A 144,179-nucleotide genomic window follows, 5' to 3' on the forward strand; every position below is an offset into this window, starting at 1 on the left:
CGGGGTAACCTCGGGGAACAGAACGCCCCGTCCCTTATTTACCAGGGCCCTGTGGATCTAATCTTGACTAGTTACAGTAGCCACTAAATTGCTTTCATCTGCCAATGATTTGCACTGCCGATAGTGAATACAGCACAGTTCCGACCGGATGGTAAAAAAAAATCTCATTCATTTTGCACTTCAATGACTCTCGTTTGGTTTTAATTACCCTGCCGAGGGAAGATCTTCAAATCCTTGTAAAACCATTGCTATTTGGCATTGTTTGCACATCAATAATTGTGCCTAACTTTTGCTATTAGGCTGTGTAGCCATGCTGTAAAATGGCTAACAGTCATCTCTCCTACTGACAGTAAGGCCTGGTAAGTTGTGGACATGCCAGTAGTAATCATGGTGGTTTGCCCTCACACCCTGGTGAGGTGCCCTATGTGAGGATGGGAGTGGCTACATACTCTGAGTCCACCCTTAGTGACATCAGAGATGTGCCCGCCCCCTGACGATATAAGGCACAGCACTGCTCAAAAAGTTAGGTTCGGTTCTGCAATGTTATGCAAGGAGTAAAAGTAGTTGGTGTAGTTAGACACTGCAAAGTGATGAGACTGTGACCAGGGACCTGGCACAGGAAAGACATCCCTGCGGGGATAGGGAATCCCCAAATCACGGACAGAGACATACCTTTCATAGGGAAGCAGCTGAATGATTATGTGTGGCTAGAAGATCACTGTGAGGGGCAGTTAGCCCACAACCGTCAATAAAGATGTTCCTGATTAAAGACACTCTCGTGTGTAAGTGTGGAGTAATTGCACAGAGAGAAGCACCACAGAGGGGTTCCTCACCAGGACCATCCACAAGCTCAAGCTGGGATCCTGATGAGGTGGAGGCGCTGCACTGGATCTAGGTAGGACTCAAGCACACTACCTCAGCTGCCTGTCTGGGTTGGCAAATCCCCACACACCATCATGCGGGAGACTCAGGAGTCCTGTTGCCAACAGGTGCACCACCAGACATCACACTGTAATGGGGACCGGTTAGACCACAGGGGCCAATATGAGATTGGGTGGGTCAGGCCAGTCCAGAAAACCCGTTACATTTGGAGGCGCTGCTGAGAGAGACCTGTTAACAGGACAGGCTTTTGCTAGGTCACTTGGAAACAGGGAGAGTGTCTGCTGCCACTTTGTGCTGTGTTGGGACGGACCTACGGGTAGTCAGGGGGCTGATGGAGTTGTCAGTTCGCAGGGACGACCTAGGGGCCTGAAATTAGTTGGGGGTTTGGAGCCGGGCTATAGCTGTCCTAGTCACCTTGAGGTAGTGCTAGTTGGTAGGATGCCTAAAGGGATAGCCTGTTAACGTGGTCAGGAATCCTGGAGAGGGTCTGCGCTAGGCTAACCAAGATAGGTAGACACCCAAGTACTGCATGGAAGCCCCAGAGTACTCTAGCCCATTCCAGACCACTTAATGTAGGGAGCACAGACTGGGAGGAAGGAGATACAGCAGACACTGAGAGAGTGAGCCTAGCCTGAGGTAGTGCATACACGAGTCCAGCCTACATTAGGTACACATGGTGGTGCATCAGGGAAATCTTTATTGTACCGGTGTGGTAGCTGCCCCGCAGAGAGGAGCTCCATGTACAATAATCACGGAAACAATATATCTATGACGACCGCAAGAATGGAGGATCCGCGCGGTGCGGATAGTCCAAATTGGCGACCGGAGGCTGATGGGGAGAGCACACCTGGCGTGCGCCCCGCTGAAGAGCAAGCGGTTACTGATATGACCGTCACGAGTCTGCTATGGAGTGGAGTGAGAGCGGTGACCGCACCGTTTTGATCCTGCCTAGGACACCGGGGCGCTACCCTGGAGGACTGTGTTGAGGACATTGCTATAACAGGAGGAGAACACAGTGAGAGTGACTGTCAGTCGGCATACAAACAGATGACCGCTACCTCATTCATTGACCAGACTGACAGTGCATCCCAAAATGGCGGCTCCCGCTTCCCTGGGAGACCGCGTGGGCCGATTGCAGAGAATCCTGCAAATGCAAAATTTGCAAGGGGTTGGCCAGGAGTGGCACCAACAGGAGAGCCCCGCCCTGATGGGGGGTATGGCGCGAAAGCTGCGGCAGCGCCTTCATGGACAGTGACTCACTCAGCCCCAGTGCTGAGTCAACCGATTAGCCTGTGGGACCCTCCCCTAATCTCAACCAGGGGGAGTGGTTTCCAACTATGCCCCGTGGGTATGAATCCAGCAGAGCAAAGCGCTGGTGAGGCGACAGCGCTGCTACCAAAAGTAGTCCCTGCAGCTGGTGTTGTGTGCGGAAAGGAAGGGTATTTTGCACGCAAGGCAGCTGCAAGAAATCGGCTGGGATTGGCGCCAAAGGAAGAACCCCACCCAGTGGGGGATAAGGACGCGAAAGCTGTGACCGCGCCCTCTAGGACTGAAAGAGGTGCGGCCTCAATTAAAGGACATCCTATCCCATTGTGGGACCCGCCCATAATCGCTACTACTGGGGGCGGGTTCCAATTGTGTCAGATAGGGGCGGAGCTGAACAAAGGAGTGGCTGACAATCCAACCCCTGTTGGTCACTCACGCGGAACCAGCTTCCAGAACAGACCATTGTTGAAAGTGGCTCCCACCAGGACAATGGCCTGCTCCCCAGACGTGAATACGATGGTGTCTACTCAGCCCTATGCAGTACCAGGGGAGGTACTGGTGATACGAGTAGCGGGCACTGAGACAGTGGTGGGCCTCTGCCTGCAATGCAGACTGCCCGGTGGTACCATGGGTACAGCGGCGTGCTGTCCACAGTGTGGCACGCAGTACCTGTGGCCTATGCCCACCTTTGTACCGATCCAACCTATTGACCCCCCCGGGGGATACGGCTAGGCTGTCCGCCGAGTCCCCTGGTGCACTGTGGACCAAGGGTGCAGATCCCGGAGAATGGGGATCGGAGCCGGTTAATACGGCTGGGTCCGAAGAGAATGGAGCGATCGGTCAGGCGACTGACCGGGAGAAGAGAAGGCGGTCACCCTTCCATTCCAGTGGCAACGGGCGATCCACGCCCACCCTGCGGACTGGTAAGAATAGTCCTTGTTCTTGCCAGGCTCCGGTGCTGACACTAGCGGAGGAGGGGCCGTGCCAGGCCAAGACGGCGCACGTGGCAGCAGGTGGACTTCCGGATATCATCGTGGAGGAAGAGATCCCGCATGGGGGTCCATCCCAAGATGGTGGCATATCCGAATCAGGCGATGACGTCGGTTCCGCCGGAGGTGGCGGAGCAAGCGGAAGTCGAGTACACGAGTCTCAGCGATCGGGCAGAGGTTCCCGATCACCCCGGAAGACAAAGAGCTGGCAGGCCGAGAGGCGGATCGAGAAGGGTGAGGCTCAGCCAGCGGAACCCCCGCTCAGTGGTACGGGACAGTCCGATAACGAAGAGCGGGTCGGAACCCCGCGGCTGCCAACCGCCTACCCCTATGCCCAACCCCACGCCCTAGATAATGCCCCTGCCCCAGTCACCTGTTCCCGGGGATCCTCGTCCAGTTTGGGGGTGTCGGAAGGGTCCTTGGGGGTTGGTGAGAACCGGACTGGGGAGAGACTAGGCAGCTTTGCCTCCGAGGGTGGTTCAAGGGGTGGAGGACAATTGGGGCACGTGTCGAACTCCCGATGGGTGCCTGAAGAGGCTGATGTGCAATTGGAGGAGACGCCGAAACATGAACGGTGGTCCAGACCCCGTTCAGCGGGGACCTCCTGGGTATGCTCTTGGGGGGTTACCGATGAGGGAGACTCTCTAGAGTCTGGGCCCGAGAGGCCTAGGGAGACCCGTTGGTGGGCTCCATTATTTGAGGGATATGTGGGGTGGATGGACCGCACGCGGTTTCTGTTAGAAAGAGATGATGTGGTGGACTACTGGTGGGCTAAAGGGGAGTTCACGCCCGCCGAGAGAAAGAAAGAACTGCAATTCAGGTGGTTCCTGATAGGCCGGAACGAGATTGAACCAATGGGTCCTGAGATATTATCAGACCCTGTGGACCCAGATGAGCCCTTGTTCTGGGTATTACCAGGGAGAGCGGGGAACGCCAATTTAACTAGGTGTAGCCGGGCTGAAAGGGCCATTACAGCAAAATACAAGTACTCCCATGGCTTGGAGTATCCATACGTTCCAGAACCCCTCATGCAGGAGATTGAGGATAACAGGGACCAATGGTTAAGGGAGACCATAGAGGAATACATGGTCAATAAGGGGGGTGCCATTACTGGCAGTAAGGCGGAGGAACGGATTGAACACCTAATAAGGGTATGGAGCATAGGGCGGAGTGTTTATAAACACAAGGTGGTGTACCGGCCTGAGAGGGGTTTGCCGTGCAGTTACAGCGTGACTGTCCTGGACATGGGGGGTCGGGAGGTTAAGAAACCCGATCCCCAGCACTATTATTAGGAGGTACTGGGTAGCATTGCACGGGTTCGTGGTTACTGGACAGGGCGTGCTTGGCGCAATGTGGGTTGTTTCATCAATCTGCATGTTCTAATAAAAATGTGTGTATGTTCCATTTTACAGTGCTTCCTGAGGAAAGGTACTCCAAATTTAGGTCCCAGCCGGGGACGGTGGGATTCACCAGGGGGAGAATGTAGCCATGCTGTAAAATGGCTAACAGTCATCTCTCCTACTGACAGTAAGGCCTGGTAAGTTGTGGGAATGCCAGTAGTAATCATGGAGGTTTGCCCTCACACCCTGGTGAGGTGCCCTATGTGAGGATGGGAGTGGCTACATACTCTGAGTCCACTCTTAGTGACATCAGAGATGTGCCCGCCCCCTGACGATATAAGGCACAGCACTGCTCAAAAAGTTAGGTTCGGTTCTGCAATGTTATGCAAGGAGTAAAAGTAGTTGGTGTAGTTAGACACTGCAAAGTGATGAGACTGTGACCAGGGACCTGGCACAGGAAAGAAATCCCTGCGGGGATAGGGAATCCCCAAATCACGGACAGAGACATACCTTTCATAGGGAAGCAGCTGAATGATTATGTGTGGCTAGAAGATCAACTGTGAGGGGCAGTTAGCCCACAACCGTCAATAAAGATGTTCCTGATTAAAGACACTCTTGTGTGTAAGTGTGGAGTAATTGCACAGAGAGAAGCACCACAGAGGGGTTCCTCACCAGGACCATCCACAAGCTCAAGCTGGGATCCTGATGAGGTGGAGGCGTTGCACTGGATCTAGGTAGGACTCAAGCACACTACCTCAGCTGCCTGTCTGGGTTGGCAAATCCCCACACACCATCATGCGGGAGACTCAGGAGTCCTCTTGCCAACAGGTGCACCACCAGACATCACACTGTAATGGGGACTGGTTAGACCACAGGGGCCAATATGAGATTGGGTGGGTCAGGCCAGTCCAGAAAACCCATTACAGCTGCATAATTCTGTCCATGTAAATGACTTCAGAAGGAAAATTTAGCTGCATCTTTATTTACAATTAATTCCCCACCTTTTTTTTTTGCAGCCAAAATACTTTGAACGTTCAAAATGTACATTGTTTTTCCGCTGGGTTTTATTTGTATAAATCTAGCAATGGTTTTCCTCACGATCTTTTGCACCAGTTGTAGTCAACAGAACACACCTCTTACGTCTCATAGGAGTATGTAGTGTCAGTTGTTACCGTACTGTATCAGTCTGTAGAGAAATGCCATTCTTCGTCATTGCTCATTTAGAGACGTAAAGAAACAACCCAGGCCGGGGTGTTTTTCCCATGTTTTTTTTTTCTTCTAACGGTATTGAAGTTGGGGGTCTCCGGAGTCGAACCCCATTAATTTCAGCTCCGAGCACCCCCTGCTTCCGGAGATACTTACCTCGGTAGTGGGGTACCGGTAGCTGCTCCACTTGGCCAATCGGAAGCCGTGACGTCATCCGGTGCGACTTCCTATTGGCCTGCGTGACACGGGAGCTTTAAACTTTGCAGTGACACCAGCACCCCCTTTGGAAGTAAGTATCCCAGGAAGTAGGGGGCCCCTCGGAGCTGAAATTAATGGGGTTCAGCTCCGGAGATGTCCTGTGTTAAAAAAAAAAATAATAAAAAAATGCAGGTGAATTGCTCCTTTAAAGGGTCATTTATCAAAGTCTTTTGCCTGCAAACTTGGGCAAAACTGGTCCAAAAAGAATTGACTAGATCTATCAAAGAAAAAAAAAATCATATTTCTTTCTACGGGATTCCTTAGCTTTGATACATCTAATGCTTTTTTGGGACTGGATTTGCCCCAGATTTGCACTTTAGTTAAATAACGCTCCATAGACAGCAATGCTGCCTACAACGCAGCACAGCAATGCCATATCATGCTTTCAGGGCAGGTAACTTGGTGATCAAAGTTTGTGGACTTTAAAATGTACCCAATGATTGAGATGACAGTAGAAGCCTCGTTCAGATCTCAGAGAGAAATGTAGTATTATTTAGCTGGATCTGAGCAGCACATGGGCTGATGCAATGTACACAGGGCACGTTCAGAGCTATGGATACCCATCCTTTATCCCAACGTTGTGCCTCCGTGACATAGAGACCCCCAGGGTGGATTCCTTCAAGGATGAAGAGTCACTGGAATCGTTTGTTATTCAAAGTGACTGTAAAAATATGCTCAGAACGAGGATTTCTATTCCATTTTTGACCTGCAGGCCCCAGGAATAGCAGTTGACTGACTGTCTTGGGATGCTTTATTTGGGGTAGATAAGATGTTACTGAGTTACTTTACTCTTTTGTTTGGAGTGATGTTTGGAATTAATTGGTTGTCACTATCTTCTTACACTTGGGATTAGTCGACGAGTAAAGGATAATACATATTTATAGCCCTGCTTGGTACATGAAATTGTTGAGAAATTAGTCTTTGCCCAGCAGAGCTTACACTCTAGTTTTGGTTTTAGAAGCATAGAAAGAAAATGGATCATGTTGACTAAATCGTCACGTTACCGTGGTAACTCGCTGCTATATGACGTCACAGCGTCATTTGACGCTGCAGAAGGAGGAGCGTGGCACGGCAGAGAAGGTAAGAACGTGACCGGCCTGTCGTGCCAAGAAATCAGCTTCAACGCACGCCGCATGGACGCGAACACTGCCTTAAGGCAGTCTGATCGCCCAGCCGCACGGTCTACGGCACCATGGCCCCAGCCTAATACTTCTGGGACGTCACTCACAACACGTTAAAAAAGCCAAGACGGTCGAAGAAAGAAAAAATACAACATATATTTCAAGTAAGAACCTTGCTTCTTTTGGGAGATAAAAAGATGTTTCGCATTTGTTTACACGCGTTGCGCGTTTGATGTGCGCACGTTTATTTGTTACACGGCATCTTAAAAATGATGGTGATAAACCGGGAGCGGAGGGCGAGGTTTTGGGCCTGTTTGGCCTTTGCGCAGGGCCATGTTAATGAGTCTTATTGTCGTCCCATTGCATTTCTGTAATAACGGCGCGATAATTCAGCCACCGTCCCTGCAACTGTAGTATTGCTGCATTTCCTCCTCCTTCAGTGTCATCCGAAATAAAAGGATGATGTGTCGTGTGTGTCATTATATCTGTCACTGTTCCTTTCCGCAGATAGATTCTCTAGCATAATCGTGAAAAAGCTTTAAATAATGAAACAGCTGTTAAAATGACTTAGGCTGCGGTATATAGCTCTGGGTTTTCTCAGTATAGCCCTGGTAATGAAAAGTTACTTTTATATATATATATATATATATATATATATAGTTATACGTTACCGTTCCAAGGATAGGTAAACAAGAGACAGCACTCAATGTTGAAAATCAAAGTGTATTAGTGAAAGCAAAAATACATCCAGAAACCCAACGTTTCGGTCCTACAGAATGGGACCTTCCTCAGGGGGAAGGTCCCATTCTGTAGGACCGAAACGTTGGGTTTCTGGATGTATTTTTGCTTTCACTAATACACTTTGATTTTCAACATTGAGTGCTGTCTCTTGTTTACCTATCCTTGGAACGGTAACGTATAACTACATTCTCTATATGGGACGTGCACCTGTGGCTTACCAGCACCTATTGGAGTGCCAACTGCCTTATCTGACTATATATATATATATATATATATATATATATCAGTTAATAAAGAACCATAGGCACTCCGTCTGAATAGAAAAATTGGGTGCAAATCCTGTACAAATAAATAGGCAATACGATACCGCACGTGGACGAATATCAGAGGCAGCACTCCAAATGAATATCAAAATTCTGTATTATTCAACAAAACATCATATCCAACGTTTCGGTCCTCAAACGGGACCTTTGTCAAGGTGATCATCACCTATATATATATATATAAAACGGAAATAGCCATGTCATATTTATTCTGCACTATATATATACAGTATATACACACACAGCACCCAACAGGTATGCAGCGCTTCCCAATCCTTACAAATCAATCTCAGCACGGGAAATATAATAATGCAGATGGGATAAGGGCATCGAGATAACACTGGGAGCAAGTAGCCCCTGTCACAAAGAGCTTACAATCTAATCATGTGGGGTGAGTAACGAAAGGAGTAAACATGAGCGTGTTGTTTGGTTACTGCGCATACAAGATGATACTGTAGTTAAGAGCAGCTGAGTTGGACTGCAGCTTTTAACCCTTGTTATGCCAAAGGCTTTGACATAGAAGGAGTTAAAGAGACAGTGACACAAGCAGTTAGAAGGCTTCCCCAACCCCCTATAACGAACCAGCCTCTCAAACTCCATCTATTTGGGGCTGTGGAGGTGGAGAATCCCACTGACAGTGACCCCTCCTCCTCTTTTCCCTCCTGCCATCAGCCTTAAGAAACCCTCCCTCACTTCAACTTATTCAGCTGAAATCCTGCCTGGTTCACAGGCAGCATGTCAGAGCAGAACTCCACAGCTCCTGCGGACAGGCACCCCAAACAGGACACAGCGCCCCCCAACAACTCTACCCCCCTGCCACTTATCACCCAGACCGACTCCCGGGACAAATGGAGCAAAAAGATGGACTTTCTACTGTCCGTCATTGGATTTGCTGTCGACTTAGGGAATGTCTGGAGGTTCCCATACATCTGTTATCAGAACGGCGGCGGTAAGAATTAAGCACGTTTACCTTTTAATCAACGTCCACAACGAGCCCTTAGATATATCATGCAAACTACAGACCCTTCTGCTTATCAATAGCTACGTCCCATTGAAGTTTCCATAAAACGGTCATTCAATAATCAATGACCACTAAATAGTGCGTCCACTATAACATTCACAGTTACAGAATGATCTTGTTATCCCTGCCCCAGAGAGCTTACAATCTAAGTGTTTGTGTAAATACTGTACTTACTGTAGTACACTCCTGTACAGAATTATCTTATTGGTCAACCCCCATTTTCATCTACATTTGCAAGGTCACTCAATATCATTCATCAACAATGCAGGGGGAAAAAATCACATTATATTATGATGTCCCACAGGGAACACATTGGGAGGCACCCATGGGTGTCAAGGAGTCTCAGTTAAGTAACGTAATTACATATTTAATATTATTTCAACTGTTACTGTTTTTTTTTTGTTTTTTTAAGAGATGAACATTTTTTTTCCGGTTTTGTGTCGACAGTTTGTTTCTTCTTCGTTTGGAAAAGCGGCGTCCGTATATGAAATGATACAGCACGTGCTATATATTTGTAAAGGGAGTCTTGGTAAATCGGTGCTCTGGGTTCCTTTATGAAGATCAAAGAAGTCGAAAGAGTTGCTAAGTAATGTCAGCTCCTTTTAAATGCTGTTTTAGCAACTTGTGTGTGTAGTGAAAAGGGGTTATTTCTCAAAGTCTCTGAGATGGCACACAGGGGAAAGAAAATCAAATTCAGCCAAATGTAACAAAGAAAAAGAATGTTTTACCTTGATAAATCTGATGCTGTTTCTTTTCCGTAGTTTTGCAGGCGGGAGACTGATATAAAACCCTCTTTTGATGTACCTTTACAGGGTAGCGTATGTGCTGATAGTATATGTATGTACTGTATATCGTTATTTATATAGCTCCATCCATATACATAGTGCGTTACAGCTGTAATACGCGTGACATTATAGTGCAGGCGTGGCCAACTCCAGTCCTCAAGGGCCACCAACAGGCCAGGTTTTCAGGATATCCCTGCTTCAGCACAGGTGACTCAGTCAGGATAACTGTGCTGAAGCAGGGATATCTTGAAAACCTGACCTGTTGGTGACCCTTGAGGACTGGAGTTGGCCACCCCTGTAATAGTATATTGAAATATACGTACAGTAGGTAGCAAAGTTTTAATCACTGCCTATGCAAATAGTTGCATGAACCCAACTTATATCAATAAAAACTAATGCTATCGCTCCCTTGTCCTACATTAACATATAGACTTATTATTAACACGTTGATTACTTTCATTAAACCTACACATACCCCTGATGGTTTCCAGCTGATATGTTTGTTGTTTATCAAGAGGAAGGGGTGACAATGAATTGATACCACTGGTGTCATATACTAACATAAGGCTGAAACAAGACTACATTGTTTTCTTCCTATTTATTCTACAAGCTCCCCCCCCCCCCCGTTTTAATGATGGCTTATTTACTGTACTGACGGTGAATTAAATTAATTTGAAACGGGTTTTGTTTGCCGATTTTAAACTTGTTCCTCTCTGGCAGTAAAAATAACAAACAAACATGGAAACGTCTGTCTTAATGGCATCGTAACTCTTCTTTATTATGTATGTATATCTTTATTTATATAGCACTCACAGTGTACTTAGCGCTTTACAAAAGAGACAGTACATGGGATTATTATACAATCAGTGCAACAACCAAAATCAGCCAACAGGAAAGGAAATTCCTGCCCCGGAGAGTTTACAATCTAAGTGATTGTAAAAAAATCTGTACTTAATATAATTTACTTTACTGAACTGTACATATGGGTATCTTGTAGTTATATTAACTATGTACATTGTACGACAACAGAGGAGGATCTCAACAGATGCATAAAAAAACCCTCTTTGTATACAGTTAAAGCCGTCGGTGATATAACAGTGTGGTCTAAAAAATCATGGAAATATCACCAGTTAATCTACGAAGCAGTTAATCCCAAATCCCCAGCAATTTGCATGATTTTGATTTGTTTATGATGGCAATTCTGTGTTAATTTAATACGTTATCTAGTAAACTTGTAGCAGATTTTAGGGTAATTCAACAATTTAATTCATCTCTGTCGCTTTTTCTAGTAAATCAATTGTTTTTCAGGGTACACCGCAAACCGACAATGATTTGACAAAATAGTGTTTTATTTTAACACAAGTTCATTAAATGTAATAGGGGATACAAGGCAAAAGTGGTGGAAAATATTGCTCCAGATGTATCAAAGTAAAAAAAATCCTATTTATTACCATTGGATTTGTTACTTTTGATACATAGGGTCAATAGCTCTCTAATTAAACAAGTCAACGCTGCCACATTGGCACATATTCATCAAGGCGAACGTAGAGCATTTGTGGGGAAAAAATCTGCACTTGTATCAAAGAATAAAAGTCCCATTGAAATCAATAGGGGTTTTTTTTCTTTTATACTGTAAATGTGGAGCAGTGTTTTTGCCCCAAAATTGCTCTGCTTTTGCCTTGATGCAAATACCCTATTGTGTTTATCAAACCCTAAAAGACAAGGAAGACACATTGATGTAAACCCAGTAAAACTGCCACTGGCACTTTGAGGGCTGAAAGGATCCAGATGTCTTGAGGAAAGTCCGACCGTGGGAACAAACCATTGACCACAGTAATCAAAAATATTTTTCATAAAAGTCCACGAGGGTGCTGGTTCCCTGTATATATACATTTATCAAACCAGTCCAGTTGCGAAACTGGAACGAAACAAACCTACTTTTCATCACTAATCAACACTCACAAGTCTAACCCATGTAGACTCTTCTCTGTCTCTGACTCTCTACTCAGACCACTGTCTATTACCTGTATTTCTTCCTTTATTTCACCTGAGGACTTTGTTGACTATTTCAAGACAAAGGTGGATTCCATTTGTTAAGACATCCCCTTTGTATCCTCTTCATATTCTACACCACTTCCTCTTGCCTTTCTCAACTCCCTTTTCTCTGTTAGAGAACGTGTCGCTGCTGATCTCCTCTTCTCCCTCCACCACCTGCCCTCTTGACCCCTTCCCTCCCATCTCCTCAAACCTCTTGCTCCTACTCCAATCCCCACACTAACATATTTTCAGCTCCTCCCTCTACTCTGGTACCTTTCCCACCCCATTCAAGCATGCAACAACTATACCCTTACTCAAAAACAACAAGCTTGACCGTACCTGTCTTTCTAACTATCGCCCTGTCTACCTCCTGCCTTTTGCCTAATCTCCTTGAATGCCTTGAATTCTCTCACTTGCTCCGTTTTCTTACCACTTACTCTCTCCTAGACCCTTTGCAATCTGGCTTCCGCACTGCTCACTCCACTGAAACAGCCCTCACCAAAATAACTCTTCTAAATCTGTCTCCGCTCCTCTCCTGCTGAAATCCCTCCCCTGACTTCCAATCACATACAAAATTCTTGTTCTCACTTTTAAGGCCAAACACTCTTCTGCCCCTCCTTACATCTCAGCCCTAATTTCTTGCTATACACCTTCCTAACTCTTGGGTTCTGCTCAAGGATGTCTTCTGTCTATCCCTTTTGTATCTAAAGCACTACCCCACCTAAAACCTCTCTCACTCACTGCCCCACACCTCTGGAATGTTGTTCCCCTCAATATACGCCTGGCATTCTCTCTCCACCTTCAGGACCTTCCTTAAAACACATGAAGTATATGGGTAACTCCGCTGGCTGATACTAAACATCTCGGATGTGCTGACCGTGGCCCCTTGCAGACGCACTGAATATAACACCCTCCTACTGTCGCTGTAAGTTTTCCCCACTTACCACTTAGATTGTTAGCTCTTCTGGGCAGGGATTCCATTTCCAATTGTTACTTTTATGTCTGAAGCACTTATTCCCACTGTGTTATATTATTATGTCACGTGTATTACTGCTGTGAAGCGCTATGTACCTGGATGGTGCTATGCAGTATAAAGATATACATACATACATAAACTTGAGCAAACAAGAAGCACCATATTTATCAAGGGAAAATAAACAATTGGATTTATTCTCTTTGCTAAATCTGTTTTGCTGTTTTTCTGCACCAATAATTCTTTTTTTTTCCCGTCCAATAGAATTGACTTATTTCAGAAAATGTGATGATATTTTATTGCACTTTATATAAATAGTCCTTCAAATCTTCATCTACAAGTTGTTTTTGTTTTAAAAAAATCTCACTGCAAGTTATAACTGGGAAATAACTCAAAGGTGCAGTTCAAACATGCTTAGAATAGTGAGTGGACAATGAGGAGCTGTCCATGGTACTGTAGTGAGACAGTGTACTGAGGTAACATACAAAGGAGGAGCTGTCCATGGTACTGTGCAGTGGGACAGTGTAGTGAGGTAACATACAAAGGAGGAGCTGTCCATGGTACTGTGTAGTGAGACAGTGTAGTGAGGTAACATTCAATGGAGGAACTGTCCATGGTACTGTGAAGTGAGTTAACATTCAATGCAATCCTCTATAGATAAGATAGATGATATACAGATGCTATTCTAATTCTATCCTCATACAGATGTGGCAGGAATTATTACCCCCGTTAAAGCACAAAATAATGTGTTAAATAACGTGCATCCTTAACCATTCCTTTCAGTAGCACACTGCTAAATAACGTGTCAGTGTTAGCGCGACGCATTGCGTTAACAGCTGCAATATCGTCTGCTACATCTTTACGTCTGTGGCTCGCCATTTCCAAGAATCAAAAACCCAGCTGTGTGTTTTGTGTTCATTAATACTGCGGTATCACAGTCTTCTCCATGTAGGGAAAAGGTGCTGATATATATATTATATATTAAACATGCACATATATGGTGAATTATATTTATTAGTCTTCTCTAAACATTATTTAGATATACTGTAATCTTGATGCATCAGTAAACTGAACAAATTAAGCTTTATGACAGGGGTCCCATATTCAGTCCTCAAGAGCCACCAACAGGCCGACTTTCATGGATATCCCTGCTTAGCACAGGTGGCTCAATCAGTGGCTCAGTCAAAGACTGAGCCACCTGTGCTGAAGCAGGCATACCCTTTAATATGTGCATCAATACAATCCACACAGTGATAAGTAATTAGCTAAATTGCCGATCGATCCGTTCTCCTGTAATTGATTGGCAATCATTTGGCTCGGGGGTTCACTAAATGGCTGTCAGTGCAGCAGAATAGGACCAACGATGCAAAGTTCTGTGGGGAAGATCATGTGATCAGGCAGTCACTAGATACAATTGGTGCACTGCTTGAGAGCGGGCAGGGCTCAGTAAAGGGGGTGTGCCAAAGCCTATTACAGAAGAGGAAGGGGATGTGACTTTGTAAATGGTTGCTATAGATCAAAAAATGCTTGTTACATTATAATACAGTAAAAATGTAATTCAGAGTTGTTTTTAAAAAATCTACAAATATTTTCTCATAGTACAGAACTGATTTATTTTTTTTAAAAACCACACAGATGTAGGATATTGCTTGGTCTGCAGCTTTAAGACAGGTCCAGTCCTCAAGGGCCACCAACAGGCCAGTTATTAGGGATATCCCTGCTTCAGCACAGATGGCTCAATCAGTGGCTCAGTCATTCTGACTGAACCACTGATTGAGCCACCTGTGCTGAAGCAGGGATATCCTGGAAACCTGGCCGCCCCTGATTTAGGAGATTTGTAAAAACATCTTTGCAGTACAAACAGTTTTGATTTCTAATAAACGAGAGAAATATCTAGCTAACAATACTTAGGAGTATTTTAGTTGACGTTTGAAGACAAAAGTTTTGCTTTGACATTCATTAAACAGACATCTAAAATTCTGTGTATATCAACTTCAAATAATGTGGATTTTGTCACCAGAAATTTGACTTATTGTGTGTATTATTCCATGTGCCTGTTATTCCTAATGTACATTTATTTTTTAATTCTTCTACATTTTTATAACATTCACCACTTAAACTAAAAAAAAAAGACAGACATAGAAAAGCAGAGTAGAAAGCCAAGGAAGAAATTTGAGTGCAAGTCACACTTATCTTTATTAAATGTCTTGTTTTCGAAGAATAATTTTACAAGTAATTAGATAGCTGGAAAGGAGATAGAAAACAGGCCAAATTCAGTCAACGGAAAGGCAATTAAGGAAAATGGTTTTATATATCATAGACACATAAAAACCAGCAGCTGATAAGGGCTATACTAACCTTCTTAGAATATTTGTTTTTTTATCATTTCAGAAGCTATTTCCTTTCTTGTGGGGTTTTGTTTCCCTATATTTATTTAATATGCTCGTTGTAGTTGCCCCATCAGCTGGGAGGCTGCTCCATGCAGCTACTACCCTTTAAGTCAAATTATCCAATAAGTCCCTTTTCTTAGTGATAAACTAAATGTGAAAAAGGCAATAAACTTCCAATAAATGGGCCATAAGGGGTTTTCTCGTAGTGGGAGGTGTCTCGTGGCATGTAGGGCTTTGATTTAATTAAATCTTAACTACACATGTTAAATTGTAAGGTGATACTCAGCATCTCCATACTCTAGCTCCCCAAAAGTTAATTCTCTTCAGTGAAAATATACACATAAGATGATTCCAGATCCAGCATATTGATGATTATTCTGGGTCCATTTCTACTGTTTTCTAAACAAATATAATAGCCAACAACAGACTATTTATTTTAGGAGTTGGTCCATTAGAGGTGAATGGTGCTCTTGGCAATTTGGATCATCTCTGCTTATTAACAAGCATATTTGGGTTGATACCCCTAAGAAGCTCAAGTGGCCATCACATCAAGCTACCTTATGGCTTAATATCTACACTTATTAATGAGTTAACACTTATTGCTAGCAGTAGTATTATTGAGTTAACATCATTTCCATCCATGCCACCACTGAGAATGGATATCACAACCCGTGTATTTCCAAATAATGCTTACTGAATATTGCGGCTACTCTAAAAATGATCGCCATTTTTTGTTCAACGCCAAAGTTTTACGCAGCATCATCAACCTTTATTGGACCTAGCCCGGTGCTCCTTATTTTAACCGTCTCTTATTAACCTCTTTCCCGAAAAGGGTTTCAATTCATTACGACAACCCCCATCCTTCTGCCTGACCCATTTCCATGAATCAAAATCATTTCAAAAAGCCCACGCCAGCACATTTTAATATGACTTTTTCTGCAACCCACTTTAAAAGAATAGAATTATTTTTTGTTCACGAGCCTTTGGGTTATGATACGTAATCCCAAACGTATTTTTTTTTTCCTGAATATGCAGAGAACAGTGTTATCCGTACCATAGATCCTAAACTGGTCTCATTAAATTACGGCTTTGTTCTTAATTATGTAAAATAAGTTGTTAATTATTTACATGGCTCATAGACAAAGACAGAACATTCCTCAAGTTTTGCTCTGAATTTGCTTATGTACTCAAATGACTTCAGCGTTCCATTTTTCCAAGTGGAAATTAATCCTGTAACGGCAAGCCCCGTGGCAGTGAAGGTGTTAATGACTAGCTCATTTAATGAATACAAGAAAGAGAAAAAAAAATACACGATCATTAAAAATGATATATTCTCCATTCTCCAAAATGCACATTGAAATTAAAAAGGTACTGGTGTGATTTATTTCCTATAAATAATATATACGGGCCTTCCAAACTTTTGGATACATAAAGTACTCCAACAAAGTGCCAGAGGGAAGCATATTTGAGAGAAAGAGAAGAGCTAGAACAAGAGGTCGTACTCTGACGCTGCAGGGTGGGAGGCTCCGGGGGAAGTGTGAGGATGTACTTCTTCATGGGAAAGGAGGTGGATACATGGAATAACCTCCCAGCAGAGGTGGGAGGGGCGAATGCAATAAGGTAATTCAAGCATACTTGGGATAGACATAAGTCTGAATCCTAAATATGAAAGAAAACCCAGGATCAAATAGGGTCTGAGGGTTTACAGCAGATAGGAACTGGGCAGACACGGGGGCAAGAGGTTCTTATCTGTCATCCGGCAAATAAAAATACAACGGTGTGAGCACATTCACATGTCTCAGGCAGGTCTGCAACCCTGTCATTCACCATGATCTCCTAGCATACAGTGCTTCCACTGCAGCCAGGGATTCTGGGTAATGACATGCAAATAAGCGCACTGTGTCACCTTTTGCTTCAAATCCATTTTAAGATGGACTCCTATAAGCTTGTGTCTGCCGCATTACACAACTTTTTAGCACAGCCTGGGTTAAAGAAGTGCAGAGCCAGTAACCTACTTACAGACGGACAAAACTGTGCTGTTATGATTTGTTTATTTGTATTACTGAGTACTGTATGAGTACGTATAGCAGTGGTAGGCAGCATGATATACTTAGAGGGCCGATTGTGAGCACTCAAAAGGGCTACACATTACTTATATATACTGTATGGTGCACAGGCGAAAGGGACGTTGAAGCCGTGGGTAGGAGCTTCTCACCGCCCCCTCCGGTCAGCTTGCTGGCGGTTAATACAGTCCCACTCCTCTCCTTACATAGGGAACTAGTGATTAGCACAGGAGAGGAGCGGGGAGAAGCTCCGATCCACACAGCAACATCTCCGCTCCCTCTGCACTAGGGAGAGAGGGAGAGCGCGGGCTGTTGGGTGGGGCAGAGGTTGGGGGCCGCAGTTGAAGCCTATTGCCCACCAATGATCTATAGCTTTATTCAAAGTATTTGATATAATATCAGCATGGCTTAACTGTACTTATTTTCTGTTAATTTATACCTAATCCAAATCACAAAATCTTGTGTGTGTGTTTCAGGGGACTTATCCCTGTTCAGTAATGTGCCTTTAACACACCACTGCACTGAAACTTACACTGCCCTGAAACTTACAAAAACAGATGGACTCTTTGTCCCAATCCCAAGAGGAGAGAGACTGCTGAAGCAGGTAAACCTTTAATTACCTATCACAAAGTGTAATACGGTCATTGAAATAGGGATTTTGCCTTCTAGCCATAGTCAGGGTTCAAGAAGTGAGTCAGCCCTTGAAAGGGATAGGTGTTTGTTGTTTTCAAAAGTGTCGCTGAAGCAGTGAATACAGATGGTGACCCACGAGTGGTACTGATTTTGCAAATAAAGGTTGCCACACCGCATAGGGCTACCAGCTGTGAAAGGAGTATATGCAGAAAAGTGTGAAAATTGATAAAAAGACTGTGCTGAAGCAGGGGTATTTTTAGCAAACAAATGCTGAGTGTAAAATTGCCCTATAAAGGAAAAAGGTATTTCAAAGCCAATTGCTGAGTGTTGAGTCACCCTGCCGGGAATTAAAGAAATAGTCCACTGCAAAGAATGTTTTTCTGCAAGTAAAAATCTGCCTATATACTGTATATCTTGGGGGAAAACAGATACCCAAAGATGAGACTGAAAATTACTGAACTCAGGCAGAAAACCAAATTCTGTTGCTGAAGCGGAGGGATTGCACCTAGCAAGAAAATCGGTGTATAGCAAATGGACTTTTTTTTACCTAGCACTGCACATCTTGTATACCTGATAAAAGAAAATGCATGCACAGTACTGCTGATATTGAAAAATTGCCCAAGAAAGAAAAGTCTACAGATATGCCTGTGAGAGCTACGACCTCTACAAGCAAAATATGCCCATCTGTAGGACTACCACAATTGGGGGTTCTAGCAAATACAGTGGCAACAGCTGCAATAGCGCCTCCTGAGGTCAGGAAGAAAATTACACCTGATAACCTAAAAATGGAGGACAAGATGCAGCGTTCCTGTAATGAACCCTACCCCATGGAAGAGTGGCCCTTCCAGTCCAATAAAGAGGAAGACATCTCTTACGGGGAACCCGAACCGAGTCACACCCACAAAACACCCCAAGAATGGTGGGGGTGCCTGAACTCGGCACGAACAGAAAAGACCGCTCTCTTTGATGACGAATATGATCAGCAGGAGAAAGAGTGGGAGCAGCAGATCACCCAATATTTCTGTCAGCTATTACAGTTGCAAGAAAAGCCGGGTGGATCCAGTGACGCTGCTAAAACTTCAAATGAAGATGGAGACCCCAGTATCCCTGAAGGGACGGTGTTATCCAAATCAAAAAGGAAGAAAAAGAAAAGCGGTTCTTCACTTACTGTGGAAGTAACAGACACGTCCGCAGATCCTGTGGAGAAAAAAGGGGACCGAGTTGCCCTGCAGCCTAGAGAAAATGGAGAATTCGTCCCACGGTTAACCGAATATCCAGAGGGCCCAAGGCAGAAGTCGGGTACCCCAAAGAAGTGTCTGTCCGGTGCCAACAGTGAGGAACCCTCAACCAACCATCCGAGGGAAGTGGAGCCGGAACCAGTGAGTGACGATCCCTTGACCAACCCTGAAGACGCTCTGAAAATTGCCAGGCACGACTGTGATCTGCTCTGTGAAGAATTGGAAAGGGAGAGAAAAAATAATGCTGAGCTACAGAAGACTGTGCTCGCAATTTACTCTGTGGCCAAGACCGAATTGGAGGATCTCAAGACTGAGCTAGATACTGCAAAGGCTACTATTTCCACCATGGATGTAAAGCAGAGCCAATCTGACAAAATGATGGCTACGCTGAAGCGGAAGTATGAGGAGGCACTGAAGCAGATGACAGTCTTCCAGCAAGAGGTTCACACTCTGCGCATAGAGTTGAATGCCTCACAACAGTACGTCAACAGTGTCCGGATAGAAGTGGACGTATCTCAGAAAGAGGTTCAGACACTCCGCAGAGCACTGGATGCCTCACATCATGAGACCAACAGCTGCCGCACAGACCTGGAAGTTTCCAGAAAGGAACTACACAGTCTCACTGAGGAGCTGGACATTGCTAAAGAAACTATTGGTAATCTTGATACAGATCTCAAAGTCTCTCAGAAGGAGCTTCAGACCCTCAACCTAGAGAAGGAAGTCTCACGCCAGGAGATGGTCATTCTCAAAGCAGATGTGCGTAAATGGAAGGAGGACTGCAAAGAAGCCCTGAAGAATACAGAGACTGAAAAAAGAGAAAATTCAAGATTAAAAACAGAAAACTTAAAACTGAAAGAAGAAAATTTTCAGTTGACAGAAGAAGTCAAGGAAAAGTTTGAAGCAGAGCACCGACTGCAGAACCAACTGCAAGGTCTGCGTACACACATCCAGTATGCTGAGGAGAAGCAGCAAACGCTGCAGGAAGACAATCTGCAGGCTGCTAAAGAAATTCAAGTGCTGCAGGAATGTCTGATGACCCAGTATGTCCCCGCAAAGCAGCATGAGAAATTGAAGGCTACCCTGAGCATCACCAAAGCAACGCTAAAAGCCAAGCTTAGAACCCAGGTGACGAGGCACAAAAGGGAGCACAAGAAGGTCCAGAAACTGAAACAAGTAACTGTGGCCCAAGCAAAGAAGTTCACAGTGCTTCACAATGCAATAAAAATGTGGAGGCAAGCTCAGAGAAAGCAAAGCATGCAGATAAATTCCCTGAGAAGAGACTTGCAAGACGCACTCAAAAAACAGGGATCTCTCGCGGATGAGATTACAGTCCTACAAGGACAAGTATTGACCCTGACTAAGCGTCAGTATCCCACAGCCTCAAAAACCCATGAAGACAAGGGTATAGTGAGAGCTGGGAATACCGCTCATCTAAAAGACAAGGTTGCAAAATTTGAACCACCTAAACAAGCACTAGCAAACCCTTCAGCCACCCAGCAGGCAACAAAAGAAGGTACACATGCTGAATTAAAACCAGAAGAATCCTTAGCTGATGAAGCTGAAAAGATGGGACATTCTCTGGAAGTGGGTGTGGAATTGCAACTTAATCTAAAAGGGGCTGTTTTTAAACGCTCTGCAACTGCTGCCATGCAGTATGCCTACAATGGGACGAGCACCCGACTCAAGGGAAATTTCATGACCGTGCACGCAGAAAAGAGACTATACTTGGAGAAAGTCTTCCTCGAGCGACTGAGGGGTGCTGATCTCAAACACCTTCAGGAGGAGACACGAATAAACTGGAGAAAGGGCTCCAATCCCAACGGGACTGAGGGTTCTCTTCCTCCATCCACTCTCATTCAAGTCACAGAGATATCTAGAATGAGAGTGGAAGGATGGGCTTTGGCCGTGGTAAGCCCGAGCTTCCCACAAACAGGGGAGGTATGTAACAGGGGACTTATCCCTGTTCAGTAATGTGCCTTTAATCCAGCAGTGTGGTGGTTAACCTCTGGTAGTTAATTACTAAACACCACCTGCCTGATTAAGATTGTTTACAAAAATCTGTCTGTTCAGACAGGAAGTGACTCTCTCCTTAGCTCTGACTGAGAGCTGACCTTTGGAGCTGACCGGTCTTGAGCTCTGCACAGAAGAGCTGATTTTCAAGACACAGGGAAAACTACTACACCTGAAGCTGAACCAGGAAGGGAGAAGATTTTCCCTCCAAGAAACAGATAAGACTTTTATTCTTAAGAGACTGCTTATATCTGCTTATTTTCATGCTATATGTTTTGGGGCTGGGAGACCTGCTAAACGAATGGAGATGTGAACTAATTGCATAGGATTTCACTAGAAATACTCCCAAGTGACTGGAAGCTTTGTTCCCCCCCCTGTGTTTGGATAATTTCCTGATGAAAAGGAACAGGCACAATAAAGCCTATTATAATTTCACATTATAAAGCCTCCTAATTGTGTACCTCTGTGAACGTCCGTCTACAGTGTGTATATATATATATATTATAATATATATATATATCATATAATACCTGACAGGTAAAGAGACAAAGGCACTCAGCAGTTCAGTAATGAAAAAATGTATTAAAGTACACAAATACTTGCACAAAAAGTCCAACGTTTCGATCCCGGAGAGAGATCTTTATAAAGGGGGGTGCTTTATAAAGATCTCTCTCCGGGATCGAAACGTTGGACTTTTTGTGCAAGTATTTGTGTACTTTAATACATGTTTTCATTACTGAACTGCTGAGTGCTTTTGTCTCTTTACCTTTCAGGTATTATATGCCGTGTATTTTTATGACCTTAGCACCAGCTATTACTACTCCACCACTGGAGTGCAGGATATCTATCTATCCATCCATATCTATATCTATATCTATATCTATATCTATATATATATATATATATATATATATATATATATATACACACACACATGTGTGGATAGATAGATAGATAGATAGATAGATAGATAGATAGATAGATAGATAGATAGATAGATAGATAGATAAAAGGCTTAGGTATGTTTCTGTACAAAAGCTCAGCTGTTACAGGGTTGCTGAGCAACAATAAAGTTTTAAGAATAACCATAACAACAAAGTTCAGCTGTCTCTGGGGAGGAGAGACAGCAAGGCAGGGAGGAGAGACAGCAAGGAGGGGAGGAGAGTCAGCAAGGAGAGAAGGAAAGACAGAGAGGAGAGAGAGACAGCAAAGAGGGGGAGACAGGGATGATGAGGAGGGAAAGAAGAGCAGTGTGCACAGGGGGCAGGAGTGAGTGCAAAGAGGGAGGAGAGACAGCAAAGGTGAGTAGGGTGAGGAAACAGAGCGACAGCAAGGAGAGGAGGAGACAGATGAGATGAGTAGCAGAGGAGGGAGTGTAGTGTGCACAGAGAGGAGCAGACACAGTAAGGCAGGGAGGGCAAAGAGAGGGGAGGAGAGCGTGCAAAGAGGAGCCGGGCATGATGGAGGAGAGAGGGGAAGAGCCACAGCAAGGCATTACAGGGAGGGGTGAAAATATATATATATTTATATAGTTAACATATCTGGAATCTTCCAGTAAAACTGTAATATTGCTTTAACGTGGTAATCCTTTGCTGATCCATAGTAAAATTAGCAGAAATGGGGTTCGTTGATAATGTTTTTTTTCTATATATTGTAGGAGCGTTCCTGATACCGTATACCATTATGGCGATTTTTGGAGGGGTTCCTCTCTTCTACATGGAGCTGGCACTAGGACAATTTCACAGAACAGGCGCTATCTCCATATGGAAACGCATCTGCCCAATCTTTAAAGGTAAACACTGAGCCACCTGTGCTGAAGCAGGGATATCCTTAAAACCTGACCTGTTGGTAGCCCTTGAGGACTGGAGTTGGCCACCCCTGGATTAGTGTAAAGACCTTACCTTGAAGGTCTCTGGAGAAAAGACATCTGCATTGAAAAGGTAGTAGATGCATGGAATATGTTTCAATCTGGGGTGTGAGATATGGGCACAGTACATATTTTTGTATGTATTCACTCCCAAATTAAAGGCCCAATAATAAAGGATGGGGCAAAAGATTGACATGGGTCTTTGAACATCGATTGTTGATCAAGATTGGTCTTCATACATGAATCCCATTAAGGGCCAAGTGTATGCATAGTGTTAAATATGTTTTGCAGTCCATTACAAAATAAACATTGATTATGTCCTCCTTAAGTGCCATCAGATTCAACACATGTATGTTGCATCAATGTACAAGAGTACATGTGATAGTATTAAATACCCTCCAACTGTACCTCTTTAGCAGAAACACGACACATTTTGGGTCCTCTAAGACCAACTGTATCTAATAAACAACACGTTTTTAGCATGTTGTAAACTGCATACGTTAGAGGACAATAGGAATGACGTAGAAGTACCTCCATCCAGCACGGGTATAGGAACTACAGTAGGACCTGTTTTACTGTATGTGCCAAATGTTAAAGGGTGTGTAATTATTTGCTGCCAGCATCTCTTATGAAGAGTGGTTATATTGAATCCAAGTAAGTATTTATTTTAAATTCTGGACAGTTTGAGGCACATGCTAAGAGAGGAGATACAAATAATTGTTGAGATACTTGAATTTAGTTATTTGGTGGGGGGAGTTGATAAATGTAACCCCTATACTGGCTTAGGATGCACCTCTTATGTTAACTCCTTATGCTTTTCAACTGGACAGCAGCGCATTGAAAAGCCTCCAGTGAAGAAGTGAATAATTTCAGCAGAAACAGACCTGTAACCCGAGATCGGATGGTAGAACTCCAACCACAATGGACGTCCTGGAACATCCATAACAAAGGGTGTTAGTTTAAAAGTTCTAGTAACCCTATGAGTCATGGAGAAGTGTAGGTCCAATCACCGGGATTCACTAAACACCGAGGCTGGGTTAACGGCCATTGACTTGCATGGTATTTTACACCGGATCTCCATGAGATACCTTCCATCGGCACTTAAGGAATCTCCCACAATTTAGCTTTTTATGATATCTGTTGGTCGCCCCAACAGGGGAGTTCTTTATAAATTAAATGATAGTGTACAGAACTTTCCAATCGTCACATATGTCTCCTTTCACTGTGCTGATGTAAGGACATACACCCAAAGGCGAGGAGGGGGTTGACATAATCTTGAGCTCTTCTTTATTTCTAGGCATTGGATTTGCCATATGCATTATTGGCTTGTATGTATCGTTCTACTATAACACCATCATCGCCTGGGCTTTGTATTACTTATACTCCTCCTTCTCTGGGACCCTGCCATGGACAAGCTGCGATAACCCTTGGAATACCGTCAACTGCACTAACTACTTTGGAAAAAGCAACATCACCTGGACCAATTTCTCCAGGTCCCCAGCCGAAGAGTTTTATACGTAAGTGCATGTAAGTGGATTTAACCAACAGGGATTAGGGTGAAATATTTAGGCTGCATGATAATAGGGTAGTTCAACTTTACCTTTTTCATGGCAGTGTGCAGAATCACTGTAGACAGCACTCGTTTTTAACGAGTATCTCAGATAATAGAGGAGGGTGAAACTAGTGAGCCTTGGACTTGAAATTCACAAAAATTGCAAATCTTTTCCAAAAACTTCAGCACCTTACTCACTGAACAAATTGTCATCGTCGTCGACCCCCCCCCGACCCCCCACCCCTCCCCATATGGCAACTTTTGACAAATTTGGCAGCCTTTCCAAGACTTGCTCTTGCGCTTCTTGTGAGACCCTTGGAGAAGTTTGCTAATGCCGCAAACGTTCGTGTACTGTATGTTGAATACGGGAGATACACAACGAATTTCGAGAAGCGTTCACCCAAAGATTTCCCCTCGACTCCAATTTCCTGAATCATCTGCACAAAACCCTGTGACAACATTGCACAACGTCAACAGATAATACTTCCCCAACCCCGTCCCCGGCTCCTCACCCCTAACACTTCTCAACATACAGTAACAATAACATGTTTTTCTTATAGAACTGTTATTAGGCATATCCATCCTCCATAGGTATTTAACAGGTTTTATTGTGATCTCTTGCACGTTATATTGTGGTGTTCTGCACCAGACCGGCCATGGAACCTTATGATATTCTGAGGCAGAACAGGACTTGTTACCATATGCTATATCTGTACCATCCAATTGTTGGTGCCTGTGGGACACAGGCCTGTATTTAGGCTGAGCTAGGGTGGAAACTTTCAGGAGGACGGCAAATTTTTGGGGCAGGCTGGTGAGGCGGTTACAGAGGCCCCCGCTCTCTTCCCCATAACAATGAAACTGATTGCCGGGGGAGAGCGCGGGGACCTCTGTAAAGCTCTCATACCTCTTCCTACAGCAAACAACATCTTGTAGAGAACAAGAAGAGAAGAGCCCCTATACTCAGCACTCAATATCAAGGTAAGTGAATTATTTAAAATGTAACCTTTAATAGGTAATAATACTAAAGTAATATTGGACAAAGACAAGACATAAATAAGAACATCAAGACACAAAATAGCTGTAATCTCACTAAGATTAATCCTTAGTTTGTCAAATCCTGATGTAAATTTAGGGGATTGTAGAGGTGACTCCTGGCTATAGTGGTATAGTATATACATCCAGGTCAGCCCCTGATAGATGGGTACATTAGTCAAAAAAAGGTTCTCTGCTCCATAAGCAGAAGGAGCTTATCAGGAGAACTAAACTCCTCCTAGGAGAGGAGAGAATTAACAGCTTACTCAGAGGTGGGCATCCTATTTACGTAACAGCGACACGCACCGACGTACGTTTCGCGTCAGATGACGCTTTGTCAAGGTGGCCCGCCTTACGGAGAGATCCCTGTTTATATACTCTAGCATTGACCTGGCAAGTAGTAAAACACACAAATGATAGGATACATTGCTATGTCGTTTTAATATCCACTTACAGTAGGTATAGGGCCTGTATTGGAATTTAAATGCCTAGTAAAACACTGTATACCATATAGGTTTTAAACCTCCAAATAAGGAGATTCAAGCGGACTAAATGAATGGTGTAAAAACGAATCCTTAATTTAACCCGTTTGTCTCAATATCTATTCAAGTTATATTCATTGCTATACTTACCTATCTAGGTCTGTTAACTCTTTAGGGAGACAGTTTTAACAATCCTCATATAAGAATAAGGGAGGTATAATATAGATGTATTTTCGTTTTCTATACACCTAACTATACTCACAGTGTGTGCTGAGTACTCCTCACACTGCTGACTACTGACGCTCTCTGTTTGCCCCGTTCCAGTCTAGTCACAACCTAGCAGCAGTAAATACAGTTTAACAACTGAATTACTATTTGGACATCGGAACGCTGACCCCATTTAATCTACTAGTGGGAAACCATAATATATATTTCCTTATGTGCTCTGATCCTCGCATTTTTTTTTATACGTTAGCTGTTAATTCTCTCCTCCCCTAGGAGGGGTTTAGTTCTCCTGATAAGCTCCTTATGCCAATGGAGCAGAGAACATTTTTGTGACTAATGTACCCACCCATCAGAGGCTGACCTGGATTTATATACTATACCACTATAGTCAGGAGTCACCTCTACAATCCCCGGAATTTACATCAGGATTTGACAAACTAAGGATTAATCTTAGTGGAATTACATCTATTTTGTGTTTTGATGTTCTTATTTATGTCTTGTCTTTGTCCAACATTATTTTAGTATTATTACTTATCAAAGGTTAAATTTTAAATACTTACCTTGATATTGAGTGCTGAGTATAGGAACTCTTTTCTTCTTGTTCTCTACAACAGGGATGCCCAACTTCTTGAGCTGCGCCCCCCCCTCTCCAAAGACACAGCGTCAAATGACGTTGCGGGTCATGTGATGTCACGTGACCTTGCCGCGTCATTTGTTGCCGCGCTGCCATGGCGACGCTTCGCCGAAGACCCAGCAGAGTAAGTGAGTTGCAGAGGCCTCACGCCTCCCTCACGTCTCTGTAACTGCCGCGCCCCCCCCTACAAATTATCCGCCGCACCCCCCAGTTTGTGCACCGCTGCATCCACAAGATATTGTTTTCTGTGCGATTTGCTCCTAGCTCCATATCTACAACTTTGACTGTAGCAAGAGCACGTGTCCCATTTCCCCCCTTTTTCCCCTCATATACTCTTCCTACAGCGTCGCCCTCCTCCTTCTGCAGCGTCGCGGCAATGAGTTGCCATGACAACGTGCCATCACATGGCATCCCAGAGCTATGGAAACGCCTCACCCCACGATGTCGTGGCGTGATTTGACGCCGCGACGCTGCAAAAGGAGGAGGGCGATGCTGCTTGAGGAGGAGGCCTGGGCGGCAAAAAGGTAAGTACCTATGGGCGGCAAACTTCTAAAACCGGGCCGTTGATGCTGGGATGTGGGCAGGCTTTGGCCAACTTCGAAGGCAGTGACGTTACCACCGAGCCAATCCTTCTGCCGTCCGTTTGCTGCAGGAGAAAGGTACTAGGCGTCAACGAGTCGGACGGTTTGGATGATGTCGGGGGTCTACGCTGGCAGCTGCTCCTCTGTCTGTTCCTGATCTTCACCATCGTTTACTTCAGTCTGTGGAAAGGAGTGAAAACCTCCGGAAAGGTAAACACAAGGCTGGCAGTGCCACTTCCCATCACCAGAGGAGTAAGGCAGGGCAAGCACCCAAATTCTGCTAGAGGGTCCACCAACGCATTGCAGAGCAACGGTGCCCCGTTTAAAGCTACTGACCCCTACTACCGGTGGTCTAGAACATTTGGTTGTGGCCGTTTTGCTCTGACCAAATGTTGCCGCGACTCACCCCGCCGCCGGAAACTGCTGCTGCCGCCGCCAGCCACTTTGTCGCTAAGCATAAGTGCTTAAACCGCTTACCCTAACCCCCACAATAAAACCCTATATCATAAAACCCCCTACCCTAAGCCCTTACCCTAAAACCCCCTACCCTAACTGCTAAAACCCCTTAAATTAACCCCCTACCCTAACCGAAAATAAACAAATTAACCCCATACCCTAAGCCCTTACCCTAAAAAACCCCTACCCTAACTGCTAAAACCAGTTAAATTAACCCCCTACCCTAACCGAAAAGAAACAAATTAACCCCATACCCTAACCGCTAAAACGCTTATTAACCCCCTACCATAACTGCTAAAAACTCTTAAATTTACCCCCTACCCTAAACGAAAAGACCCTTAAATTAACCCCCTACCCTGAACAATAACAAAACTTACGTTAGAAGCGGCAGGCGGGGATTCCAGCGGCGGAGGGTCTGTCTGCGGCGAAGCGGCACCAGCCAAATGTCCCATTCTGACTGCCTGCACCTAGGGCTCTTTAACTTCTTAAGTGCCAGAGGAGCCCCCGACCATGGTAACCTCACTGGGCACTGGGGAAAGCTCCATTTTGACCACCCGGACACATAATATTTGAGTCACTTGTATCTCCTGAACGGAGCTATGAGTTTTCAAAATAAGAGCTCCCTTAGAGTAAGGCAAAAAAACAAACTGGCGGTCAGCACCGAACAGCTGCTTCTGGGTTGTGCTGCCAAAGCCTTTTCCCTCTCTGACTCCCCTGCTTTGTCGGGGTATTATTTTGGCGTGTGACATCTGCTCTCCCCTCTATCTGTTATCAAGTAGGTTGGGAATCCATAGCGAAGACAAGGGACAGATGTTGTTTGTCACTGGAGAGGAGGATGGCAGGTGACTAACACGGACGGGAAGATTAAAGGATAACAATATGAAGTGGAAGGGAGATGAGGGTTTAGGACAGAGATGCCGACTATGGCATTACCAGCCAGGAACTGAAGATCCACCATAACATGCTTTGTAGGTCATACACACCCAAGGTTTGAGCCTCCATGAAGAGAGGAACCAAGTGAAGATTTGTCCTGTTAGTTTTCAGCTCTGAACCAAAATCTTTCACCCCGGGCTTTGCCTTCCAGGTTGTATGGGTGACAGCAACATTTCCCTATGTGGTCCTTTTCATACTGCTGATTCGAGGAGCTACGCTGCCCGGGGCATGGAGAGGAATCCTATTCTATCTGAGACCCAACTGGGAGAAGTTGACGGACACTGCCGTAAGTAGCTTTAACAATCACAGAACTCATAAGTGTATCTACGTGTTACACTCTGCTCTCCCAAACGTCCTCCAGTCTCTATACAAGGGGTTCTTAACCTTTTGTACCTTAATCACCCCTTAGGGACCAACAAGGTCCCCAATCACCTCATACCAATAATTTGCTATATGACGTACCGGTACAACTGCGCCAGTAGCTCGACTGAAACGTTTAGTATAGGGCTCTCTCTTTTTAGTAAGTACTAGTAACCATCAGAGATGGAAAATAATGGGGGGATCCCTAGCGCCCCGCATTTATGTGGCGGGAGATAGAGAAGCTTTCACACGATGTATCAGCCACGTGCTATTGTAAACAGAATAACAGATACAATGTTGCAAATAAAGCGCAGCGCCTTTTCAATTCCCCCCTGGTCCCCTTTCAATCACCTCCTGGGGGTGCAATCACCACTTGTTAAGAACTCCTGCTCTATACCCTCACATGGGTGAGTTTACAAGTTATTTCCCCTAGTTGAGGTTACCAAATGGATCCAGTTCTTTTGTACGGGTCGAACCAATGTTGCTGTGGTTCCCAGTTTCTCAACATATTTCTAGCCATGGTTGAAAAACAGGACTGGCTCAATCTGATGCTGTCATCTTGTAACTTGACAGCTATGGTCATATTTATAAGCAGGGGTGCACAGCAAGACACCTTCGGCCAACCCTTGAATGGGCAGTAAAGTGTCGTCTATTCTGGAAACAGTATGTTTCATATAATGTTTCAAGTCATTTCTCTCCGGAAGGACTTGGAGAGACTGGAAACTTGGGCAGGTAAATGGAAGGTGAGGTTAAAAAAAGATAAATGTAAGTTTATGCATTTGGGAAACAAGAATAATCAGGGAACTTACAAATTAAATGGGGATCAATTAGAAGAATCCTTGATGGAGAAGGATTTAGGAGTGCTTGTAGACAGCAGGCTTAGCAATGGTGCCCAAAGTCATGCAGTAGCTGCAAAGGCAAACAAGATCTTATCTTGCATCAAACGGGCAATGGATGGAAGGGAAGTTAACATAATTATGCCCCTTTATAAAGAATTAATAAGACCACACCTTGAATATGGAGTACAATTTTGGGCACCTCTTCATAGAAAAGACATTATGGAACTAGAGAAAGTGCAGAGAAGAGCCACCAAATTAATAAAGGGGATGGACAATCTAATTTATGAGGAGATGCTAGATGCTAGATAAATTAGATTTGTCTACATTAGAAAAGGGGTGTCTAAGAGGGGATATGATAACAATATACAAATATATTCGGGGACAATACAAGGAGCTTTCAAAAGAACTATTCATCCCAAGGGAAGTACAAAGGACTCGGGGCATCCCTTAAGGTTGCAGGAAAGGAGATTTCACCAGCAACAAAGGAAAGGGTTCTTTACAGTAAGGGCAGTTAAAATGTGGAATTCATTACCCATGGACTGTGATGGCAGATACAATAGCTATCTTTAAAAAAAAAAAAAGTTGGACATCTTTTTATAAAGGAAAGGTATACAGGGATATACCAAATAAGTAAACATGGGAAGGATGTTGATCCAGGGAGAAATATGATTTCCAATATGTGGCGTCAGGAAGGAATTTATTGTTCCCCTTATGAGATATCATTGGATGATATTTCACTGGGGTTTTATATTTGCCTTCCCTGGATCCATATACTGTAAGCACAAATATATATATATATTTAAAAAAAAAAACTAAATTTAGCATACTATAGGTTGAACTTGATGGATGCATGTCTTTTTGCAACCTCATGTATTATGTAACTATGTAACTATATATGGCATTGCATCGCTTACAATTAAAAGTAGTACAATTTAAGTAGATCGGGGCCATAGTCCTTTGCATATATAACTAACATACCTAGTGGTTGAAATAGTTCTACTGCGTTCAACAAGAGCATCCTTTTATCCTTTTTAGCCATCGCATCATGGGGTCTGTAACTCCAGTGACCCAATAACGTAGTGGCTATGTCATAGACTGTCAGATCGATTTTCTATCGGAGACTGCGTTCTGCACTCCTGTGGAGCGCTGAATGCTACCTGTCCGGAAGAAGAACGGAAGACCATGACTCCTGTTCTTCCGTTTGCGGAATTAGTGACACGGCGATCACGTGATCGCAATGAGCCGGAAGGGCTGTGGGACTCTTTGTAACGACAGAGCATGCATTTATCCATATTTCAATTGTAAGCTCTTCGGGAAAGGGCGTCACCCTTTACTTTATGCTCCTCTTCCCATCGTTCATTCTTTATTTCCCCTGTATTGTAATGTTGTCGGCGCTATCTAAAATAAAATAATATGTAGAATTGGAACACAAAGTGCCATATTAACAAAAAAAGATTTTTTGGGGGTGTTTTTTTAGATGATGAATCATACCTAGGATACAAGCAATTACAATGAACCCCTTCACTGACAAATGGATTAAATTAAAAAAACATTAAATTTACAGACAGCTCCAATTAATTTATCCCGATAAACATCTGTCGTGTCCCCTCTACTCTCATACCCCCCCCTAACAACTGTAGCGGACAACTTAACAGCTGATTTAACATCATAGAGACACTGTGGGTGGGGGACCGGAGTAGAACAGAGATCTAAAGAGCAATGGTTTCATTATAATCCCCATGCAGAGAAAGAGGCTTACAGAGCAAGTCCTTTGGAAATGTAAATGTTTCATTCAATTACCCATCTAATTTTCCAAGGATTGCATTGTATTTTGTGAAGCGCGGTTTACAATAGACTTCCTGCCTGTAATTACAGCCGCGCCGTCCCTTCACAATGTCGGTGAAATGTAATCAGCCATATACTTTCAAATTAAAATGTTAAGTAACGGGCAGACCTAGCCAATCAGGATTTCCAGCTCAGCCTGACCAAGATGGCTCCACCGACGTATTGTACACTGTAATATATCACTCGCCTTTCTCACTTGTGTGGTTTTTGTCAATTGTCTTTAATTTGTTTTTTTTATTACCTTAAAGCAGCAAAACACTTGCACTATATTTTTTTTTTTTAGTTCTAGGGTTGAAGCAGGGGGAGCAGAACTGTGTTCATTTCAGGGACCCCTGCTTCCAGAGATACAGCTCAACCCCGCTATAACGCGATCCGTTACAACGTGAATCCGCTTATAACGCGGTGCCAGCGTGGCTCCCAATTTTCGTATTGATGAATACTGTACTTTACAACACGATTATTGGTGTCTTAAATACTTTATTGTACAATGCATACAATTGTACATTATTTCTAATGCGATCCGCTTATAACGCGATGTGATTCTTTGGACCCCAAGCACAGCGTTATAAGGGGGTTGAGCTGTACTTACCTCCGTAGGCGATGCCGGTATCTCTGCAGCCAGGGAACTTGTGTGCCTAATATCCTGCGAGCCAATAAGAAGCCGTGACATCATCCCTTCCTATTGGCCCACGTGACCTGGACATTGAAATTCCACAGAGATACCGGCACTCCCTAAGGAGGTAAATATCTCGAGAAGCAGGGGGTCCCCAGAGCAGAAATCAATGGGGTCTCCCCTGCTTCAATCCTAGACCCAACCCTGCCCCCTTTTGTATGTGTGAGAAAGCAGGGGATCCCCAGAGCTGAACCGCGTTAATTTTGTCTTTGGTGACCCCCCCCAATTCCCGAGATATACATCTTGGAAAGGTGCCACCAGTACCGTCTGTTCCAGGGGAAACAAAATGGCGGTTTAAATCTCCCGCAATTCTCGGAATCCACTGCATCATTCTATTGACCCGCGCGACGTAGGGGGGGTTTAAACATGCAGAAGTAACCGGCAGCACCTCTCCCGGTGTGTATCTTCGGAACCAGGGGGTCCCTAGACCTTAAAGTAACAGGGTTCAGCTCCGGGAACCCCCTGCTCCCCACACATGAAAAGGCGGGCAGGGTGTGGACTGCCGCTTTAAGAACCTAATTCACTCTCGCGTTCCCCTCTGGTTTGGCCGCTTGTAAAAAATAACGACCGTGTCATGGAATTTAATGGCAAAAGGTATGTGCACGAGATTGGCTAAATGACGAGCGCTAACACGCTTGCTTTTTGTAGGTCTGGGTGGACGCTGCAGCCCAGATTTTCTTCTCTCTGGGCCCAGGATTTGGAGTTCTGTTAGCACTGGCCAGTTACAACCCATTCACCAACAACTGTTACAGGTAGGAGACCGTCTGCCCTTCGCCCTGTAGAACGGTAAGTGATGGTTTGCAGATTATTGCTGCATTGAGGGAGGGAATTCATAAGGGTTATCGGAGATCGATCGGTCAATGGCAGTTAACACCGGAGCGGGTTATAAAGCCTGTTATCAAAGCTGTGTCTGTCCATCGGTAGACTCCGTGGTCAATTCACTAAAGTGTGGTTATTCCCTGTTAATAATGGCTATGGATCCCTACTGCAGAGATCCCTCTTTCTCATACCACTTTGGAACTCAAAAGGGGTTATAGATTAAACTGTGATCGTGACTCTGCCGATCGAGCCACTATCGCACGGAAACTCCTCATGACTTCAATGGGAGTTTCTGTGCCACAGTGGCCTAATTGGCCTTATTCCCAGGTTAATCAATAACCCCCCCGCCCCCCCATCAGACTTTTTTGACTCTCGCTGATTTTCCATAAGCCGCCCTGGTTTGGCGTCAGTCTCAGTGTCTCATATAGTTCAATGGAGCCTCCTGATTAAATAAAGTAATCAGTTTTTCTCTTCCATGGCAATTCTATTTTTTTGGCCCAAGCACCCCTAAATCTCGCACATTTTTTTTTCTCCTCGCAATAACTGCCAACCAACTCCAGGACAACCAATACTGACCAGGGACTGTCTTCCTATCCAAATGATAATAAATAGGTCAGTAATTGGGAATACAAAACAAGGGCTGGATCAGGGTCATGCTGCTGAACCGGAGTTCATTGGCATAAACGCTCCTTCCAATGTAGAGCTGTATCGAGTATGACTTTCTTAAAAGTTAGAAGTAGGGGGGGGGGGGGGAAGTCCAAGTACTACCGAAGCTTAGAATAACCTAAGTAAAAAGTGAGATTGCTGAGCCGGAAAAGTTAGCAAAACATTGCCAAGAGGAAAGGTTATAGCATCAATCCCTCATTTTAATACAAATCTTGATATTAATAGTTTTTTTTTCATTTTTTAACTCTTGAGTGATGTTTTTGGTACAGGTTTATCATGTGACACACAGTGATGTTTCCTTATGTTATACATCCGCAGTGTTGCAACCATTGTATATACGTGTGCACCGCGCCCGCAGACGTCAACATTTTGCCCATTTTATGCCTTTCAGAGATGCCATTATAACCAGTGTGGTGAACTGTCTGACCAGCTTCATGTCGGGTTTTGTGATTTTCACAGTACTGGGTTATATGGCCGAAATGCGAAATGTTGAAGTCGAAGACGTTGCAAAAGACAGAGGTGGGTCTGGGCGTTCCTGTGCTCTGGTTGTCATGGCTACAGAAGATGACCGGGAGTCATAAAGCCTCCGTGCGGGTCATCGGACTCGATTTCGCGGTAACTGCCATCAACTTGAACTGCAGTTACCGCGAGATCAGGCGCCATGTCCTGCATCGTGGCTTCATGACTTCCGGATGATATGTCAAAGTCACTGAATGGGGAACTTGGCATCAGTCTATTAATGTTGCTTTTTCAATTACCCATACCCTTGTGACTTCCTCGTTTAAATAGGTCCCAGTCTGCTCTTCATCACTTACCCAGAAGCCATTGCCAACATGGTGGGATCCACATTCTTTGCCATTATATTTTTCCTGATGATGATAACCCTCGGGCTGGATAGTACGGTGAGTAATTTCCTGAGGGTTAAATATTCCCAAAGTGATTGAAATGTACAGAATTCAATAGTTATGGATATTCCACTTCAAAACACAATGTTGACACTGAGAAATTGGATTACAGCTTAGAGTGATAATATTTATGGGCAACATAACGTGTCAGTTCTATGTGTGGGAATTCAGAAGACCACATGGATGGATGTATAGAATAATATATGAATAGATGGAAGGATCATAGGATATATAGAAGGGTGGTTAAATGTAAGGAAGGATATATGGATGGATGGAAGGATATATGGGTAGATGGAAGGATATATGGGTAGATGGGTAGATGGATGGATATATGGATGGATGGATGGATGGAAAGAAGGAGAAAAGGATTTATGAAAAGATATATGGATGGATGGAAAGATATATGGATGCTATATAGAAGGTACTGTATGGATGGATGGACGGATGGATAGAAGGATATATGAATGGATGAATGGAAGGATATATGGATTGAAGGAAGAATTACTGGATAGATGGAAGGATAAAGGATGGGTGGGTGGTTAAATGGATGGAGGAAACCATCGATAAATAAATGGATGGACAGATGGAAAACACTCCCTATTACTGCATAAGAGATAGCTTCTACCAACTTAATTACTGTATTATAAATCATGTTAACAGTTAATAACAAAGATCATTTTTGGAGTTTCCAAGTTGTAAGCTTATGCATTTAAGATATTATATTTTGTTAAATATATATGTTTCTCAGATTACTTTTTAAACAGCTTAATTGTAATCGTTTTATTACTCTGATTCTAAAAATCGACCTAATTTCTTCACAAGATTCATGAAAATGCACCATGGTATGGATCCCATGTGTCGTCCTTATATATGAATCTATCCCTTTGAGTCAAAAGTCATCAACGTTCAAGGCTATTTTTGTGGGACATCTCTAAGGAACTGGTACCAATTCATAGAGATCAACTTTAAACTCCATATGTTGATTTTGAGTTTCCCACGAATGTGGATGGCATACGGCCTGGGAGAGAGGGGGAATTTTTTTAATATATACTTTTCCTTGTTTAAAGCTGGATTACTTACTATATTTTAAATATCCAATCATTTTTCTTTACTTAAGGTTATGCCTGCTTTTTTTCTTTTAAAATCATCCCGGTCACTGTCTGTAAGGGAGGTTTCACTTGAAACTGGAAGTCAATTCACAAATATGTCAGTCAGCTCAATAACACTCATATAATGCCCTGTGAATTATGGATGGAGTCCCTCAGTGGCTACAAATCCGAGTGTTCCCTTCCTGAAGATTCCGCGAGATGTCTCAATACAAAATAACAACATCTGTGAGCTTTGTAGACCAGAAGATTCTGGGTAGCCAATTCACAGCCCTGATTTACAGTTTGAAGTGAGTCAGACGCTGTTACTGAGTCACTAGATGTTGCCTGTGTCCTTCTCAGTTCGGAGGTCTAGAAGCTGTGATAACGGCCGTTATGGATGAATACCCGCACATCCTCGGTAAGAGGAGGGAGCTGTTTGTCCTCGTCCTGGTGACAGTCTGCTTTACTGGCTCGCTCAGCACAATGACCTACGTAAGCCTATAACCCGATACTGTCCATGCGACTTAATGCAGCACTAAGGCGCTTTCAGATAAATGGCCAAATACGCAGTACTCAGGTAGGGCAGTCACACTGCTGGACCCCTAACAGCCCTGTTGCCCCCTCTCGTGCCAACTTGGTGATAATGGTTAAGTGGTGAAGCAGGAGGAGTTAAGCCTTATATAGATTATTAAAGTGCTATTTTACAAAGTATGAACTGCTTGATACCCATCAACATTGGCGTCTTTAATGGATGGAATTGTAGGAATGAGCAGTGTACAGATGTTCCCTTTCTATACATTTACTAACAGGTCTACAACCGCTTGTACTTATTTACTAGGGGGGTGCGTATGTTGTAAAACTCCTGGAGGAGTTTGGCGCCGGATGTTCGATAATTGCGGTCGTGTTTTTAGAGGCGATTGCCGTTTCATGGTTTTATGGTAAGACAATCCCGTCCCGGTTACCTTCCTTACCCATATAGTAACCATAATATATTTCTTTACAGTAATATTTTGCTGACAATGCATGTAGCAGTTGTGTAGACACAATCAGCCCTTGCCCCAGAGAGCTTACAATCAAATTGTGGAGTCTGAGGCACAGCGAGCTAATGTGGTTCGCCCAAGGTCAAAACTGGATTTAAACCAGGTCCGCCCACTTGAAAGGCAGTGTTCTTACCACTAAGACACTTCAAACTTCTTCAGCAGTGGCTGCCAGCACACAAAGCTACATACATATAAATACACGTGTACTAAAGTGTGTCTGTATGTTTATTACAGGAATACAAAGGTTTTGCAATGATGTGAAATCCATGCTGGGCTTTGCTCCGGGAATATTTTGGAGGGTTTGTTGGGTGGCTATTAGCCCAGCATTTCTAGCAGTAAGTATAAGGTTATTTTTTTTTTATTGATGTGTGAGATAAAGTTTTACTAAACCCTCATTGTTACACCTCAAGCACCTGTGTGGTTACGACTCTCGATGAAAGTCTAGGGAGGCGGAATCCAGCTGGACCATTCACACTTTGTATTTTCTTCCTTACCTTATCTACAGTGATAATAACATCCTTGTTCCTTTCTTCCCAATGTCCTTTGCCTCCTACCATACGGACTGCCAGGAACGTGCTGCCATTTCCGTCTCGGAGGTGGCTGCATGAATGCCTCTGAAATATAACTAAAGCACTTGTCAATCCAAGATGTTTCTATTTGATTATTATCCCTGCCACGTACAACGTGAGGGCACATGTCCCCGCAGCGTCATATGAAGCCGGAGCTGGGCGGGGGGTGGGAGCAGGGGAGGATAGCATGCAGGGGGGCGCAGGGGGGCGCAGGGGGGAAAGTTTGCTCACCCCTCTTCTACGACACTTGTAGGATAGTCCCATCTAAAACTAATGTGGCGTGTTTTAATAATAATAATAATAGTATTATATATGGCACTGTACCAATTCCATAGTTGAATATCCCAACTTAAAGCAGCAGTTCAAGCAATAGTCTACATGTGTTATTTAAAAAAAAAAAAAAACAGTTCTGTACTATGAGAAAATACTTGTAGCATTTAAAAATTAATTAAAAAAATGTTTTCAAGACATGTTTCATGTTTCTAATGTAGGAAGCATTTCCAAAGTGACAGCCCCCTTCCCCTTCTGATAGGCTCTGGCTCTTGAGACCCGCCCTCTCTCTAGCAGTGCACCACTTGTATCTAGTAACTGCCCAGTCAATCATATTCCAGGAACTACATTGCCCAGAATGCTGTGCAAGAACTGAATTAAATAAACCGGAGCAAGCGATCGATTACAGGAGAACGGATCGATCTGCAGCTTAGCTAATCACTTGTCAGTGTGCAGATTGTATTGCTGCACATATTGAATGGGGAAAAATATATATATATATATATATTTTTAAAAACGGCAGCTTGAACTGCAGCTTTAAAGGAGGTTTCCACGCCATTGTTCTTTAATGTATGTATGAAGCAGGGGTTTCCAGAGCGGGCCCACTTTTATTTTAGCTCCGGGGACCCCCTGCTTCCCTAGAAGACCTCCGATAAGTGTGCTCCATGATTCTTAAACCTCCCGCAGCACGCGAGCCAATAGGAAACCACGGTGGTGACGTTGCAGCTCCTCGTGCCGCGGAAGATTTAAACCCCCCCATATTGTTTACCCAGCCAGGGATGATGCACCTTCGTAAGGTATCTCGGGAAGCAGAGGGTCGCCCAGAGCTGGAATTAACACGGTTCGGCTCTGGAGACCCCCTGCTTCATACCGAGTAAGGGGGGGGGGGAAATCCCTAGGCAGAACCCGCACCTTTAAACCCAATTTGGCACAGAGAAGTATCTTGTATTGCGCTCACACTGTACTCGGCGCTGTACTAATTCCATCGTTTTCTCAGTGCTCCCTTTGCCGGGCGTCTCACCCGGTGGTTCTCCGCCCTGCAGGAACTTATTGTTTCACAATCGCGTTTCCTGAGTTTGGATATTCCACCTTAAAACACAATGTGTCGCTGAGCTGCCGTGCGTAGTGTCAGAGTATTTATGGGCTGTCTCTGAAGGCTGTACATTTGCAGGCACAATTAACACCATGCCCTGCAAAGCTTACACTCTAATGCTGATACCTGAGGCACAGGGAAATAAAGTGACGTGCCCAAGGTTAGCCGACACTGGGTTTTCCCATTTCAAAGGCAGTTACATTATCACTGAGCTGCTCCTTTGGTTTAAGGGGTTAACAAAAAGAACGATTCCTGCGCTCCTACTAATTTGGGCTAAAATATACTAGTGATCTCATAAGTAGGGGTCATTTAGTTAAACCCTTTGGCCAAAGCGTTATAAGTCTGCAGCCACGTCACGGCATGACCAGTCTGCAGCCACGTCACGGCATGACCAGTCTGCAGCCACGTCACGGCATGACCAGTATGCAGCCACGTCACGGCATGACCAGTCTGCAGCCACGTCACGGCATGACCAGTATGCAGCCACGTCACGGCATGACCAGTCTGCAGCCACGTCACGGCATGACCAGTATGCAGCCCCGTCACGGCATGACCAGTCTGCAGCCACGTCACGGCATGACCAGTATGCAGCCACGTCACGGCATGACCAGTATGCAGCCACGTCACGGCATGACCAGTATGCAGCCACGTCACGGCATGACCAGTATGCAGCCACGCCACGGCATGACCAGTCTGCAGCCACGTCACGGCATGACCCCTCTGCAGGTACCTGCTGTACGCTGAATATGTGCAATTTCTTATGCTCCACATTTCCTTTGGAGATATGTGAAAGGGCCCAGAAGGGGTTAAATAAATAAAGCCTATGCGTTTGTGATTTAGTGCAATTAAAAGCTGGTGTGTAGCTGATTTCAACTGTTTATGTCTCTGTAATAACCAAATGCTTCGGAGAGTTTTCACAATCTTTCCCTAATCTCTACCGCCACATGACAAGTTTTAAAACTCCCCTATATACAGGGAAATTGTTCATCCATGTACTTTTTTTACTTTGTTCATTTATATGACCTCATTCTGCTGCCATCATTAGCCAAAGAGATAAAGGGGCAGAACGATACCAGATTAGATTAGAAACAGATAGGACTTGGAACAAAATGTTGTTCATTTTTCACAAGAAACGGGAAAGCGACATTCTGAGGGTGATTTGAGTCTTCAAAGGATGGTGGTTACGCTGGTAAAGTTTTCATCCACTATGTGAAATATCCCCTTTCGGCAGCAAATTAAAATCCCCTTTGTGAGCACATTCACATCTCAGACAGGTCTGCGACCCTGCTCATCCCCATTATCGCTTAGCATACCGTGTTTCCACTACAGCAAGGGATTCTGGGAAATGATAGGCAAATGAGCAGTGTCACTTTTTTGCTTCAAATCCATTTTTGCCTGGTCCCCTATAAGCTTATGCCTGCCGCATTACACAGCCTTCTGCAGTCTTTTGAACATAACCATCTTTACTGCACGTAATCAACTTACTGGTGAAACTAATGTGTCACAATGCCATCAAAATGTAGCAGTGCTGTGCCTCATTTCAGATCCTGGCTGTTACATAAGGAGACGGATGTGTCTGGTACTCGTTTTCAAAAGGTGCAAGTAATATTTGCACTCGTGCGAGAAACCCCTTTCCCCAAAACTCATCCTATTTCATTCTTTTACACATACAACTGTAACTTGTACAGAAGTCCTCAAGGTAATTGCATCGGTTGACACATCATGGCGGGATGCAATATTCTATGTCCAGTGCCATTGATTCCTGTGTAAAATCTGTGATATTCTGCATATTCAGGTGTAATAATCTTGATACATACAAAGTAGGGATAATAAGTATCACCGTATTGACCACTGAAAAAAAGTTGTCCCAAAACAACCAGGTGTTTCTCCTCCCAGTTTATCATAGTCAGCTCTCTTATGGATCAGCCGCCTCTGATGCTGTTTGAATATCGGTACCCACAATGGACCATCTCAGTTGGCTACCTTATCGGAGCATCGTCCTTTGTCTGGATCCCATTGTATATGGTGTACAAGCTGGTATGGACTCCTGGATCCCTCAAACAGGTGAGACTTCCCATACAGTGTCTGGCAGGAATGAGCTGTCATGGACCTTTTGGCCACGACCAAATCGCCACTGTCGCTCCGCTGCCAGGACAGCACACTGCCAGTTACCTCGCCACCATTCTCCTTGTCCCCAGCTGCCGATCTCGCCATCTTCGCCGCCATCGGCATGTGTGAGCGTGCCAGTGGGTGTGGGCCCAGCCAGAACACATTTTTACATTTCCCACAGGAGATATGTCCTGGCTGGGCGCACGCATGGGTGCGCTCACAAATGGCGGAGGCGGAGATGGGGAGATCTGTGGCTGGTGACAAGTAGAATGGTGGCAAGTTGACTGGCAGCGATTTGTCCTGGCAGCGGAGCGACGGTGGCGATTTGGTCTCAGCCAAGTGGACACGGCACAACGTCACATTCCGGTAATGAGCTCTTCGGTCTGTTCAGATAAACGAGTGAAGAGGAGTAACTCATCAATAGAGAGAAACGTGATGGTGATCTGTCTATTTGTGCCATTCTACCGTACCTTTATAACCCCACGGGGCTTATGGCTTTTATTTTACATTTCCCAAACCTTAAGGAAAAAAAACATTGTGTAGTCTACTTACTTCTCAAAGTCTCCCGGCTGCAAAACTGGGGCCAAAGCAGTGGTATTTATCATAAAGGAATCTTATAGAAAGCAGTAGGATTTTTTCCATTGATGAATCTGATGCAACTCACCAAGTTTTGTAGCCGGGAGACTTAAGTTAAAAAAACACACACACGCACACGCACACGCACACACACACGCACACGCACACACAACGTAAAAAAGGTGATGTTTAATACTCAACAACGAGCCAGAAAGTTGAGTATTAAACATCACCTTTTTGAATCTGGGAGTGCCTGTCCTTCTGTTCCTTGATTGGAAAATACACAAAGTGTGGACAGTGTACACCTGAGACATCTACTACATATTGTGCGAGTGCCCTGTGTGGACTTTATTAAAAGTCCCAGAGAGGACCGAAACGTTGGTTTCTGTACCGTGGCATATAAAGATCCTATTTGGAGTCTGATGGATATATATATATATACATATATATATATATATATATATATATATATATATAAACAAATATCACAGCTTGCACTCAATGTACTGGTTCATATAGACAGGTGCTAGTCTCAAATAATAGAAATACAACATTACCATTTCTTTACCGGACGAGAGAATGGTAATGTTGTGTGTGTGTGTGTGTGTGTGTGTGTGTGTGTGTATATATATATATATATATATATATATATATATATATATATATATATATATATATATATATATATATATATATATTCATGGTAACCTGGGTATAGCTGCTAGTATCCCTAATCTGGTCTTTAACTGTTACAAATGCCTCAAACTGTGCATGCAATGTCTTGCATATAATGTATACCCTGTTCACTTATGTAACTATGTATTTGTAACCATTATTTGTCATCATAACTCTGTGCCCAGGACTATACATTAACACTAGCCACACCTGATCTCTATTACTCTACGTAGCACATGTATTTCCCTACACATATATATATTATCTGATTTGGTCTGGGAGCTGAACCCTATTTTTTAAACGCCCCATGGGTTCCGTTCACTGAAGTCTCCCAGGTGCGACAGTCTCTGCTTGGTCCTATATACACGATCCCATAAAAAAGTATTGATATTAATATTTTTTGAGAGTAGAGCATGGACCTGTAGAGTAGTTATTGGCTGGAGCTATTTCATGAAACATCTCATCTTTTCGGAAGGTTATCAGCGTGTACGCCATTTCCGGCGGCATTTTCAAAGCTCCCGGGTTTTCATCTCTCTCTTATTCCTCAGTAGTAACAGTGGAGGGAGAGGGAGTAAGTCAGGCGAGGCCAACTTCAGTCCTCAAGGGCCATCTACAGGTCAGGTTTTAAGGATATCCCTGCTTCAGCACAAGTGGCTCAATCAGAATGGCTGAATGAGCCACCTGTGCTGAGGCAGGGATATCCTAATACCTGTCCTGTTGGTGACCCTTGAGGACTGGAGTTGTCCACTCCTGGAGTAGGTGGTATAAGGCCTTTTGTTGGACCAGCAAGCAGTTGATATGTATTTTTTTTTCCACAGCGACTGGCCGTCTGCATCCGACCAGAGAAGGCGTTAAGGGACGAGGCCGACCCCCTGTGCATGGCGCCTGCTCCGTCACCGATCTACCTCCAACTCAACCGGGTTACAAACAGATCTGAGGAGTGACAGGGAAATCAGCCATCGGTGCTTTTTAACATTCTTTGCTCCTCTTGTAGGGTTTTTTTTGGGAGAGGGTTTCAAGGTACAGTCCCTCTCAGGATCGGTCATCGGGGTCGCAAGAAGATACAGGTCTTTTTAAAAATGTAGAGCGCGATGAAAACGAGGCAACTATGGCGCAAAACGGGCACAAAGTCCGGGAGTCATCAAAACATCATCCATGCTATTGAGGCCAAATCGGCTAAATCGATCACGATAGTGTGGATGGAACTTTGATAACTCCCGGCCAAAGAGAGGTATTATTTCCTTGTGTCTACTTGTGCCAATGTATCATGGCAGGTGGCTCCGTGTGTCAGTTTGTGATGTGTTGAGTTTGAATAGGATGAATTATCTGACGTTCATGTTATACGCGGTCATTTTTTTTTTGTCTGCAACTAAAGCTTTCTGGCAAACAATCTGCATTATACATAGGAAATCCCAATTATTACAGATCTGTAATAGTCTTCTGATTTATTTTGTGTTATTCCTTTTTTTTTCCCCGTTACATTTCACATTTTCTTTTAGCTTTTTTATGAGGATTTGCACTGATCAGAATTTTAACAAATTTCCCCAGAATTGAGGCAGAATTTCATCAATCTTTTTCGGTTTTCGACAGAAATCAGATTGAATATCGCCAAAATTATATCTATTTTGCCAGAATTTGGCAAAAAGGGTAATGCAGTGAGTGTCCTGTGACCTTACCCATTGACCTTCATTGCTTGGCGAACGTCGATTCTTCGCACAATGTTTTGGTGGAAAATATAGGAACATTTTTGTCTGGTTCCTAAACTTTAGGGAACATTCTCCACTGATTAGCAACTGTCTTAGCAACAGACGGTGTGATGTAACAAGGCAATCTTTGCAATGATACATTTCCTCTGGGAGGTATACACAACCTCAGACTTGACATATGTTTTTGGTCCCAAATATGGTGTCCCACTGACACATCATTTGACACATCCCCTTGTTATATGTGAACTGGGTAATTCCTCCTGTTGACTGGCAATCACCATTGGGACAGAACCCTGATACATCAGAGCACACAATCTTTCTCCAGGCGTCGGTTTGCTCTAAAATTAGCTCCACTCATTCCTCTCTCCTATTTCACAAGCCATTATTAGGCATATTTAATTAGTAAAAGAAAGCTGTAAGGATTCTGAAGTGATCAGAAGTAATTTGCGTTGGCAGCCATTTTTAAACGTTTCTGAAAACATAATTTCACTAAAAAAAAATTTAAAAAACAACAGGGGAATTTCTACATGAAATATGTAACCAGAATGAGAAATGGAAAGTGAACACGGTTTGCCAAGGGAAATAAAATGTTTTTAGTGAGAGTGCCCGTTCAATACCTTGGTTTAACTCATTCTGTGCTGCAAGCATGCTCAGGGTTAAAAAGCATCATGATACAATTATGAGGTTTGTTTAAAAAGGGCCAAAGAGTGACACATCTACGAATGAAGTGTTTTTCAACCAGGGTTCCTAGGAACCCTTGGGTTCCCCGGGCATTCCTAAAGGGTTCCCTACGATTGTCCGGTCATTTAAAAATGGTATCAAATACAGAAGAATTTACAATGCATATGATCTCAGAGACGTTATTAGAGAGGGTTGGGGTTCCTTACAATGCATCTGATCTCAGACACGCTATTTGAGGGGGTTGGGGTTCCTTATAATGCATCTGATCTCAGACACGCTATCAGAGAGGGTTGGGGTTCCTTACAATGCATCTGATCTCAGACGCGCTATTAGAGATGGTTGGGGGTTCCTCAGAATTTCACTTAGGGTAACAACCCCCAAAAATTCTTATTTGATCTGGGAACTGAACCCCTATAGTCACCGCTCCTTGGGTTGATTTACTATAGTCTCACGGGGGCGATGGTCATTGCTTGGTCCTTTATAAATGATCCCATAAAAATAAATTATTTATATATTATTTATTTATTTTGTGCAGGGAAAGGACTTGTATAATTGTCAGTAACGGACTTATCATTTTATCTGTGCATACTTGAAACGTCTATTGATAAAGGCGGCAGGTGAGCAGCATTATGACTCATTCAATTGGTGGAAGCGAAGTATTTTATTTCTTTCTTTTAAAGGAGCGGTACCATGTTTCAATGCAGGAGAGAATAATCCTGATTAACAAACGGGGAATGTGCATCCTTTTTTTAAATGGTGTGGCATAATTCATTTTGTAAACCAGGTGAGTCTTTTGGTTTATAACCAAAGATATTGATTATAATGTGTTACATGCTTTTCTCTTAAAAGGAGCAATCCCAAGTAGCCGGACAGTTTGGGGTCCCTGGATGGGGGGATTGTTTGTCAGTCAGGGATTTTCTTCCCCCATATCCCCCCTGTCCTTATCAGAGAGCCAGTAAAGATAAGGGGAGGTGGGTGGGGGGACACTGGCTGTACAAGCTCTTGCTGATCGCACAGGGACATCTCACACAAGGGAGCAGCCAGAGGCAATCACCCCCTCCCAGGTCTCACTAACACACATTAAATATACGCATAGGTGTCAGGTTTGGGTAAAACAGGTCTCAGTCACCCACATGTGACCCCTTAATCATGTCACTGGAAATGGCTCACTTTGGTCCAGGGAGGGACTGCCTCTTTAATAAGCATGGGCGTCTCCCAATTACATCAATGCCGTTGTTGGCTGTGAAAGAAGCCGTCATCCGCCATGTTTTTTGCGACCCAAAATAAAAGGAGGAAATTAAAAGACCATTATGTTCAAAATACTTGGCTGCACGGAGTAAGAACCAGTACATTTAAAAACATATCACCTGATTCACCCAGAATATTTTCAAGAGAAAAGTATTCGCACATTTTTTTTTAATGGTTCTTTCTCTTTGCACCGTTCCCCTCGTAGCAGTGAAAGGGTGTAAAAAATTACCCTTCCTTTACATTTATTGCACACCCGTTTGAAAACTGGATTTAAAGAATGATTCTGCTTGGCTTCTGATGCATTTTGGTTCCTGATTTTTAATTTAAAAAAATAACAAGCACTTTCTAAAGAAATCCCATTTATTCTCTACAGTGTGATGGGTCTGGATAGTCTGTCTGGACCAGTAGCGTCATTGCACTTCAGACCCAGGATAATTCTGCATTAACACCGTCAATTCCTGCCGATACCTTGATATTGTGTTCACTGAGAAAGGGGCAGGGAGAGAAGTAATGCAAAATGAATGCACCGCAACTGCTTGTTTGTTGAAATAAAATAAAAGTTCTATAATGTATCGTTTTCCCGGCTCCGTTATTTCAAACTCACAGTTATATTTGAAGTGTTTGGGTTTTTGAAAGTTCTTCATTAAGGCCCAGATCCACAACCCCCCCGCCCCCCCCCCCCCCCCCACGCTCATAACGTGACATTACCTAAAACGGGACTGGACGTTCTGTTCCCCGCGGTGAACGCGGATCCACAAAGCTAATTAAATGCACAAACAGCGTCCGTGCTACATCTCAATAGCATAGGGTTAATGTCACGTTACTGTAGCACAATGTTGTGTTATCTTCCTATAATGTGACGGTAAGTGTGTCTTAGTGTTACTCCCGTGCAGACCCTGAGACAAGGGGTTTAAATGGAGGTGAGAAAGAGAGGAGAGGGGAATAACACAGGGAGGCAACGCTAATTTAGGTCAATTATCCCTAACTGTGGTGTCACCCCCGATACAGACCCTATAAAGGCCCCACATCAGGGTCAGGATGTAAGTAATGCCAGGTTTTGGGGGACAACATTTTTCATCCCTCACGGGAGGTCTTCTGGTACTGCACACGCAAGCTGGGAGCATGCCGAAACGGGCACTTCTAACAGAGGATCGGGAGTAACATTTTGAATACCTATTTACCGAATGATCCTGGACTCTGGACAACGGAAGGCTGCCTGGCAGGACACGCAGGGGCAGAGCTACTAGCGCGGAGCTGCTGCAGCACCTGCGAGATCTCAGACTGACTGTTGGGGAACCCACGGGGGCCAGTCTAAGTTCTGCCTATGTGAGCGGGTGCTGGCTGGAGGGAGAGCAGTTATCATCGCGAGGAGGCCCAGCAGGAAGAACCTGCACAGTCAGGTGGGGTCCTCAACAGAAGCAGTATCGCAAAGTACAGGCCTGCTACAGTAATATGCAGTTAAGAGCTCCACCAGTGTGCCGGCGACCATTACACAGGCCTTGACACCCAGGGTTGGGTGGCCTCTGCAGCAGACACTGACTTCCCACGCACAACGTTTAGTGGGGAGTCTTATGTTACCATTGTTATGTGAATGTATATAGTGATTCTTCTGTGTGCAGCTGGTCTCAGTTGCTTATGGGGGGGTAGTGGCCCCTCCCCGCCAAGGTATAAGCTCGCCCCACCCCACTTTCCAAGTTGCCAGGTCAGCTTCATTTGGCAGGTTACGACAGATCCAATGTGATCATTCTTCCTGTAATTATACAGGTAAATAAGAATTTTAACCCAGGGAGTGTTAGGCCCTGCTACGCTCATGCCTTGTAAGTGGCAGCAGGCTTAAGACGCCTTGGCCAAAGGGTTAAACTAAATGACCCTTTTTACAAGAGATATATAGGTATTGCACAGTGTATTTATGTCACATTGGCAGTAGCTTTGGGCATTTCTGTTTTTTGAAGAATCAAAAGGTACCAGGTTGCCCATTGCTGTTTTCTTTATAAATACTGTAATAAAACAAGTGTAGTTTGTCTCCCGTGGTCTGACGTGGCACATCCCACAGCGAAGGAGCACTCTGGCCCACCCCCCAGCAGCAGGTGTTAGTCTGAGGCATTTAAAGAGGCAATCCAAAAAATAAAATAAAAAATGTTTTTGTTTTAATATATGCATTTGATTATCTTTATTAAAAATTAATTACTTAAGCTGCCGATCGATTTGGTTCTCCTGTGTTTGATCAGCAAGGATCCTGCTTCCCGGGGTCACTAAATGGCAGCCGTTTAGTTTCAATGAATCCTTCAGTCAGTGTAACGCAGCAGCTACAATATATTCTTATATTACTAAGGTAACATTACCTATTGTTACAGTTTCCAGCTCAAACTGTTGGGAATATTGGCAACAAATAATGACCACAAGCAGGAAAGTATTACAAAGATCTTGAACTGCTGGGGAGGTGAGCTAACACCTGCTATAGAAATCAAAAGATGCTCAGTATATTAAACCTCATTCAAAATGGCATTAAGAGTTGAATTTTAAAATAAAAAGGTAGTATTATCCAATACCACAGAACTGATTTATTTAAAAAGCAGTAAAAAATAATAATAAAAAATAATATATATATATATATATATATATATATATATATATATATATATATATATATATATATATATATAGAATCCAATGCACAGCCGGCACACCATATGCAAGTAAATAAGTTTTGGTGCTTATCCCATAAAGCAATAACAGACCATACGATACCGGTTGCAACACGACATCAAGGGACAGCACGCAGGTAAGTAAATCAAAAATGTTCTATATTTGATAGAAGACACAAAAACCGACGTTTCGGTCCCCCAGTGGGACCTTTCTCTTAAAGGAGCAATATCCTACATATGTGTTTTTTTTTAATAAATCAGTTCTGTAGTATTGGATAAAAGTACCTTAATTCAACTCTTAATGCCATTTTTAATGAGTGTATATATATATATATATATATATATATATATATATATATATATATAGTCATGGTATGGAGATTTGCACTCACGTTTTGGTTGAGAAGGCAGATGCTTGTCCCATATGTTGCATATAGTAGTATGGTGACCAGGGGATCCTGAAAACCAAGAAAGACAGCACACCGCACAGATGATATCCAAAAAATGTGTATTGTGAAACACAGGGCCGCCAACGTTTCGATCCTCGTAACGGGACCTTCCTCAGGGCAGTATATAGCAACTGTAAATATTACTGTATGTTCATTTGCATGTCTTAGACAGGTCTGCAACCCTGTCTTTCCCCATTGTCACCCAGCATACAGCGCTTCCACTGCCGCAAGGGATTCTGGGAAATTACATACAAATGAGCACTCAGTGCCACCTTTTGTCTCAAGCTCGTATTACACAAGCCAATCCTCAAGCCAATGCATGCTGTTTTAAACACAGCTTTTAAACAGAGGCTGGGATGAGATGCAAAGCCATTAGACCCACTCACATACATGTTTCAACCTTGATGGGTATCATCAGTGTGAGGCTGGTCTTAATGGCAAGCAGGTTTGAGACTAGACTAGGTAATCACCACTGTCATTAAGGTTATGGTGGGTAAAAAAAGTGACAAAAACCCTCCACAGTAAAGCATAAAGCATATATGTGTGTGTGTTTATTTTCCTGAGCAAGTAACAAAGGCACACTCACAAACATCCGATAAAATCAAGCAGTGTGTGTATGAGCATACTCATGCTCTAAGGAGGTGGCTCCTGCAATGCATTCCCTTGTAACGAGTTGCTCGCTCTCTGGCAGCGAAGCGGTTCAAGAAAAGTGAGTTCACACTTACAGCCGTATAAAATTACAGGGCAAAAACAACAGAAAACCTATTAATAATGGGGACAAAAGTTTTTTTGATCAGAAGTTGATTTCTACTATCAAACACAATACCACTACTTTCTAGAGCACTATAAAAAATGACAGTGCCATTCCAGAGTCACAGCTGTACCACCAGCGAAACCCACCCAGGACATATTCACAATCAGTACATACTGTATACATACCATCCCACCCAGGATACAGACATGTCACCCCACACAGTACATGTGCATTTCACCCCACATAGGACATATGCAGTACATGTGATTGTAGTCAGGACATACAGTATACTGTACGTCAGACATTCCACCAGGACATATACATGTGATCCCACTCAGGACACACTGCATACATGTCACTCACTCAGGACATAATTTATTCATGTCACCCACACCCAGGACATACTGTATACATGTCACTCACTCAGGACATACTGTATTCATGTCACTCCCACTCAGGACACACTGTATTCATATCACTCCCACTCAGTACATACTGTATACATGTCACTCCCACCCAGTACATACTGTATACATGTCACTCCCACCCAGGACATACTGTATACATGTCACTCCCTCTCAGGACATACAGTATTCATGTCACTCCCACCCAGTACATACTGTATACATGTCACTCCCACCCAGTACACACTGTTTTCATGTCACTCCCACCCAGGACACACTGTTTTCATGTCACTCCCACCCAGTACATACTGTATACATGTCACTCCCACCCAGGACACACTGTATTCATGTCACTCCCACCCAGTACATACTGTATACATGTCACTCACTCAGGACATACTGTATACATGTCACTCCCACCCAGGACACACTGTATTCATGTCACTCCCACCCAGTACACACTGTATACATGTCACTCCCACCCAGTACACACTGTATTCATGTCACTCACTCAGGACATACTGTATACATGTCACTCCCACCCAGTACACACTGTATTCATGTCACTCACTCAGGACATACTGTATACATGTCACTCCCACCCAGGACACACTGTATTCATGTCACTCCCACCCAGTACATACTGTATACATGTCACTCCCACTCAGGACATATATATGTGATCCCGATGACGACGTACGGTATACATATCATCCCACTCAGGATTGTTCCCCCACCCAGGAAATGTACATGACACATGAGTCCCACATCCCACCGGATGTGTCTCCCCCTCCTCCCCGGGTCCCTCCCCCTGTGGATGATGCTGCAGGTTCCCGGGATAAAGATGATGAAGCTGCCGGTGCTGCTGCTGCTCTCCCTGTGTGTCCCGGGCCAGGCTCAGACCGACACCTCCCCGGAGCAGAGCCGCCCCTATGCAGTGCTACTGAAACAGAACCTGGGTGAGGGGGAGAGACTCCGGGGGATAGGGAGGGGGGGGGGGATTGCCGGGGGATAGGGAGGGGGGGGGGATTGCCGGGGGATAGGGAGGGGGGGGGGATTGCCGGGGGATAGGGAGGGGGGGGGGATTGCCGGGGGATAGGGAGGGGGGGGGGATTGCCGGGGGATAGGGAGGGGGGGGGGATTGCCGGGGGATAGGGAGGGTGGGGGGAGAGACTCCGGGGGATAGGGAGGGGGGGGGGATTGCAGGGGGATAGGGAGGGGGGGGGATTGCCGGGGGATAGGGAGGGGGGGGGGGGATTGCCGGGGGATAGGGAGGGGGGGGGGGGGATTGCAGGGGGATAGGGAGGGTGGGGGGATTGCAGGGGGATAGGGAGGGTGGGGGGAGAGACTCCGGGGGATAGGGAGGGGGGGGGATTGCAGGGGGATAGGGAGGGTGGGGGGGATTGCCGGGGGATAGGGAGGGGGGGGGGGATTGCCGGGGGATAGGGAGGGGGGGGGATTGCAGGGGGATAGGGAGGGTGGGGGGAGAGACTCCGGGGGATAGGGAGGGTGGGGGGGATTGCAGGGGGATAGGGAGGGTGGGGGGGATTGCAGGGGGATAGGTAGGGTGGGGGGGATTGCAGGGGGATAGGGAGGGTGGGGGGGATTGCAGGCGGATAGGGAGGGTGGGGGGATTGCAGGGGGATAGGGAGGGTGGGGGGGATTGCAGGGGGATAGGGAGGGTGGGGGGGATTGCAGGGGGATAGGGAGGGTGGGGGGGATTGCAGGGGGATAGGGAGGGTGGGGGGGATTGCAGGCGGATAGGGAGGGTGGGGGGATTGCAGGGGGATAGGGAGGGTGGGGGGATTGCAGGGGGATAGGGAGGGTGGGGGGGATTGCAGGGGGATAGGGAGGGTGGGAGGATTGCAGGATGATGGGGAGGGTGGGGGATTGCAGGGGGATAGGGAGGGTGGGGGGATTGCAGGATGATGGGGAAGGTGGGGGGATTGTAGGATGATGGGGAGGGAGGGGGGATTTCAGGGGGATGGGGAGGGTGGGGGGATTGCAGGATGATAGGTAGGGGGGGATTGCAGGGGGATAGGGAGGGTGGGGGGATTGCAGGCTGATAGGGAGGGTGGGGGGATTGCAGGATGATAGGGAGGGTGGGGGATTGCATGGGGGATAGGGAGGGTGGGGGGATTGCAGGATGATAGGGAGGGTGTGGGGATTGCAGGGGGATAGGGAGGGGGAAGGAGGAGAGACTTGGGGATAGAGAGGGTGGGGGGATTGCAGGATGATAGGGAGGGGGGAGGAGGAGAGACTCGGGGATAGGGAGGGTGGGGAGGATTGCAGGGGGATAGGGAGGGTGAGGGGATTGCAGGGGGATAGGGAGGGGGAAGGAGGAGAGACTTGGGGATAGGGAGGGTGGGGGGATTGCAGGATGATAGGGAGGGGGGAGGAGGAGAGACTCCGGGGGATTTTGCAGGATGATAGGGAGGGTGGGGGGATTGCAGGATGATAGGGAGGGTGGGGGATTGCAGGGGGATAGGGAGGGTGGGGGGATTGCAGGATGATAGGGAGGGTGGGGGGATTGCAGGGGGATTGGGAGGGGGAAGGAGGAGAGACTTGGGGATAGGGAGGGTGGGGGGATTGCAGGATGATAGGGAGGGGGGAGGAGGAGAGACTCGGGGATAGGGAGGGTGGGGGGATTGCAGGATGATAGGGAGGGTGGGGGGATTGCCGGATGATAGGGAGGGTGGGGGGATTGCCGGATGATAGGGAGGGTGGGGGGATTGCAGGATGATAGGGAGGGTGGGGAGGATTGCAGGGGGATAGGGAGGGTGGGGAGGATTGCAGGGGGATAGGGAGGGTGGGGAGGATTGTAGGATGATAGGGAGGGTGGGGAGGATTGCAGGGGGATAGGGAGGGGGAAGGAGGAGAGACTTGGGGATAGGGAGGGTGGGGGGATTGCAGGATGATAGGGAGGGTGGGGGGATTGCAGGATGATGGGGAGGGTGGGGGGATTGCAGGATGATGGGGAGGGAGGGTGGGGGGATTGCAGGACGATTGGGAGGGTGGGGGTATTGCAGGGGGATATTGTGGGTGGGGGTATTGCAGGGGGATAGGGAGGGAGGGTGGGGGGATTGCAGGACGATAGGGAGGGAGGGTGGGGGGATTGCAGGACGATAGGGAGGGTGGGGGGATTGCAGGACGATAGGGAGGGTGGTGGGATTGCAGGATGATAGGGAGGGTGGGGGGATTGCAGGATGATAGGGAGGGTGGGGGGATTGCAGGGGGATAGGGAGGGAGGGTGGGGGGATTGCAGGGGGATAGGGAGGGAGGGTGGGGGGATTGCAGGGGGATAGGGAGGGTGGGGGGATTGCAGGGGGATACGGAGGGTGGGGAGGATTGCAGGGGGATAGGGAGGGGGTAGGAGGAGAGACTCGGGGATAGGGAGGGTGGGGGGATTGCAGGATGATAGGGAGGGTGGGGGCATTGCAGGATGATAGGGAGGGTGGGGGGATTACAGGCTGATAGGGAGGGTGGGGGGATTGCAGGATGATAGGGAGGGTGGAGGTATTGCAGGATGATAGGGAGGGTGGGGGGATTGCAGGATGATAGGGAGGGTGGGGGGATTGCAGGCTGATAGGGAGGGTGGGGGTATTGCAGGCTGATAGGAAGGGTGGGGGGATGGCAGGATGATAGGGAGGGTGGGGGGATTGCAGGCTGATAGGGAGGGTGGGGGGATTGCAGGCTGATAGGGAGGGTGGGGGGATTGCAGGGGGATAAGGAGGTATTGCAGGATGATAGTGAGGGGGGTAGTTGCAGGGGGTTATGGAGGGTGGGGGGGGGTTGCAGGGGGATAGGGAGGTGGGGATTGTAGGCGGATAGGAGGGGGCGGAGGTATGATACATTTATGAGCTCTAATTTATAATCTGACCACTGCAATTACATTCCCATACATCACACAGCGAGAGAAAGAGAAGGACGGGCTCTCCACTGTTCAATTAGGTGACATTTATTACTCAACGTTTCTGCTTCCAACAGAGCCTTTTTCAAGAGCACCAAACAAACGTGAAGTGAACCCAAATATACCCTCACACCCCACCTACTGGCCAAAAATAGTGTGAAACCCCTATGCAAATCCCCTGTGATGTCATCCACGTGGCATAAGTGGCACAGTAAACCCTAGTTGGGCCCCAAGTGCAAATGGATAGGGAAGGTTGTATAACTGCAGCAAATGCCACCAATACATACATTGTGTCAGTTTCAGACCCCGTGATTGTCGCATAGAGGTTGTCTGACCGCGTGAAGTCCCTGCGCAGAATCGTGCACATACAAATACATAGCGACAACATGAGGTAGCATATATCAGAATTCAATGCACATTTAGCACTGCAATTAATAGACACACAACCCCAGCAAGCTCTAACCCCACAACCCACCACATCATATATATATATATATTTGTGTCAAAAGGAGTGCTACTGAGCGTGGCCAAATGTATTCAACAAAAGGCAAAAATACGCAATGCTGCCTCCAATGTGACACAATACAGAGTTAAATACTTCAATGTCAGTATTCTCATGAGTAAGGGTCATTTAGTTCAACTCTGTGGCCAAAGCGTTCTAAGGCTGCGCTTATAGTGCCGGCGACGCGACATGACATCGCCGTCGCGGCAAAACAAATGCATTGTTGCCGGCGCTTATAGTGCACGCGACGGAGCGACAGTGCTTCCACAAATCTGGTAGTCACTGATATTTGATTTTTTTCGGCAACGGTCTCCCTTTGCGGCCAGTCGGGTGCTTCTCCCGTGCCTCTGCCCTCCCCTTTTATGACGTCATCCAGCGACGTCGCCTAAACTTCCAAATACAACTTGGCGCGACGGGTGACGTCATCGGTCGTGTCGCCGTCGCCGGCTGTATAAGCGCAGCCTAAGGCAGCAACCACTTCACAGCATGACCAGTATGCAGGTCCTAACACTACACACATGTAGCACTAACAGCAATACACGTCAAGAACTGATACATACAATAATGGATAAACGGAGCCTGGGTGGAAGTAATGGCCGACCGCATAGAGTAAAATGCTATATACATACATCAATGTAATCCAAAGTACATCGGGCAAGTCTGTTCATCACTTAACCGCGTGCTTTCTTGTGGTGTTGCATCACTGTTCTATAGGCTCATAGGTCGGACGGGAGAGGGCTAGGAAAATAAACCCGGACAAAAAAAGATGGCCGCATAGAGACACTCAAACGGAGTGACACAGAGTATTGTACATTGTACAGAGCATACACACATCTGTATCATACCATAGGGAGAGTCTGACAAACAGTTATCCTGGAACCCCTCTGGGTTTAAATAAAGTACTGTAAATCCAAGAGAGCAGTACCGCAAGAATCACTGCTGTGAATGATCCGCTCGTAAATATAGAGAACTGACATTAATGGTATTAGAGAGCTGTAGGTGGTCATGCCCAATGGTCAGGCCCAAGGAGCAGAGGCTATTGTTCCTATGGCGTCACGCGCCGTGAGTGTGGAATCTATGCCCCCTATCTCCTGGTCAGAAAGCGTATCGCACAGCAGATGCTAATGCCAATTATTGACTATGGAGACATAGTATATGGCTCAGCACCTCAAACCCACCTTAGCAAACTTGACACCCTCTACAATTCAATTTGTCGTTTTGTTCTCCAATGCAACTACAACACACATCACTGCGAAATGCTCAAAGAACTAGATTGGTCATCACTAGAGTCTAGGCGCAAAGTTCACCTTTCCTGTCTCACCCTCAAATACTTTCTGGGCAAGCTACCAGCTACCTGAACAAGCTCCTCACCCCTACCACATGCAGCACCTATCACCTGAGATCAGACTCCAAAAGACTGTTCATGGTCCCAAGACTCAACAAAGTATCCGGACGTTCCTCCTTCTCCTTCCATGCACCCCAAAACTGGAACAACCTACCAGAGTCTCTCATATCCACCACCAGCTTAAGTTCTTTCAAATCTAAGGCTGTCTCACACTTTAATCTGGTCTGTAACTGTTTCATACGCTCATAATATATATTTTCTTTATCTGTGCACGCAATGTCTTGTATATAATGTATACCTTGTTCATTTATGTAACTGTATTTGTAACCATGTATTATTTGTTTTACTCTGTGCCCAGGACATACTTGAAAACGAGAGGTAACGCTCAATGTATTACTTCCTGGTAAAATATTTTATAAATAAATAAATATTAAGGGGTCAGTCACAAATTATTTTCAGTATCTTTTACCTTCGATTCTTGGATATGATTGCAGAGTATCCCAGCGGGATATAGTAAACGCCTGACCACTGGCATTTACTGACCCATAGAAAAATGCCGAGTTACGCGGTATGGCGCGTAACATTAAGGTCAGGGTAACTGCTAATAAATAGCCTTACACTCCATCCACTGTCACAGTTCCGGGATTCCGTAAGGTGCCTGTATGTCTGACACAAGTAATGCAATTTCTTCAAAGTGCAGGTCTCCTCTAAAACTGAGATACAAAGTAGCGCTCTACTCACAGGTTTATAATGAAGTTCTCCATTTAATGTGACAGCCAAGAACAGTTGAAAGACAACTTTCCAGGTTCCATACGGACCTTTCATCAGGTCAACACACGGCCAACTGGTAACAGGCAAAGCCTGAAGAGTGAAGTGTGATGACATAACACCTGAAGGATGAAATATGTTAGGGCTGTCCCAGATTGCCTCCACGTGTGGGTCTAGTGACCATGATCAAATGGCATACAGCCTAGAGCAGCCAGTTGGTGCCCACATGCCAAAAATATTTTGTCAACCGGTTGGTCTATTTTATCCATGAGTAGTGCACCTCTAATACTAGATCTATGGACCGACATACTCTTTGGCTTGCCAATATAGTTAAGTTCCCATGGGCACTTAATTAGATAACCACCGTAGTACGTCAGTTGATGTTTAAGCTTATAGAGTTTGCCTGAATGGGGGTATTAAACTATTGCTTGTCACGCAACCATGGCATTTAAAGCATTCAGGTATGCCCAAGAAGTCCCTGCACCTGTCCGATGTGTACTTTGTGATAGCGACAAATAGGTCCACAAGGTTCTTGCCCATATGCCTGAACGTACGGTACATTTTGAAAGATGGATCTAATGTCTCCTCACTTGGAGAGTTTGTGCCAATGCTTGTGTATGGACCTCCTAAAGTGTCTGGAGATCGGGCTGTATTTGTTCATAATAATGTTACTATTTGTTCTTACGGTAGTCTTGTTCTTTACTCCTGCCGGAAAGGCGTTTCTGTCCCAGTCAAGGACACGATTTAGCCTGGCATGTACATCTATTTCGTTGTACCTCCTCTATATAAACTTGCCGTACATGAGTTTAAGTTGCTGCAGTGTCGTCAGGATCACTTACTATCCTCACTACCTGGACCAATTGGGAAAAGGGCTGCTCCTTCTTGAGGGATGGTGGGTGAAAACTGTTGGGATGCAGAAGTAGTCAGCCAGGACCTAAACCCCCTTCGAAATGTTGTGGCAGGACCGACTGTATAGTGAGCTGTCCAGGCAAGGAAGCCCTCAAATGTCCCAGAGTTGAAGCAGTTCTGTAAGGAGGAATGGGCCAAAATTCCTCAAAACCGATGTGAGACTGACCAGCAGTTACAGGAAACGCTTAGCTGATGTCATTGCTGCTCAAGGGGGCGCCACCAGGTACTGAATCTAAAGGTTCACATATGGATATAGAATGTTGAATCATTTGTGGATAAATACATTTTGAAAAAGTATCATTTTTTTTGTGTAATTTGTTTAGGTTATCAATTATTACGACTTAGATTAAGATCTAATAACAATTTTGGGTTTGATATATGTGAAAATTCTAAGGGATTCACAAACGTTTTCTCTCCACTGTACGTCTTTCTCGTCACAAGACCTGGTTAGCCTAATAGGTGTGCATGTGGGCATTGGCCTACAAAGGTGCCATGTTCGACTCCATTCCTCTGCCTGAAATTTCGATGTGTACAAATGGATAAGCCTCCATACCACCCTAATGAGGGATACAAGTATAAAGGCTGGATACATTCATGGTGACAAGCCACATTCCTGCTGGGATGGGACCAAACTCGTGTACCTTCTCTCTTGAGAAGATATGTGGTATCTTTTACGATAGCTGGAGAGTCGAGTAATGCAGGGCTGGAGGGGGGGGAAAAATCAACATACTGTGAAGCTGGCTCTCTATTACCATGAAGTGTTGGCTCTTTTATTCACAGCGGTGATTCTTGCGGTACTCCTCTCTTGAATTTACCGTCCTGTACTTCCACCCTGAGGGGTTTGGGGATAACTGTTAATCAGTGACATCTCCATATTGTATCAGGCAGATGTGTGTCCATTCTCTACAGTGCTCACTCTCACCCTGTTGGAGTCTCTATGTGGCCATCATTGTTTTGTCCACTTTAATTTTCTATCCCTCGCCCCGGCCTGTAGACTGTTCAGGACTTTGAGAATAGTGATGCTACAACCACAAGAAGGGGAGAGAGAAGAGACTTTTCGTGTGTGTGTGTGTCTTGTATGCGGTCCACCATTTTATTTATTTTGTATCCATTCTTGTACGTATTGGTTCTTGATGTGCATTGACTTACTGTTATTGCTACATGTACATTGTATTCTGATGTATGCTTCTTGTTGGACACCGTCTGCCCCATATGTTGTCACTAAGTATTTGTATATGCAGCTCACTATTCTGAGCAGGGTCTTCTCTGAGGCCAGACAGCCACTTAGCGTATGCAACGTTAACATTGTATCTGTTTCAAACTGTTTATTGCTGGCGTTTTGTCTTTGATGGTTATACAACCTTCCCTATCCAATTGCACTTTGGGCTCCACTTATGTCATGTGGATGATGTCAGAGGCTTTGCATAGGGTTTTTGCACCATTTTTTTGGACACTAGGTGGGGAGGAAAGAGGACGAGGGTATATTTGGGGCCACTTCACGTTTGTTTGGGGCTCTTGAAAAATGCTCTGTTGGGAGCTGAAACGTCAAGTAATTAATATCCCGATTGAACATTGTTGTTATATTTAATTTCGATTATTTTGTGTTGCAGAATAAAACCCGCAACTCCCTTTTTAAATACACGGCTAGAATAGTACAACACAAAGAGCTTGCGTACCTTTAAAACAAGACAGAGAGGCAATCTAAGTATATTGTATTTTTCTATAGTGCTGACAGGGTCGGGCACGCTGTACGTTGTAAACTCTTTTTGGAGAACACACTCAATGTAATTTTTGCCTGACTTAGACAAGCCGGTTGCAATGGGTTCCAAATCTTTCTCCCACTTCAAAGGCCAGATGAGGCTCTAACCTGTGCACACTTTGCTTGTCTTTCAGTGCTGCTGGGAAGCACACTCGGCCTCCTGTTAATCGCTATGATTGTTCTGGCTGTGTGCGTGTACAAACCCATCAGGCGGCGGTAGTGGAAGTAGGGTGTGGGACCCGTTAACGCACTGTGACAATGACCATCACGGCCAAGGGAGAGCGTCGCAGAACACGGAGACGTGGGGGAGATAATCCTTCTCCTGCTTTCCAGATCTCAGAAGATAAAGACGGACAGTTTGAAAAAAAAACATTTACATGTACAAATGTGCACGTCAGCTTTCTCTTTTCAGGGTTTCCAGGGGAAATTCATGGGATATGAGCTGTAGGGCAGATTCACATGGGGGGGGGGGGGGGGGTTGTCGCAGGTAGCTGAGGCCAGGGGTTCCAGATCCACGGTGCGATGGTCAGTAGAGCGTTCAGGAAGGAGCAGTCAGAAGGGCGTAGTTGGCCGATCCAAGGGCAGGGTGGGTGGTAGGCAGGAGAGTACGGAGACAGACCAGTATCAGGACCAGGATTTACAATGAGGTCTGGAAGTTCTAGGTACTGCAGCAAGGGAGCAATACAACTCCAGCTAGCAACGCTGTTGTGAAGCCTAGATAGCAGGTAGAGGTGCCTTCTTATAGGTCTTGGAAGGTCAGGTGGTGTAACCAGTAGCGGGCTAGCGAGGGTCTGCACCGAATAACGCAGTCCTAGCATGCAAGACCTCAGATTACCCCCCCCCCCTCTTGTAGGAGTCTCGGCACAGACTTTATTCAGAAAACCTGTATGGGATGCTTTATTTTGCCACGGAGAATGCACTTGTGTGATCGTCAACTTTGGAGACCATGAAATAGAGTCTCTTATGGACAGCAGACGTGAAGTGAGATCGTCTCCCACGGATAGCAGACGTGAAGCGAGATCGTCTCTCGCGGATAGCAGACGTGAAGCGAGATCGTCTCTCGCGGATAGCAGACATGAAGCGAGAGTCTCGCGGATAGCAGGCGTGAAGCGAGATCATCTCTCGCGGATAGCAGGCGTGAAGCGAGAGTCTCTCGCGGATAGCAGACGTGAAGCGAGATCGTCTCTCGCGGATAGCTGACGAGAAGCGAGATCATCTCGCGGATAGCTGACGAGAAGCGAGATCGTCTCTCGCGGATAGCTGACGTGAAGCGAGATCGTCTCTCGCGGATAGCTGACGTGAAGCGAGATCGTCTCTCGCGGATAGCTGACGAGAAGCGAGATCATCTCGCGGATAGCTGACGAGAAGCGAGATCGTCTCTCGCGGATAGCTGACGTGAAGCGAGATCATCTCGCGGATAGCTGACGTGAAGCGAGATCATCTCGCGGATAGCTGACAAGAAGCGAGATCGTCTCTCGCGGTTAGCAGATGTGAAGCGAGATTGTCTCTTCTCGCGGATAGCTGACGAGAAGCGAGATCGTCTCTCACGGATAGCTGACGAGAAGCGAGAGTCTCTCACGGATAGCTGACGAGAAGCGAGATAGTCTCTCACGGATAGCTGACGAGAAGCGAGATCGTCTCGTGGATAGCTGACGAGAAGCGAGATCGTCTCGTGGATAGCTGACGAGAAGCGAGATCGTCTCGTGGATAGCTGACGAGAAGCGAGATCGTCTCGTGGATAGCTGACGAGAAGCGAGATCGTCTCGTGGATAGCTGATGAGAAGCGAGATCGTCTCTCGCGGTTAGCAGACGTGAAGCGAGATTGTCTCTTCTCACGGATAGCTGACGTGAAGCGAGATCGTCTCTCGCGGATAGCTGACGAGAAGTGAGATCGTCTCTCACGGATAGCTGACGTGAAGCGAGATCGTCTCTCGCGGATAGAAGGCGTGAAGCGTAACCATTCTTTTGTTTTTACCAACTCTGACGGTTCTTGCAATGAAGGCAAAAATGACGAGTTCTGCGGTTCACAAATAGTACCTGATTCATCAGTTAAATCTGGCAGAGGAAGCTAAGAAAACAGGAAGTAATTGGTCAACTGACAACTCCGGGACAGGAAAAAGTTGTGTAAAATTTTGATATGAGAACAATTGAGCTGTTGGTGGTTTTCTGTTTTTTCAGACACAAAAAAACCCAGCTGCCCAGGAGTAGTATCCCGTGAAGAATCTGATATGATAGCGTTATAGGGAGACTAGGGCTACATCACAGGCATCGCTAACTCAGAAGCAAAGACTCGCTGCTCAGCCGATTGGAGTGCGGTCAAAGGAGGGCATGGACAATGACTGGAGGGGCCCAAAGAGAGGCTCGAATACAATCTTTTTGTCTAGTCCGGTTACACACAGCAACTTATCAGCGACAGAAGAAGCGACGGGTGTTCTCTGACATTGGATTGGCCGTCAGTAGGCCAGTACCCTGGGGTAGTTGGGTGTCAGGATACTTCCATACAGATGCCTGGGAATCGGTAATGGGTACATCAGGCTTTGAAGGGAATACATGAGAGGTGAGCTTGTATTTAAAGGAGCAATCCAAGCAGGCTGTGTTGGTTTTTTTTTTGTTTTTTTAATTTGTTTTTTTTTTTAAACATGGGATTGAAGCAGGGGGTCTCTGGAACTGAACCCTAATTTATTTCAGCTCCGGGGACCCCCTGCTTCCAGAGATACAGGCCAACGGCATGGGTGCCGGTATCCTGCAAATTTAAAGCTTCCGCGTCACGGGGGCCAATAGGAAGCCGCACCGGATGACATCATGGCCTCCTATTGGCCCACAGGACTTGGGAGCTTTGAAAAGCGGCCATTACGTGAACCAAAGAAGCTACCAGCACCTACTACGGAGGTAAGTATCTCTGGAGGCAAGGGGACCCCGGAGCTGAAATTAATGGGGTTCAGCTCTAGACAACCCCCCATCCACCCCTTGCTTCAATTCTATGGGGAAAAAACAAAAGGGGGAAACAGCCAGCTTGAATTGCCACTTTAAAGGGTGAGCCTTCAAATCAGCAAGGACAATATCAGGCACTGCAGTGGGATCAGTGAGAGAGAAGCTGCTCTTCAAAGCAGGAGTCTTAGAATGAGTCAGGGCAACTATGGGATATGGAGATAGCCCAGGGCGGCGCCACTTAGCTCCTGGGGCCACCTGTTGCTGCAAATTATGGCTGGACAGAGTATTGGTAAACAGCTTGTGCAGCCCGTACGGAAATCATTTCTCCCTAAAGGCACTGCAACATATACCTCTGTTGGGGGGGGGGGGGGGGGGGGAAGGGAGTGTGTGCCGGGGGCCGATTCGCTCGCAGGGATCACGTAATGGCCGCTGTTCAAAGCTCGCGGGCCAATAGGAAGTCGTGACGTCATCCGCTGCGGCTTCCTACCGGCCCACGTAACGTGGGCGCTTTAAAAAGCTGGGAGATACAGGCACCCCCTTCAGGAGGTAAGGATCTCTGGGCGCAGGGGGAACTCAGAACTAAAAGCTAAAATTAATGGGGTTCAGCACTGGAGAACCCCTACTTCAAGCCTAAATAATAAAAAAATAAAAATCTGCCCTCAAAAAAGCATCACGGGCCACTGCTTTAAATTGAAAACTGGACAATAACAAAGTTGCGTCTCTGACTAAATGTTCTATTGCTTCTTTAATGTCTTAAAGTACTTTTTGTGTCTTATTTTGCCGTGCGTCTCTAAGGCTGCGGACATAGTGCACGCGACCGCGGCACGAACAAATTCATTAAGTGCATCAGTCCGGCCATACTGCGCAGCAGCAGGATTTGGAGGAGACAAACCCATTTGATTTTTTTGTGCGACGGTCGCGTCACGCGAGCCGTTGAACCAATGAGGGCGGACCTCATTTTGTTCAGCCTGGTGACGTCACGCGCGTCAACGGACAGCACAAAATCGCTCAGCGACAGCCACGCGCACTATGCCCGCAGCCCAAGCTTGTCCATGGAGGGAGTGACCCATTGAAATGTCATTCATTCATTAACCAGCTTCCTCTATATTACACAGCTGTTACCAGATGTCAAACCCCTTTCATTCTGAAGAACCTGTAACGCAGTCCAATTGCAGTGCACGAAGATTATTCTGTTTGTAAACAAGATGCTTAAATCCTTAGCTATGTGCTAATATGATATTCAACTATTATATATATACCGCATTTATAAAAGTGTTCCTGTTCTATAGAGGGACCCTACTATTTTTGTTACTGCACCACAGACAGTGTTTGGTGTTATTTAAAATAATAAAACTGCCTTTCATATTTCATTCCGTCTGTGAGAAGAGGGCTTAATGGTAACGCAACTCCTGGTGTGATGTGCAGTGTTCAGATTCAGAGTTAAACAGGACTGATCTTGGCTGCTTTTAAAAGGTGAAGTCCCACTGAGCAACAAATACCGAGGTTTCGTCAAATACCGAGGTTTCGTCAAGTGGAAGGGGAATCCGCCCACACCCCCCGCATGGGGGTGAAGCAAGGGGTTTCCCAGGACCTAACCGTGCTAATTTCAGCTCTAGTCTACTCCCTGGTTCTTGACACCTTTTTAATAAGCCCCCAAGCCTGTGAGCAAACAGCAGGGGACGCAAGTTCCTATTGGCCAGAGTAGCACGGAAGATTTACACCATTTTGTTTCCCCGGGAGTGGATGATACCAGTGCTATCCTTACAGGTAAGTATCTCTGGAACCAGAGGGTCAGTGCAGCTGAAATTAACACATTCTGCTCCAGGCATCTGCTGCCCACTCATGAAAAAGTAGGGGTTAAAAAAAAAAACCCCAGGGTGGGTTATACTTTCAACACCATTTAAAGCTGCAGTTCAGTCTTTTTTTAAAAATTTTTTTTTTACTTCAATAGTTTCATTTGTGCAATCTCTAATTACCTAAACAACTGTATAGCTGCCAGTCAATTCGTTCTCCATGTATTGATCGGCGAAATTTGGTGACATAATTAGTGAAGGGATCTGTTTTTCTTCTGCTTCTGTCTCTCAGTGGAAGCTCATGAATATTCATGAGCACTCCTGCACTGACATGTGCTATTGGGAGGGCAGGGCTGACAAAGGGGTGTGCCAGGGCTTGTGACAGGACATGAAGGGGCAGTGCCTTAGCAAATGGCTGTTAAAATAGAATACAAGAAAATTAGTCTTTCCAAGTTGTTTTTTTAATAACAGAAAATGCTAAAAGTATTTGTTCTTAGGGTTAGGATATTGATTGAACTGCAGCTTTAACATTTGGCCAACTCCAGTCTGAGCTACCGACACTGATTGAGCCACCTGTGCTGAAGCAGGGATATCCTGCAAACCTGACCTGTTGGTGACCCTTGAGGACTGGAGTTGGCCACCCCTGGTTTAGAAGATGAAAAAAAAAAACAATTATAGCATTACCATTAAGTAAAACTCACAGCTGGAATATTTCAGTGACATCATTTGAAGTAAAAAGTCTATTAATAATAAAAAAAAAAAAAACACCCCTTGTAAACGCACCATTGGTAAAAGTGCGAATAAAAAGCAGTGGTACTCTGTTCCTTTCAAATAAGGGAGGAAACGGCAGTGATAGTTGAAGCTGCAGCCCCCATAGAAGCTTAACTAGAGCTGCGGCCAGGGTGGGAGGGCGCTCGTGCGCTGTGATATCGGTCGCTGGGCGATTCCTGGCCAGCTAGCTGCGCGCTCGGGGGGGGGGGGAGGCGGATATGACAGCACAGATTGGCGAACCGCTCACGTGATGCGCGAACGGGCAAAATCAAATTGTCTCGCTCAGCAACTTGGCCACAACAATTTACTTTAATTGTTGTGATTGCTCGCGAGCAAGCACACAGGCTCGGCGAGGCCTAAATATAACTCATCTGCCAGTAGTTTGCCCTGTGCATGTCCTGCAACTTTATTTATTTTTTAACGCTCTTCTTCTAGTGGTTTAAAAAAAACAAATATGGGTTTTCTTCACCTCTACGCCTATCTGAACAAGCTCCTCGCCCCTACTACTCGCTGCACTTATCCCCTGAGATCTGACTCCAACAGACCGTTCATGGTCCCAAGGTTCCACAAAGAATCCGGACACTCCTCTTACCGTGCACCTCACAACTGGAACAACCTACCCCGGGACTCGCAGCCGCCACCAAGATCTTTCTAAACTAAAGCGGTCTCACATTTTAGTCTGGTCTGTAACTATTCCATACGCCTATAAACGTATTATCTAACTGTTCATGCAAAGGACGGACACAACAATCCGTTATCCCAACGGGTTATCCGACGACAGATGATGCGTTCAGCAGGAAATACATCATCATTCGTCCGAATGGACTACTGAAGCAGATTAACATTGTATCCACAATCTGACGGCGGTTTGTGGGGCGTATTCCGGGAGATAACCGAAGACTGCCCGATGCATAACCCTGTTCATTTAATGTAACCATGTATGTGTCACCAGAACTCTGTGCCCAGGACATGCTTGTAAAGATGTATTACTTCCTGGTAAAACATTTTATAAATAAACATAGGGCGATCGGCACAGATTGCTGCTTTAATAAGGCAAGTTGCTAGTCAGCACAGATCCGTCAAGGGCGATTTGTAAAAAGCAAATTAAAGTCAATTGAAAACAACATTTAGATTAAACAATGTATAAAAAAAATTCTGCTCGCAACCCATCCACTTTCAGTGATGTAAGGGAGCCTGGAAATACCAGGGAATATCTTCAATATATACGGATTAAACAGGGTTGTGTAGTTCCAAACACTTAAAGCTGGTGTCCTGTGTAGTACAGAGCGTGGTCTTGGAAATGTCCACCTTTTAGGGCTTAAAGAAAGATCTGTACAGTATGTAGCTACATAGGAGCAATTAGTTTTCAGTTTTGAGTTACTCCATCAAAATTCCAAATTGGGGGGGAGGGGGGTTAACACTTCTCCCAAAAAGTAACATTTGTATAATAACCATTCCATATAGCTAATTTCTTCCAATGGGACACAAAGCGTCTCACAATTACAGTGTAGTGTGCGAGACGCAGCACATAGGAATGTTACAGACACAGTCCCTGCCCCGTGGAGCTTACAATCTGTGTTTTTGGTGCCTGAGGCACAGGGCGATAAAGTGACTTGCCCAAGGTCACAAGGAGTCGACACCTGGAATTGATTGAAACTGATTTAACAATGAAACCCAGTATCATTGTTTACAGTCCATGTCTTTACTCTGTCCACACCTATATAAATCTGAGCAGTGTTGAATTAGCATTACTGTGGGGGTTACCTTTAAAGCAGCCATACCCCCCAAAATCATAAGATATATATATATATATATATATATATATATATATACACACGCAATTTTCGACAAATCCAGTCGCCTGGACGTCCCTGGCGACTGGATATTGCCCCCCTGGCAACTCCCTCATGGCCGTGCCTGCAGCACACGCGGTTCTGTGCTGAGAAAAAAAAAATGTTTGCCAGCAGCCAGGCTCTATATAATCCCACGCCTTGAACAAGCCCTTCCTGGTCCTTCCTGCTTGTGTTACTCCCTGCCTGCCTCCATTGCGTCCCGCGGTCCCTCCTTGCACCCCATGCGGCAACCCTTACGGTCCATGCGGCCCCCCTTGTGGCCTCATTTAGCCTCCGTCCTCCCCGACACCTATTCCCTATTGCAGAGCAATACACAGCGTCAGAGGCCTATCCGTGGGGTTTCCCCACTTCCGACCGGCACAGCAGGCTCCCGGCAATGTTCCCTAGTGGCCGTCACTCCGTCAGATCCGGGACGCAACACCTCAAGCCCGCTGCTCCGGCCACCCTCACCGCCGCACCTTTGTCTCCCGCCTCGGCTCCGGTTAGTTCTGAGGAGGTGGTGGGCGTCTGGCAGCCGGGCCTAGCGGCCTGGGCCAAGGTGAGCGGGCCGGGTGTTGGAGAAAGGTGGGTGGGCGAGGGTGGCTCATGCGCAGGCCTGATCCGGGGTCTGTCAGCCTTTCCTGCGACTCCAACCCAGGGAGGAGGCCGGGGGGGGGGGGGGGGGACAGGAGCAGAGAACGGAAAGGGTGACAGGAGGCCTAGGGGAGGAGAGGGGTGAGGATGCCAGGCCTAGGGGAGGAGAGGGGTGAGGATGCCAGGCCTAGGGGAGGAGAGGGGCAATATGGTGCCAGGCCTGGGGAAGAGGTAAGGGAGTGATAGGCCGCAGGAAGGAGCAGAGGGGCATGAGGAGGGCAACAGTGTGGCAGCAGGACAGGTGGAAGAGTTAATGGGCAATAGTCAGTCACCCTCACCCTCTCCCCCCGGCTCCCTCATTGTAATACAATAAATAAAAACTTATGTCAAAAATGAAAGTTCTTAATAATTTATTCAAACATTTTTTAAACTGTTGGGGGCGGGGCTAGGTGGCGAGTAGATTTTTGGGTGATTTGCCAACGATATAGATTTATGAATGGATTTTCCAGGGAAAAGGGTGACACATTGTGTGCTCATTTGCATGTAATTTCCCAGAATCCCTTGCTGCCTTGGGAGCAAGGTGATAATGGTGAAAGGCAGGGTTGCAGCTGTGTCTAAGACATGCGATTGTGCTCACAAGTGATATTCTTTATTGGCTAAAGGTGGAGGTTTTTTGTTGCCTTTTTCACCCACCATAACTTAAAATGTATATATACAATGTTCTACTCTGGTATCAGAGGTTATGGGTATCTCCATTTTAACCTTCCTGACAAGTACTATTTTAAACGCTCGAGTGGCTCATCAAATTTAAAGAAATAAAACCAGCGCTGGAAAGGAGTGAGAAGATATCTTTTAAAGTAAACAAGGGTCATTTAGTAAAAAATTCTTTGCCCAAAGTATTTTAAGCCTAACACTGTTCCACCTGCAAAAAAAACCACCTCTCATATTCTCTCTAATAGAGAGGAAGAGCAGTCTTTAGTAGACTGGTCATTTACAGGAGCAATAACTGCAATGAAAAGAGGTGGGATGAGTGAGCTTGGAAACAGGGAGGAGGGGTCACTAACTTCCACGCTGTTTTACCAACTGAAATAAACAAAAACGCACAAAGCCCCTGTACACTCAGAACCCAAACCCACATCATCATATACATGGTGTCAACAGGAACGCTGCTAGGATTCTGACCTCCTTTATAGCACACCAAAAAAAAAAAAATCACAAAAAGGCCTAGTACTACATCCAAGGTGACATATTATAGTTAAGCAGTGTAAGGACCTACAGGTGGGCCATACAGCAAAGTGGTTCTGGCGTAAAATACTTCGGCCCAAGAATTTAACTAGATGACCCTTGCTTATGAAAAAGCTATACAGATACATATTTAACTATAGAATATGTCACGTTAGATAGCACTGAGCCTTTTCGTCTTTAGTTTTATACATGCGTTCACAATCCTAGTAGCACAGATAGATAGATAGGATAGATAGGATAGCTATATGATGTGGTGGATTTGGGTTCTGAGCTTACAGGGGCGGTGTGCATCTACAAATCAAAGAAAAGAAAACGCAGAAGGTTGATTAGTGCAGACTGCAGCTTAAAAAAAAAAAAAAATTCATTAACAATTGTTAGTGCACCAGATAATTACACGGATCAGTATTATGGCCATTTTATTAACCCTGTTCTGCATACAGTTCCCTTCCAAATAAGGGATATCCACTTTATCCTTTAACTGCCAGTCTCCAAGGACTAGAAATTCCACTTTTTAAAATTTAAAATATGAAATTAAATATCCCTTTCCTGGTCAAATATCTCCTTTCCTCGAAAGCTCAAGGGATGACCCCTGTGTCAGTGCTATGGTCCGCGGGATGAAATACTTGCAAGTTCCATATACTGACCATGGCTATACATCTAAACAGTAATGATATCACACCTCAGGTACGTCTTTTCTGTAGGAATAGATTCCCTCAAAATCAGACTGTAAACACGCTGTATTCATGTAATAAATCTCTTCCCAGTGCGTGGTCTTACTAAGGACTTGTGGACATCATTGTGCCGCCGTGTTAGGCCGAGTCCATAGAAGGACAGTCAGCGCTAAGCAGTGCTGACGCTCCGCGATGAGCCCCGTCATCCTCAATGAGGATGTCTTGAGAGGGGGCTCCCACGAGAGTGCGCAGGGATTTTCAGCCGACATCGGAAATTGTATCTGAGCGCGCTGTCGGCTGAAACCTCCAATCACAGCGAAGCAGCGTGACGACGTCGTGACATTGACGCTTTGCATAAGCGCTGACCATGTCCGAGACCTTAGGCCGGGGTCATAGACGGTTCAGCAGAGCGGAGGCGTGCTGACGCTGGGGCTCGCCTGCTGAAGTCAGCGCGATTCCATGGACTTGCAGGCGAGCCAGCGTGCGCGAAGGGAGCCGGGGGGAGGTGGTTGGAGGCGGGGCAGTGACGTCGCTGGGCCAATCGACCGCGACGCACTGACGTCAACGCTGCTTCAGGCTGATTGGATGTTTTCAGCCGACAGCGCGCTGAAAAACAGCTTGGCTGTCGGCTGAAAATGCCAAAGCCTCAGCACGCCCCCTCTCAAGGCATCCTCATTGAGGATGCAGGGGCTCAGCGCGGAGCGTCCGCACGGCTCAGCGCTGCTTGTCCTTCTATGGACGCAGCCTTAGACACGTACACGGTTTGATGCATATAAATGGAATGGTCGCTACATTGTAAAAGTCTCCCATTTCTCTTCCAAGCCTGCTGACCCAACCACACATTAAATATGGCAACATTCTCTAAAAACAAAATAAACAGGTCGTTTAACACAATTCCCCCCCCCCCCCCCCATCACTTCATTTGCAAACCTGTGCATAGTTGAATGGTAACCAAACTTCAGCGGTGTAAAACTCCCAGTTAAAACCTAGTACTGTAAAAATTACAGACCATGTGTATTTACAGCTAGGAAGAGCTGCCAACACAATTAAAAGCATCTGCCACGGTTTGATGAAAGGTGTCTGTACATTGTTTATTCATACACAGCGCACGCCACATACAGCAGGACAACAGCCCGGGGAAGATGGTCAAATCCAAGGTTACCCTTGTGTTGCCAAAAAACAGACAGGAACAGAGGACCCCTCTCCTTGCAAAGCAAACACACACCCTACATCGGGCTTCTACCCACTGTTTATAGTCAGAGATAGCCGAGACATCTCCATGTTTTTGGCTAGAATAAAATTTAAAAATCAGTGGCAATCCATTTGCGTATGTAAAATAGGTCGATCTCTTTACCTCAATTAACGAGTTGTGTTGGTGACAAATTCCTACTGCAGAATTAAAACCGATACGTGAATATACTCTTAACAGATGCAATTAAAAATACATGAAAAGTCCATGTTTGACACACAAAAAGGTTTCACTTTTACATGGCATTTGTGTTAACCCATTGAGTGACAAGTGCCAGAGCACCCCTAAGAGGTTACGGTGCATTCAGACTTCCTCATTTTATCTCAGGTTTACCCCAGTTTTAAAAAGTTGCAATATTTTGGTTGATATTGCCTTTAAAAAAAAAGGCGCAGTCCAAGTACGAATTTTTGTTTTTTAAAATTGTATATTAAAAGTACTCGGCAACTTGTTTTTAGCACCGTCAGATTTTTTTTGGTGTTTTTTTTTTATTTTAGAACTGCAAAAAAAAACAAAAAAAAACGCACAAATATATTACAGATAAATCACATAACATGGCCGCTTGGGACTTGGCCCTTTTAGGATCACTGATTAAAAACTGCAGCAGCAACTTCAAACACTGCAGTGACTTGAGCTACTTTCTTAAACAAGCTTTTAGATCTTAAAAGCAGCAGCAATCCAAACTTTAAAAAAAAAAATTTTTTTTACCCACTATTGAAGCAGGGTGTCTCTCGAGCTAAAACCTACTAATTTCAGCTCGAGGGACCCCCTGCTTTCGGAGATACTTACCTCCGCAGTAGGTGCCGGTAGCCACTCGGGTTACCAGGGATCACGTTATGGCCGCTGTTCAAAGTTCACAGCGAGCCAATAGGAAGCCGTGATGTCATTATAGTTTTGGCGTCCTATTGGCCCGCGTGACGTGGGAGCTTTACATTTTAAAGCTCAGACGGAGCAGCTACCGGCACCTACTACGGAGGCAAGTATCTCCGGAAACAGGGGTTTCCAGAGCTGAAATTAATGGGGTTCAACTCCGGAGACCCCGTTTTCAATCCTGGGTATATTTAAAAAAAAATACACATGGTTGGATTGCCCCTATAAGAGTCCAGAATTGAAAAATAGCATTATCCTCATTTTATACTTTCCGATTAACTTTTTCATGCTTTAGTACTCTGTAAACATAGGTTTGTATTAGTTAAAGCAGCAATCCCTCCTATTCTTTCACCCCCTGCCCCCCCATTTTCTTCACAGGGTGGGAGCAAGGGTCCCCCCCCCGGAGCTAAACTGCGCTATTTTAGGGCTTCTGGGTCCACCATTGGTACCTGAAATACTTACTGGGTTTAAACCTCCCTCCAGAGGAAACAGAATGTCTGCCAAGTCTCTGGCCAATAGGAAACTGCAACAATCTGTTGTGGCTTCCTATTGGACGACAATTTAAATCCCCTTTAAAAACAAGGAAGTAGTCCCAGTAAACTTCCCCAGTAAGGATCTGGTGGTCTCCAGAGCTACAAATAACGTGGTTCATTTCGAGGGGAGCCCCCCCCCCCCCCCCCCCCCCAATTCCCATCCTGTAAATAAAAATGGAGGGTAATAAGAGTGTTTGGCAGGATTAAAGCGTATATAAAAAGGTTAATGCTTTTTCTCACAGGAATTAATTTCCGTCTACGAGTTATGAGATGCCCAAGAAAAGAAAAAAAAAGTGCCGAGTATTTTTTTTTTTTTTTTACCGCACGGAGAACAATCTAAATAAATATACAAAATGACAAAAAAAATATAAATATAAAAATGAATAAATAAAAATTAAAGCGCACTAATCTCCTACATTTCATTTCCCCTCAAACATCCTAGGAACGAATGCACCTTAAAGAAAGAAAAAAAAAGCTCTCTATTTTCTAATGACTAGACCATCATATTCCATAACTTTAGAAGAATTAACTTAACCGTTTCTGTTCTACGCTGCAGATTGCACCGGCGTCGAGGGGGGAGGGGGGGGGGCAGGTTAACAAAATGTGAATTTGGAAACAGATACACCACCGTGGCCACTTATAAAGATTTCTGCCCCCAACCCACCCCACCCCCCCCAACGCACCGGTTAGGGGTAGTTGATCTGCTTTGTACGGTAGGGAATGCACCGTTACGCATAAGACACACTGGAGTTTCATGGCTGCTTGTTTAAAAAAAAAAAAAAAAACACATTCTGCATAAGAAAAAAAAGTTACGGTTATACATCTTGACTTTCAGGTCTCTCTTGTCTATTAAAAAGCTGTTTTTTTTTTTTTTTTAAAAAGGTCGCTGAAATTCGCATTGCCGAGTCGGTGAGATGGAGGCAGAAAAAGCCAAAGAAAGTCCCTGGTTTGCAAGAATCCTGCAAGCGTCAACATAAAAATGAAGCGTATATTAAAAAAAATAAAAGGTCTCAGTTCTTTGGTGGATACAGAGTCTGTGGAGTGACTGCTCACGCATGGGGATGCTGCTGGTAGGTGAGGGCGAGACCCGTATCGTAGGAGGTTCCTTAGCCTGGACGTGTGGTTTTTATCCCTTTGCCAATGCGGAGCCCGCGAGACTATTTTTCCATGAGCGAGAGCTGCAGGATCTCCTCCAGCTGGGCTTCCTCTTGCAGGCGTTCCGCTTCTTTCTCAGCCAGCTCCTTGGCGGACAGCTCCATGGCGAACTGGAGGTCCTTGTCGAAGGTCGGAGTGGGGCTGCCGAGGACGGAATGGGCACTTTGGGAGTTGGCAAGAAGACTTTCCTGCAAGGCCCTGGAGAAAAAAAAGACAAGAGGACAGCATTATGGGGCCACTGTTCGATATGCTGTATAGCAGCTTCCCGCTGCTGAAAGAGATTTCAACTCCTTTCCAATGAATGGGAAAACTTCCACAGCATATGGAATAGGGGGGTGAGGGAGGGGGTACATGTTTGGTAGAGATTCCAAAAATTCCAAAATTAGCAGCAAAAATAAAGTGGCACATTGTCAGAAAATATATGCTTTTTTTTAAAATAAAAATGAAAGCAAAAATGTGCAAATATTCACTCATTTTATATTTCTAAATATGAGAATATTTGCAAAAGAAAATATTGGAACAATGAGAATAGTAGCAAATTGGAGGGGGAAAAAATAGATTAAAAAGGGAAAAATGAAAATGTCACGAGAGCATATTCGCATGCCTGACAGGTCTGCAATCCTGCCCCATTATCTTAGCATACAGCGCTTCCACTGGGATTCTGGGTAATGACATACAAATGACCAGAGTGTCACCTTTTGCTTCTTACCCATTTTAATATGGACAACCCCTATAGGCTTATGGCTGCCGTATTAAACAGCATTTAACACAAGCTGTGCTTAAAAGCAATAAAAAAATTTTTTTTTTTTTAATTCATGTGTGTGCCTTTTTTCAGGTAATTGGAAAAAAAACCCCCTGCAAATCAAATTAAAAAATGTGCCCATCTCTAATGTGTGTGTTATAAGGGAGGAAACACAAGATGAAGAAACAAAATGCAAATACGCTTACAGCCACAAGCCAAATGCTACACAATGACAATAAAAATGCATTCAAAAGGTAAAATAAACACACACACACACACACACACACACACACACACACACACACACACACACACACACACACACACACACACACACACACACACACACACACACACACACACACGATGGCGCATTAAAAGGACGCCAAACGTGTTCATCCTGAGTTCCTTTGTGTCAATAGATGAAAGTACGAAGAAGTGTCACTCGGAGGAGTTGTATGCCTCGCATATGGATGCATTCAATGCTACATCTATACATTTCTTTTAAACCTTTCGACAGACAGAAGTGGCTCAGACCCATGAAACAAAAAAGGTAGCGGTTTTACTAGGTTAGTTTGAATTAGTTTAAAAGTGTAATATTTGGAGTAAAGACTCCACTGTGAAATTGGCTCAATGCAGATTACATTGTAACCATAGTTCCTCCATTGTTATTTTAATCTAACCCGTTTCACTTTTGCTTTTGTCATCATTTTAACACCTTATCAAAATCATCCCTTCCCTGGATTAAAAGCGGCTACCTCAGGCTACGCATGCAATATTGTTAGAGTTGGTGAAATGAATTAAAGGAGCATTACATGCACTTTTTATTATTATTATTATTTTTATGTAGGGTTGAAACAGGGAGTCTCTGGAGCGGAACCCTGTTAATTTCAACTCCTGGGAACCCCCTGCTCCCAGAGACTCTTCCTTACTAAGGGGGTGCCGGTATCGCCGGCAAGTTTAACGCTCCAGGTCACGTGGGCCAATAGGAAACCGCACCGGATGACATCACGGCCTTTTCTATTGGTCCGCAGGGTGCGGGAGCGTTGAAACTCCGCCATTACATGAACCCCGCTAGCCGATCGGCTACAGGCAACCCCTATGGAGGTCTGCATCTCTGAACCAAGGGGTTCCCTGGGGATGAAATTAATGGGGTTCAGCGCCAGAGACCCCCTGCTTCAACCCCATGTACAAAATAAAAAAAATTGCCTGCTTGGATTGCCTCCTGTACCAAGATTAAGACCCGACCCAAACCCTGTATTTTGGTTTTACAGCGCCAGTGTTACATTGCAGTACATTACATGGGCTAATGTCTTTATCCCACTGCTGCTGTCAAAACTGGTACTAATGTCGGATCACAGAAAGCTCGACTAGAATAAAAGCAGCAAGCAGTCTGTGTGGATTGCCATTTTTTTGCATTTGAATTCTGCGTACTTTGTGATTTTCAGCGCGGTTTCTAGTTTTGAAAACCGATACTCCGTTCAGAAGATAATCGTTTGCGATATTAAGTGTCCGGGAAGTTAAAATGAAGCCCTCCCAGAACAGTCTAAAAAAAGGTTACCACATATTAGGAAAATTATGATTTTTAACCCCACGAAAATAGTAGAAGACGAAGGGTTCCAAGATAATAACATTAGGGAGTTAAAACAGAAAACCCCTCCAGAAGCTAAACAAAAATAAAAATATAAAATTACCTTTCATACTGCGTGTCAAAAACCTGATGACCAGAAATACTTCCATTTGAATGGCTTTCCGATACCTGCCGATTGTAAAACATGGTTTCCCCAAGTTAAATTGATGGGCAAATGTATATTCCACTTAAAACGGTTACTGTGAGGTTACCATGCACAGTGACGTCTTTTCCCGACGATCGTTTCACGTGTAACCACGCTTCTTCAGGGGTGGAGGAGTCCTCCCCTGAAGAAGCGTGGTTACACGTGAAACGATCGTTGGGAAAAGACGTCACTAGCTGACGTCATTAGAAGTGGCGACATCCAGTAACCCTACACACCGAGAGAGTCAGGCTCGTATTCACTATGAAGTCTCAGCGTTGACTTTGATCCGCCGTGATCAAGCTGTAATTATACCGCTTCTGTTTTGGGATATTGATTTTCTGCCTGCTCCTGGGGGCGTTACACTATTAGTACTGGTATACACCCTGATACCAAGGCTGTTTTTGCGGCACGAGTATCCAGGCAAAATTGACCGGATAGTGCTACTACTGATACTAATTATCTTTCCAAGCAGTTACAAGCCAGAAATGGTATAATCTGATACTTATCAGCCCACAGTACATACATCGCTCTAGTTAGGATTGCGTTTACTGTTTCAGTTTAACATTATGTTTAAAACTGATAATGGATGTTTATAGACAGCAGAGTTTAATATCTATATAGATAGTTCCTCCAGATTATGCTGACTGTACTAAGCCATTTCGATGAGGGTTTTTTTTTTTAAGTGTGTGAATGAATTATGTGTGTTTTTAAATGAGTAATTGAACTATTAAAACTTTTTTATTTTTTGGTTTATCGGTTCCCTCAGGGTTAAACAGCCCTAAACAGAAAATTTTCTGAAGGATCACTGTTATCCACTCTATTTCTTTCCGGCATATGAGTGCTAAAATAAAGGGGACCCTATCTGATCCTTCTGGGATCATCACTGTTAATACTATCTACATAAATGAGATTTTATCCCATTACTGATGAAGTCGTGCGATTTGAAATGTCGCTCTTTTTACCTCTAAGCTGGCAAACAGTTTGTAAATAACATGTATTTTTAACCTACCAAAGTTGACGTCTCACATCTATGCAAGTTGATTATTAACATGCTATGGAACCCTTTGACGTAGCTAAGTCACGAGCTCTGTCCCTTATGGGGTTCGGCGTCCTAGAGGCTGCATCATTCTATCTGCTCGTTTCCAGGGGAGATTGCGTTCCGCGTTCCTTTGGGTCTGGCTGGCGAGCAGAAGAGGAGAGCACCTCCTCCGTTCGCCTCAGTGACCCTGCAATCACATGGTCGCGCCGGAGGAGCGGTCACATGATCAAAGTGCTGGAGCTCCTCCAGCAAGCAAGGGGTTAAGGGCGTTGACCTCAAATGACACCGTACGTAGAAGTAAAAAAAAGTAAAGTACATTTTCCTAGTGACCCAACGCGTTTTTTTTTTTTTAATATTTTTTTAACGAAAAAGCAGGGGGTCCCTGTGTTCATTTCAGCTCGGGAGATCCAACACCTGGGTGAACATGGAGGTCTTAAATCTCACGAGAGCCAATAAGGAAGCCGCGACATCATCCGGCGATGCTTCCTATTGGCCCGCGTGATGCACGGGGGGGGGGGGGGGAGGGTGTGAGAAGTAAACCTCCATGGAACACCAGCAGCAGCTACAGAGGGAGGCGTCTCAGAAAGCAGGGGGTCCTCAGGGATAAAATTAACACGGTTCAGCTCCGGAGACCCCCTGCTTCCCACCTGGGCAGGGAGAGAATTTCAATGGATTGCCACTTTAAACTGTAAGCATTAATTTAAAAAAAAATTCAGACAGTCCTGCCATATAAAGGCAGTGCAGGGTTTAACCCATTTTTGCCAAAGAGTGCACTTCAGTTTTACAATAAAGTGATAAACACAGCAACAAAGGTATCCCATAGGAGAAAGCCACCTTAGTGGTTAGAAACTCAATGCTGCTAGTAAACTGGCTTTCAAGTCCGTCCTTTTTTGGGACGATGGAACGCTTGCCAGCTCTGGCTGGAGAGAGGATTCTGGGAATTCTCACCGGATTCCCGCTGCTCTCCAGCAGGCTCTGTTGAATGGCGAACTGCATGATGTCGTCATCTTCGTCTCGCAGGTGCAGGCTCCTCCCGTTCTCCTGGACGTTATAGGATGGTGGGATGTCGAAGACAGACTGGTCCACCTCAAACTTCGGGGCTGGGGAGGCTGAGCAAAAAGGAGCGAAGGTCAAGTATTGGAGAGATGCACTTTAAGTAGAAGCGTAAAGTAGTGTTAACAAATATAGTGTGTGTGTGTGTGTGTGTGTGTGTGTGTGTGCGCGCGTCTACAGATATACATCTACATAGAATGGGTATTATACATCTACATAGAATGGGTATTACCCAAAGAGACAGGAAAAAGAAGGAATGGGTTTGAAAACAAAAAAGTCTGACATCAAGGGTGAAGACATAAAAATGGCGGTGGGCCGGCCATATCGCAAGAGGAAATGACCATCGATGTACAGAGAAGAATCCACTGGACTCCAAGAGGTATCAACAGACCCAAGCAAGATCAGAGAATAACATTTGATGGAGCAACGTGGAGAGAGAGGATGGAACCACCAGTACCAGGGAGAGGCTTCATCCAACAGTAGGGAGACAAAGGCTGAAGGTGATTCTTCTATAACTTGCATACATAAAGGTTATCTCTGTGTGTGTGTGTGTGTGTGTGTGTGTGTGTGTGTGTGTACTGTATGTGTATATTTGTGTCTCTCTCCAGGTAAAAAAAGCGTTCAGGTAAAAATTACATACCACACGTGGCAGGATTGCATATATTCATGTTGCAACATAAACAAATCTCACTGAATGCAATGAAAAAACACCAGCTTTGTGTGGTGAATAATTACCCTCGTCTTGGGTTCCTTCGGGTGTTGTAGGTGCGCTCTCCTCCGCCCTGGAACAGGTGTTCACATTACCGAATGTGATTCGAGCATTGAGAACGTGAAATAGGGGGATCTCTGCAGGGAAGGGGGGGGAGGGAGAGCAGGGATATCAGCCAACGAAACAGACGCAAGTGAAACCTGCTATGATTGGTTAATTCTTCAACTCTAGTCTATTACAACGCAACTTTGTTTTAAGAACGTTAGTTGTAATGAAAGACCCGGGTAAATCAAATGATGGGATCCTCTGACGGATATTTATAATCAGATTTTGTAATTTAATAAAAGGTTTGGGATGCGGGGAGTTGGATTTAAAAGAAACGCAAGAGGCACACAGAAATGCATATTCATTAAACCAGCATTTACCATGTTATGATATGGTTTAAAAAAAGTCAATGGTTCACAATGATCCTTTCACCCAAAAATTTTTTTTGACATTTCCGCAATATGTTAAATAAAAAAAGTATTTAATTGAGTAAAAAGACCAAGATAAATGCCTTTTAACTCCTTTGCCGCCTGCAATGCTATTTGTCAACACACACAAAGACTATACCGCATGTATGGTTAAGTGTGCACTTCATAGTAAGAATACATAATAGTACATTACCCAAAACTGTGGCCCAGTGTAAAGAAACAGCACAATGCATAGTATGAATACAAAAAAATAAATAAAATTGAAAAAAAAATGTATTGAGCTAAAGTGAAAGAACAACAAATGTTTCGGTCCCCGCAGAAAACAGGACTCTCGCCGAGGAGGGCCCGGTTTGGGGGACCAAAAATGTTTTTTTTCTGTCATTTTTGTTTAATACACTTTTTTGTATTCATACTTTGCAATGTGCGGATTCTTTATTTACACCGGACCACAGTTTTATTATAATATACGTGCACATATAATACATATATACACAATTAAAATGTATTTTAATCTGGAAAAGTAAACACTGCCAAAATATATTGTGCGTAATAATTAGCTTTCATGGGACATATACATAAAGCAGGCCTGCGGTGTGCGTCACTGTGTGGTATATGTTTTCCCTACAATGCCATGGTGTGCTCATTATTTCAGCCAGAACGGAGGTTTCCAGGAAATGACTAAATGAATTGCATGTCAATTAGGAGAATCGGAGGTATAGGGAATAAATAACTCAAACGGATCACACGATCTTACCGCAGAGAAATACATACTCAGCTTTCCAAGTCTGCAGTATGCAATGAGTGTGAATGTACAGACCCGCGCACAGACACACACACTATGGCAGGGCTCTTAAACTTGCAGCCCGTGGCCAAATGCAGCCGGTGATGCGTCTTCGTGCGGCCCATGGACTCTCTGCTCCGGCTAATTTCGTACCAGGATAGATGCTATATATGCTTGCAAAATATTGAAGTATAATCATTTCAGTATTACAACGCATCAAAAATGTCATTACAATAAGCCTGTGGCCCTTCAACTCGAATTTGTTTTCCAACCTGGCCCCTTTGGAAAACTAGTTCCATACAGCAAACAAGCGGGTTATGCCCCAAACTCGCCATGTAATGCCTGCTTAGACCAAGGACTGGCTGCAGATAATGCCCAATGCAAAATATTAACACTATAGGAGTATCCATGGGATACAGAAGGTGTTTATTTTCATGTTTAAAGGTCCATAACTACCATTTGAGCTGGGCTCTTCCACTGGTTTTCCCCAAGGGGCAAGATCCGGAAACAAAACGTAGGCCTAGGAGGGCCGCACGAGCATTGTAAGGCAAGACGTAATGTTAGGCCGCGCTTATAGTGCCGTCGTTGGCGACGTCGCGGCAAAACAAATGTATTGCCGCCGTCACGAGCGCATGTAGTAGAAGCGACGCAAAGGCTTGGTCGCGATCGCTGCAAGTCGTCCATTGGATTTTTCCAGCGACCGCAGCGTGACGTCACCGACGCCGGCACTATAAGCGCAGCCTTAGGCCGTGCCTATAGTGCAATCGTTGGCGACGGCGACACGGCGGGTGACATAACCCGTCGCCACAGGCGAAAGTTATGTTTCGACCGGGCGGCGCGGTCGCGGTATTCCGGCAATTTGATTTGTTCAAGGGCCGTCACGTGACGCGACGGCCCATGAAAAATCAAATTTTACCTGCTTCAGATTTTTGTGACTGCAGCGTCGCCCCGTCGCTGGTCACCGTCGCGTGCACTATAAGCGCACGCGGTGGCGGCAATGTATTTGTTTTCAGGCGACGTCGCATCGCCGGCACGATAAGCGCGGCCTTATACTTCTAGTTTGCAAGCTTGTATATTAAAATCGGCAACATTAAGATTTATATTAAAACCAGGCATAGAAGTGATTTTGCACTTGGCTGCACCGACATTAGCAGGGACAGACCGTCTAAGGCCCACTCTAGGACCCTTCTCGGGCAGAACAAGTGGCCATGCAGCAGGTAGTTGAACAGACCTCCTTTAGAATATTGGAGACACTGCGCGTTCCCGGCCTGCGGAACCCAAGAGGCGCGGATGCATAAACTGGATTTTTTCCCCATAAAATTAGAAATACAAATAAGGAACAGCAACATAGGCGAGTGACAAACAGCACGTTTTGTGCTACAAGAGCGGCAGCAGCATTGTACCTATTTTGACAGGAAATCCAGGTGGGAACTGGAGTGTGATGAAGTCTCGAAGGCGGGCAAAGTGTGAACTGGTTCTGGCCATCAGGTCAATGATGGGGGTGACTTGTTCCACCAAGGAGAGGGGGAAGTCTTCACACATCCACAATGTGGCTTTAAATCTGCAAAATGAATAGGACGACATTAATCAAAACATTTTAATTTGATGGCCACCACCTTTCATTAACAGTGCCTTAACTCCAGTCCTCGAACTCCCAAGGTCAGGTTAAAAAGATATCCCCCTGTTCAAACCACCTGTGCTGAAGGATATGACATTTATATTGCACCAACATATGCTGCAGCACAGTACAATAGGGTTGGATGATGAAAAACAACATTAAGATACATTGTTACAGTAGGTAACGAGGGCCCTGCCCCAAGAAGCTAACAATCTATAAAAGGAAAGCCAAGTGGAAACAGGGTACAGGGGGGATATAGGGGGGGGAGATGAGAAGGTTGGTGTGTTTCGAATTGTAACAGAGCATCACGAACATAAGAGCCCAGCTGCAAACGGCTGACGTCTTTGGTAGGACTCCTGTGTTCTCATCTCAAAGAGAGCCCTGAAGTGATTACAGCTAAACAGCAGACAGACCCACCAGCAAAAATACAGGGGGGGAGGGGGAGGGCAAGGAGAACGTGATTAACTCCAGGTTTTTTTCCTTCAAGTTGTGCCTGTCCTTCCTTGATGAAAGGAGAAGGCTATCCTTAAAACCTCCTCACCTGCTGAGGGTTCTTGAGAACTGCAGATTGGAGCCACTGATTTAGAACATACCCAATGTCGATTTTAAATGTTTGCTCTTGACCTGACCTACTTATCTCAATATTTTGGTTGCAAAAGAAAGGAGTCTCAACATACGTCCATTATATTGTTATAGAACATATAACGATTAAGACTATCTGAAGATGAAACCCCCAACCTCTCACCACCTCCAGTGCTGGAAAAGACTGGAGTCCCATTAGAAACATAAGGGGGTTTATGAACAAACGTAGAGAAAGTGTTCAGACGCACAGCTCTTTTTTTGGAGCAGATGTGGCATATATGTTAGAACACTTTATCTGATGCAGTATGATTTACCCCGCTTCAGAAATGGAGGATTTTTGGGGGCAAATGTGATGCAAAAAGAATGAGACGCAGAATGTGATACATCTCATAATAATAATAATAATAATAATATGTGCATCAAGTAACTCCCCCCCCCCCCCAACTGCTCCTATTGACTCTCCCCAAGGTGCAAGCTGGGGCAGAGACGCAGAATGTGATACATCTCATTATAATCTGTGCCCCATGTAACTCCTCCCACTGACTCTCCCCATGTCTCAAACTGGGGCAGACGGGGAAAAAAATCAGAACAAAATACTTTGACACACAAGTGCAGTGTGAAAATGACCCGGTTCTGCTTCAATTGCCTTGATACATAGACCCCATAGAATTTGACGGTAGACATGAACCACTTGCCCCACCTAGCCCACCCATTCTTCATTTGAACAAAGCATTTGAAGGAGGTTACCGGTATGTGTGCACACACCTACATTACTCCCTGTACACTTCAGTGCGGGTGCAGAAATGTACACGCGTGAGTGTTGGTCTTTAAAAGGGGCACTGCCAGGCAGTGCTGGGTGTCCCGCAAGTGAAAGAGTTAACGTTCCGCGATTGCAGAATATCTGCACCGCCTGGTGCACCTGACGGTACAACGATGACCTTTACTTACTTCTGTGTCCTGATAGTCAGCTCCTTGGGCCGGCCGATGTCCCGGTTTTTAAGTTCAAAGTCCGGATTGAAATATTCTTCAGGAGTGATGGCGGTTGGGTTGTTTGCGGTAGCGAACTCCGTGGTGAGGTCCTAGGGAGAAAACACAAATGCACATAAATCAAAGACACAACAGTCGTAACCCAGTAGCAGAGGTGTATTAATGCAGCACCCCGCACCCAGAAACATAAGAGTTGAACTTATATAATGCTAGTATCTTCCCAATCTGTACTGTCGGAGGTAACCTTTACACTGCTCTGGGGAGAGCTCCATTTTAACCTCCCGGACACTTAATATCACAAATGCTTGCATCTCCTGGAAGGCGCTTTGGATTTTAAAAGTAGAATTAGTGTTGGAAAAGACAATAAGATCTCTTCAAGTAACAACAATGAATGAATAAAAACACGGGTCAGAACGTACTGCTGCGTTTTCAGGCCCTGCAGTGCATGGCTCAGTTTTTACCATACAGCATAAGTACACCCGTGGCGTTTTCATAATGCTGGCACACCGCGAGGCGCGATTTTAAGTGAAGCGACGCGTCAACTCACCCCTTGAGCTCCAAACTGATGCTCCACTGTCCCCAGCAGGGACTCCAAAAAATTTCTATCGGCTGAAGGAAGACCAGATATAGTTTCAGAGGTTACAAAAGGTCACCGTTTAACACAATTTATTTCAAGAAAAAAAGATCGTTTCAAAAATAAAAAAAACATAACACTAATTTAGAGGCCCGTATAAAAGCATAGTGCCAATTAGAATCAAAAAAGTAGCGGCCTGTGTGTAATGGGTTAACTCTTAATAAATTGCTCTAAATATTACCTTTATACCGAGACTTTTCTTCTTCGGTCAAATGTTCTGTTCTGGTTTTTGTCACAACATTCACATTATTTGCAGAATAAACCTTTTTAAAAAGGAGAGGAAGAGAGCAGGTAAAAATAAATAAACAGTTGAATAAAAGCCACAAAGCACATTTGGATGATTGCTACAGATTAACAAGAAAAAGCCTCAGTGCTAGATCCAATATGGCAACTTATATAGTTACAGATAGATGACAGAGAAGCCCAATGCTACATCCAACATGACAAACACAGTAAAATACTTATACATTCTCTTGAAAAAGGGTCATTTAGTTTAACCCTTTGGCCAAAGCGTTGTAAGCTTGCGAGCCACAACAAGGCAGACACCCGTTCGCAAGCCCTAACACTACCAGATAAAATACTAATATACCTCTATTAGGATTAAAATGTTGTGTGTGTTGTGTATAGTTACAGATAGACCCTACTCTGACTTGGTTGTAGGCTTAAAATACTTTGGCCAAAGAATTAAACTAAATGACCGTCACTTCTGAAAAGAAAAAAACAGATAAGTATAATATGATTGTCCCGTTGGATCTAGCACTGATGCTTTTTGTCTTCTGTAAGAAACATGGAGGTCCCAATCTTAGTGCAACTTCCTTTTTACACAAATATATATGGGGTGGTGGGTTTGGGTTCTGAGATTGCGGGGGTTGTGCGACTATATATTAGCAAGACAGATGTATAAACATATGCCACAAACAGACGGTGCCATTTCTACCCGCTGACAGATCACTGGTGTTCGCGCTTTCAGTAACCGGATACGGGATAATTACCTTCGCTTCATAGCTGTTCACAGTTTCTTCTTTATCAGTTCTCCAGCCCCAGAATCCAGCTTTGGTTCTAAAAACAAAGACGTTCAGGGATAGGGTATTACGCAGAGCAGAGACCACGCGTGATTATAATAGGCGGCCAGCCGTACGAATGAGATCCGACTGGTTGAACTCCCTTTATTCCCCACCCTGGTAAGTGAACCCATCCAGTCATATGGGATACGGCATCTCTGCAAATGTAGATAACTGCAGTAACTGTCCAGAACCACAGGAAATAAAACTTCATTACAAATATTACTATGTGTTTTAACTAAATTTAGACAATTTTTCCATTGGCATAACCAAACACTGCTTTATTTTGTTAGATCTCGGCTACATTTTATTTAGAATGAACACTTGATTTCCTCGTTTTATTTAGTACAACGTAATCTCCTTACGGTTTTTGTCTTCAATTTACTTCTTGTATATAGTCCTCTAGACTTTTCCCCTGCCTGCTCTCCCCCCTGCTTGCACACCCCTCCTAACCTCGTCCGCGGCGTCAAATGACGCGGAATATGTTGCGTTTTACAAATGAACAATACAGTAATAATATAGGTTATTGAAATATATACTTCGTTATGCTTTCCATATTCCGATATTCAGAGTGTCATCAATATTTTAAAAGTAACTTGCGTATCATTTCTGCTACTGCGATTTTCTTCTTGTTTAACTTGCTGGGGGTGGGGAGGGGAGGGGTGGGAATCAATAAATCACACAAGAGCTTACATTTGGGTGGGGGGAAGGGTTGGTAGCACCCCCCATAGTACAGCATTAACGCAGAATGGTCATGGATTGGTCCCACTGAACCTTTTCTCCCTTTACAACAACCCTGCTGCTGAGTCCCACAGACAGATGCCAGACATCTGTGAGCTGCAAACCTTCTGCATCCCTCTGGGAATGCGTCAGCCACCACAATTAAATTACTTTGGTGTAGATTCCCTTCCAGATTTTTCTGCAGTATTTCTAAATATTGAATGCAGATATTATAATAGATTTTTTTTTTTTTAAATCTCTTTTTTTAAAGTTGCAGTTCAGTCTCTCTTTTTTTTTTTTTTTTTACTTCAATAGTTTCATGTGGGCAATCTCTAATTACCTAAAGAACTGCATAGCTGCCGGTCAATTCGTTCTGTCTATTGATCTGCAAAGTTTGGCGACATCTTTAAATATGGGGAATGTAAATCGTTGCTATAGGAACAAGCATGCTTGTTAAAATAGAATACAAGAAAATTGGTCTTTCAAAGTTGTTGTTTTTTTAAAACAGAAAATGCTAAAAGTATTTTTTCTTACTACAGAACTGATTTATTAAAAAAAACACACATGCAGGATATTGACTGAACTGCAGCTTTAAATGCACGATCTAGAAAGTAAATAAATACACAAATATTCACTTTTTTTTTTTAAATACATAGTTTGCACTGATCAATAAAATGACGACTCCTGAGTTGGGCTCCGTTTCAAATACCGTTCAAAGGCGATGGTTGCCGTATCCAGAGAGGTGTTGATAACGGGAGAGGTGAGCCGCTTGCTGACTTCTCGTTCTGCTGGCTGCATGGAATCCAACGTGATGCCCTCAATTTCCTGAGAGATATCAAAACGTTCCTTGGTGACGGTCCGGTCGTCATGGTTGACCTCCATTAGCTCTGCCCAGTTATCTGTGGACAGCAGAAGAAAGTCGCGTGACTGCCTGCTTCCATCTCCATGGAAAAAGCCAAGAAGATTCTATTTATAATGTCTACCATAGAATGGGACGAAGGGTGGAGGAAGACACTGAAGACCACCACTGAAGTAATGGCGCTTCTGACAGCAGACAAGGTGTAAACCTTCCAACTTATCGAGGTTTTATTTGCCCTGAAGATGGTGACCAGTATTAACCAGGAGTCTAATGGTAAGAAGTAACAATTCCATTAGGTGTCCAACAAAGTAACCCAAGGATAAATTACTATACAAGCATGATCAATGGTGACCATGAAATGAATGCTCGAGATTGAGAAGACTGTTGCCGCCTTTTGGGATGAGGAGCTTGTCTAGGACTAGAGCAGGGCGACCAACTCCAGTCTTCATGGGCCACTAACAGGTCAGGTTTTCAGGATATACCAGCTTCAGCACAGGTGGCTCAATCAATGACTGAGCCACTGATTGAGCCACCTGTGCTGAAGCAGGGATAACCGTAAAACCAGAGCTGCTGGTGACCCTCGAGGACTGGAGTTGGCCACCCCTTGCTCTAGAGCATATTAAACATGAAACCACGTGATGGAAAGGACGTAGAAATACAGCAACTGCGATCAAGGAGCGGTTGGATCAATGTACAGCCGGGCACAATGAATGTAGTAACAATGTTATACATAGAGGTTCTTCATTGTTCTAGCGGCAGCAGCTTCCCAAATAATCTACCAATCATCTAGAGCAGGGGTGCGCAAATTTTCACAATCCCGTCTGCTCTCACCCCCTGCTTGCGCGCCCCCCCACCCCCCTTACAGGCTCTCTGGAAATCGGCGGCGTCATATGACATCAAAATGTCATGCGTCGCCGAAGACCTGGCCGAGAGCAAGTAAGAGGGCGTTACATAGGCCTCACGTCTCCCCTTTCCATTTAATTTAAATGTTGTGGGGAAAGAGCGCGGTGCTTCTGTAACCCCCGTGACACACCCCCCCCAGAAAATCACAAGCCCTCGCTGGGGGGGCACGCCTCTCAGTTCGCCCACCCCTGATCTAGAGGGTGAAAACCACATTGAAGGAAAATATATTATCCAAAAAGGGTGCTCAAATTCCTGCGCAGACTAATGTGTCCCATATCGGGATGGCCAGGCTCATCATGTATAAGAAATACCATCATTGATGATGAGTGAGGAGTAGCACAGCTCACCTTCTTCTTTAAATATAAAGCTGTGCTTCCCTCTGATCCAGCTCATGTTCTCAAACCCTAGCAAGGTGGCATCGACTCGAAGTTTGGCACCGCTCTTCCAGATCCGACAGACATCGTTGGGACATACCCTGGACAGCAGCGGGACTGCAGGAAGAGTGGAAGACACAGCAAAAACCTTGAAGAGTCTCAGTAGCAGAGGGGGGGGGGGGAGTCTTACACCCAGGACCTTGTGATTCTATGGCCCCTCTTCAATATACTGTGAAGTCTAATTCTCCATGTCAAGGAAGATCAGAATCAAAGGTCTATCACCAGGAATGACTAAGCGCTGATGCCGGTTATTTCAGGGCTATCCTGCATTAACCGCCATTGACTTGTGTCAATTCACGTAGGATTATGGTGTAATATCTGGTATGGGAGCTTAGTGAATATTCCCTATGTTCTCTGGTCTACTCCTCCTTTGGTAGGTCTCAATATACCTTAAAAAAATGGCAATCCCTTTATCCAGGTGTATAAGAATGGTCAGACACCACGGTCCTTCAACAACATGCTGTGAATCAGACTCCCCATACCAGAGAACATTTAATCCTTTGAGTGCACCAAGACATAGCTACAAGATCATGGGATCAGGCAGCCTGGGTGACCCATGACATCATAGCTAGGGAGAAACAAAAATGCTTGCTCTCTTAGGGGAGATCGTGTCCGGCTCTCCTATGGAACAATGATAGTGGACAGAAAGGGGAGGGGGGAGGGGAGTAGTGACTCCTCCCCTTCCGTCAGTGACGGAGCGATCACGCGACCCCTTCAGAGAGCAGTCACGCGACCCCTTGAGAGAGCAGTCACGAGTGCTGGAGGGGCCGCAGCACTCAAAAGGGTTAAGTCCTAATCATTTGGATGGAGCTGATCTCTTCTCGGGGAAGACATCTTCAAAGCAACTCATTTGGGCTGGGCACCAGCCCCTCACTGATTGTTGCAACATCTATAAATTGTATACAATACCCAGTGCTGTTTTTTTCTTCTAAAAATAAAAAAAAAGGTACCGGTACCCAGCCTCTTACCTTCTCCTGCTCCTCATCTCCGTTGCGTTGTCATGACGTCGTTATGGCAACGCGGCACCATTTCACACAGCGTTGCTATGGTAATGCATCATTACAAGAAGATGACGCCAGAGAGGAGAAGCAGGTGGAGAAGGTAAGAGAAAAAAAAAAAAAGTGTCGGCACACCGTACCGACACACAAAAAAAAGCTCTCTTCCACCAGTCGTTTATACAAACTACACAAAAGGGAGAAAAAAAATCCGACTTACCCCAGCTAGTAAATTCCCATTTCATTTCCACGTAAAAATCTGACGCCTGTTGAAGAATCAGAGAAGAAATACAATATGAAGGTGGTCAAGAAATAATTTACTGCCAAGCTTCCCTAGTATTGGGTTCATTGTAACAAATGCCAAGGCAAGATGCCACTTGTACAGGCAACCCAACTGGCGTCCCCATCTAAAAGGGGGATTCAATTTAAACCACAGCTCTGCCAATGAATCAGAAGGAACAGCTAGCATTAAAGTGGGCAACAGAAGAACTTTTAAAGTAGGTAGAGGAACTATGGATAATAGGAATGAAAGCAAAGAAGGCCTGGGAACAAGTATAAAACAGAGGGGAAGGAGGGCAAAGAGTATGTATCATGCATTTGCCACATCTGCCGGTACTATACACGAACTATACACGAACCTCCATACCCCAGGGACACTTGCCAAGGCGTGATTTAATTCCCATCATCCTAACCCTTACTGGACATATTAATAAAATGATAAAACCTACGTCTTGTGATCAGTGCCAACACGGGTGACTGTATGTATTCTTCCCTGACGGTATTTGTCATGGTTTAAGATGCATACAATGCGTGTGCCGCTTTTACAGCACATTTACGGTTTTAAAAATCACACTTCCCCAACCATTCAGCACACATCCTACATGCTTCCATTTTACAAATAGCAGCTTTCGATAATTAGTTGTAAACAAATAAAAGGGACAGGTGCATGCAGCTTCCTTTTTTCACCCCCAAAACGAGAGGACTTCTACTTGACATAACGACAGAACAGCCGCACTGAATAGGGTCATGAACCCTGCTCTGCCAGATGAGCCTATGATACTGCAATGGCCCTGTAACTCTCCCCAGCAGCAAAATACGAATGCAACGGATTTTCATTACGTTGCTGTAAACTTAGTTATTTTTAGCAGTGCTAATTTTTGGTGCCTGGAGGCTCAGCCGCAGGGAGTGTCTGCCAAGAGTAAACCCGCAGCTACCACCAAGCTACTCCACTCCAAGATCCACCAATCTGTAGTATAAGTGTGCAGCCACCTCCAGGGTTTTCTTTAGCAGCTCGGGTACTCCTCCCAGGGCTGTGGATGCCTTGTGGTACTCCCGGTACTGCAGCACCGTCTGAACCATCTCCGGATCGCCGGTGCTCACCGCCTCGTGCAGAACTGAAAGACACGTGACAGAAACAGGCTGACTGACGTCCTTCAGCCGCATTCTTGCTTTGTTACAATGAAGCAGATTTATAGGCCTGCGATGGTCTCTTCCTTAATGTCGTGAGTATCAGCACTGTAGTTCCTGAACTGTATATTTACCCCCCACCTCACCAGCATCAGCGATATAGCTACAGTAACTAAACATCAGCATTGTGCTGTAATTCAGAAGGATGCTGGGAGAAAAACACGGGCATTTATATAATCGCAAGTTATATTTAGTGTCATAAAACAGCCGACGAGAGCCAAGTGATAAAAAGATATAAAAGATTATATAATGTGCACACACGTACATATTCCAGTGATTTAGAAGGGCAATAAACCTTATCCTGTGCAAAGACACCACGGAATGGCAGAGATAAGACCATGTTTTGCTTCTCCACAACGGTTATCTGGCAAACAGTAGCAAGCATACTGTACATTCAACTAGACAAACAAAGGGTGACTGTGGACCATACTGCAGCTTCTGTTATCAGGGATAGAAAGCACAACTTCTATGCAGAGCAGCTTCAACGCCATGTGGGCCACTGCTTAAAGGGGCAATTCCTCCTAGGACCAAAGTGAACTAATCCAGGACCTGATTATGGGGGTCACATCTGGAAGATTGATACCGGTTTTACCCAAACCGGACACCTATGTGTATATTTAATGTGTGTGTTAAAGTGAGACCTGGGAGGGGGTGATTGCCTCTGGCTGCTCCCTTGTGTGAGATGTCCCTGTGTGATCAGCAAGAGCTTGTACAGCCAGAGAACACCCTCCCCACATCTTTACTGGCTCACTGACTAAGTGGGATTGCCCCTTTAAAAAGCATGTAGGTAGTACAGTATATCGGTAACTACATAGAATTTGGTTGTGGTCTGACTCGGTCTATATCACAGAGAAACTTTGCTCACCTGTCCAGCCCTCACAGTTCTCTTTGGTGACATCAGCCTTGTGCCTTAGCAGGACTCGGACCGACTCCAGGTGTCCCAAGGAGACCGCGAGGTGCAACGGGGTCCTGCCCCGTGAGTCCAACTCTTCTATATTCTGCAGAGGGGGCGGTATTAATGAGGGAACGCGATATAAAAAGGCACAGTCTAATTTAGCAACATATATTGGCATTTTCCATTAAGGAACTTTTACAGCAGCAAAAAACTTTCTAACAACCCCTCTTTCCTTGCTTAAAAGTCTAATCTGTTGGGGCCAACGTAGGACGTAGTCTGGAAGACGCCGGTAAATGAGCACAGGGAGCTTCATGTCAGTGGCCATTTTATTCCACTGTAAAAGTATGGGTGATGGGGTTGTATGTATGTTTATTTATATAAGCTCGATCCATGTACAGGTGCTTCACAGCAGTACTACAAGTGACATAATACAACAGTGGGGAAAAGTGCTTCCCCCATAAAAGTAACAATAGGAGAAGGCGTCCCTGCCCTGAAGAGCTTACAATCTAAGTGGTTAAGTGGGGAGAACTCAGACAGTAGGTGGGTGTTACAGTAAGTGCGTCTGCAAAAAGGGTCAAGGTCAGTGCATCCGAGATGTATACTAACAGCCGTCGGGGATAACCATATGCTTCTTTAAAGTAGTGGGAAAAGGTCTTAGGCCGCGGTTATAGTGCCGGCAACGGCGTTTGCTATGGTGCGCGCCACCGGAACAAATACCTCATCTCAATGGAGGCGCACAGTGAGTGCGACCGCGCTTTGGAAAAAGACAAAATAGTTTTTCCAAGCAATGACCGCGTGACGTGAAGTGGTTCAGCCAATGAGGGCGAACCACTCACGTGATGTCACGGCAACACCTCGCCGCCCACCCCACCCCCTCCAACTGAACATCTCTGAAGAGCACAGTTCATGCCAGCGACAGGCGTGCGCCACGTGGCAAGTAGAATCTCAGCCGTAGGCGGGAGAGGGCTTTAGATACAAAAGCACAAAAGGGGTAGAGAGAAGACATCCTTGAGCAGAACGCAAGAGTCGGGCAGGTGTATAGTGCGAGATCAGGGCTGAGATATAAGATGGGGCAGAGGAGTGTAAAGCCTTAAAATAAGAGAATTTTATAAGAAATATGGTTTGTTTTGACCAGGAGTGCCTCTTTAATTAGGAAGCCAGGAGACAGACATATTTAGGAGAGCATCAAGTGAATGTTTAGGAGATTATAGGGGAGACAGGTGAGAGTGTGGGGTGCAGGGGAGAAGAAAATGGCTCCCAAACCTGTATAGTATTGTTTCCATCTCCCTAATGTAAAAAAAAAAAAATATATAACAATAAAACGATGTTAAAAAAACCAGTTTAAAAAAAAAAAAAAATTATGTACTGCAGATTGCTGCTTTCCAATAATGTGTCAGAGTTTTTCAAATGTTGGCCTGACGAAATCACTTGTATAAAATAGCCCTGAACATAAGACCTACTGCTTTAAGTATTTAAACAGTGTGCAAGTAATATTATTTAAAAAAAATAAAAAGGGGATCATGCTGTACCTTTGATGTCTATCAACCAGGCTCCAGATAAACATACATTTTTACAGTAAAATAAAGAGAGGAAATAGAAGACGTACAAATTTCATACATCCCATTAGAACGTCGCTTGAACTGTTCCTATTGACACCTCCCATATTGCTGGCTGATGCATATGGAAGAGAAGCAAAGTATTTAAAGCATCATTCCACCCAAGGCTTTCATTTTTTTCTAATGATTTTGTAGCATGGGGTCACCCCCCCCGGAGCTGAACCGTATTAATTTCTGCTCTGGGAGGGGGGGGGGGAGCACTTGCTTCTTAAGATACTTACCTCTGTAGGTGCGGCCAGTTACTTCCTGGTTCTAAAACCGCCTTTCAACCCGTGGGCCAATAGGAAGTCGCGAAGGATGACAGCTTGGCTTCCTATTGGCTCGCGTGTCGCAAAATATTTAAACCTCCATTCTGTTTCGCGAGCAGTTCTGGGGCACCTTCGGAGGCAAGCAGCTAGGGATTCAGGGGGTCTAACGCAGCCGACGTTTCTGTGGTTCCGCTTGAACGTTGAAAACAACCAACATTTAAAGCCGCATTCCACCCAGAATAATATAGGCCTTCAACCAATAGGATGGTAGTATATTGCCCCACTAAAGGGGCATTTTCTCTTGCTGGATTTTGAGATTTATTTTTTTAATAGATATAGCAGTTTCCTGCCTTTACAGCAATATAAATTATCTGAGCTGCCGACCAATCCGTTCTCCATCGGTAAAGACTGCGCTACCCAGGGTACGCAGCCTGGCCGTTTATTTCAAAAGAGGAAGCGGTTTCTTCGTAAAAAGTTTGCTGTAGCAACCCAAGGAAGGTTAATACATTAAAGAGGGCATAAAGAGAAGGAAAAAGGATGAAGTATTATCTAATACACAATAAATGTATTAAAAAAAAAAAAAAATGAAAACAAAAATTTGCATTTTGTATGAAATGTTGCTTTAAAATAGGCAATTAATTTTTTTTTTACATGAAGTGTGGAAACTTGAAGTTATTATATTTACATAACAAAAAACACAGAAAAGCCCAACGCTACATCATATATAATAAATAGTATATACTTCAATAATAACTATTCTCACGGGTAAGGGTCATTAAGTTATATTATATATCTCGAAGCATGCAGTGCTTCCACTGCAGCCAGGGGTTCTGGGAAATTACATGCAAATTAGCAGGGTGTCACCTTTATACCTCATCCATTCCAACGTGGAACTCTATAAGCTTACGACTGGCGTATTACACCGCTTTTCAGAACAGCGTGGGTTAAAGTGCATAGCCAGTAAACCGACTCACTGCATTTAATACAAGTATATCCAAACAGTACTTTGTCATTCTCCTCCAGATGCCTATGACATCAGGGATGATACAGTTACAACCCAGCAATCTTGAAAAAGCATGTGAACAATAACAGAACATATTTAATATTAGAAAATGTCCACAACATTCCAAGGTTTAGAAAAATAATAATAAAAAAAAAAAAAACATTAGAGACGTTTCGATTTTCTATTGTTTTGATCCGGAGAGAACACGTGTGTGGCCATGATGCTGGTTCACCCTCATTGGCTGAACCGCTCACGTGATCCCGGCCATCGCCCAACAAACACAAAATCTTTTGTCTCCTGGAAAATCTGCTGCGCTTCCTTGCGCTCGCACTATGGCCGGCCCCATAGATCCCCTGCATTTTGTTAGAGCGGCGGGCGCCGTCGCTCACACCAGGGGTGCGCAAATTTCTGTGCTGCGCCCCCCTCCCTGCCTGCCCCTGTGCTCACGCCCCCCCTTACCCAATATCCAGCTTCAAATGACGTCACGTGACCCCCGCTGCATCATTTGCCGCACGTTGCTATGGTGACGCGGAGGTCACATGACCCCTCGGCGTCAAATTTGCAGCATTGCCTTAAAGTAGGGGACATCCACACCCCCCCACCAAATTATTTTGCACCCCCACCTCACACCATGGCCGCGGCCTTCGTGGAATTTGGGAGACTTACAGAGACAGGTGAGGGAATAGGTGCAGTAGATGGCAGTGCTTGGCCACAGTGGCTGGTAGGAGTGACTGTGGGTGTGGGACAGTAGTCATGAGCCCAGGCTATTGAAATGTTTCATTTATGGAGGTGAATTTTAAGGTTAGGTAGCGATATAGATATATAGATACACACATCCGGCTGCTAGTGAATATTCTCTCACACTGGTGTATACATATAGGTAGGCAGTGTTCCACAACACGGGTGTGGATATATATATATATATATATACACACAATTAGTACAGTTAGATATAGATAACCAATGTGTCTTTACAGCGAAGTTCTTACCTTCCCCTCAAGCTCCCTCTCCAGTGCACGGAAGTCATTCCTCCACACGAGGGCATGCAGGGGGAAGCCGGGCTGGAGGTCCTGTTCAGAGCTCATCCTGGCCCGGTGGGATCCGGGTTCCAGAGCCGGCTCCCCTGGTGCTGAGCTCTCGTCCCTGCCACAACTTTTCAAAACAGGGAAGTGACCGGAAGGTCACAAGTGCCGGCTGTAAGGGGGGAGGGGGGAACACAATAACAAACCATCTCACAAACCCCCCGGAGAAGCCGAGCAAACGCTTCTAACACTTTAATAATAAATAATTCACAGCGCTGACATGTGTTTGCTGCATTCCGGGGGTTATTGTCCAACCAGGCCAGCCCAACCCCGGTAATGTATTGGCAGAGTCACCCCTGGAAGGTGTTGCAGATGGTACGTTCCAAGGCCACGGCGCAACCATTATGCCACAGCAAGGGGTGTGCTTTGTTTAATTACATCAATTAGTTGTGGGAAGGCTGTACAGGAATTAAACATGTACTGCAGTTGTTGGAGATTAAAGATACCCTGTGTGTGTGAGGTGATACTTTGGAGGTATGCCCGAACCCTTTAGGTTTGTAGGTGACATGGTACGCCCCTGCACCCCCATACCTTGTGATGGTGCAGCCCAGTATGCGGAAACACCAAGAAAGCGAAAGATTCCGCACATGTGGACTTCCGTGCCGGTGTGTGGTACCGAGCGAGACAGCCCAGCTCCAGTCAAAACAGAAACTACCGGGGGTGGGGAGGGGGGTGTGAAACCGACCTGCGTTCCAAGCCTCACTCTGACCAGAGCGTGGCCGGCGCTCATTGGCCAGAAAAGCGGAGAGTGGGGGAGGGGCTCACATCTACAACGAGGGTTGACACACATACGTAATCCCTTGCTTGCGTTCCAAAACACGCTGCGCAAGGGAAATCCCCGCCCTTCTCCAATCCAGCCAACCTGATTGCCTGGCAAGTCGCTTCAGTTTGCGTCTTCTGCGGTCAAAATAGCCTGCAGTGAAGAGGCGGGGCCTGGATGCCGGAGAGGGCGTGGTCAGGCTCAGACTGGCAGCTGGGCCAAGTGAGGGATCTTTTCAGGAAGAGGTGACGTCAACCATGGCTAACAGTATAATCAGTGCTGTATATAGAACATTGCAGATGCTCCAACATTAAGCACGTGAAAATAGTTCCTCTGTCAAAGTGGGAAGTCAGTGCGCACCATCATCAATGTATATGATATGTAAATATCATGTTACCAATAAAAAAAAAAGAAGCGTCCTTGATTTATTTGCATGTATTAATATATACATCAAGTAGAAGTAGTGATAAGTGCCATATAACACGCTAATCATTTATCAAATCAGTCGTTGATCTTCAAGCTGTAAGGTCTGTATTGTAAGTGCGTGCGCGTCAATGACAAATACCTTTCTCCCTATGACAGTGTATCTAGTGCAGACACGCCGTGTGCACAGCAGAGAACGTTGGCGCGGCAGCTGTGTGGAAAGACAAAGAAATGTGTCTTTTCGAGCTGCTGACGTGCCACGTGCCACACGCCACACTGAGACAATCACAGTGACGGAAAAAAACCTACCCTTGTGATGTCATGGCCACGCCTACTCACACGCATCATCATTTGGCCTATATACACAAAACGCTTGTGCCACGTGCAACGTCATGCGCACGCTCACAAGCGCGTACTATAATTCCAGCCTAATAATAAGCTACAGCATCTGTGGCCAACTCAAGTCCTCGAGGGCCACGAAACAGGTCAGGTTTTAAGGATATCCCTGCTTCAGCACAGGTTGCTCAGTCAAAGACTGAGCCACTGATTGAGCGGCCTGTGCTGAAGCAGGGATATCCTTAAAAACTGACCTATTGGTAGACCTTGAGGACTTGAGCTGGTCACTCCTGAGGTAGAGGCTCAGAGCTTCAACCAAAGGAAGAAAGGCAATTAAACTCTCGCTCTCACTGGCAGAAATAGGTACACCTGGTTTTTCGCAGGTACAGGACATAAGAAATATGTACTGAACCTGCTAAATAGGTACAGTTGCAGGGTATGATGTTGCTGGCACAATGAGGCCCTGAACCAAGAGCTTACAATCTAATGTTAATAGCTGAGGCAGAGAGAGATAAGGTGATTTTCCTAATGTTGCCAGCATATGAACCAGACTCCCCCAGCTTCAAAGTCAGTGTCGTTTTTTTCATTTTGTTTATTGTTTTCAGAGTCGTTGCCTTTACTAACCAATTAGGGTTGCCAGGTGTCCAGTACTGAACCAGATTGTTCTGTATTTTGATACTGTCCAGTAAATTTGAGGTAATATGTCCGGTATTACTAGAGTGACTATATTAGTGTAAATGTTGCGTATGCGCAGTCGTGGGCGCTTGCCGATCGCTTATGCGCATGCGTGATTGGCACTTGCCTACCGCTCGTGCACATGTCCTGCGCGAGCGGGAGGGCGCACCTGCTCGGCACTCAGCCGCTTGCCGAGCGAGCAAATTTGAATTTGCCGCTCGCAAGCGCTTCACGTGAGCGGTTTGCCCAATGAGGGCGAACCAGCTCCGTGAAGGAGAGGCCGCGCCCCAAGGCGCACGCGCACCTAGCCGTCCAGGAAAAGCACGGCCGAGCAGGGCGCAGCGCAGGAGCGCCAGCGTGCCTCTACCCACCCTGGACGAGGCCTGATGGGAAATCCGCTACTGGGTAGGGGTGGATAGATATATCGGTGTATCATCTGCATAGAGATGATATCTAAAGCCAAAGCAGTTGATGAGGTCACCAGCTGTTTCAGGCGCCAGTGTACAATCAGTGTGTAGAAATACATCAAGAAACGTAGGGGGTTTATTGGTAAATTATTCTTTACATATAATAAGTTGCGCGGTATATGGCGCCTTTATAAGAGGCGCTCACTTTTGGTTGTTTTATTTCAAAAGCCTTTTTGTTTTCTACAATGCAAAATCTCAAACACTTCTTAATTCCCCTGATCTATATTGTAACCAGGTTGCATTAATTTCGTTATTTTTTATTTGAAATACTTTTAAAAATTTTTTTTTTTAATCAATCTGTGTGGTAAATCATAGCAAAATTGTCCTCTATATATCTCATTTTTGTTTATTTTTTTTTACTCAATCTGTGTGGTAAATCACAGCAAGTACAGTATGTATATATATATTTTTTTTTTACTGCAACACATGCCAGCCGTGCCTCAATGGCGGGAACGAGCGCGTGCCGCTACCGCAGCTGCACAGTTGAGTGCGCGCGCTCGCGAGCGAGGGGAGGGGGGCGTGTCCATTGCCCGCCGTGGGCGTGGCTTTGTCTGGCAGTCACTGGCCGTCAGTTCGGGCTGGGCAGCCGTGCGTCCCTCTCTCCTCCCCCGCTTTGTGTCACCCTCCCCCCATCCCGGCTCATTAGCAGCTACCCCCCCCCCCCCTTCACTTTTCCTTGTGTTAATTATCACTGGTTAATGAATTCATATTCCCCGTCGCCATGTCGAAGCGGCTGAGGAGCCCGGAGTTGTGCGCGGACTGCAGCGTGCAGGGTAAGCGGTCGGCCGGCTGGCTGTCACCTGGCTGAGGGAGGAGGGGGACCCACATTAACCCTTCCTGGGCTGCCCCCCCTGGGAGAGGACACTTCACCCTGTCAGTGTCACAGAGGCCTGCTCTATGAGGATGTCCTGAGCGGGGAGGGTGTAAGGGGACACCCCAGCACTGGGGCTCCCATATTCTGGGGACATGTATGGGGACACCCCAGCACTGGGGCTCCCATATTCTGGGGACACCCCAGCACTGGGGCTCCCATATTCTGGGGACACCCCAGCACTGGGGCTCCCAAATTCTGGGGACACCCCAGCACTGGGGCTCCCATATTCTGGGGACACCCCAGCAGTGGGGCTCCCATATTCTGGGGACACCCCAGCACTGGGGCTCCCATATTCTGGGGACATGTATGGGGTCCCATACGTGGGAGCTGACGCTTCTGTGGGGTGAGGGGTTTTCTTTCACATGTTGGAGGGCCCTTCTGTGGTAGTGTTGTGACATATTTGGGGGAGGGGGATGCTTGGTGCCACCTTTGTGTTTATATGGGGGACGCTGTTGGTGTCACCTTTTGTTTATTTGGGGGGGCTTTTGGTGCCACCATTTATATGGGAGGGCGTGACCTGGTGGGGCTGTTACCTTTTTATGTTTATATGGGAGGGGGTGATGTTGGGGTGCTTGTTGATGTCTCCTTTATGTTTTATATGGGAGGGAGTGACCTGGGGGGTGCTATTGGTGTCACCATGTTTATACGGGAGGGAGTGACCTGAGGGGGGGCGACGACTGTTGGAGTCACCTTTATTTTTTTTATTGGAGGTGGTGACATATGCGGGGGAGCTGCTGATGTCACATTTATGTTTATATTGGAGGGGGTGACATATGTGGGGTAATTACTGATGGGGGTTTTGATGTCACACCTGACTTCTATGGATTGGAAATAGATGCAGGGACTCTTGCTAAGGGGCAGATGTTGGTGCTTCTCCCATATGGGAATGATGCCCATTTGGGGCTGGTTTGCCACATCTTGGTTTCAAATAGAGTGAGGAGTCATTATCTGGGGCCTTTTACTTATGTGGGGTGGTCACATATTTGGGTGAATGTCATATTTTTGGAGACCCTTATATAGGGGCGAATGTCACAAATGTGGGTGTCATTGTCCATATAAGAGACGTTGGATCGCACATTTTGGAATCCTTGTTCATATAGGGGCAGCGTAGCACTTTTTGAGGACCTTGCACATCGGTGGGATGTATCACACATTTGGAAATGCTTACTCATATCGCAACATTGTCATATTTTTGGGCCCTAACTCTAAGAGGGGGGCATATATCTTTCCGGCCACCTCTCATTCCCGGTGCAATGCCACCATGGACTTATGTATGTGTATCTTTTTATATAACGTCATTCATGTACATAGCACTTTGCAGCTGTAACACACGTGACATAATAATAGAGCTAAGGCTGCGTCCATGCAGCAGAAGACCGTGCAACGGATGTCACCTGCGTTAAGCGGGAGCGTTTTGTGGACAAGGTAGAAGCGCCGTGGGGGTCGTGTGCAGGGGTGTGTCTGATGTCACGGAGCTGGTTCGCCCTCATTGATTGAACTGATTTACCGCGCACCCCATCCTGCTGTCACATGCACGGTCTATGGGTGCGATCATTGCCATAAGGCAATGTGATCGCGCCGCGAGGCCCAAACCAGCATGAGCCTAAGCGTTTCAACAGAAAAGTAGACACGGAGTCCCTGCCCCAAAGGGCTTACAATCTAAATAATTTATTTGAATACTTGCTCATTACAGTAATAAATAATACATTATAATGTTCGTTTAATTGTTTTACAGCCCCAACTTTGGGTTCTTTTGAGACCTATGCATTACATCCCTAATAGATCTCCTGCACCCATCAGCCATTTCCATATCCAGTTTACACACACTTATGAAAACCATGGCACAGGTAATTTTGGGTTTAAATGCTGGTTTGTGATCAAGTTAAAATAACCCCATGGAAATTCCGCATGTGTAACAAAGCGAAACATTTCTCTACACTTTGACCCACACAGATGTGACTTTAAAACAACATTATTAGGCTGATGTGTGTGTGTTGACGTCCAACCTGCTGTTCTTTAACCTACCGTATAATTGGCCTTCACTTGACGTAGGTGCATGGGTATAGAACGGTATCCGTCCGGGTCATCAAAATATTTTGTTCTTCAAAACCTGTGCTGCCAGGAAGCCCTTTATGTCAGTGAAAGGGTTAACTAGACATAGCTTTTTTTTTTTTTTTAGGTGCAAGGAGTAAAATCATACTCGGCATTGTTTTATATCGCAGTATGTGTGTGTTTCTTGTCGGAGGATAGAGTCTAAACTTTTTTTTTTTGAGAGAGATTGCAGTAATAAGCATCTCTAGGCTTTGAAACGTGGACACAAAATATATAATATTCTGGAATTTATGATCTCACAGAGGACATCAGTGACTCAACATCTAAGGAGTTTGGAGTGAATGTCCCCTGCTTGGATTTGGAGCGAGACTGACAGATGCATTTTACTTAAAGGCTTTTTTCTTTTACCTGAGGATGTAAATGAGATTACATGATTTGTTAAGCCCTCGTTTAGTGGAAAAGCAGGCCATCATTTCGAAAGGGGGGCAGAACCAACCTGCAATGACGTGTGTGACTCTCCTTTTAGATTGATATTTGGGGTGGGGGGGGGAGGGAAGAGATTGTATGTTTGGCTTGGTTCTGGAGAAACCTATGCAGTTATTAGGGCTTCAAGAATAAAGTGTCATCAGGTTTTGTTGATGTGATGTTATCTGGTGACAGCTCCCCCCCCCCCCTTTTATTTTTTTTAAAGCCTTTTTTGGATCTGCAGGGTATACACACTCAAATTACCTATTTATCCCATGTTTTTATTCTACATCTATACTGAAGCAAACAGGTTGGTTATAAATATTTACTTCATCCCGTGCAGGTTGTTAGTGTTTCCCCCCCCCCCCCCCCCCATAGAATTCAATATAGATACTAATTGTATTGAATACATAAACTGCCTAACAATATAGGGCAAGGCATATTTGGGGTTGTCAAAGAATTATATGCAGATCTGCCAGTCTGTGGTAAATGATGATCATTATCAGTGGAAGGCAGCTGTGGATTTATTACATGCGCTTTGGAAACCAGCTTTCCTTGATAACTAATTATTATTATCGTACATGTATAATATACTCAGCAGGGTGTGCATGATACATGTAAAGACGTCTTTGCTTAACTCGCCCCAGAAATCTTTTGTGAGATCGCGACATCCTGTCTTCCTGTTTTAGTTCAACTTCTTTTTCTTTGCAGTGGCTTGACAGACATAGAAACAAATATGCCCATTTTTGGATTGTTGTGAGTTTAGAAGGCAACTGGGGCATCTGGTGGAGATCAGATTGCAATGTAATAAGCATGTGGCCTATAAAGTTAAAACGATATAATTTGATCTGCAAGCTTACATTTTCCGTTTCCAATACTTGAGGCACAAGCAATCTTTGGTTGGTCAAGACAGGAAGAGAATTGCAGAAGTTTTTCAGTGTTGTGTATACGCATATGTTTTAGTTATGTCTCCCCCCCCCCCAGTAGTACAGTATATCTTGTTTTAAAATGGGAGTCTGATACTCATGGCTTACAACTGAATATGCAAAACCGAAAATAGAGAAAAAGTCAGACATAAGGGAAATTTGGTGCCCGTTTGTTGTTTGTATACACACCCTTACTGATCCAACAAGTTTCTCTTCAAATCCATTCTCTGCTATGTTTTTGTGGTGTTTACACCCTGAAGCAAGATTTAAGTTATGTTGCAAACATATAATATTAAAAAGGGCCCTGATTTTGGAAAAGTTTGTCAAAGTCAGTTTTATTCAGTTAGAAAAAAGAGAGAAGGCGCTTGCACTCAACAAAACGTGAAGATGGAGATTCCCAAAATATTACAGTCATACTGCTCAACTTTAATTCCAGGCCTGTGAGAATAATAAAAAGCGCAGGAAAATAGAATACATACAGTATGCATAATATTAAAAGTCCAGTGACAACATTCATTTGTACATTGTGATGCATTGGCATCAAATGTAACTGTGAAAAGTAATAGAATTTATAAGAAACGCCGTTTTTAGGAAAATGTGAAATTATGGAGAGCCCAGAAGCTCTGGATAATCAAACTCTGCTACCTTACTGAAAACTAAGGCCGTGATTATAGCAGAAATCGCGAGCGAAGCCGTGCAGCTTCAAAACAAAACAAAAAAAAATGCAATGAAAGCGCACATACCAACCGCGACGTTAGCGCCGCGACGTGCTGCAAAGCTTGTCTCATGAAGAGATTTGAGATTTTGTTTTTCACAAGCGACGGCCGCATCACATGATTTGCAAGGCCAATCACCGTGCATCTTAAGCAAACCAATCACACGTATGTATGTATGTAATGTGTGTGTGTGTGTGTGTGTGTGTGTGTGTGTGTGTGTATACATACACACACACATATATATTAAAAAAATCAACCATGTTTCCCTGCAGTAGTGCTACAAATCGCTTGTGCATATAGCGCTGCTACAATGACGTCACCGGATCATTCTGCAGTTTCTGGTATAATTGAGGCCTAAATGTTGCAAGCGCCTCTGGAATAACTTTTGATTTGTAACATTACCGTAAATAAATATACCGCTTGTGAGCACATTTGCATGTCTGACAGCTCTGCAACCCTGCCTTTTCCCACTATTTTTTAGCATACAATGCTTCCACTGCAGCCAAGGAGTCTGGGTCGTGACATGCACAGTGTGTCACGCTTTACTTATTGTCCATTTTAACATGGGGTCCTATAAGCTGGGGTCCTATAAGCTTATGCCTGCTTTTAAGCAGTCTGGGCTAAATAAGTGCAGCGCCAGTAATCTACTCACAGGTAGGTTTATTTATTTATTTTTCACTCATCATTGCGAGGTTGGTGTTGGCTGTGCAACGTGAAGCGAGCAGTGGGATTTTAAAATTCAAACATTATGGTTCGCAAGCAGTACTGTACAGTAGGGCCCCGCTTCTCGGCGTTTCACTTCTCGGCGATCCGATAATACGGCGGTATCGAGAAGGGGACTGCCATGTCCGTGCATGTGCAGAAGGGGGACGGACGAGTCTGCGCATGTGCAGAAAGGGTATGAGACACAGAAAATCGCCAGTGGACATAGCAAGTGCTATGTTCCGCTTTTCGCCTTCCGGCGGCACCCTGGAACGAAACCTGCCATATGAGCAGGGCCCTACTGTATTTTACTCAGCAACATTTTGTTGTCGCTTCAGTGCTGCTTTTCCTGAAATGGTTTGATTTTAGGATGCGGCCATAGTAGGGGCGACAACGCGAGCGATGTAGCTCGCGCCGAAAACAAAATACATAATGTCAATCTGCACGGCCTTAATATGCGCGTGTGAGAGACGGAGCTGCAGAAACTTCACCAGACAAATACATTTCTTTTTACGGCGCGACATCCGGGTCACATGCGCGGTTTAGCCAATGAGGGTGAACCACTCACGAGACGTCACGGGGCACAACTTCTGCACGCCCTCCATTGCACAAACCGGCAAGGACACGGATCTCTTCAAGTGCGGGCGTGACGTCGCGCGCACGCGCTTACTATGTACGTGGCCTTACTCTCCTTTCATGTCTATCACAAACTATTCTATGAAGCCTCAGAAATCATTAGAGAATGTTTGCGTGACAGCCACTAGCACTTAACATTGAGTCCCTGTCTGTGCCCTTGTGACAGAGATCCCGTACATACAGTATATGTTCTCCTAGCAATGTTTATTAGTGCATCAAAGTACCAAATCCTGCATCTACTTCTCACTGCAGTGGCTTTGGCTCATAACTGGGTCGGGGAAAAAAATGCGTAGGAAATCATCACTGTCTTGTTAAGGTGCTTCTGTGTATGCCCTGTTTTGTTGATTTAAACATTGAGTGTTATGTGCCCGCTTTGTAATTTTCGCTCATGTTGCAATGTTTCCTTTGATAAATGTCATAACAGAAATGGAAGCCCCTTCCCACTGAGTTGACATGGAGTTTACACCACTGTTTTATTAACCTTAAAGCATCTTATGTGTTTGACCAGCATGTCCATGAGCGCTCAGCTGCTTGGCGAGACAAGTTCTTTTGAATTTGACGCGCTTGCCCTGGTCACGTGCGCGGTTCAGCCAATGAGGGCGAACCGCTCACGTGACGTCATGGGCTCGCCCCCCTCCCCCCCTTCACGTGCAACTATGCTGGACACAAATTGCCCCTACTCTCACGGCAGGGAGCGAGAGCGCGATCGCTCCCAGCCTGGCCGCGGCCTTACTCCTTATAATGTTATCTTGCCCCACTGAGCATGTCCTGCTCTTTTCTAGTGTTAAAAAAAACCATGACTTAATTTCTTGCTTCTGAGGTTACCGTGGTAACCTTTAAACTGCAACAGGCTCTGGGAAGAGCTAACCTCTCAGACACTCCTGAACCAAGCATCAGATGTAAAAAATACAAAATGGCGTTGGAAAGGGTGAAAAAAATGAAAATAACAAAAAAAATGGTGATTAGCACGCACTGCTGCTTTAACAAAAATCCCGTAGGAAACTAGGCTTGCTAAATTCTTCATAAATCTACAAGCTGGTTACATGAAGCAAAATAGGAGATTCTATCAATATCTGATTTATCTGTGAAATGTATTTTCCCCTAGTTAATTTTCATTATTTTCTTTGTAGTGTTGTACTATGTTTTCATGTTATATTTTTTTTATAACTCAATACATTTTTAATTATTCTAAAAAAATAAAAAAAAACATTGGTAGCTTTTTTTTGTTTTATGTGGGGATGTTTAAATGTAATTATTTTCATGTCTTGTACAGATAACTTTATTGTTGTAAGTGGATACGTTATATGTAACCCAATGTAATTTTTAATCCCTGCCCTATTGGTTTAGTGTTTGCTTTAGTTTTTCAGAGTGAATGCTTCAAGTGGTACGTGAATTTTCATTCCAACAGTTACTAAATGCTTCATTAAGAGCCATCTGGCTTCGGAGCATTTGTTGTAGTCGCAAGAATGTTCATATCAAATCTTGTCTGCCATGTTTTAAAGGTCATTTTATACCCTGAAAGCCTAACTGCAAAAAGCATGACAACAAAGATCAGACAGACTGCATAGTATACAAAGATTTAAATATGGTCTCATTAACTAACTGAGGAGCATAATGCAGTAGCAATGCCCTACTACCCTGAACAAGATTGCTACACAGCGTAGTTGTTTTTTAAAGTCGCCATGTTCACCCTATGAATAGTTTTCAGAATACTGTTGAATCATTTTAACACAGCGTTGCGCAAAGTGGGGGGTGCGACACCCAAGGGGGGGGTGAGCGCAAGACTGACTGCGGGGGGGGCGCGGGGTTTACAGAGGCACTTAAATTAAGTACCAGGGAAGCGGCAAAGGCTTCTGTAAACCAGATTTACCTTGGCTCCGGCCGCTTCGTAGCCGCGGCGTCAAATGACAACGTGACGTCATGCCGCCGGAGCCGTGATAAGTGGGGGGGGGGGCGCGGAGAGAGGGGGGCGCAGGGAAAAAAGTTTGCGAACCCCTGATTTTAACATTCAAATATGGGTCTACAATTTGTATTTGTATCTATTGTTTTAAAGAAAATAAAGTAATGCCAGTGGAACTTCATCTTTACAATGTTGCACTTAATTGTTTGTTCAAAGTCTGTAACTAAATTAACTTTTTTACCATTACGTTTTTTATTTTTAGAATAACGTTTTTATGGGGTAGTAAAAAAGAAAAGGTCACAGAATATGAAACATCATAGAATACATTATACAAAGTATCAAGGAAAGGGCGGGGAAGGTTACTCGGGCTTCAGTAGATACGAGCAGACAACGAATGATACTACCATATCTATACATATTCAACCGTACATATGACCCCTTGAATATGGGTGTTTTCTGGTGTGTTGTGAAGCCCATAACTCAGACGCTAGCTACAGTGAGAGAGCTGCTATATGGAAAGATTAGTGCTCCCCTTTTGTAACCCAGGTTTCCCAGATCATCATAAATGTATCCGAGGAGTCGGTGAGCCAAGCTGTAAGCTTCTCAAGACTCATGATGTCCCACACCTCCATTAATGATTTCAGAGATTCTAGGAGTTGGTCCCTTCCATGTCTTTGCGAAAGTATACTTTGCTGCTGAGCGAATGTAATTAATAAGTTTCCTCTGCCTGTCATTGGTCCTAGGGAGCCTCTTATGTGCTCCCCATAGGGAGGGTGCCAACGCTGTGCCCAATGTGATGTTGAGAAGCTGAAAGACGTGAGACCACAGCCTTTTAATTGTTGGGCATTGCCACCATATATGGAAAAGGTGGGTGTGACAGGGTGTATGAACGTCACCAGCCATATACCTGGCAAACCTATGTTTAGGCTTGCAGTACAGCAGTGACGAGGTTAAGTTGGGAAGGGCTGCTTAATTAGTCTGACCCCAGCTGCATAATCAAGGTGTATTAAAACCCCCAGGCTGTGCACACATGCAGGCTGGCTGGTCAGGAGAGAGGACTGAAATACTGAGGAGATTACTGCTAGAAGGTCTGTTTTGCAAAGTACATGTTTTATGAACTGTTTGTGTCCTGCATGCTGAAGAGAAGCTGCTTTGTTTGTCTGCTAAAAAGAAGCTATTTTGTTTTGTCTGCTGATGAGAAGCTATTTTTGTTTTTGTGTGCTGTATGTTTTAAGGCTCAATAAACAAGCCTTATCAAGGGAACCCGCATGTGTGGTTGCATGTACACTGCAACAGGGGGGCTGAGGGTTATTCTTTTGATCAGGGGGGTCACTTGGGAGTATTGATCAGCAGGGGAGGTTCATCAGTACCCCCCTTGAGTTTGGTTATGGGGTCCCTGATCCCTGGGCAACATTTAAAACGGGAATAAATAATACATAAAACTGGTAGGTAGGAGTGGATGACACTTGGGAAAGCAAATGTGAGAAGGAAAAAAGGGGGGCGGGAGAGGGAAGGGATGTAGCAAAGAGGTGGATGGATGAATGCCCCCTCAAAATGGATTGCCTTTGTGCACCAGAAAATAACATATTACCAGATGCCAGCAAACAATAAAATAAACAGTGATCCAATACTAGTATACTGCCTGCGCGCACGCCTGCAGCCCAAGCGATTTGTGAACTTGGCTGCAGGAGATTGTAGACGCGTGGCAGACGCGTCACAAAGCTGGTTCGCCCTCATTGGCTGAACCAGCTCACGTGCGCTGACGTCATGTGATTTTTATTACATCAGGCGGGGGGGGTGAGAAATTTCATGGATGAAAGGGGGGGCTCGGCATAAAAAGTTTGCTCACCCCTGCCTTACAGTACCTTGCCTACAGTGATGAAGAGCCCTTGGGGTTACTGGTCCTGCATCATACATGATAAAGCCATCTTTTACCTTGCATATGTACCTTATTGGTTAAACATCCTTAGAAACAGTAATTTTAACTTTAACAGGCATGTTTAGCTGTTATCCCTAACTTTACATTTATAATTGAATAATCTATGGACTGTACTATTTGAAAGGAGTAGAATACAATATATTTCCTATTACTATACATCAAAAGGATATTCATTCTCTTCCATCCTGAAGGGCAGGCCACTTCTAGCCAGTTAGACCTCTTAGCTAAGAGTCCCCAGAGATCCCTTTTTGAGCGTATGTCCTTGATCTGAGTTCTGCATCTAGGACTTCACAATCAGTACCATCCTTCCTCAGATCCAGGTAGGTTCAAGTTCCTCGGGGATTGTGTGATTGATAAGGACTCGGGTCTATCGGCCATTCAGTGCAGCGGTTGAGTAAAATTGGTATTGATCTTCAGTTTTTAGAGTTCTTCAGTCTCCTTATTTAAATCCGCTACAGCTCAAGGATACCTTGATCATAGGTCCAAAACGCTGTGATGGGGATATGCTTTTTCTTCTTTACTGTTCAGGCTTGCTTCCAGGTTTACTCTAGGGTAGCGGACGATCCAGTCCTCTCCTTTATCTGACTGTACTTTGTGAGTCCTGCTTCAGGCCTATGGTTGCCAGCAGGTCTTACTTCCGCTTATGCCAGACCATTAAGTGAAAGTGGAAGCCCCCGCGATATTTCATTCTGCTAGTGTGCAGTTGTGCTGTAATGGGTTTTGACTCCTTTTAAGGGGCAAGGGTGATTGGGAAGAGATCAGGATACATTTTGAGGGTTGAACCCTCAAATACAATCGGTCCCGGGCTGTTTGGGGGCTTTTAAAATCCTGCAATGGTGAAAGCACAGAACAATGTATTACGTGACCTGTGTTCTTTACACGTCTCTGCAAAGCTCTGTGTGCCCAGGCATACCCCTGTTTAAGGACATTCACTTTAAGTACACTCGCGAGTAAGTACATCTCGCTCAATAGGCAAACGGCAGCTCACGCATGCGCCTGTCTGCCCGTCCTGAACAGCAATACCGGCTCCCTACCTGTACCAAAGCTGTGCACAAGCGGGGAGACTATAGAGCCTGTTACAAATGCGTTATTTACATCGGTTATGCATGTATGTGACGATTGCAGTACAGTACATGCACCGATAAGTGGGAAAAAGGTAGTTCTTCACTTTAAGTACATTTTCGCTTTACATACATGCTCCGGGTCCCATTGCGTACGTTAATGCGGGGTATGCCTGTATTTGGGATAAGCTGGGAGAACACTCTATGCAGATAGGAGCCAAGACAGTCTACCTGTTCAGGGATTCCACTGATACACACAATTCCTCCTTGTACGATTTTCTAGATCGTCATTTTTTTTCTTCTTGCAGCTCATTCATACGTTCCTGGGATTCCTTCACTGCCTGGGTGAGAGTTTTATATTCCCCTATCAGATCACATGTCTTGGCCTCTAGGGTGTTTTGTCTTCCCAAAAAACATAGATTGTAAGCTCCACGGGGCAGGGACCTGTGCCTGCAAAATGTCTCTGTAAAGCGCTGCGTACAATTAGCAGCGCTATACAAGAACATGCTATTATTATTATTATTATTATTCACCCCTAAGGCAAACATCTCTCTATTTTAAGGCGGCTTTCATTTCCTTCTGAAACATAGCTGTTATGTTTAACCCCTTAAGGACAAATGATGCAAATTCGCCTCATACCTTGCCTCATACTGTTCAATGACTTTCATCTGATGATGATGTTAAAATAAAAAATTGGGTATTACTAAAGATCTTTATGTGCTGCTGATGTGGGAGCAGGGGCTGATTCTGTTTCATACTCGCCCCCTCCAAGATGTCCGCCTCAAGCTGCTCGCGGGACCTTTTTTTCTTCTGAAGAAGTCTGCCGCCTCCACCGCTGGTTGAAATTCCTTGTTTTTTGCCATTTTTATTGTGCTAGGAGCGCCATTTTCGCTGCATTTCTGTGAGTCCGGAGCCGTTTTTTTTTTTACTTAGTTTATGCCTGGTCGCAAGTGGAGATCCTCTCCTATACCCCAATTAACCTTATTTTCATAACTTTAACCATTCTGTTTGGATTACGACATATTGCACAATATGGTGTTCTTAAACAGTGAAAATACAAAAGCATGCACAGTGCATTATGGGGGCTAGAATAGATATACTGTACTGTAATTTCCCAAGTCGCAGCATGCAAAAGCTGTGTATTTCTGCTGCTGGAAAAATCCCAACAGCATTTGATATCAAATATATTTTAAGAAGTAGGTCTTCAAACCCTAATCATGGCTATTTCACAACCACATTTTTACTGTCCTTTTATGATTTGTAAGCATTTATTTGCACACCCACATGACAACTTGGTCTTTGATATTAAAATATGGTTATTTACATAGTAGTGAATGAAAATGTGATGGTCCTCTTAAATGTGTTATTTACTTTTCCTAGATTTAAGTTGTAATAGTGAATTCAAAAAAGCCGGCCTGTAAAGTGCCTCAAGGCTTTGTACCATCTAGTAATTATAATTATAGGCTAATCGTCTGGAACCAGGATCACATGTAGGATGTGACTGACTCCAGTGGTTTAACTCATCCCCTTTTGAAAGCACACAAAGTCCTTCTATTTTCTTCAACTTTATTGGGGGAGTCAACAAAAATATAAAAGGTACTTGCTGATAGTGGTATGTAGTGAGAGAGTGCTTCTCTAGATGAAGGTGCCTTTAGTATGGGGGGGAAGGTAAAAAAGGATTGCCTTGCAGGGGTGTAATGGAGGGAGAATGTTCTCACAAAGCCAGCTTGTAGGGAAAATAAAGACACTTTCCTGTGGCAGGCAAGAACTGTCAAAGGACCACTATAACTGCCAGAAAGACAGGGGAGCTGGGCTGAACCAACCTTCTAGCTAAGAAGGTTGCCAGGGCAACCAACTAGGGCTGTGTAAAGGGGGCATATGTAGCAATAATGTTGCGTTTTACACAGGCAACTAGCTGCTAGAACAGGAGAAAAACATGCAGCTTAACAGAGGAGAACAGTAATCCTGCGAGCTGCAAAGGGACACAGAAAATGTGCAATCCTGTTCCAGGACAGCTAAAGCTGTTAAATTCTGGGCATTATTGAAATCCCTGCTCTCTGGCTGAAAAACTTGGTGAGCCAAAAATTCCAGGCCATTACTGATTGGTTAAAATTCCGGGCATTACCCAATCAGCTTTCAGATCTCATTCACAAAGAGTGAAATTAGCTCTCAGACAAGGGAGGTGATTGGACAGGAGGCACCAGCAAGGCACTGACTCCTCCACCCTGCCTGCAGAGAGCTCCGCACAGGAGAGTGAGGGGAAAGGGTTGTGTGTGTAATGGGGGCCAGCAGAGTGTTTTATTGGGGGTTATGTGTTTGTGTGTGTGTGTGTGTGTGTGTGTGTGTGTGTGTGTTTTGTGTGGGTGTAGAGGGGGCAGCAGAGTCTGTTTTGTTGGTGTGTGGGTGTAGAGGGGGGGTTGCAGTGTGTGGGTTTTGTGGGTGGAGGAGGGTTGCAGAGTGTTTTGTTGGTGTGTGCAGTGTGTGGGTTTACATGGGGCTGCAGTGGGTGTAGAGAGGGGCTGCTGGTGTGTGTTTTGTGGATGTAGAGCTGGCAGAGTCTGTGTGTCTGTAGTGTGTGGTTGGAGGAGGGGTGCAGAGTGTGTGTGTGTGTGTGTGTTTGTGTGTGTCTGTAGTGTGTGGGTTTACAGGGGGCTGCAGTGGGGGCTGCTGGTGTGTGTTTTGTGGATGTAGAGGGGGGCAGCAGTCGTGTGTGTGTGTGTGTGTGTGTGTGTGTGTGTGTGTGTGTGTGTGTGTGTGTTTTGTGAGGGTAGAGGGTGGAGCAGGGCAAGTAGTGTGTTTTGTGGGTGTAGAGGAGGGGGGTTGCAGTGTGCTTCGCCTCGGGCCTTCAACTCTTCCAGCCAGGACATTATTGGCCAGTAATGCCCTATTCTTCGGGGATTATTACTTAATTATTGGTGTCTTTGAAAAATTTCTTCTGAGCAGAAGAAATATTGAATGCAACACATAAATCGCTCAGGACGTAATTGTAATCTAAATCCATTGTGTCTGATATATTGTAGATTGGTGTCCATAAAATGTTTGTTCTTTTATTTTCTTGTTTGAGGTGTATCGGATCCTCGCTCACTTGGTCCAGCAAGATATTGCTGTACAATGGGGGCGTTTTTAAGCTTTGGTTTGAGAAACTGTGGCTAATTATCAGTCTGCTGCCAGCCACATGCCAAATCTGTCATCCAGAAATATCACCATTTCAAATTGGTTTAGCTCCTGAGGGTAAAAACTGCATCTGCCCCTGTTTCAGATCATGCAAAGAAGAGCAGTGCTGTCACTACAACAAACTGTAAAACGTTAAGTATTGTGAGCTTGTATCTGGGCATTCAATACTATTTTTAAGTGGCTATCATAAATAATGTGTTTTTGGTGTGCTACCGTTTCATGTTTGTGTTTATATAGCCTTTTGTCCGTGCTGATTTATTTCCTCTTGTAGTTCCAGATGGTGTTTTTTTTTTTTTAAACAATACCCTACCAAAATATTAATAGAAACTGAGAACATGACCTGAAACAGAAATTATACACCAGTATATAAATCGCCATCGCCTTTTATGTAGTGCTCTCTAATAGAAAAATACCAACTGAGCTGCTTTTTGCAATCTAAACTAACTACCAACGGGTTAAATGGTTTACATTACTTATAATGCACGCTCTTAGTGGTACTGTGGTATATTTAAATATGGATGTCTTAACAGCTGGATGTACCATGTATTCTCATTATTAATCATTAGGACACAGACTGTTAGTGTTTTCAGCTATGATAGAGATGGTCTAAAAAAGGATTGTTCGTCAGCCAGCACTTACACTCACTCTGCTTGAAGGGCCTTAGATGCATTGTTTGGTAATCCCTTACACTATCTTTCCAGCAATGAATGGAGGTGTCTATTTTTTTTCACCTATTCTTTTTATGTTACTGTTTTGTGAGTGTAGAAGCATCACACTTTGATTGTAATCCTGATCATTTAAAAATTATTGCAGAGATTGGAGTTTAGTTTGTGCAGAAGGAGAGGCTGTCAGAGCCACTGAAGGCGCGTCTCACTCTAAACAAGGATACTGAGTTTTGAAGAAAGGGAGCATGGTTCAAATGCCCGGTATCTGCTCCATGTGACATTGGGCAAGTCACTATCTGTGCCTCAGGCACCAAAAACATAGATTATTAGATCTGTTCAGGGTCTATGTCTGTAACATTCCTATATGCTAAGTACTGTGCACTATACTGTAATTGTGACGCGCTTTGAGTCCCATTGGGAGAAAAGCGCTATACAAAATAAAATGATTGTCTTAAAGGGGTAGTTATATCTATATTTATTTATTTATTTATTGTAGGAAGCAGGGGGTCTGGCGTTAATTTCGGCCCGCAGGCCCCCCTATTTCCTGAGATAAAAGTAGTTTGTAGCATCCCCTCTAGGGGAGACAAAATGGGAAAATAGTCAGCTGCGTCCTCATCCGTCCTACTGGCCCCGGTGATGCAGGGGATTTAAGCCTCCAGGAAGTACCAGCAGCACCTTCTCCTGTAAGTTTCTTAGGAAGCTGGGCATCCCCGGAGCTGACATTTAATGCTGGTCAGACCACCTGCTTCCTATATGTGTGTAAACAAAGAAAAAAAGTGTCGAGCCTGGGAAGAACTGCTCCTTTTAAACCAAAACAAACAAGAAAAAAGTGGCGGAGCACTGAGGGACAAAGAGCTTGACTGGTTGAAGATTAAATCAATTTATTAGCACATCACGAACCTCACGAGGGAAAAGTAGCAACTCTAACACGTTTCACGTCTCGTATCAGTTTTTTTTATGCCAAGAAAGGAAACACTTTACAGTTGCTACTTTTCCCTCATGCGAAGGTTCGTAACGTGCTACAAGTGTAGACTTGTAAAAAAAAAAAAAACATTTTTCAGCATAAAATAATATAAAAATGACACTCTCAATTCAATAAAAGCATTGAACACAATATCCTGAAAGACGCCTCTCTCCTCAGCGTTATCCGCGTCTCTCACATTTAGCTCCCGCACTTCTGGGTTGGATCCCCGGATTGTGAGCAGAAGCAGCACTACGTTGGCGTCCTTCCCACAGGAGCTAACTGCGCGTTTCACCGACTTGCGGTTGAATTTTTTACAAGTCTGTACTATTGGGTCCTCTACCTTCCATTTAGATAAGGTTACCCCACTCCAAGACTGACAAGGATTCACACACAACTGCCACTGACTTAGGATATGCTAAAAAGATCTGGGAATGTGAGTACTGTATATCCCTGTGGATTCACATATTCAGTCCACATATCACAGACATATTGCACTATATTGTCTGAGATACAGAGCCCTGACAACCAAGGTCCCAGTGATGTGACAAAATGAGTGCAGGAATTACGTGGGAATCCCCAGGTCATCTATTGAATATTTTAATTACTCAACTTCTAGGAAGATAAGGAAAAAGTGTTAGGCTTTTGGAAACACGGCTGCATCATAATATGAACTTGGCTCTTTGCTGGTTTAAAAAATTCTACTTTTTTTTTTTTTTCTTCTCTCTCTAGACCCTCGCTGGGCATCTATTAACAGAGGTATCCTAATATGTGATGAATGCTGCAGTGTGCACCGGAGTCTTGGACGTCACATCTCACAAGTGAGGCATCTTAAGCACACACCATGGCCCACTTCCCTGCTACAGGTAAGGAATCAAGCAAGGTTACAGAGCCTTTATATATGTCGACTGTATGTTGTCACAGTCTTTAAAATGTTACATCACTGATTGAGGGTGTAGGGCAGTCCTCAAGGGCTACCAACAGGTCAGGTTTTCAGGATATCCCTGCTTCAGCTCAGACGACTGAGCCACTGATTGAGCCACCTGGACTGAAGCAGGGACACCCTCAAAACTTGACCTGTTGGTGGCCTTTGAGAACTGGAGTTGGCCACCCCTGGTGTAGGATTTATATAGCAGTGCATCTCATCCTATAGCAAGTGCCCAGAAACATGGTGAATGATATTTTGGGGTCAGTGAAACATGGTGGTTGTCAGCTAATCGTCACTTGCAGTTTGTACTTATAAGGTGAATCATATCGATACAGGCTTCTGACGTGCTTTGCAAAGGAATTTCTGATATAGTATTGGTATATAGTATTATATGTTAGCGGCCTCCTGTTCTCTGTGTGAGATCCTATAGCTGATATGAGATAGGAATGTATTAATACCTTGTTATAGTCTATGGAAGTGACCATCCCAAGATCTTCGTTGTATGGCTAGGGCATGAGTTGAACCACAGTGTTGTACTGTATATAAATCTAACCCTTTTCGAGTTGTGTGCAAGTAGTTTTTTGTGGATAAATAGGCCATATCCATATTTAGTTGATAATGTTAACACCTTCGCTGCTTAAGGGGCCTGCAATACATTGCATTGCTCCATATGTTGAAGGCACCTGTAAGGATAATGCTAGAAGATGTTCACACCAGAGGTTAATTGGAGTTACAACTTAAAAATACATGTATTATTTTTATGGCAGGTCAAGACCTGGCCTCTTTTTCTGTGTTCATCTAGAAGTGAGCTTTAACCTGGGGTTATCAGTGATAACCCACTAAAATGTGTACATTATGGAAGTCTGGTGACAGTACCCAGAGGTCCTGTGGGTCAGCCTAAAAGGGGACCTCACATTCTTGAAATATCCCCCAACCAGATGCGAAAAGGTGACAAAGTTAATTTTGCATTTTCTTATCCATTACCTAAATATGAGCTATCTGGCATACAATACAGTTCACAAGAATGATAGCGATGCAACACAGAGCAACCTATCTATTTTCTCATGCAAAGTTTAAGTTGCATTGGCAAAGTGGGGGGGGGGGGGGGGGGGTGGTGTGTGTGTGTGTGTGTGTGTGTGTGTATACAAACGTGGAGGTGGCGCCATTCTAGGACATACGTGGCTAAAGATACGGGACATTTGATATATTCCGGCATTTTTTCATTCAAGAGCAATTTTTTCTTTCTCCTCTAGTCATAATAGTGTCATTACAGATTGATGAGGAAAGGGGGTAAGGATATGCCCAGAAAGTGGGCTTATGTTTTTAATGAAGGGAATTTAGGATATAAACCCCGCATTTGGAATATTACATTAAACTTCAAGAGGTGTGCTCTGATGTCAGATACGTCTTTAATGATCCAATGACCCCTTTGGAAGGAATCTGATACATGTTATGTGATGACATAATATTTCTGTTTATCTTTTTATTTTAAGAAACTGCCTGCCTTTATTGTACTTTTTTTTTTTTGGTAATCTTCTGTTACCTAAGCACTGTACTATTTTTGTATATAAAATGTAATAAGTAATGATTTTGGGCTCTGAACTTTGCACGTTTGGAAGAGAAATTACATTTTCAGACAAATTTTTGCTAATGTGTGCTAATTATGTTTTTTGCTTTTTAAATGGGAACCAAAGACTCCAAGTGAATCTTGATATGTCTATGGTGGTGGAAGCGCATTAAGATATATTCGTGACTGGTTGAGGGAAGATATTGGTTGAGGGAAGATATTCATTTGAGTGACCTTGCGGAGGTGAAAATTGGATCCCCCTAGATAGCTGTGTGTATTAACCGTTGTCACATATACAGGTGTGCCGTTCATGACAGGGCCTGTGCTAGCAGTGGGCTATAGTTAATTAGCAGGTATATTGAATATAATACAATCTCCTAGAAAAAAATAGCTATTATGCAATGTTGTTGGAGAGGCTTGTTTTTGACGTTCCAGAAGGGTGGCAAAACTGTGCTTTTAATTTGGCAACCTCCTTTCTTTGGGTTTCAGATGGTGCAGACATTATATAGCAACGGGGCTAACTCCATATGGGAACATTCATTGCTGGATCCTGCATCCATAATGAGTGGGAAGCGTAAAGCCAATCCCCAGGATAAACTACAGTAAGTGACCTGATTAACAACGTGTCTTTTTACCGTGGCCAGATTTTATTAATAGATTATTGAGTGCTTAAGAGGGTAACGACTAATGAATGTTTTATAAATATTTAACATTGACCTTTGCCCATTATTGTGTATTCATTCTTATTTATAGAGTAAGAGAAATGAGCCTTAAAAGCATTTCAAAACATTTCTAAAACCAATGTACTAAAAAGTAAGGGAAGTTGCTTCCCCAAATTATCTGTTTTAAGGGATGTACAGTAGTCCGGTACTTTTGCTAAGCATGGCTGCTAAATCGCACAACTTTTATTGCATGATTAATTTGCACACAAGTTCAAAGATTTTTTCCACAAAATAGTCACACAATATACACCTCAGATTTGAAGTGACGTGAATACAATAAATTTGCCCCATTTTACATTTTCATTATCTATATATATATATATATGTTCTGGACCGTTTCTCTGCAGTTTGTGTCTGTAGATATTTTGTGATACTCAGACTTGTTTTTTTCCTGCGATTGACCATTACTCTGTGATTGCATCAAAATGCTTTCATGGATTTGCTGATGGAAGACGTTCACACTTCTACACCAGGTCAAGTTCTTGAGTGAATAGTGTTAAGAGCCCTAATGGCTTGTCTCAGGAGTCTCCTTGGTCTAGTGACAGTAGAGCACATGACTGCTTTGAAGATGTATGAATGGCAGTTAGTTTGAATCAAAAGAAAGTTATTTAAAGCAGCAATCCAAGCTGGCCATTCCAAATTGATGCAGGGAGTCTCTGGAGCTGAACCACATTAATTTCAGCTCTGGGGACCCCTGCTTCGGGAGATACTTACCTCTGTAGGGGGTGCTGGAAGCAGGCCAATAGGAAGCTGTGACGTCATCCGGTGCGGATTGCTATTGGCCCACGTGATGCGGGCAGCTTTAAGTTTACAGGCGACACCTTTTTGGAGGCAAGTATCACTAGAAGCAGGGGGTCCCCGGAGCTGAAATGAATGTGGTTCAGATCCCTCCCCACCTGCTTCAATCCCATGTAATCCCACGGATTGCTCCTTTTTAAGAGACAGAGAACACATTATCAATTCACAGTTTAAGAAAAAGGACTTGGCATCCATTGTGTCTGGTTGTAAAAAGCAAAATTATCCCAGATATCCAGGTGTCACCACGACTCTGGATAATGAAGCCAAAAAGCAGTGTCTACAATTGTCCGTCCTTAAAATTCTATGTCCAGCGCTGTATACTCTATCAAAGCTACATAACAAAAACACTTATTATTTATTTAAGCTGACTGTTGCGTTTGGGGGAAAAGGTGCACTGAATATGCCTGGCTGCATCTTCTATTTCATGGTCAGAGGCACAAAAAAAGTCATTCTAGGAATGTCTTACAAGTATTCGCCTTCAAGCCTTAAAACGTGTTTCACATCTTTTTTTTCTTTTCTTAATATATATTTTGTGACTTGCCGTCGTTTCGAACTTCTGCACTGATACCCTAGGCGTAGCGAAAATGTATTTGTCTGTTCACCGAGTAAGCTTTTAAGCTTTCCTTTTTTCACTCCAAGGAGATAACAGAGCAGATGAAATTAATTAATGAGGGAGAGAAGCTCTTCATCTCTTTGTACTTGAATTGTTGGCACAGAAAGGTGGTTAGCCGCTTTGGTCCTTCCATGTAGTAACACAGGAGGGAGAGGGAGGAGCTGGTTTGATACCTTTTATTGGACCAACAAGTAGTTGATGTGTTATAAGCTTTCAAACCTCTCGGGGTCCTTCATCAGGCTCCCAATAAAGGACCCTGAGAGGTTTGAAAGGTTGAATAGCCTTTTCCTTGTTATATTTGTTTATCTTTCTTTTAATTCCAGTCCCAACAAAGCTGAATTTATAAGAGCTAAATATCAAATGCTGGCATTTGTTCACCGATTACCATGCCGAGATGATGATAGTGTTACAGCCAAAGACCTTAGCCAGGTAAACGCTTGTCTCCTAATTGTACATACAGTATAGTTGTTGCGACTCAACCACAAATCTGCAGCCCTGTTGAATCCTGTTATATAAGAAAGACCAGAGCAAATGTACTGGTTTCTAGTTCAATGAGCTGTGAAGAATAAATATATGCTTCTTTGTCAGAATACCCAGTGGAACAACATTGTCTAATTATGTTGCTGTGCTGGATGCTCAGAGAATTGCCTTTGCATTTTAAGCATGTTAACACATTTCTTTGTTGTGGTTTTTGATTCCCTTACTGCAATACAAAATGCAAAATCGAATACTTGCTATAGCCTTAAAATGCCTAGCCATAGATCGTTTGCAGCAAAATGTGTCTTCTCTATTTTCAAAATAATCAGTAAACGGTGATGCATATACCAGGAAACAGCTTTATAATTAAATAGAAGAGGGGCATTGTAAGATTTTACGTTCCATTTTATTTCAGGGAAGTAGGACACTAAAATAAAACAGAATAAGGTTGTTTCCAAATTGTTTGAAGGAATGATTTATTTCACAGTATAGCAAGCACAAAGGGCAGTGCGTGCACCTCAGTACATGTCTCCCACAGGTTACATAAACCTGCTTCATTCACCCTTCATTTATGTGAGCTGAATGAAGCTGGTTCGTGGGACCTGGGGAAGTGGTTAAACTGCAGACAAGGATTCTGGGTAATTCTGTGCATGCGCCTCCATGGCTTAGGAGGCTGCATAACTCAGCAGGCTAAAACAGTAGGGCTCCTGTAAAAAGGGATAGAAAGCTAAAAGTGAGATGCACTGTGTACTTATTTGCAGATCACTGCACAGAATTCTTTCCTGCAGTTTAATATTTGTATGATGTAACAATTGACGTAAATGGAACATGTTAGAGCAGTGTTTCCCTGTGACATGCAGCCACACCAGGTTTTTGAGACCACCACCTAACTTTCTATTGGAATGCAAAAACAAGTGACATTCACCTGGATGCAGGTGCATTGGTTATTCCCAAAGCCTGGTTTGGGTGTGGGTCACGAGGAGAGGTTTGGAAACACTGGGTTAGAGGGACGAATAAATATGCCCATAGGTTCTTTTTAATTATACAGATGTAGCCCGATTTTACTGTCCCCGGAGCTGCGGGGTGAAAAGAGAAACGTTGAGACTCCGTGGACGTAAAAGCGGAGGAGGGAGGCGGGAGGAATCTGTTCTTTCAAATGGGATCCCCCCCCCACTGAGTTTTCACCATGCTGTGGTCTGGATTCCTGGCAATGGGAACAGTGACTCTGGCTACATCTGTAACTTGATCAAGAGGGTGAGGGGGGGCTTTTGTCACTTTATCTACAATAACATTGTGCCTTTCACTGTATTTTCTTATATCCAGCAACTTCATTCAAGTGTGAGAACTGGGAATCTGGAGACTTGTTTGAGACTGTTATCCCTGGGGGCACAGGCTAATTTTTTTAATCCGGTAAGCAATGTTACTGCTTGTATGCGATTTTAAGGAGATTCTTGTCGTAAGAACCATATCAGTTGGATTACCTTCTTAGTTTAATTTTGTTTTTGTTTTTTCACTTGCATAACATTTTATTCACAACTGTTACTACTTTTAAATGAAAAAGACCAGTTTGTCCTGTGTTTACATTTCATGAAAAAGCACAGTGTAGTCCCAGTTATGACCTAAAGTGAGCGAGAAGTAGTGATCTGCTTAATGTGTTTATTACTGTTCTCAGTTGCTTTTTTGCAAAGTATTTTCAAGTCGTTTTTCTTTAAAGGGGATTGGAAAATATTTGTAAACCATGTGAGTTGTCTTTCGAATTGTGTTCATTCTCTTACAATATCTTCAACCTTTTTTGTTTTCATTTAATTCATGTCAAGATCCATCTCACATGATGACCTATAAAAAGAGCACCTATGTTGATCCATTAAAAGATTTCACTACCTGCAGCACAGCTCATTCCACTGCATAGGGTTTCTCTACTTGAAGAGGTTTGCTGGTGTGACCTATATATCTCTGAAACATAAACACGTCACAGTTGCAGTTTCTTAATTATCTGTCTATTTAAAGCTGCAGTTCAGTCTTTTTTTACTTCAATAGTTTCATGTTTGCAATCTCTAATTACCCAAAGAACTGTATAGCTGCAGGTCAATTCGTTCTCCATGTATTGATAGGCGAAATTTGGTGACATCATTAGTGAAGGGATCTGTTTTTTTCTGCTTCTTTCTCACAGTGGAAGCTCATGAATATTCATGAGCACTCCTGCACTGACATGTGCTAGAAGGAGGGCAGGGCTGACAAAGGGGTGTGCCAGGGCTTGTGACAGGACATGAAGGGGCAGTGCCTTAGCAAATGGCTGTTAAAATAGAATACAAGAAAATTGGTCTTTCAAAGTTGTTTTTTTAAAAACAGAAAATGCTAAATGTATTTTTTCTTACTACAGAACTGATTTATTAAAAAAAACACACATGCAGGATATTGACTGAACTGCAGCTTTAATAAATAATATCCAGAGGTTCCCTTCAAGTTGCTGTTGCCTTTGTTTTTTTATTTTTTTATTTTTTTCGAAATGTTTAAAAAAAATAAATACATTTTTTATTACCGGCAGTGAATTTAAATTGTAATACTGTTGTATCTGTCTGGTAGGAAAAGGGAAGCACGCCCCTTCATGTTGCAGCCAAAGCAGGCCAGATCCAACAGGCTGAACTACTTGCGGTATATGGTGCAGATCCGGGAACTCCAGATTCTGCTGGAAAAACGCCAATTGATTATGCAAGGTGATTGGCCGTACAGTATGTTATCTGTTTTTATTATTATTCCTCGTATAAAACAGCAGGTCGCTTTAATTCAACAGTTTTTACTGTGGGCTGATTTCTATTATTTTGACATGCTAAATGTGACCGTAATTTTATTTAAATGTGTGAAATCTTTGTTTTCATGCTAAGTGATCTGTTGATGGAACAAAGTTACCACTGGACATAGATCTGTATATAATGGAATGTTTCTGACACAAGTAATCTTTGCAACCAAGAAAAAGCGCTCATATAAGTTAATGTAAGTGTAATATTGGTGATAGACAAAAGTTGAATGAATTGGTGAATATAGAGAGGTGCAGCTGATAGAAGGGTGTTTCCCAACACCCGTAGAAGATACAGCAAAAAACCTTAAGCGCGCACTCTCTAAAATTACATATAGTGAGTGAAAGTGCAAAGTGAAAAACTGCAAAATAGACTCACTCTATATGGTAGGAGGATGGTGATCCGATTACTGATCTCTTACAAAATATCAGGAACTCCCCAGGTGCATGTAAAGACAAAAGAAGCATATAGTACAGCACAGTTTAATAAAAATATATAGTGAGCAGTGAGCCCAAAAGTGCAAACATGCTCCCAAGTAAAAAACAGGTGTTGTGACCACTTTGGGTCTATGGCGTCGGCGCTCTGCTACCACACATCAAGGAAAACACAGCTGCCGGCACTCGGCTTCCCTCGGTATGTAACTATGTAACTGCGTTGACGCAGCCAATGGGAGCCTTCAATCCGTCCACAACTTTGATAATGTGGAAAACGGTAGACAGCACACAGCGCTCCAAAGAAGATATTGGACCACCTTATGGGTTTCGTTCCGCTTTGGAACTTCCTATGGGGTGCATTATGGTCCACAGTGACAGAGTCTGAACTATGTAGTCCCTCTAATCGACGTCACGACATGGGGGGCGGCGCATACATTAATTGACATAGACCATGCAATAAAACATACAGGCTTGGAAGCATACATGTTAAACTGCATTGTTCCAAACTTGGATATACAACACATCATGGAAAAATGTATATAATAAGCTGGACACGAATCAAGGTCTATGAAGAGAGCAAATAAAAGTTAGATCACAGAATATATATAACATTGGGAGAGGGTTTCCACAGAAGAAGATAAGGGTTGGGACCCGCTGCGGGCGGCTGCACGGGCTTTCCCCACCAGCAGGGGAATCCTCCCGAGCCGGTCCCGGTCCCCCCTGGCTGCACAGCTCACTACACGCTGTGACGCGTCAGCTGCTAGGGGATACAAGAGAATTGTGATCCCTAGCGTTGACGCGTCACGTGGTGTGGCTGTGAGCCAATGAGGAGGGGAGGCTTCGGGAGGAGGAGAGGCTTTGGGGAGCGGGAAAGAGTGTGGAGTGCCTGCCTCTGTGTGTGTGTGTGTGTGTGTGTATGAGTGTGTGTGTGTGTGTGTGTGTTGCTTGTGATTACTTCAATCAGCAGCTCCAGCCCGAGCCCGTGGAGGGAGGGAGGGGGGGGAGAGTAGCGGGTCCCTCCGCTCAAGCCACGCCCCCTCCCGCTCAAGCCTCCCACTCCCTCCCGCTCCCTACAGACCGCATATCGCGGTCTGTGTATGTCAGCGCCCCGCCTGTCTGCAGTGCGGGAGCGCTGACGGAGGGAGCGGGGCCTTAGCCTTAGGCTTAACAATGATCCTGAGTTTGAATGAGCGGAACCTGGTTCAATTCCCGGTTTCAGCTCCTTGTGACCTTGGGCAAGTCACTTTATCTCCAGCAAAATCATAGATTGTAAGCTCTACGGGGCAAGGACTGTCTGTAAAATTAATATGTACTGCGCACTGTACTGCAATTGTGAAGCGCTTTGAGTCCTCTTGGGAGAAAAGCGCTATATAAAACACAGTTATAAAGATATTTGAATAAAGTGTAATGGGGCTATATCCACTAAAGCAGGGGTGCACAAACTTTTGTCTGTGCTCCCCTGCCTGCTCTCCCTCCCTCCCTTGCTCCCTCCCCATACCTTTTCTCCAATGTTTTCTGATGTCGCGACGTCATGGGACCCGCAGCGTCATTTGATGCCGCGTCGCCAGAGACGAGTTAAGGGACTTAGGGGCCTTGCACACTCCCCCGGCATTTAATTTAAATGTTGCGGGGAAGAGCGCAGGTCCTCTTTAAGCGCCGTGCCCCCTCCCCTAGAAAATTTCACGCACCCCCGAGGGGTGAAGGTCCATGGGTAGGGATAGTCCCGTGACTTCGTGTATGAGCCTCTGGATCATGGTCCAGAATCTCTGTATCTCCGGACATGACCACCAAATGTGGGCCATGTCCCCCTTTTGACCACATCCCCGCCAGCACAGGTCAACTGCGCCGGGGTAAATCTGGCTCAGCCTAGCAGGAGTCAGGTACCACTGAAATAGGATTTTATATATGTTTTCTTTTATTGTTGTGCAAATTGATGTTTTTGGGGCCTGCTCCCAGATCTCCTCCCAGTCCTCCAGGCCTATTGATAGGCCTAGTTCTTCAGACCATCTTTGCATGTATCGATGGTTTGGTAATGTGGAAGGAGACTCTAATCCTTTGTATATTTGAGAGATCAGACCTTTTTGGTAGGTGTTTTTGGCACACAGAGTTTCGAATCTGGTTAGTTTGGGGAATTTAGAGGTTGGGGAGAGGGATAAAAGGAAGTGCCGGACTTGCAGGTACTTAAACAGATGGAAGCCCTGGATCTCGAATTTGTCCCTAAGCGCCTGAAAAGTAGCGATCTCATCTTTCTGCAGCAGATCGGCCACCATCCTAATATTGTGACTCTGAAATTGGTCAAATTGACTTGGGGAACACCCTGGTGGGAATTTGGGGTTCCCGAAGATGGGGGTGAGCTGTGAGGGGGATGCTACCAGACCATACTTCCCTTTGCATTTAAGCCATACTTCCCACGTGCATCTTATTGCTCCCAGGGCAAACCTTGGTGGCTTGGCCCCGCTGCTGCCGGCGGACCACATTGCCACCTGGAAGGAGAGGGGGCGAGCGTAGTGGGACTCTATCTCTAGCCAAGAAGCTAAGGCCGGGTCGCAATTCCAAACTACAGCCTGCTTCAGCTGTGCTGCAAGATAGTATTTTGCTAGGTCGGGGACGCCCACACCTCCTCTCTCTCTAGACGAGAGCATCACTGACAGAGGGACTCTGGGCCTTTTATCATTCCATATGAATTGGAGAATTAAAGACTGCATGTTTTTAAGCGATGTTTGTGGGACCGGAATTGGGAGGGTTTGGAAATTATACAACAGTCTTGGGAGAACGTTCATTTTTACTGCCGTCATTCTCCCAAACCATGAAATTTGGTGATTTTTCCAGATTTCTAGGTCTTTTTTAATCTGGTTAAATAAGGGGGGGTAGTTGTATTGATAGAGGGTATTATTATCTCAACATTTTTTTAAAGCTTAAACTGTTTCAAAATTCAAGTTGACCCATAAGAGAGTTTAGCACTTTCAGAAAATGTGAAAGCAGAAATGGTTTGTGTATTAAACTCTCTCTGCAGCAAGCAGACGCAATAAAACAGCATTAGGTTATCAAAGGCAAAAAAACTTGTGTGTTTGTTACCAAATCTTCTCAATAACCAACACTTGGATCCTTATTGCTCCAGCTTTGCAGCCGGAGACATTGCTACAGTTTGATGTGGACTCTGTTGCAAGCTCATTCAGCACCAAAGGAGGGTGTAATAAGTGTATATGGTTTTGGCACGCTTGCAGTATTACTAACCGTCCTCCATGTCCTCGTGAGTTGTTTTTAATTTTTTTTTTAATCCGTTCTCATTTCCTATGAACCGCTCTGAAATAAGAGATCAATGTTGCAAATTGAGACCTGAATCGAAATCTCATGAAGTCAGGTTGTCAACACGGAGTTTGTTGACCATAAAGGGAAAAGTGTGTGTGTGTGTGTGTGTGTGTGTGTGTGTGTGTGTGTGTATTTAACAATCCTTTTTTCTTATAGACAAGGAGGCCACCACGAATTGGTAGATCGTTTAGTAGAAATACAGCACGAGCTGACTGACAGATTAGCATTTTATTTATGTGGCAGAAAACCAGGTGAGTGAATATTTGCGGGGCCCTTAAAGCAAACGTTTTATATTTCCTTTTAGGAACAAACACCCAGTGAACATGCCTGCACAATGAGATCATTGCTTTTCTAGTCTAAACGCAGAAGTACTGACGACCAGTTAGATAAGAATAGCAGCTTGCTGAAGCAGTTAAACTTATATATAAATACAGTGAGAATGGTAGTTGCTGGAAGTTTTATTCCCACTGGAGTGAATGTCGAATTTGACCTATTACTCAAACGCTTGTATTTTTCAGATCACAGAAACGGGCAGCACTTTATTATACCCCAAATGGCAGACAGGTAAGAATAATATTTAATATAGTTCACGTACACCCAGCTGTTGAATGTAACAGATCTCTGAGCACTTATTTTTTTTTTTATAAATACCTTTTTCATTTTTCATGGTGTATTCCCTTACGGTGACATTCAAACCTTTAAAATCAGCAATGCCACATAAAATATACAATAAGTATGTGGATTCGTACATTGCAATAATTAAAGGGTTGAAGATATAGCTGCCAGCTGTTTGGCAGATGGCTGCGTATGACCCAGCCAACAATGGGAGGTTTACATTGAATGTTAAGGTACTACTACTACAAACCACAGCAAAGACTAAGGCTTCGGCCAGGCTCCCTGCTTGCTCGCTGAGGCGCGCTGAGGCTCAGGGAAAGCAGGTGCTTTCCCTGGCCTTGCGGTTGCTTACCGCACACGCCGTCAGGGGGCGGGCACGTCACTGGCCGGAGGCGGGCCAGTGACATCACGGAGCTGGTTCGCCCTCATTGGGCGAACCGCTCACGTGACCGGCCTGTTGCGCCGGCAAGCGGGGGAATTTTAAATTCCATTAAGACCTACGCTTCCGCGCGCTTGCGGAAGCATAGGCGAGCCCCTACTAAAGCCGCTCTAATTGCGACTGTAGGGGCTCAGTGCTGAACGGGAGCGCGCGTTAGTGCGCTTCCACCAGCAAGCAGGGAACATGGCCGAGGCCTTAGACAACTGGAGAAGAGGCAGGACAGCTACAGCATGTTCCTCGCATTAGTAAAACAACTATAAATGACCGACCGCTCAGCCTAATTAAAGTCAAGGCGTAATGATTGGAACATATACAGCGGTGCATAGGGATAAGTTGAACCTATAATTCATAAAGTGGCAAGCATAGAGCCTACACTATATCCCTCTAAAAACTGCACTCTAGATGTAGTAAATATTCTGACTACCCTATCAGAGACACTATTTTGAGACACTTATTGGCATCATACTTAACTTCTTACAGGTTATCCAATAGTGTGAATCTCTGTGTCGCCTCACCTTGAGGATGTTTTAAGCATTCACTGTACATATTAATCACGTGCGTCGTTGTCTGGTAGCATCACTATTACAATTGTATTGTTTTTTCATATTATTTAATTGATGTTCTTAGTACTCCATCAACTCTGTTGATATTTCCCAGAATACTGCCATTTATTTACTTGTATAATATTGCCATATCAAGAATATTGGTATTTTGTGACTTACTAAGTCATAATATGTACTACATCTAGAGTGCAGATTTGGAAGGGATCGTGCCGGCTCTGTGCTTGGCACTTTGTTCCTCACAGTAACCATTTCAGGGGCTCTACCTTGATTACTGATGTATACTGCTATTGCTATCAAATAATTGCATAGTGCTGCCAGTCTACTCGTGGAAATAGCTGACATTGTTCCACTTGCCATGTACTAGTTCTTAATGCCCATTTTGCTGTTGGTGTTATTACCCGCTGTGTGCCATGTCCTTTGCCTTTTCTTATCATTGACGGCTGTAGCTTGTCCAAAGTAAGTTGCTTAGAACATGCCAGCAATGTATTCTGTAAATGGACACACACACAATGTATTTATTTCACAAGTGTCTGTCCATTTGTCATGTTTTCGCTCCCCTGTAACATCCTCGCTGTCTGGTCATGTTCTGAATCGGTGGAAAGCTCTTTAGTGAGATTTTCGTTTTTCCAATATTTGACCCTGAAATTTCGCCACAGCAGTTTGTCTCCACTCTTCCATCACGAGCGGTGTTTATTCTATTACGCTCCTCCGGAAGTCTTATAAATTACTTCACAACTCCTTATTTAAAACGGGTACTTAATCATTAAGTTCTACAAACTAAAATGCCATTCTTTAGCCGAGGCTGTGTTGAAAAGCTGTGTAATGCGGCAGGCATAAGCTTATAGGAGTTAATGTTAAAATGGAAAAGAAGCAAAAAGTGACACTGTGAATGCTCATTTGCATGTCATTTCCCAGAATACTTGACTGCACTGGAAGCATTGCATGCTAACAGATAATGGGGAAAGACAGGGTTGCAGCCCTGTCTTGAGATGTGAAGGTGCTCACAAGGGATATTTTTATTTGCTGTACAAACTGAACTCCATTTGAATTCATGTCACTTGCGTTACATCTTATGCATGTGTATGGACAGTACTAGCACTCCATATCTTCACTGATGGGGCAGTGTGTTCCACAAAATGTTTTGTCCTGCTTAAACAGATGAGACATGTAAAGCAGCTCTGGCACACGTCTCATCTGTATGTAAAAAAGTGTCAACTGCCGGTGCTCACGAAAAGGAGGGGTTGTCCTGAAAAGTCCCAATAGATTCACATGAAGAGAGGAGTAATCCAGGCACATGGTCTTCTCTTTTAGAAATGTATTCAGCAATGAAACAACCAATGTTTCGACTGCCACGCACCTTGACAAAGACTGCGTGGCAGTTGAAACGTTGGTTGTTTGATTGCTGAATACATTTCTAAAAGAGAAGACTGTGTGCCTGGATTACTCCTCTGTTCAAACAGATGAGAGAACCTTGAGTTTCTTTTAGATCATGTGCATGTTTATTACATTTTTAAGTTCACAAAGTTTTAAGCTGCTGTCACAGTAAATATCTTCAGCTGTTGAAAAGCTCTTGTTTTTGTACACCATGTAAGAATCAGACAGCTGCAGGGCAGCTGCAAAGAGCCTTTGTTGAATAGCATCTTTATAATGTAGAAAAAGTTAATGGAAATGTTGAATGAATTTGTGTTTGTATGTGAATGCTGCGTCCATAATATGAATTTTTGTTTTGTTCTGCGGCTATGCGTGTGGAAATAAGGCGGCTGTAAGTAAACCATTCTATATTGGGGTTTGTCTATACTAGTGCAAAGTTACTCAAAATTACTCAACCGTTTTAGATGACATGAACCTTTAGCTTATGACACGCATTTCGGTTGTACAGTGTATGTAACAATATTTCTCAAGCCTGATTTCTATACAAGTGATACCTGAATCCTCTGTCGCATAGTAGTTGTTTCACCAAGTTAGTCTTCTGTAGGACTATTTAATAGCACATTAAAATTTGACGATTTTAGTCTGTGTGCACGTGTACTTAACACTTTCACTGCCTGTTACTTCCTCTGGCAGCAAAGAGCCTTAGTCCCAAGATGTTTGCTTCTTTGAAACACACAAGCATGTGTTCATTTATTCCCAACATCCCTGAAGGTTTCTTTTAAATACAGTATATAGCCTGTTCAGAAACCAGTAAACCCCTTTTTGTTAAAGGAAAGTGAAGTAGCGCTCGGAGAATGTAATTATAATGCTATGTTTATCGCATTCCATGAAGGAGTACAGTAGCTGCAAATAACCAACACCACATTTATGATTACACTTACTGTGAATGTGTTCTCACATCTCTTACCAGTTTGTGAGCATGCTGTGCGATTTTTAAATATTATATACATTTAAAGCAGCACCCTACTCCATTGCTTTTTTTGTTTGTTCCATGGTTCCTGAGATATTTACCTGTAAATGTGTTCATGTTTGTGGTCCCTTTTGGGAAAATCAGTATGGCAAACATCCAAACCTCACTTCTACAAGCCAATGGGAAGCCGCAGTGTCATCAGGTCATGACATTGCAATTTCCTATTGGCTGACCCCGGCATCGAATTTTTTTTCTCTCTTTATATCCTGGTAAAATTAAATGTTAAATATCTTGTGAACTAGAGGGGGGTCTGCAGCGCTGGGGAACCGCCAGTTCTGATTCTGAAACTAATTCTAGGAAGAGTGCGATTGCAGCTTTGAGCTGTTATTTTATGATCACCTTATTGTACTTACCTCCTGAAAGATGGTGATCTGGAGAGTTTATTTTGTTTGTTAGAAAGTGTGATGAATAAATGTTTTCTAATATTTTGGGGTTTTAGTGTTACAGTAGTTGAACTACAGTCTTTTGTTTAAAGAGCGTACAGTCTGCTGTTCAGCTATCACTGATTTGTGAATACGCCTATAAGTATTTGAAGTAGCAATTCCCCCTATCCCCTGCCCCTCCCAAAAAATAGTTTTTTTCAAGCTTACCTGATGCGCCATCAGGTTCCCCCAAAACATCCATGATCTAATCCCCCAACGGCCAGGCATCCCCCGGTTCCCGTGATATTAGTAGTATTTTTTTGGTGCCAGTTTGTACGCACAGAAAATGAACAATATGGCAGCGAGGACACAACTACAAAGTCAGAATATCCTCTGCTGATGACATTGCAACTTTGTTGCTAATAGGAGCGACCCCTGAACCCATGGCCATTTTGTGTCTACCTCCGTGAATACTTGCCAGAGGATAAGCCTATTTGGCAATTGGAAAGCATGAACTCCCGGGAGGTCGCAAGACCACAGAACAGCTCCAGGTCAGCTTTAAAAGAAAATTGTGAGCAGGCAGGACTGCTGCTGTCATTTATTTCTTAAGATAAGTTGAGAAGGTAGAAAGAAAGCCATGGAAACTGATCAATCTTCATTGTTATCTTCCTAACCCAAACTCTCATTAGTCCATTGATCCAATGTTTCAGAATGATTGAGTTGTGAGTTTTAGTCCCTTACACCTAACTTGTTCACTTGCAAGTCATTTTATGTACGGGGCAAACATGGCATTGAATTTGACATACTATATTGACTGTGCTCTGTTAACTGACCTACATGCATTATCAGTTCTCTATTTTATTCTTGTGTATTAAATATTCACCACATTTAATAACTCCTGGTTTTGTCTTCTTTATGTTCTGTAGCAGTCTTGACTTATCAGAGCTGGCTAAAGCAGCAAAGAAAAAACTTCAGTCTGTAAGTGTGTAACTATCATTCCTTTACACTCCCCCCTACCCCCCCCCCCCCATTATTTTTCTTCTCGTGAAGTTGAATATGTTTCAGCCTCCGAAAACCAAGATAAACTTGTCTGAAAGCATTGTTAAAAAATATTGTGTAATGTTATGTAAAATACTGTAGTGTTATTTTTAATAAAATATTTGGTAGGCAGACATGGAATTATTAACCAGTACCCATTGTTCTGAGACAAGTGTGTCTGCTCAACTTGTACTTTTATAATGTTGAGTTATTAGTTTAATTCTCAAATATATACCCCTATAAAGTACAGACAGGGGCGCTAGGTATTGTCTATCATCTGACCTGATCACTATATTCTTATTTGCCTTTACTATTACATTTTGTTTATAATGGCGACTTAACATCTTTTATTGACAAATTAGTTTTTCTGACTTCGGATTTTGATTATGATTAATACTGATTCCTTAAAGAGGCAAGCCGAGCCTTTTTTTATAATTTTTTTTATTAATAAATGCAGTTTTGAAATATCAAATCTCTAACCTCCCAGTTTTCAGCTTCTTACAAATTCGCCATTACTTACAAACAATTACAAAAGATTCAGCTTTTTCGCCCCTAACAAGATTTGAGAAAATATGCAGAAGAGGCTATTATGGCAAAGGACTGATTTCGGAGGTTTATCTGGGTCTGGCGATTAAAGCTACACACTCTAACCATAGCTATAAGCTAAAATGGGCAGCAGATTTAAACCTAGAAATAGATAGGGAAGACTGGGAGGATATTTGGGAAGCGGCTTCTCAAACATCAATTTGTACCACAATAAAAGAAAACATATATAAAATTCTATTCCACTGGTACCTAACCCCGAGTAGGCTTAGCCAGATTTTCCCCGGATCCTCAGATTTGTGCTGGAGAGGATGCGGGCACAGAGGAGACATGGCTCACATCTGGTGGGAATGCCCAAAAATTCAGGGGTTCTGGATCATGATACAAACAATGATACGAGAGCTCCTGGGGGTGGAGATGGAGGTTGACCCGCTGACCCTGGTGCTGTCTAAACCAATAGAGGGCCTGCAACCCCAAGAGAATAAAATGATAAGTCATGTCCTCACAGCGGCCCGCTGCTCGATTGCCGCAGCATGGAAAAAGATAAACGCCCCCTCCAAACAGACAGTATTGAGACGAATTAGAGAAATAAGATTAATGGAACTCCTCTCGGCACAATTGGGTCAAAAGGTGGATAAATTCCACAAGGTTTGGTCAGTATGGCCAGACAATTAACGAATGAATAATTGGGTCACATAAATCTGGAGATAATAAGACACACACCCTCCCCCCCCCCCCTAGCCCACACTGTCTTTCTTGCTTTTCCCTCTACTATTCTTGAATTTCTCTGAGAGAGATATGTCTGGAAGCGGCTGCTTCCCCAAAATGTGTTAAAAAATGAAAATAAAATAACAAAAGTTCTGTAAAATACAACAGACGAAAATAAATATGTAAGAAATGAAGACAACAAAATGCGATTTATGATGTAATGTAATGTTTAATATTTCTTCTTGCTGTAAGATTTGAAGTTGTAACAGATGTATGTTAAAACATGTTATAAGATGTCATTCTCTCGAAAAACAATAAAAAAATTGAAACAAAAAATAAGTAAATGCAGTTTTGAAGCAGGGTATCTTTGGAGCTGAACCCGATTAATTTGTTCTCCAGAGACCCCCAGCTTCCGGGGGTACTTGCCTTCATAGTGGGTGCCGGTAGCCACTCCAGGGTTCACTATATGGCCGCTTTTCAAAGCTGCCGGGCCTTGCAGGCCAATAGGAAGGCGTGATGTCACTCAGTGCGGATTTCTATTGGCCCATGTGGCTTAAAACTGCAGGAGATACCGCCACCCTCTTCGGAGGTAGTTCTCTCTGGAAGCAGGGTGTCCCTGGAGCTGAAATGAATGGGGTTCAGCACCGGAGACCCCCTGCTTCAATCCTGTATTTAAAAAATGGAGAAAAAAAACCCCCGCCATGGATTGCTCCTTTAATATGAAGTCTGCCTCATATTTGTATCTATTTCCAAAAATAATCATCTCTTGCCATCTGTATTACAAGCAGTTGCCTAAATTATTTTGAGATTACGATTTTCTTTTGAACATAGTGATTTACATTCGTAATAAGGCTCTATCATTTCATTAGTTTACATGTATAGTGTTAATTGTAGATACAATGGTAAAATTGCCTTTGCTAAAATGCACTCCATTTTTTCCCAGTTGAGTAACCACTTATTTGAAGAACTGGCAATGGATGTTTATGATGAAGTTGACAGACGGGAAACTGATGCAGGTAATTACTTTTTATATTGAGTGAAGAATAAATAAACCTTAACGTGCTTGCTTTTTGCATCTAGTGGGGTTACAGTCCTTAGGCTGGGGCCATGGTACCGCAAACAGCGCAGAGGCGTCCGCACGCTGAGCGAACAGACTGCCTTAAGGCAGTGTTGGCGTCCATGCAGCGTGCGTCCACGCGGAAGCAGGAGGGGGCGCGCGTTGCGTGAGAAATCAGTAAAACTGATTTCTCAGTGCGACAGATAGGTCACGTGAGCAGTTCGCCCAATGAGGGTGAATCAGCTCCGTGATGTCGCTAGGAACGCCCCCCACAGCGCGTCTAGCATGGCCAGGGAAAACACCCACTTTCCCACAACTTCAGCGCGCCTCCGCAAGGGAGAAGGCACCATGGCTTCAGCCACTGGCACGTTCATTTAACCCATTCACTGCCAGCAGATGCAGACAATACATTGCTGTCCCCACTAGTAATAAAAATGTTTAAAATATTATTTTATATTCAAGGTATATTTATGAATCTACTATAACAGAAATGAGAACTCTATGTAACTGCACGTCCCTTGTGCCCTCCCCTAATTCTCTCTGACCCCCCTCACCCCCCTTGAAACACCAGTAAGAAAATCACTGCACAGATTAACCGCTTTTAAACTGTTATATTGAAGGGGGGGGAAGTAGTGTTTGCAATATCTTTCCCTTTACTTTGGGCCCATCGTGCACAATTTGACATCTTGATAGTGATCTTTTTTTAAATTTTGTATATCACTTGGCAAAGTCGTCTATTAAATTAGGGCGAGGAACTGAGTTGTGTGAGGTTCTATGATCTTGTTGGGTTGCATAAAAATGTAACTGTCATCACTGCTTCTGTGTCTAATTGTCACAAGCAGTAAATGCAAAATAATAGCATGTTCTTGTATAGCACTGCTAGTTTTACGTAGCGCTTTACAGAGACATTTTGCAGACAGTCCCTGCCCCGTGGAGCTTACAATCTATGTTTTTGGTGCCTGAGGCACAGGGAGATAACGTGACTTGCCCAAGGTCACAGGGAGCCGACACTGGGAATTGAATCAGGTTCCCCTGCTTCAAGCTCAGTGCCAGTCGGTGTCTTTACTCACTGAGCCGCTCCTTTTTCATTTAGAATGCAGGTGAAGAGCGAAATCTGTTATGTGAGACCGGGGCCCAGATTCACTAAAGGATGCCGAGCTTTAGCCCTTCTTACTTCCCATAGGAGTTAAAACGTGTCCCCCTTTAGTGAATCTGGACCCTAGTTTTAATACTATGTTTGTGTTTACAGTTTGGCTGGCCACTCAGAACCACAGTACACTTGTAACAGAGACAACCGTTGTCCCCTTCCTCCCTGTGAATCCCGAGTACTCCTCAACGCGGAACCAGGCAAGAGTCCATGCATATACTATTCTATTTCTCTGTAACAGGAAACCACTGTAGAGTAGCAGCAACATACATAATCTGAAGGAAGATTAAAGTTCTGGGGGAGGAGTTGGCCTAAAGTGTTTCTAACATTAAATACAAAAATGCATTATTCTATATACAGCTATAAGCCTTATTTTTCATATACCATTTTCTGCCAATCCACACAAACTTCAATGGGGATTTTTTTTTCCGACCAAGAACGCAGCTTCAGCGTATAAAGAATTATACCCCCAAGTGTTGGTTGTTGGAATAAAATAGAAGCATATAACCACTTTTTACTGCCAAAGGGGCCTGTAACACAGTGCTTTGCAGCGTGTTGCTGAAGCCTCTGGCAGAGAAAGTTTTATAATCTAACATTTTTGTCCCAGTTGCTGAATAAAAATGTATTTTTTCTATTTCAGGGAAGACAGAAGCTTGCCCGTTTTAATGCCCATGAATTTGCCACCTTAGTAATAGACATTTTAAGCGATGCCAAAAGAAGACAACAGGGAAACTCTGTGACTGCATCCAAGGGTAAATTAAAACATTTTATAGAGATTAGACAGTCGCCCAAACTTTAACTTATTTCTGACATTTTCAACTCCTTGTCACTTAAAGCTGCAGTTCAAGCAATATCTTGCATGTGAGTTTTTTTTTTTTTTTAATAAATCAGTTCTGCACTATGAAAAAATACTTGTAGCATTTTTTAAACATTTATTTTTTAAAACATTTTTAATATATTCTAATGTAGCAAGAATTTTTTTTTCTATAGAATCCATTTGCAAAGTCACACCCCCTTCCTCTTCTCAGACCGGCTCTGGCTCTTGAGCCCTGCCCTCTCTCTAGCAGTGTACTGATTGTATCTAGTGCCTTCCTGGTCACATGATCTTCCACACATAACTTTGTACTGTGGCAGCAATAAACGTGAATTAAAAAACTCAGAGCAGAGCGATCAATTACAGGAGAACGGATCGAACTGCAACTTAGCCAATCACTTGTCAGTGTGCAGATTGTGTTGATGCACACATTGACTGGGATTTTTAATTTTTAAATATATATAAACGGCAGCTTGAACTGCAGCTTTAAGGAACTGGATAAAATAAATCTAAACGAAAGAAGTGCAGAAGACCACCATAGCGTTATACAGAATCATTTTTACTTTCAATCAAAGGAATAAAAATGCCCTTACAAGAAGATATCGGCTTTATTGGACTTTGTTGTCCCTTCCATGTAGTATGGTTACAGCTGTCTGCTCTCAGCGACCGTGATCCACTCTGTGTCTGTGTCTTGTAGAGACCAGATGTTCTGGTCCACTTCTTTTTCTCACAACTACCAGGGGGGTATCAACGAGCTTCACGGAAGGTACAACAAATGCCAAAAAATGCAATAAACTGATTTTTATCTTCCTGCTTGGGTGGTTTTCTGCGCTTCTTTCATTTGATTGTCCATGAAGGCTGAAGAACCTTTCATATGAAGTGCACGCTTCCAACGTTCTACAAGTGTGTTGTACATGAACTGTTTGACTTTGATGTAGTTTGATATATTGTATACAGATATATACTTTTTTTGTTTTGTCCATCAAGGTGTAAATATATAGACAGTTATATGTATGTTTTATGATGGTAATATAAATACTTTATTACCACATTGTATTATGTATGAACACCTGAATGTATAATAGAAACTATTAGTTTGTTCGGTTATTCATTGAGCGCACTTTTCCCTCTTCTGATGGAGGGAGGGAGGGAGGATGTTTTGTATTTGTTTTTTTTTTACCCACCATAACTTAACTAAGTATGGTAAAACCTATCCCTTGCTTCTTTTTTTGCATAGCCAGTATAACCAACCCCACACTGAGGAGACCCATTAAGGTCGAAACAGTCTGTCTGGGTATGTTTACTGGCTATGCATCTTAACCCTGGCTTTGCTCAAAGCTGTGAGCATGCAGCAAGCTTAAGCCTATAGGGAACCATGTTGAGTGGTTTTGAAGCAAAAGGTGGCACTGTGTGCTCATTAGCATGTCATTTCTCAGAATCCCTTGCTGCAGTGGAAGTGCTGGGTGATAATGGTGAAAGGCGGGGTTGCAGACCTGTCTTAGACATGCAAATGAGCATACAGTAAAATGTCCATTACTGTATATATATATATATTTTTTTTTGGTACCGTTGTATTATTATACATATTTATGAAAATACGCTAGCTGTTACCAACCGTACTCTGTTCTGCACCATCATAACAAAGTGAAGAATTTTATGTTTCCCTAATTTGTACAGGTATGTCAAATTATTATTTGTACCCTTAAAAAAAAAAACTATTACTTTCCTTGAGCTTGCATTAATTATTGCAACACAACTCTAAAACTATATTCAGTTTGATTACTATGCTTCTCTTTGCTTCTGCCTTCCTCCCTCCCACAGAGGCTTAAAAATCACAGGTGTATACCAATTTCTAGAACCTAGTCCACCACAAGTAGTACTTGAGCCATGGTTTGGGAATCCCCTGGAATACATGATCTGTTATTTCAAAATCCAAGAAAAACATTTGACACCACACAGTTCTTTTCCACATCATGTGAATTTAACATTAAACCAGCTTGAGACATAGGCAATATAGGGGTCATTGTTATCCATTTCCTGCCTAACAGCACAATAGAAGGTGCCAGTATAAAATAACTTTCAACCAGAGGTAGCTGTTTTGCTTGATTTATACATTATTGCGAGACGCCCTGTCGTCACTAGATGGCACCGACGTCTACTTCTGTATCTTGTGACTCAAGCAAGGTGTTGAAGCCTATAGCAGGCCTCTGCAGGGCCCTTTTGTAAGTATAGATGGATGTAGTGATCGATGGGGGAAAAAAAACTTGTAACTGCATAAAATGGCCATTTAGAGGTCATGAAATAACCGTCTGCCACTGTGGATCAATAAAGAGATCTTTGCAGGAAGGATCGATAACCTCTCTATTATCTGCAGTAAAAATGTTGTTGGGAATAGGACTATATTTGATTGAAGGCACTTGTCAACTTTGATTATTAATGTATCCATGTTGAAGATATACAATTGGTCCCCGTTTAAAAAAACAAAAACAAATCTGTGAATGCCTGTAAGATCTTTAATGTACATTTCATGCCATGATCAATATTGTAGAAACTCCCTTGGAATAAAACAGTTGGTGCATGGGACATTAACTCTATACACACATCAACTAAGGTGACTTTTCAAGACCTACAGACTGGAAATCATTATTAATTTATTATAATTCTGTTGCAGCAAATGGGTAATTCTGTGGAAATCAATAATAGCTTCTAGTTTAGAACCTATTGCTGAGATGAGACATTAAAACAGTGTCCTTGCTGGAGGTGCCAATTTTAGTTACTTTGAGGAATTCCGGTGTTCAAAAAAAAATACATTGTGTTTGATGTTTCCTTTTTTTAATGTGTGTATTTATTGTAGAAAATGTAGAGTTAATATTGAAAAGTATTAGCAACCAACACAGTCGTGAGAGCCAAGATAATGACCAACCAGATTATGACAGTGTTGCATCAGATGAAGAAGCCGATTTGGAGTCCGTTCCAAATAAAGCTAATAGGGAAAAGGTAAATATGTCTGTGTTTGTTTTTATTTTTAAAGCTGCAGACCAAGCGGTATCCTATTTGTGGTGGTGTTTTTTTTTTGTTTTGGTTTTTTTTTTTAATCCGTTCTGTACTATGAAAAAATACTTGTAGCATTAAAAAATAAGCAAAAAAACCCTGTGACATTTTAATGTGTTATAATGTAACACACATTTTTTTGTTTCTATATCAACCACTTACAAAGTCACACCCCCTTTCTCTTCTGAAACAGGCTCTGGCACACACCTTTTTGAGCCCTGCCCTCTCTAGCAGTGCACCAATTGTATCTAGTGCCTGCCTGGTCACATGATCTTCCCCACAGAACTTTGCATCTTTGGTCCTCTTCTGCTGCACTGACCATTTAGTGAACCCCCAAGGCGAATCTTGATCGATCACAGGAGAACGGATCAATTGGCAACTTGGCTAATTACGTCTCATTGTGTGGATTGCACATATTAAGGGGGGGGGGGGGGAATAAAAACCGGCAGCTTGGACTGCTGCTGTAAGCTCTTTGCTTGCACAAAACAAATGGGGCTTTATCTTGGGCGTAACACAAACTCTTAACCAATCTGTCCTCCAAAGTCTCCTTACTCCCCTCTACACCTCAGCTGCTTGTGTATCACTGGCCAGCAGTATAGTTGCTCTCATCTCTGTGCTTGGCTTCTGGTACATTTTGGTACAAGTTGCATTCTTCTACACTTTTGCTAGGCAAAGGGGATGATTTGCCCTAAGGTCTCCCTTTCCCTGCTGTGTGCTCGGCCAGTGGGTTGCAGACCAGTGCTCTGTAGTCTGCTATTGTTCCTTTTTGTTCCTTTCTTTGCTCTCTTAGGCCCCGGACATGTTTGCTGCGTGCTTGCGGAAGCGTGCTGACGCGCGCTCCTGCTCAGCACTGAGCCCCTGCAGCCGCAATTAGAGCGGCTTTAGTAGGGGCTCACCTGCGCTTCCGCGCGCTTGCGGAAGCGCAGGTCTTGGGGGAATTTAAAATTCCCCCGCTTGCCGGCGAGACAGGCCGGTCACGTGAGCGGTTCGCCCAATGAGGGTGAACCAGCTCCGTGACGTCACTGGCCCGCCCCCGGCCAGTGACGCGCCCGCCCCCGGACCGCCCCTTGACGGCTGCTGAGAGTGCTTGCGGTAAGCAACCGCAAGGCCAGGGAAAGCACCCGCTTTCCCTGAGCCTCAGCGCGCCTCAGCACGCCAGCGGTAAGCGTGTCCGGGGCCTTATCCTTTTTTCATTGTTTTAGTGTAACTGGCTCCGTTAGAAAAAGTTATTTGCCACTACAGTAACTACACTAGTGTCTATCATATCCGTTACTTATGTTTACCTGTTTGACTAACGAAGGCTTCATAATTTCTTTGTGAACAAAGATCGTAGCTTGGAGGACTGGCTAACACATCTTTTGGGGATGAGACTAAAAGATTGTAAAAACTCTCCAGTGTTTATCATGCAAATGTTAAGTTTATATTTTTTTTTTCATGAACATGTCTCAATCCGCTTGTCCTTGGTTCACTTTTGTCCAAGGCAGGACAGTCCCCATAATGTGATTTTTGAAGGATTTCCTTTTACAGTGTTACCCCTCCCTGCCCAGCTAATAAGGGAGTTTACAACATAGGTGTTAGGGGCTTCTCGGGGTGCATACCCTCATCCAGGGTGATGGTCTGCACAGGCTGGGCATACTTGCAGATGGTATAGATGGGCGCCAGGAGTTTTATAGTTTAGAACAAGAAGTCTTTATTGGTACAACTCAGTCGTTACAACATATTTCCCCACCTGCTTATGGGCGGGGTTGAGGCACAGTTCTTGGGTTTTACAAACAGCTTACATTCTTCAATAATAAACGTTGACAGGCTTGCTCTCACTATAATCTTGTCACTCTTCTTTTACCAGGGTCCCATCTGAGGGTCCCCTGCATTCTTCTATACTCAGACCTAATATTCATGAGAAACTTGAGGGTGTTTCTGATTAACCTCGTGGCTGTGTATTGCGCAGCCTTCCTGGGATACCGTGACTTTCCTTAGGTTCTGCCGTTTAGCCTTATAGATACTTCCCCTTCTTCTTCAGCTCCATAGTCTCAGGGCCTTGCTTTGGGAACTATTAATAAACTCCTTCTGCTCCCTTATCAAAGGGCCACGCTGCCTCATCAGACTTGTCCCAGTACTAGAGATTGGGCAACTCCTAATGGGCACAGGTGTCCCTGTTCCAGGAACCTGTTTCTTCTTTCCCTAAGGTAACCTTACTTCAAAGGGAACTTCCCTACCTACAAAACAGCGTGAGGCCTACCCTAATATACTTATTTACACTACTATATACATGTGAAACCTCTCCACTGTCTCTCCTCCCGTTGTCTGAGGATGGGTCCACGCTGCCTGCTGCAGCGGGCACTGCAGGGACAAGAACCGCCCCTCATTGGGGCCGGGGCCGCTACCTACCTTGCCTGCCGCGTTGTGTGAACAGATTTCCCTGAAGACAGGAAATCTGTGCTTGCGACTGAGCGCAGGCCACGCCCCCGACGGTTCAGCCAATGAGGTGAACCTGCCGGGTGACGTCGTGGCCGCGCCCCCCGCCACTCCTCTCCCCTGCCTTTCCCCCTGCAGCTCACCGCAGACCAGGGATCTCGGCTGCACGCGCCGCCAGACTGGCAGGCGCACGTGCAGTGCCGACACCGGGGCCTCAGCCTTAGGGTGAAATCCCCCTGCACTCCTATTTCTGACACTCCTTGCCCCCCTCTCCCCCCCTTGTCTCTGGGCAAGCATAGGGGTGAGACTAAGCTCCTTCCTGGTAATTGGCTGTCTAGGATACTCCTCCTTTAACTCTCGGTAGTAGCCCCAATAGGGAGGGGGGGTGGGGGTTACAATAGAAACATAGAATTGAATGTCAGATGGGAACCACTTAGCCCAGCAATTTTCCTATCTAGTGTAAAACCTTTAGACCTTATTAGATGCATAGCTTTCTTACGTAGCTAGGAGCCTTATGTCTATCCCGAATAAGTTTGAATTCTCCTACTATTTTAACTGCTACCACCTCTGCTGGGAGGCTATTTCACAACTTCACCACCCTTCCTCACACTTCCCCTGAGCCGCCCACCCTCCAGCTTCAGAGTAGTATGAACTCTTGTACTAGCTCCTCTCTTTGAAATACGCTTCCCTTCTGCAGTTTGTTGAAACCCTTTATGAATTTGAAAGTTCTAATCCTACCTTCCCCCCCCCCCCCCCCCCCGCACATCTCCCTTCCCTCCTCTTGTGTAAGCTGTACATATTAAGGTAAAAAAAGTAAATGTCAATCGTACATACGTTCTGGCAACACAGACATTTACATAGAAACACAGTGTGACTGCTGATAAAAACTTGGCCGATGTAGTCTGCGTATCTTCTTATCTGCTGTAAAACCTCCGCCCGTATTTGATCCTTGCCTTTCTAAATTGTCTATAAATACTTGCTACCTCAACACCAAGCCATGCACATACATCTTTGCAAATTAAGGAATTACACTGTGTGACATTCTTGCCAAAAAGGATTGAAAGAAAATACTCTCCTAATCGCCCAGTGGCATCAATTCAAGCGGTGCTGAATAATGGATGCTTCGTAAACTAATACAGTATTTGCCATAAATTATTTAACACATTTAGGATTTCTGACTTGTCTATCGGGTTTCTTTAATTCAGAGGTACCATATCAAATGTTAGATGCCCTACGGCAGATAAAGACGTTGCGCTGGGCTTGAATACACTGTAAGGGTAGACGCCCTGGTTCTACAAATATAATGAAGACCAGGATAATTAGAATGAAGTCCCTGCCTAGAGAAGCTTGTTGGGAACATTCACCAAATGTGTGAATGTTTGCTTGACTCTTTCGTATCCATTCATTAATTTGGTGTCTTGAATTGTGTTCCTGTGTTATAGGTCTCTGTAGTGAAGGAGTTGATGAACTGGAATGTCATTGGGCTAGATTTACTAAGCAGCGCAAATTGAGTAGCAAATGATACCTATTTCTAAATGTAGCCCTTGCTGCCCGGCTCTAAGGGAGTTTACATAGATGTCTGTGTTGCTGACTACTTGGTGTATTGCCTTTGAGGTGCTGATCAGTGCAGGCTGGGTATATATACAGATGGTGACGATAGGCGCCAGGAGCTTTGTAGTTATGAAACAAAACGGTCTTTTCATAGGCTACATAGGTACAACCCTTCCGCTGATGCGTAACTTCTTTCCTGAGGAATCCCATCACTTAAACATGAGATTAGTTTCTTTAATTCAGGTCCTAGCTACCCATACCTCTTATGAGATTCTCAATCCCTGGAAATTTCCAGGGTCCCAGTTGGGATATTCGCTTCCTCGCTGTGGTAGGATAGAGGGTCATTAACTCTGTTGTTTTTTTTTTTTTTTTTCTATCCTGCTCACCTCACAAACAGTCCTGTGGTAGTGAGGTAGCAGGGGTTAATTCTTCAGGTGTGCGCTGTACTTTATTCTCTCAAGATCCTCCTCGAGGTTCAGTATCATAAACCGCTGATTATCCTGACTTCAGATTAGTCCCAGAGCTACAGATATAGCAACCCCTCAAGGACGCTGATCTTCCCTTGTTGAAGCTTGGACTCTTCAAACTTCCCTTACTAGGGGTCTAGCTTTAAAGGACACTTCCCTTCACTGTAAACCAATAGAGGGGACTCCTACCCTAACTTAAATTGACTATTTACAAACTTACTACTTATTATTTACTATTCAACCCTCCTTGGTCTCTCCTCCAAGGATCTGAGCGCTGGAATCCTTCTGCCATTCTATTTATCACCTCACTCCACGTCTCTAGGCAGAAAAAGGGCGGGGCTAGGCCCTCCCTGGTCACTTTGCAAACACTCTATCTAAAGGGGCAGTAGTTCAAAATATAGCTCCTTTTAACCCACTACACCCGTATGGTAACCCTAAAGGGGGTTACTTAAACCAGTATGTATGTGTATATATATATATCTATATATAACTATAGATCGATCAATATCTCTATCTCCCCAGCAGTGCTGGTATACAGATTATTTGTGCCATGTATAGCAGAAAATCACTGCTGTTAAAGATCTTGAAGACAGGAGAGGCCAGCGAACATAGGGAGGGAAAGGTCTTTAGAAGACAGATGTGAGAAATACTAAGAAAGTTAGGTTTAAAACTGACCATGTGAAGTCTGGGACTTCAATGCAAGGCAGGAAATGGTGAGAACATGTGTTGGGAAGTGAGGCACGGAGAAGGAAGCCGTATTATGGTGACGTGGTTGTAGCAGGGAAGAGGCCTTTTGCTTTCAGTATATTCACCTTTAGTTGAGATTGCTGGAGCCGAATTGTGTTGAGCCTCTTGAATGTAGATGATTTGCTCACTTGGTTTTATTTTTTTTAAACCTTTATTTTAAGCTGTCTAATCATGCTTTAATGTCTGAATACGACATGGATGAAACAATCCCCATCTTTTTAATTTCCTTCAACCACAAACCATAAATGCAGTTTGTTGCCTTTTTTTTTTTTTTTTTTTACATACCAAATGCTAAACCTGTTTTGTATCCCCATATTCCAAATTTATGCAATATATTCTAGACTCATCATTAGTGGCTACAAATGACACGTTCTGTTATCGAAGCTGGGTTTTTTTAGAAGAAGAATAATAAAATGGAAAGTTTTGACCAGATATATGTATTTTGTTCTTCATAGAGTTTGGATTCTGACTTATCTGATGGATCAGTGACAGTACATGAATTTCTGGAGGTTAAAAATGCCCTGGTAGCCTCAGAGGCAAAAATACAACAGCTAATGAAGGTTAATAACAACTTAAGTGATGAGCTACGAATCATGCAGAAAAAGGTAAGGGTACAGTTATACTGATTTAGTCTGATGTCGCTTTCCTAACTAGTAAAAATAAATAAAAGTAGAAACATATCTAATATTTCATTCTGCTTGGTAGTGAGTCTGCATGACATTCTGAAGACCATTATTCCATTAGAAACATTTGCTTGTCATTTTTTTTTGTTCTATTTGACTGGTTAAGAAAAATAATGCATGTTTTTTTGTCTAGCCTCATTGACAAATGCCAGTTAAAAACACTCTTAAAACTTCTATGAGCTAGAATTCCACTTGCTCCTTTCCTAGTTAGACAGTGCTGGAGGAAGGTGAAATTGGATCA

General features: G+C 44.3%; 4 protein-coding genes across 11 annotated transcripts in view; 3 read left to right on the top strand and 1 right to left on the bottom strand.

The window, feature by feature from the left end:
• The first annotated feature begins 8,827 nt into the window (after positions 1 to 8,827).
• LOC142464962 (sodium-dependent serotonin transporter-like) lies at positions 8,828 to 46,753 on the top strand. Its single transcript, XM_075568737.1, has 13 exons — positions 8,828 to 9,075; positions 22,934 to 23,068; positions 24,441 to 24,660; positions 27,721 to 27,859; positions 29,190 to 29,324; positions 33,404 to 33,507; positions 34,632 to 34,759; positions 35,030 to 35,142; positions 36,594 to 36,725; positions 37,072 to 37,171; positions 37,508 to 37,608; positions 41,102 to 41,269; positions 43,384 to 46,753. Exons 1-13 carry the CDS (start codon positions 8,862 to 8,864, stop codon positions 43,507 to 43,509), a joined length of 1,815 nt encoding a protein of 604 aa, XP_075424852.1. The 5' UTR covers positions 8,828 to 8,861; the 3' UTR covers positions 43,510 to 46,753.
• A 4,503-nt stretch (positions 46,754 to 51,256) lies between these two features.
• Positions 51,257 to 60,107, top strand: C13H12orf76 (chromosome 13 C12orf76 homolog). The gene is made up of 2 exons (XM_075568738.1): positions 51,257 to 51,411; positions 59,780 to 60,107. The coding sequence occupies exons 1-2, from the start codon at positions 51,270 to 51,272 to the stop codon at positions 59,863 to 59,865; spliced, it is 228 nt and encodes a 75-aa protein (XP_075424853.1). The 5' UTR covers positions 51,257 to 51,269; the 3' UTR covers positions 59,866 to 60,107.
• Positions 60,108 to 70,547: 10,440 nt separating this feature from the next.
• ANKRD13A (ankyrin repeat domain 13A) lies at positions 70,548 to 95,634 on the bottom strand. Its single transcript, XM_075568740.1, has 16 exons — positions 95,494 to 95,634; positions 94,870 to 95,074; positions 90,984 to 91,116; positions 89,921 to 90,045; positions 88,872 to 88,917; positions 87,570 to 87,713; positions 86,170 to 86,359; positions 84,672 to 84,738; positions 83,861 to 83,942; positions 83,593 to 83,654; positions 83,007 to 83,137; positions 81,262 to 81,419; positions 78,631 to 78,741; positions 77,791 to 77,951; positions 75,723 to 75,787; positions 70,548 to 73,484 (listed from the first exon to the last, which is right to left on the bottom strand). The coding sequence occupies exons 2-16, from the start codon at positions 94,963 to 94,965 to the stop codon at positions 73,289 to 73,291; spliced, it is 1,767 nt and encodes a 588-aa protein (XP_075424855.1). The 5' UTR covers positions 94,966 to 95,074; positions 95,494 to 95,634; the 3' UTR covers positions 70,548 to 73,288.
• A 2,559-nt stretch (positions 95,635 to 98,193) lies between these two features.
• GIT2 (GIT ArfGAP 2) overlaps positions 98,194 to 144,179 on the top strand; it is a 65,457-nt gene continuing 19,471 nt past the window's right edge. For 2 of the 8 annotated variants that reach the window (XM_075568741.1, XM_075568744.1), the window contains exons 1-14: positions 98,194 to 98,396; positions 114,427 to 114,560; positions 116,679 to 116,791; positions 118,646 to 118,751; positions 120,123 to 120,209; positions 121,383 to 121,513; positions 125,494 to 125,588; positions 125,856 to 125,901; positions 130,644 to 130,695; positions 132,950 to 133,022; positions 134,313 to 134,410; positions 134,851 to 134,962; positions 137,879 to 138,021; positions 143,711 to 143,860. In XM_075568741.1, the coding sequence (XP_075424856.1) occupies positions 98,345 to 98,396; positions 114,427 to 114,560; positions 116,679 to 116,791; positions 118,646 to 118,751; positions 120,123 to 120,209; positions 121,383 to 121,513; positions 125,494 to 125,588; positions 125,856 to 125,901; positions 130,644 to 130,695; positions 132,950 to 133,022; positions 134,313 to 134,410; positions 134,851 to 134,962; positions 137,879 to 138,021; positions 143,711 to 143,860 (1,392 nt within the window). In that variant the 5' untranslated portion in view covers positions 98,194 to 98,344. The remainder of the gene's footprint in view (positions 98,397 to 114,426; positions 114,561 to 116,678; positions 116,792 to 118,645; positions 118,752 to 120,122; positions 120,210 to 121,382; positions 121,514 to 125,493; positions 125,589 to 125,855; positions 125,902 to 130,643; positions 130,696 to 132,949; positions 133,023 to 134,312; positions 134,411 to 134,850; positions 134,963 to 137,878; positions 138,022 to 143,710; positions 143,861 to 144,179) is intronic. The other 6 variants (XM_075568743.1, XM_075568747.1, XM_075568742.1 and 3 more) reach the window with 5 other exon arrangements.

Source organism: Ascaphus truei, chromosome 13 (genome assembly GCF_040206685.1).
Source record: "Ascaphus truei isolate aAscTru1 chromosome 13, aAscTru1.hap1, whole genome shotgun sequence".
Classification (NCBI taxonomy): Eukaryota; Metazoa; Chordata; class Amphibia; order Anura; family Ascaphidae; genus Ascaphus; species Ascaphus truei.

Bases quoted from the DNA above. Each gene is read 5' to 3' on its own strand.
- LOC142464962 (XM_075568737.1), top strand. From the start codon at position 8,862: ATGTCAGAGCAGAACTCCACAGCTCCTGCGGACAGGCACCCCAAACAG. The intron at 24,661-27,720 runs GTAAGTGCATGT...CGTTTGCTGCAG, and splicing joins CCAGCCGAAGAGTTTTATAC to GAGAAAGGTACTAGGCGTCA. The intron at 33,508-34,631 runs GTAGGAGACCGT...TATGCCTTTCAG, and splicing joins TTCACCAACAACTGTTACAG to AGATGCCATTATAACCAGTG.
- C13H12orf76 (XM_075568738.1), top strand. From the start codon at position 51,270: ATGATGCTGCAGGTTCCCGGGATAAAGATGATGAAGCTGCCGGTGCTG. The intron at 51,412-59,779 runs GTGAGGGGGAGA...CTTGTCTTTCAG, and splicing joins GCTACTGAAACAGAACCTGG to TGCTGCTGGGAAGCACACTC.
- ANKRD13A (XM_075568740.1), bottom strand. From the start codon at position 94,965: ATGAGCTCTGAACAGGACCTCCAGCCCGGCTTCCCCCTGCATGCCCTC. The intron at 78,742-81,261 runs GTACAATGCTGC...CCTTCCCTGCAG, and splicing joins TGGATTTCCTGTCAAAATAG to AGATCCCCCTATTTCACGTT. The intron at 77,952-78,630 runs GTAATTATTCAC...CTTTTTGCTCAG, and splicing joins CGAAGGAACCCAAGACGAGG to CCTCCCCAGCCCCGAAGTTT.